General features: G+C 44.0%; 1 protein-coding gene across 1 annotated transcript; it reads right to left on the bottom strand.

Moving 5' to 3' along the window:
- Positions 1–2,778: 2,778 nt before the first annotated feature.
- CNNM2 (cyclin and CBS domain divalent metal cation transport mediator 2) lies at positions 2,779–120,193 on the bottom strand. The gene is given in 12 exon segments (XM_030951332.1): positions 2,779–10,696; positions 12,896–13,080; positions 16,723–16,788; positions 19,191–19,284; positions 22,119–22,288; positions 24,396–24,533; positions 28,808–28,951; positions 117,425–118,782; positions 118,784–118,854; positions 118,857–118,992; positions 119,333–119,734; positions 120,135–120,193. Coding segments are annotated over 12 exon segments (3,033 nt in total). The 3' UTR covers positions 2,779–10,486.
- Positions 120,194–122,119: the final 1,926 nt, after the last annotated feature.

Here is a 122,119-nt window from a genome sequence, read left to right as displayed (position 1 = left end):
TGGACACAGAGTGGGGAGGGGCTTTTTCATGGTGGGAAGGGGAACATCCCTACACTGCCACTACCTTCCAACACTGTGTCTTGCTAGGGCTGTTTCCCACAGACATTACCAAGGACCACTCCTGCCCCTCTGTCCCTGCAAGACACATGGCCAGGGTGGCAGCAAGGCACAGCACAGCCTGTGCTCACCTGGAGCTGCAAACCTGCTAAATAGACAAGAATACACAGGGAAGGCCAGTGCTGCCACACAAGGCTGTGCCCAGCTAAAACAGGCAGCCTTGGGCACTGCTGAACTCAACCCTCCCCTACAAACCAACTCCTCATGCCAACCAAACCAGACCTGAGGAGGTTCCCCCATCAGCACCAGCACAGAAGGATATTCAGTATCAGGGCCCGAAGTGCCAGACAGAAAAGCAAAACTAAATGGCAACAGCTGGTGGCCAGCACTCAACACCTGACACAAGGGATTGCTGAAAACTCCAGAGCACTGTGTTTTTGACACCTCAGTTTTGGGGTCTCCTTTGGAGAGGAGCTAACGTACCCACAGTGAGGCTGGCTGCAGGAAGGGTTCCAGGGAGCTGTTCCCGAGCCCTTTCACCAAAGGCCGTGCTGGGCTCTGCTATGTTTAAACTTCATTTCTCCAAGTATAGCTACTTGAATTTTTTAAGCTTTAGCTCAGCAGCTGGGGGAGGCATGTGGCTGCAGAAAGGGAGGTCTGGGGAGCTCCATGCATTCCTCCTTCACAATCGGTCACCACAAATAGCTCACTCCCAGCCCAGGGCTATTTCTGACTGAGATGGGGAGAAGAGTCTTCGAGGCTGGAGCAATGGAAAGAATTTACCCTCACTTCATGGTGGGAAAGTGTCAGGCAAAGTCTGACAGACGCACAGGCACTGCCTGGCCTTGTACCATCCTATCCATCCCGTGCTGGCTCCACCATGAAGTTGTGGTAACCACGGACCAAGAGCCAGGGTGAAGCTTCTTGCCTGGCTGGCACTGGGGACACGGTCACAGCCCAAGTTTCCAGCCCACACCTCCCTCAGGCAGCTGCCCATGGCTGATCTGCACAGCTGCCACGTCCCAGAAGCCGCTGGCCTGGCAGCACCTGTGTCTCCACTCTGCAGAACCTCAGGGAAAGCTCCTGCTGCTCTCTCTGCAACCTGTGCCCCAGCCCAGGGACAGGCATGCTTTGCTTTTGCCCACCAGCAGATTGTCTCCTGCAGCAAAAGCCTGGTGGAAGCAAGGCAAGCATGGGGGAACAGGCCTCAGCCCCTGTCCCGAGCTCTCACTGACCTGATTTCTGGTTTTTCCCACTTTCCTCAGCACTTCACGTCCACCTCCCCTGCTCTGTGGAGCCAGAGGGGGCTCACAGGGGCTGCACGAACCAAATCCTAGCAGAGACAGAACCCAAGGCTTACTGCCCTTCGCCACAGCCCTCAGACATGACATGTTGGGCACTGCCACTTCTGACCAGGTCCCAGCCATCAGAGCTGCTCCCAGCTCCTCCTCCTTTAGCCACCTCCTCGCTCAGCAGAGCAAGGCCCAGCTGCACTCTGTATCAGGATATGCCCGACCATGGTGGAGGGCGCAAAGCCCTGTGCCAGTCCCTGAGCAGCAGCCATTCCAACCTCCGGCCTGAAGCCCCAGCACGGCAAACGTGGATAAAGAAATCCTGAAACTGCAGAGCCACCAGTCCACCCTGGCCCTGCACAAGGGGGCTTTCCCTCCAGGAAACCAGCCCTGTGGGCCATTGGCTGCAGAGCCTGGCCATGGCAGGAGCTACTGCTGGAGCCTTGAGGACACGGAGCTCTGGGTACAGCTTTGGGCACTGCTCCTGCCCTGCTGCCACAGCGGCCTGGACCTAGCAGCCACAACCCATCCCACCTCTCTGAAGGGACCTGGCCTCTTACACCCTCCCTTCCTGGGCTCTCTCTATCCTGCTCCTCCTTCCTGCTGCTCATTACCACCAGAGCCAGCCTGAAGTTGCCTCCACATTAATTCTACTTCCATCATGCTTGTAGCATCCCACCACCCTCCACCAGCTGCCAGGGACAGGCACACACAGCAGAGCAGGAGTCCTCAAGGACCTGCCACTCCCTCTGTCCTGCTGATACCTCATGGTGAGGGAGGTCCAGAGGGATGGGGCCATCCTGCAGTACAGAAGCAGGGACAGAGGCTGCACTGGGTGCAGCAAAAATCCCCACAGGGTTTGAGCAGCTGTTGCCCATTTTGCTAAGCCAGGGTCTGGCAACTCAAGAGCTGAGCATGACAAAAGCTGGGGGCAGGGAGAGCAGCTGGGTGGAACAGCCGTGAAGAGGAAAGGGGCTGAGGGATGGCAGAAGCACAATACGGGCACAGGGCAGGGCTGTATGTGACACACAGGACAGGGGCTGTTCCTCCACCAGTGTGAGCTGAAGTGATGGTGAGCAAGGGCCTAAGCACAGGCTCGCTCTCCTGCTCAGAAATGTCTCTGCGGCTGCAGGCTCCACACAGCTCCACTGCCAACACCCCAGCATGAGGGGAGCAGGCAGCAGCACCCAGGTGCAGGGGATGGACCGACTCACTGCACCAAAGTTCTCCCGTCCCACGGAGCCACCGCCAAGCCCAGGCACGTCCCTCACTGGAGAGCCCCGCTGATGGCCGCGGGCAGGAACGCGCTACGGACAGACAGACAGACAGACAGCATCTGCGCCCCCAGACAAACACCACCTACGGAGAGCAGGTTGTAAATAAGGGGTTTTTATTACTGAAAGAAAAACTCCCTCACCCTTGAGGGAACTTCAAAAAGTCAGCTGCTTGCCATTGCCACCAGCTTCCCAGCCAGCCCCTGACCAGCAAAGCTACCAGCAAAGCCCTCCCCAGCTCGAGGACTGAGCTAAGTCCTCTGGTCTTGAGGCCCAGACCCACCAAAGTGAAGAGCAATACCTGCCTCTAAAGGAACAAGATCCAGCCTCTCTGTGGCTCTTGGCAGCTGAAGTGGAGATTAAAGACTGTTAAATGTGCCAGTAGGAGAGATCTGGGTACAGGATCACAGACATCAGCCCCACCACCCACATGCCAAAATCTGTCCCTTGGAAATGAGGGGAAAGCACAGAGGAGGGAAAAATGCATAAACTGGAATGTTCAACAGAAAAAAAAAATCATCATTTATCTAAAAAGAATAGAAATAAACAAAATGCTTTAAAACAAAATCACAAAATATACAAATAAATCTGGTACAAAATAAATAGGAAAGATTGGAAATCTACAACAAAATTGGAATAATTATAAAATTAATTTGTATGACAATCAGTATATGAAACGTATACACTTCATTCAGGATTTCAGTTGTGCTTATTCAGGTTTATGTACACACATGGAAATACTGTAGTCAGAACACTACAACTCTGGAAACCCGAAGTCATGTACAATATGATACAATTCGCAAAGACCACACACGATGGCAAATAAGACACAGGGAAGAGCTGGCTGGAGTGGGATCAGACAGCCATGAAAATGCACTGCAAAGGGAGAGCCACCATGCTCTGGAATGGGGGGACCAAAGCCGAGCCAGCAGCAGCCAGGGCAGGGCTCAGGGCAGCCAGGAAGGAGAAAGGTTTGGTGTGAGACCTCTGGCTGCTGAGCACCAGCTTGCTCATGGCTTCCAGGAACATATCTCAAGTATTTGGAGGGTTTCAGATACACTGTGTTTGGCATCCAGGCACCTGCCCAGTGATTCAGGTGTCAAGGCTGGCTCTGCTGGAGAAAAAAAATGCCAAGAGCTCTCAGGTCCCTCAGCAGGGCCTGACCCTGAACTACTGGTAAGCCACCCTTGTGCTCAGGAGAACATGGATCAAATGGGACCAGAGCACTGCTGCTGGGGTCCTGGGGAGATTCAACTCTCCAAATTCCATGTAATCTCCGAGGAAGGCAGAGTCCCTTGAGCAGCATCTCCTACCCTCAGTGTGAGAAATGAAGACAGAATGGCTGCAGCATGGCCCGTTCTGACTGCTGCCCCTCCTTCTCGCCTTCCTGAACACTGAATTAAAGCCCAGTGAGCGAAGCAGAGGAGCAGCTGCGCTGTGAACACAGCTGTCACAGCAGCCACAGCGCTGAATCCAAACCAGCACAATGCAGAAGGACAGAGCATGTACCCTGGGTGGAAACCTGCCAGCCCAGCCAGCCCAGCCCAGCACAACCCAGCCTGCTGGACCTGAGACTTTAAAGCAGGAATGACACTAGAGCTGATCCAGGCCCAGCCAGGCTGTCAATTCTGAGAAGAGGAGCTCATCAGGAACCCTCACTCTCCCACAGCAATCTTTGGGACATGCATTCCATATTGGCACTTCCACCTAAAGGCATCTGACACCAACTAGTTTTTCACTTGTATTTGGGAGCATTTGGTTCAACAGTGATGCCCACAGGATAGAACACCACCTTCTATGATAAAGCTCTGTGCAGCAAACAGTTGAGAAGGGATGCTAGACTGCTACACCAAGCACCAAATGCTGGGACAAGCCCTCCTTCCCCAACAAATCCTGCTACCAACCAACTGCCACGCTGCTTTCTGGAGAAGACAACAAAGAAATCAAATCCACTCCTGGAGCATTGGAGCCACCTGCAGCCTTTGCGTGTTTCAGGCTCACAACAGCTGAAAAACCTCTAGCCCGGTTCCATGACAGGCCACTTGTACCGAGTCCAGCTGAGCCTCTGCTTCTGGGGGAGGATCAAACACCAAGCACTTCCTTGGCCAGAAATCTGCACTGAAGGAGCAAGAGCAGCCAGAGCACCAAGCACTGCAGGATCCTAGTGATCAGCCCTCCTCAAAGGATAACACAGCCCAAAGGCAAAACCTGAGAGGAGAATGATGTTTTTCAGCTGGAGACAGAAGACCAGCAGCTCTGAGTACCGCATTTCCAACGTGAAGAACTGCTAAAAGTCTGACCTCAGGTAACAAGAAGAAAGTATCACTTTGACTGAATTCAGTGCTACCAACCTACAAAACAACTCCATCTGCCACCTGTACCGTGCCACTGACTGGAGATAGCTTTCCAGCAACCCTTTCCCATCCCTGAAGCTCAGGAAAATATGCACACACCAGATGGAAAAGCTCAACTGTACCGCCTTGGACCCACAGCAACAACATCTCCTCATCTGGATGCAGCCCCGAGACTGGCCCAAGGAACACAACCCAGCATGAAGCCAGGCTCCAGGACAAGAGCAAGACACCAAGCAGGATTGTTGAGGGGGCTCTGCACGAAGCCATGGATGTCCATGTCCCCTATGCTGCTCACACGTGGGAGTGAGGCCAGAATCACCATAGACATCACACCAGCAAGAGACCTGCAGCTGATGGACCAAAAGCAGGGATGAGGGCAGCTGCCCAGCCCAGCCTGTGGTGCAGAGCCTGTCCCCCCTGCTGGCTAAGTCAGATGAAGGCTGCTCTCCCATCTGTACCATGGGAAGATGCCTGATTGTGTTGGTTAATCTCATCATTTCACTGCTGGGCCAAACCAACCCTCAGTATCCAGGGAACAGGTACTTCTTTGGATCTATGTAGAGCCCCAGTGTAGAGCCAGGTGGTGGGACAGGCAGCACATCTGGGGCTGTACCACACCACAGCCAGGGTTCTTGCCTTGGGACAGGGCACAGTGTGGGCACAGGGACCCTCAGTGCTGGGTGGGCACCTTTGGGATGAAGCCTCAAGTCAGCATCACAAGAGGTATTCTGCAGCATCCTTCCCCACCCCCTGCCCCAGTTTTCTATTGGTAATCCAGACACTGGATAACTTGACAACTGGTACACAGATACTAGATTTAAAACCACAGATGTGTGTATTAGACATTGTATAAAATATGGTACATCTTTCATGTGGGAATGATTTCTATAGAGAACATAATTCTGCACAAGGAAGATGCATGTTCCAAGGGGTCCTGGACAATGTGGCTGTGCTCTCCATCACGCAGGATACTTACACAGGATGCTCGTGAGGAGGAAAGGGCTGCTCTTTGCCATTGGCATCCCCACACCCCTTGGCTGAGCTCTGCAGAGATCACAGGAAGCACCACTGCTGCCCAAACAGCCCCTCACACAAAGCTACCTCTTTGGTTTTCTTTGAGCTGATTTGAACCAAAGCCTGACACCTCCAGTGCCAAATCTCATCCTCATCCAAGCTGGGCCCTGAAGGCTGAGAAGCAGCAATGGGTGATGTGTGTGGGCCATCGGGCAACTCGCCCTGCTACCCCTGAGCTTTCTCCAGGTCTGAGGGCCATATCTTGGGACTCCTGCTCTTGCCAGCTCCACCCACACAAAAAGGCACTTAAAGAAAAGAAGAAACACAAACAAAAAAGCCCCCAGTGGTGAGGAAAAATGACATGAGTCCAGAAGAGAGGAGGAACAGAAAAGTAAGCACATGAATGAGTGGCTAACCCTTCTTCCAACAGGCCCAAGAACTGCACACTTTCAGCAGCCAGCCCCAGCTGCCCCTGTATAGGTCTCAACCATCATCCCATTCCTGCTTAGTCTGGAGCAGGAGCTTACAGGGGCAAAAAAACCATGAGAGGCAACTATACATGACACAGGTTTGGAGGAGAAGTAGTGAGCAGAAGGATCTGCCCTGTGGAGCTTCCTCTCCTGGTGCATCTGGATTAGGGAAGCACCTTTTCCTGCCACACCAGCCTTGGGGCCCTTGCCCACCAGCCAGTCCAGACACCCTGCCAGCATTCCTCATCCCACTGTGGGATAACCCATCCAGAGCTCCTCCAGGGCACCAGTCTCCAGCGGCACTGGGATTTCAGGGAGTGGACAAGCTGGGAATAAAACAAGCACCTTGTAAACTCCAATGGGTCTGAGCCTGTGGCACAGAGTGGCTGAGGCTGGCTTGCTCCCCACTGAGCCCCTCTCCTCTCAGAACTAATGTGCTTCATATGATCTCCACATCACCAGAGTCAGTCTCATTTGGAGAAAGATTCTCACTGGAAAGCAAGAACATTCCTTCACTCTTTACAAAGATTTGGCAATACACAGAATTTAAAAAAATAAATCATAGTTACAACAGATTCAGGTTCACTTCGTTTAAAGGAAATTCAACCAACAGGAGTGTAAAAGATATAATTCACAGTTGTGCATTTAAGATATTAGTGTTGAAAACCTCACTTCAAAGAACTCTTGTGCAAAATTGTATTGACAGTAGAAACCATGGCTAGATGCCCTCCCAGCCTCCCCCAGCCCACAGGCCATCATCCACCCTGCTGCCTGCACCCAGAGGCAGACGGGCAAGGGGAACAAAGGCAGCAGCAGGAGTTGACATAGGAAGATGCAGTATCCTTTCTACAAGTCAAAGCCTGGCCAAGGTCTGAGGTCAAGTCCAAGGACTCCCAAAGCCACCAGCCAGTGCCCTGTGCTGTGGTGACGGGCTGTGTGTCCTCGTGGCACTGCAGCACAGCATCCAAGTGCCCCATGAGGCAGAGGGGGCACCCCTGCAAGGGCACGGAGAGGATGCTGTGGCATCTCCACTGCAGCCAGGAGAGCCAAGCCCTGGCATCGGCAACGCTGTCCCAATGCTCAGAGGCATCCTGAGCTGGGCATGGGGCTCTGCTGGGATGGTTCCCACCAGGAGGGCTGGGAACCCCTCGCATTTGTTAAACAGTAAAACTCTAAATACCCTGAGAACAGGGAGACAGGATTTTTCCCCTCCAGGGAGAGGACCATGCTTTGTTCTTCAAGCTAATTAGTAGTAGCAGCTCCTAACCCCTCTGGGCCAGGTACGTATTTTCCATATGAAACACATCTATAATCAACTATTTTTATGGAAATTAAGTGAAATTACTTCACTTTTCATTATTTGATCTATACAAATGATGAAAAACAGTCATGCAAAAAATTGCCTGCAAATTTTGGAACAGTGCAGCATGGGCAGAAGCAGGAGGTATTTGCTTTGGGATCACATGGCTTTGGTTGGAAAAATTTGCACTCTTCTTTTTTTTTGCCTTTTTCTTTTTTTTTTTTTTTAAGGGAAACAGACATTGAAACAAATCCTTAACCTGCCATAAGAAGCAGAAGTCAGATCCAGTGAGCAACCTCATCCTGGAGAGAGCTGCCTTGACTTGAGCCTTCCCTCCTTTGGCAGGTTTGACAAAATGGATACTGCATCTCAAGTTCACCACCGTGTCAAACACTTCCAACAAACTTTTACATTCAGCAACACCAGATAAAAACTGGCGAGATGAGTCCCTCGCCGAGGACAAATGCTGTAACATCTGGAGATTTTGCTCTGTGAGAAAGGTGCAATATTGGCAGCTCCCTGGGAAGGCACAAGGCTTAGGCCAGCCCATGCTGCTATCAAGCCATGCGCTCTCAGCAGTGCTGGTGCACATCAGAGCAAGGGTGGGATGGAGACTAAGGAAACATTTTTGGATGGGAAAAGTCAAAAAGCTACATGTGAGAGCAAGGCTTTGGAGGGCCTGTTTCCTCCTCACAGTGTGCACAAGTTGGATACTGTGCAATTTCTATGCCCCTTGCAGGGACTTCATCCTCATGGGTGGCTCCCATCAGGATGGACAGAAAAAATTAGGGCTGCTTTGTGAAGATGGAAGAGAGAGGAGGAGGAGGGAGACAGGCAAACCCAATTGGCTCTGACACCACACACTCCAATTCCCACAGGGAGATCCTGCAATGGAATATTGCACCTTTCCAGCCACCGGTCACACAGATGGACCACGGGAACTTGCAGTGAGTGCCTTCCACAGCCTGCAAGCAGGAGAGATGGGGCAGGCCTGCAGGCACAGAGAGCTCTGGCAGTTGCATTTGGGGCTTCTTTGGATGTCCCCAAAGAGATTATCCATGTGTAAAGAAGGGGAAATGCTACATAGCCAGGGGCCATAGCAGGGTCTTGAAGCAGAGAAACCACAAAGCCTGATTTATCAATCCAGATACTGATGTTCACATTTTGTTTGAGACAGCATTGGAAGGGGAGAGGCCTGGGGGGGACGACTTTCTTTTTTTATTCATTTGAGGACTTAGACTCCATCTGTGGAAATGGGTGATGCACAACTGCCATAGGGTGCCTCTTGCTAGGACCAAATCAGCATCCAGGTTTTTGGGGTGGATGAATTGGTTTCTGCTGCCCAAGGCAGGTGTTGCCCTGCACTGGTGGCAGCTGGGTGGGAGGCTCTCTGCTCTGGTACCTTGGTAATCCCTACAATGGCTGTTAAAAGGGGCAAGAAAGAAGGAAATACACTGAATCCACTCAAAGGAATGACTGTGGCTGGGAACTGCCTGGAAATGAACCTCTCTGAATCCCTGAAGTGCAAAACACTCGCGTCTGGAAAGTTTAGTCAGCTCTTGGAGAGGAGAGGATGGTTCTGGCTCCTCAGCAGTGCCCATCCTTGCACTGGCAGAGGGTTACTGTCACCTGGAGCATGTACTTTGGCTGTAATTGTAGCAGCATCTTCTGTGTTAATATTAGAGATTACAGAGGGGACAGGGACTGATGTTGATGTCTGATACTCAGCAAAGGCTGCACCATCTGTCTGGCCAAGGTAACGGTGCACACACCGCTACAGCCCAGGAGTGTTTAAATACTTGGTGTCTCAGGGCTCACACATTACTTCATCATGCAATTGGCAGAAACATCAATGAAAAACCACCCAGTTACTTCACTATGGAATATCACACCCGGCTTTCATTTCCCGTGACTGCAGTTTTGCTTATTAATTCCTTCCCCCCAGTATCATCTTCAACATACACAAAGGTTTTGGAGGTTACAAAACTGTAAGTGTAACAATGCTTTTGCCTGTTTAACAAAGAAACCTTCTAAAATTTGAATTATTAAATACCAAAGTAACCACTCCTTCCCTGAAAATTAACTGCAAGAATGTAATAATCCTCATCTCTTGGTCCTCCAGGTGGCTGAAGCCAGAGGTTCCTTGAAGCTCGCTCCTTCTTAGGACACAAATAACATACAAGTACCAGTTACTAACTTTTTCAACAGGGTAACAAAAAGGACCACAGAGGGGTGAGAAGAGGCCTAAGGACATTGGAGCCAATTCACAAAACCATAACAGAGCCCATTTGAGGTTCATGAGGGACAGAAACAATTTAAAACTCTGCAAAATACTTTTTAAAAACATGATCTCTCTTGAAAAAATAATGGAGGAGCTTTTAAACTTCCCCATATGTGTTTGAGGAGGAAAACCCAACAAAGATCAAAAGTACAGATAAAAAATAAACATAATTCTACTTTGCAAGAATTCTCATCGTTCTCAGGGGTGGCTCACCATTCCCAAATTACGTTTGGGTCTTTAGTCTCTCTTGCTCTTTGCTCCTTTCTTCCTGTTTCTTCCTCTTCTGCTCCCAGAACGGACGCAAAAGTCTTTGGTCTCAGAACACTGGATGCAGCAGTGTTGCAAGCACACACTAACGGTGTTCACACTCAGGGAGGAGGCAGGAAGGAGCGAGGGCTGGTCCTGCTGAGGAGATGGGATGGGTGGGTTGTGGGGAGTCAGCTCCTAGATGGCTCCTTCACTGTGCATACTGTGGTTGGGCTTGTTGTGAGTCACACAGTTCTGTTCGTTCAGCAGGTTTGCTGTCTCGTCTGGCAAACCATCGTGCAGCTCCGTAAGAGTCAGTTCGATTTTAGTGTTTTCACTGTCCGAGGACTGAGGTGTTTTGTCCATCCGGGATGCCATCAGGGCATTTTGGTACTGCTGTCTTGAGATCTGCTCCAAGAACAGGGAAGAAACAAAAGAAGTCAGTCACACTTCTATGCCTCCTGTGGAGCACACTGAGAAGATAAAGCTTCCTCCCTTTCCAGATCACCACACTTGAACCCCTCTTTACCTGTTTCCATAAAACATCCCTGTGCTTTGCAAGCCTAGAGCATCCCAGCTGAACACCCACAGCATGGTGACATTCCCAGGGAGGGTGGGAGAACAGTGCTGTGCAATCACCATACTGTTCAAAGGCAGGGATTTATTCCTATGCAGAGATTTTTAAATCAGACCTCCATTTCCCTCCAACCATGCACACCTTTAGGACCAGAACCAGAGATCAATGAAGCCTTTCTCCCAACTTCAGTGAGCTCCTGGTGAGGCTCTAAGTGTCCCTATAGAGCCAAGCCAGCTCTATAGTACAAGTATAGAGTACAAGCATTCCTGCTCTTGTCTAGGCCAGCAAACACAGCAGGAGCTACAGCCTTATACATAAGGACATTTGAGTCTAGGAAACACTGGGATGCCCACAGAGATGAGTCCAAATTAGCAACCCATGAAGTTTTCCACTGGTCTCTGCAAGAGCTGTCGGCACTCAGCAGAGCAGTGATGACAAGAGCTGGCCTAGAGCACAGAGTGACACTGCCCATGGTGCCACAGGGACAGGGAAGCCCAGAGCCCCTCTACATCTGCACGTGGTGGTGGAGGGCAGAATTCCTCCTGGAGCCACAAGCAACCAGCCCTGTGAACTCCTCCAGGCCAACCTTCTCAGCCAGGACAGGCAGCAGGATGCATGTGCACTGGCAGCCCCATGAGCCCACAGCAGTGGGTGATCTTGGCAGGCAGGAAGGTGGAAGAGATGAAATGACTTTTAGAGAACTGTAAATTTCAGTAGCAACACAAAAAGGGACTGGAAATGGACAGAATCAGATGGACCAAGTCACAACTCCAAAAGCAAAATCCAAACATGCATGAGCAGGTCACAACCCCGGTTTTACAAGGTATTAATTGAATGAATGACCATGTGGCACAGTGAAAACACTAATGTTGAGTATTCTGACCTATGTGTAAAGCAGAGTGATGCAAGAAGAGGTGTGCAAGTCTGTCTGCAGAGATACCAGGACAGTTTAACATTCATTAGCCTTGGTATGAACACAATGAGATTTGGAAGGACTTCACATAAACCAGCATAGGGTGAGCAGCTGCTCTGTACAGCAGCTTAGCCATTGAAATCTGTAGTGAGAATCAACTGCCCAGTGATAAACATCTACTGATGTAATCCTTGAAGGACTGAACCACTGACCAGTACGCTTGCATCTCAAAGTTTTGACAGCAAGACTTCACTCTCCTTTTAAAATTTGGCTAAAGAATACTCAGTTTAGCATTCTCGTATGTCTACCCTATTCCACATTCTTAACATTGAATTAACTAACAGAAGTTAAGCTCACAAATCACTTGAGTTGCATACAAACAAACTGTGAACTTCACTTAATTTAAGAAAAGCATCAATGTCAACTTCTGGCCATGGGACATCAGCTTCCCTGGACTCCCAGCTGGGCTGGAATTGCTGCCAGCATTAGCTGTTCCTCAGCTCAGCTAGATTTCCTCTCCCACAGGACTCGCACACATTTCAGCGTGGGATGCTCCATGCTGGGGGACAGAGCTGTATTTCATGCAGCAACTCACTGGTAGTATGAGACATGAGCCTAATACATGTGAAGTTAAGATAAAGAGAAATGTCCAAGACTTCTCCAAGCAGAAGAAGGATGGCAAGTCAGAAAGTAAGATCAAGAACCCCAAACTGAAACCAAAATCAGAAGTGAATAAAAACTGCAACCAACAGTAAATGTCTCATCCTTTAGAAAAGGACAGTCTGATAATGAAGGGTCTCCAGATGGGTCCATGAGGCTTCATGAGGATAGGTTTGACTAAAAACAGAGAGGTTATTTTTATAATATTTCCTCAAAGGACCTGAAATCCAGAAAATTATGTGACCAGTCTACTTACAAGTCTAAATGACAAGAACAGTGAAGACAAAGCAGTGGACAGCAGATATTGGAAAAAAAGTAGTTTAAAGTAACTTTAAACAGCTGCTTTCATAATGCTATTTACTCACAGAAGAATTCAGAGGGAATTCCCTTCCCCAGGCTCTCCATCCTACCAGCCAAGCCCGACTTTCCAGTAGAGTCTTTCTAGCTTTTTTCCTACCTTGACAAACTGAATGTCTGTGAGGGCTTTCACTGAGTAGTCTGGAACATACACTTGGAGGAAGGAGGCGTTCAGCTGGTTGTTGCTGCTCCCCAACGTTGGGGTCACGGCGTCGATGCGATCGCTCCGGTTTAAAGAGTCTGAGTGATTCAAGCCACAGGGCCGAGGTGGGGACTTGTTTTCAGCTAAGAAAAAACAGGCAAGAGCAAGAGATTTCTTAAATCAAGTAGAAAACTTTTAAAGTAATCAGTTTCAAAGGGACATAATAAATTGTGATGTAGCATAAACTGCAAATGCTTAATCCATTCATAAGTAGGTATGTGGCTAAACAACCAAATTATTTTGAAAAATGGTATCTTTTCAGTCCAGAGCCAGTAACCAGCATCACTGAGTATGCCCTAAACAAACCTGTTCTTGTTTATGTTGCAACAGACATGCCCTGAGAACACAGTGCCTCAGCTGATGAGCAGAAACTACCACAGAAAGGTGGTAGTTCCCAAGGCTCCCTTACAAGAGTTCTTGATAATCAGACCATGCTTAATATACATTTTTTAATTATTGTTACTTTCATCCACAGTCAGTCCCAGCTGACCCTTATCCCCTTTATTTCACCTGATACCTACATATGCCTTGTTCCCTCAGCTACAGCAGACGTTTTCAGCAGGAGTAACAGAGCCCTCAGTGGACCAGAGTGCAGTACACATGACAATTACTTCAACATTTCCTACCAGTGCTTGAGGTGGCAAAACCTCAATGAAGGAAAGCAAACTCCATGCCAGCCAGTGACACAGACAGAATAGTCCACACTACAGAGAAAAATCTGTGGCCAGGAAAGGAGAACACTACAGACATCATTTTCCACCACTGGCCTTTAAGTCCCACGGGGTTTCACTTGAAGATCTTGCAGCTGTCCCCTGTGAGTGTGACTGGACACAGTCTATCCAAAGCAAACGTGCTTTTGGGACACCACAGACATTCTGCATCCATGGCTTCCACCCACACAATGACCCAGAAGATAGGAGGACAGAAACACATTCTGAGAGAGACTCCCTCCTGCAGAAGAGCTGCTCCCTGGGCACACACACACAGTACATACTGATCAAAGAACTATCTTTGGGACCAGAGAATTTTTGAATCTTAATGCACTTAAAACTTATTCAGCCAGCCTAAACTCAAACTTGATGTAAACTATGCTACTCACTGCATGATCCCCATTCTCAAGTTGAAAGATCATTTTCATATAATCTTAACATACAAAGTCTCTTTGAGCAAATCAACAAAAATATCCTTAACAAGCTTTTCAAATTCCTTTTTAAAGACTTTTCTACATATAATTTTATTTCTTAAAAAAACCTAAAAACTTCCCTTAAATTTAACCCTGCCTCTGCCACCTAATCACTAGAAATATAATATCTCCTTGTCCAAATGACACAGCCTGTCCCATGCCTCTGAATCCAGTCTTTCCTATACCTAACACTTTAGAATGCAGAATTGCCCCGATTCTTATTCCCACTTAAAAACCTTCTGATGTTGTCTTTCTTGCAATTTTAAAAAGAGGAACAAAAGAAAATACAGGTTCTGACAACTTGATAATTTCCCTACCATTTCTGCACCATGGCATTAGTGCAGGTCCCTATGGCAACACCAAGTGCAGGCTTAGGGCGAAGTACTCAGAGCCTTGCAAGGTTTTCCTCTGTGCCAACTTGCCAACTTGAAAGCCACAGCAGGCTGCAGTAACTGCTGCCAGGAGCCAAAACTCTACCTGCACACAGGGCTTGATACTGAAATTCCCACTGGAGAACAAGGAACTGTGAAGTCTGGATGAATTTGTCCTCTTTCTCACCTGTACACACAAAATATGGCTGTGTGTGACAAGGACAGCCTCACTGCTGCTTGGGATAAAGGCTTCCATCTGGAACAACTTTACACTAGTGTGACTTGCATCTGCCTTTTCTTTCCACCAGGGATCTTATAGTACATTACTAATAAAAAACAAAGCATATAGAGCAACATGGCAAAGCATTATAAGGAAAAAAAAGGGAGAGGTGAGCCAACAGGAGACAACAAAAAGGTATGATTTCTAAAAATGTGAGGGAAACAATGTGATTTCTGGATCACATTCAGTTCAGGGAGAGAGAAGATAATGAAGAGGAAAGGGCGCAGAAAGAACAGACGACAAACACAAGGCAGATCCATGTTAGAGCTTCTCTACCCAGGCTTTCCCACACTCCTCACCTTTCTATACAGAGGATAAAGAGCACAAGCCACAAGACAGACATCAGTACAAGTGTATTATGAATTTGTGTTTAAACAACAGGATTATTTTCATAAGCACCCCACAAAAGGTCTGAGTTTCATCAAAACTGGTACCACGTTGCCACAGTGACCAGGCTTACACTATCAGTTCCTAACAAAGGAGATTCTTGCCACTATTATTTTCCCTTGTTTATTTTTTATAAATTTTTTATTTAACTGGGGGAAAAGCTATGAAAGTATGCTTGGTGTTTTTACTGGAAACAACCTGTGCAAATTATATATTTATTTGTAGAATGGAAAAGGAAAAATAAAAGTGAAAAAAGAAGATCTGGCAAACAAAAGAACCAAGCGAAGAAAGATAATCAAAGTTGCCAAGCTTAAAGGAGAGCCATCAGGTACTTCCATCAAAGAAAGATTAAATTTCTCCCCCTTCTTTGGTGTTTTGCAGCAGGAAAGTAACAGGGCATGAAAAAAATCCCCTGCAAGGCAACAACCTGTAGTTTGTTCAGAATGTGCGTGAAGATAATTTAGGGACCAATGATGAAATACATTTTCTAAAGTTAAAGAAAGAGGATGAAATGCAGGAAGCAGATGGTGAAAGTATATAAAATGCATGATATGTATTAATGTTTAAGAGATGCTTCACTTAAATATGCATATCATAATCTTGTTTGCTTTTAGTTCTGGGGAAAGATTGAAAAAAAAAAAGGAAAAAACTTCAAAAAAAACTTCAAAAGGAAGACATATGCTCACTGTGGCCCAAAATACTTTAGGATTCTGCTTTCCTACAGATTTTCTTGATGGGTTTCCATTTTTCCCAACCATTCCATGCATGCAGTGTCTGCTAAGCTCAGTTCTTGATGTTTCCCAATTTACAATCTCTCAACCACATCTCGGAGCTCCTTTTGGCCCAGTTTGTTCCCTTGCTGGTCTCTGCTCTCCAAAGGAATTTCTGTGCCAGTCAGCTTGGTGACACAGCAAGGAAAGCACAAGAGGAACCAGAAAGTCCTCCCACAATCTTCTTGTGCATCCCATTGCAAATCCATCCACTCAGCAGATCACTGTGCTGGTCCCTGGCATTAACCTCCCTGAGAGAAAGCTCAAAGCTTTCCAGGAATTGAAATGGCCAGACTGTATACAAACCATAGAATTTACCCATATGAGAATATAAAATACTTTCATTAAATAAGTTTTCCTTTTATGGCAGTTTAGCAGCATACATTCTCCTCTGTCAAATGCATTTTCTTCAGAATTTTTTGTGCCTCAGCTTGGGGGAAAATACATTCTTCTGAAAAATCTCCCCTCCTAATTTTCCACCAGCGTCCATATGAGAAAAAAGAACAAGCACACATTACCAAGCACATTTTCTTAAATGTGTTTTTAGTTCTTCCCATTTTGATGACTGACCAGTTCCCATAAACAAAAGTTCAGGATACCTACCTGTGAGGCACAGTTCTGTGCTGGACTTCTCCCTACTGAGCAAAGGGGTCAGACAAATACAGACTGCAGCTGACTTTTTATGGCATCAGGGCAGTCACAAGAATGGTGAAAATAGAAGCATGCAGATTTACCTGGAGAACCTGCTGCTAACAACTCTGTTCTGCTGACAACAAAGGTACGAGACAGGGACAAGGGAACTAGAAGAGGGAGAGAAAAAGGATGAGATCACGGCCAGAAAGGCGGCAGCTATCCACACTCGACAGGGGAAGGAGCCAGCTGACAAACTGACCAACTAAAACCACAAGCGCAAATCAACTGTGGAAAAGAAAAGGGTTAAAACAAAAGCAAAACCAAAAAACGTAATCAAATTTAGAAATAAACCAAAAAACAAGACCAAGGAATTGGAGTGAAGTGAATAATTTTCACTTGCTGTTTTAAATGAGTATCCAGCACCAAATAGTCCATCAAGGTATACTCATGTTCTGAAATAGTTCAAAAGGAGCAGTGGTGCCCACTCCAGCCTGGAAGGCAAGAATTAAAACAAGCCAGAAAACATTCAGGGGTGCTCTTCCTTATGGGAGTCAAATAACAAAAATAAAACCAAAAGATACTTCATAGTTCTTCAAGTTTCCAGTAAAATATAATGTAAGGCTGTGATTCTCCAAGTTCATCCCCGTTGGGATGGGTATTGTATTGCTCACCATTACTGCAAATCCCTCCCCAACTGCAGTTAAAGAAAAAAGCTTCACTCTTTTCTTAGCTTTTTTGTTTGTTTATTTTCTGTGGTTTTGTTTGTGGGGTTATTTTGGTTTTTTGTTGTTTGGTTTTAGTGTTTTACTCCACTGTTAGTGGCTTCATCTTCCAGGTGAGGAGAGCAAGCATGTGTAATTTACTTAGGACCTACAGAAGAGGAGTTTTCTTTCATTCCACAATAACTTATACTTTCCCTGAGCTTTCCTGTCTACACAGAGCAACAGGAACTTATTTTTATAAGCTGATCTCAACAGAAATCTCAGGATGCCATGAGACATCATATAACAAATTCCCTGAACCTGGAAGCAAAGCCAACAAAATGAGGGATTTGCTACAGGTAAAAAAAAAAAAAAATAACAAAGCCAACCAGTTGAAGGTAATTTCAAGACTGGCCAAGATTACTTTACAATAGTGCATATTCCTAAGTGCCACATGGTGAAATTAAAGATGGATTTCAGGGCATTTAAAGAGGAGACCATTTCACCTGATAGGACTTGGGGCAACTGGAATGGTTGGGGGGAGGATTAAGAACATAACAAAAAACAACCCAAAACCCAAGAACACATGAAAAGATTCAAACTGAACAACACTGGCAAAACAGAGATGCCACAGGTGATTTCCAAGTGTAAGCCTGGTAGAAGTGACCATGTCTGACACCCAGGCTCCATGCCTGGCTCTATTGCCAAAGCTAAGGGTATGATGCAGTTGTACATGTCTCACAATTCTTCATGAACATGGCTGCTATTACTGAGATAAAATCCAACCAGTGCTCTCCATGCTTTAAAATCTCTCAAATCTCAAAAAGTATAAGCTACTGACTAAATTAAAGTGCACATAATTAAGGAATTAGCCTTGTCTGTAAAAGTGAGCTCATAGAGGTCCAGAGAACTGCTGCTGATTGTAGAGTCTAACAAGGTTACACTCATAACTCACAAAAGCATTTCCATTCCACCACAATTTGACAGTGTACATACACACAGGTACACACATGTAAAGGAGCACTCCTGAGTGTACAATTAAAACAAGCTGCCTCTCAAGTGGAATGTAAACCCTGCTGTGACAGGACACAATTTCAGCACGAGAAACATCTCTCCCTGGAGCTGAACGAGTGGCTCTGTGTCAGCAGAAGGCCAACACCAGCTCCAGTGCCCCAGCTCACCCAGCAGGGCTGTACATTTCCAGCTGAGGGCAAGACCTACGTGGTGACACTGCTGGCAATAAAACACATCACCAAATGCTGAAATATAGCTGAAATAAATGGTGAGAATATGAGAATTCCCCAGCCTGTGCCAGCGAGGTGGTGGCTCATGAGGCTACCACTTGTGTGCTTGTAGGTGGCTCACACTCACCCTCAGACACCACCTCTTCCCCCTCACTGATTTCTCAGGTACATTTCCACACAAGCTGACAGGAGCAATTGCTTTTCTGGCACTGCTCCATCCTTTCTCTCCAGACAGCTTTAGGCAAGAGACTGGTGAAGAGAACCATCCCCAAGCTAACCGGGTGGTTGCTCCTCACACCACTAGATGTCCCTCTGCCACTAATTATTTATTCCTGTTAATTCACTCCCTGTTACCCTGCCGCGAGCAAAACGACAAAGCTTTCCACCGGTACCAGCACATCCCTTGCTAAATTCAACACTCACATCCTCTGGGAGCTGGCAAACCACTGCCAGCTGCGGGGTCCTGGACTCAGTGCCAGTGTCACCACTGGCCAGTCCTCCCAGGGACACTGAGGCAGGCTGTGCTGGCAAGGACATGCCAATCCCATCAGTCCCTCAGACACAGCAGGGCAGGACTGTGCAGGAGCTCAGACTGTTCCAGAAGCAGAAGAGAAGAGCACATACCTGGTGATGCTGTGAGGGCCATCACCCCATAGTAGGAAAAAGCACCAGCTTCAAACTTCATCCCCTCTTTCCCAGCCTCCACTTCCACTTTCCCCTGTTAAGGAAAAGGAGAGAGAGCTGCAATTAAAAGAGACCCCAGATCTCAAGCACAAGATCAGACCTGAGCCCTGAAAGGTAGTTTAGCCTGACACCCCTAAGCAGTGTCATGGTCCCTGCAGTTTGTAACAGTGGACAGACCCTGAAGGGCAACAGGCATTTGTACCCTGAGCTACCCTGGTCTTTGATGCCTTGTGGCCAGTAGAAGTCTCAGAGTAGCAGGATCAGGATCACCTCCCAGCTTTGGCAGGTACTATGGCTCTGCTCCACGTTGCCAGGCTGTTTTCCTTTACTGCAAAGTGAAAAAATACTCCCCCAGTAGCACAACAAGCTTAAATGGAGCACAATCATCTGGGATCTTGAAGCACCTAGACATTCTGGGGCACAGCTCACATCCACACAGAATTCCCTCTAAGGCAAACACAGGAAGGGAGATGGGAGATAATGTGTGAGAAGGCTGGCTGCCTACACTGATGAGATTCCCACAGAAATAAAGCCCTTCTTGCTGAAGGAGCAGCCTTGGGGCTACTTTGGTCTTGATTTCTAGCAGTTTTACAGATTCCAGCACCCTTAAGATCCTGCTCTTTTGTAGAGTGTTGCCTACAAAAGACCCTCAGTGTTTTCCAAGCTGTATAAAACTACACTACCATGCAAGTACACCTGTTTCTGATGTGGGCTCAACCAAATGTATAACATTATGTCCTACACAGGACTGCAGAACAGAACCCACCACATCAAACAGCTGTAAAACATCCCAGTCACTCTGGTATACAAGTAGCCAAAAATAATTGTCTTTTCAGTGGGGCCTGTTTTTCATGTTCACCCATCCTTACTGCACTGAGACTCGCAGCACACCACTGCAGACAGAAGAGATCTCATCCAGCTTTCAGGCTGAGCTACACAAAATTTGGAATTTCAGGAAAACAACATAATTACCTACAATGCCTTTCCTCTGGCTAGGATGGGAGGGGGAGACAGACTGTGCATCCCAGGTGTACTAAGACTGAACATCATCCGAACACAATTGGGTGAAAATTATGCCAAAAAGTAGAATTAATTTCTAAGTGTTTATTTCATTAAGGCCCTCTTAAAATAAATAATCATGCCTTTAAATTTACAATGCTGGACAAGGGCAGAGAAAGGTGATAACGATCTCAACCTGCATGAGCCTCAATACCAAGTCAGTTTATCTAACTGTACCAGATGAGAGAAAACACAAAATCTGCCTAGCAGGAATAGAGTGCCCTCAGAAATCCACTTTCCTGCTACCACAAGCAACAGCTTCATATAAATCCCTTTTAAAACCAATTTCACTCTATGAAACAAAAGTAGCTTATTTCTTCATTATAAGCCTTCCAAAAGGTACAATTTTGTCACCCAGGCAAAGACTGAGTACACACAAGAAGAATATACATTTAATTGTTTACTGGCATGCATTTACTGTGAAGGCCTTCTTGGTCCCTCAGTGTGAGAGAATAAGTCCAACTCCATTTAAATAACAAAAGCAGAGTATTTATCCCCTCTTGATCCTGGCAGAACCAACCTCGTTGCCATTTTTGTAGTATGTATTTACTGCAACACTCACTTTTCCAAATGCATTATAGACCTGGCATGTTGTGTTTGCTAAATATTTATTGATTGCAAAATAGCACAGGAAGAACTGATTGTTCTTTTGTATTCCCATGTCCTCCATTTACATCTTTGCAGCATTACATCAGGGGGATTATCTTCCCTTTGGAATATTTCAGATTGTAGCAATTCAGCATGTAAGAAAGAGCAGTTAAAGAGCTACCAGTGGCTCCTCAAACTCTTGAAGAAGAATTTTTTTAATATCAGAATTATGGTGCATCCACAATATAATATCCTAGTGCTCTCATAGCTGTTTATCACAGAGTGTTTAAACTTCTGCACTCCCCTTTTCTATTTTAAAGGCCATGTTAGGATTTCAAACCCCATGCTAACATTTCAGCTACAATGCCTGTGCTTTTAGAACCAAAACTGATTTTCAGTTGTGCAGGACAGAGAAGAGCCTTTCCAGCAAAATCTCTCTGAAAGGACTATTACTGTTTAAATTGTGCTAGATAGAAACTAAATTTCTGTGTAAAGCTTTACCTAAAACATTCAACCATTCCTGACTAGTAACAAAACCTGGGAGATACCAGCACTGGAAGCAATCCTGCACAGAACACACAGAAAACATTCCTCCCACACCACCCAGGGCTCCAATCTTAAATCTACACAAGTGCAGGGATCTCAGGGCAGGATAAAGGTGTGGATGGCAGGGTTCCCAGGGTCTCCTGGGCTGTAGCAGGAGGTGACATCAGTTCAGATGGCACAAGGCCCCCACTGACACTTGTGCTTCTCACTACACCTCAGGTACAGACCTCAAAACTGCACAGAAAAATGTCATTTCTCTAAACCATCAACCCCCCCATGCCTCCTTTTGCAAAAGGGAAAGGTACAGCAGATAAAGCATGCTGGCAAAATTCCTATGACGTGGCATTTTCTGCACCCCTATTTTCCAAGCAATGGCAGTGGGGATCCCTTTGCACCGTCTATCCTTGGGATAGTGAAAACTTTAGTAACTTTTGGCAGATGACAAAGTGGGAAGTGCTTTCTATCCTTCATAACTGCTTTAACTGAGGGTGAAAGCAGCTGAGTGAGCTCTTCAAGGCTGGCAAGGTCATAAAGGAGGCAGGAGCAGTTCCCAGGAGCCATGGTTCCCCTACCATGTTTGAAAGAAGACAAATTTCAACACCTGGAAGATGTATAGAGGGGGATACATGAGGAGATAAAAGGTTTTGCACATATCTACACAACCACATGTCTGACCTGTAAAATGAGAACAAAGTAGTCGACGGGCTTGTTTCGCTGGTAGAGGTAGTGTTCTGGGGCTTTCTTGTTCTTCTCATCGTATTTCAGCTCCTGGATCACATTGGGATGTTTTAGCAGCCTGAGAAGGATCTTCTCTGACATCTGGGATGGACCAAATGCTTCTACTTCTATAACACAAGATACAGCTTGGCATTACACCTCATATGCCTGGCAAGAAGTTAGTAATAGTCGTTAATAAGCATTTGCCTATAAAAGACACACAGATGCAGAGAGGTCCATTATGGAACTGCAGGTTTCCTGTCTTTTGAGACTGTTAGATTTGTAAAGGGAGGGGAAAAAACACAGTAACACCCCAACTTCCATTACTGAAGCATTTTTCAAAACAACCAAAAATCATGTCTTCATCTGAAAGGGAAAAGAAAAAGATGGTCTTCCCCTCTTGAGAGTTCTGAGTCACGGAGTTGTATAAATGGAAAAGCTTTAAAGTTGGGGCACAGAGAACCTCTGTATTTGTTTTTTTCCTTCCCTAAAAGCTATTGAAGTCACTTACATTTTTATTGAAGTCACTGCACTTTATTAAAATGAAATTAATTAATTAATTAATTACTGCTTGGGGCCTATAATGTTGCTCTAGAGAGATGCTCTACACAAATAAGACACAACTGGAGCTGCCATGGTTCAAATGGGAAAAGTTACTCAAAGTGAGAAAGTGCAGATCAGTTCAAGCCATGTGGGATTAATGTCTGACACACAGAACACAATCCCTATCCACTTGATCTTCAGTGTTTCCAGCGGGAGCTGTTTGAAGCAGAAAAGCTCATCCTTGTGGGAGAGGTAAGCCAGGGACGACAAGAATTACACATGCAAATTGATCAACTTTCCCAACACCTCATTTCAGAACAGGACCATTGACAACCCATCATCTGCAAAAGATACTATTCTCAATTTAGAACAGAGAAACCAGAACGGTAGCTTTCATCTTTTTTAGCAGTAGCTTCACTGACAGACCTGTATTTAAGCTACACACAATCCTTCCATCCACAAAACAAGTAGAGAAGCAGCACTGTAAGACTATGTCTGTTGAGCAGGTGCTTATGGAACTCCACCGAGTCTTGTACACTACATGAACCACGCCTTGCTTGCTGTTAAATCCACATCTTCCTGTTGAACTGCTTCCTTTCACCAAGGACACGCTCATGTGCACATGAGCCGTAGGAGTCCGAGCCGTCTACGGAATTACTGCCCCTTAGCTGAGATGTGATAACCGATCGTGTACATGTTTCTTTCAAGTCACAGGCAAAATAAAGCATGAAGACAGACTAGGAGCATCTAGGCAGGCAGTTACTGCATCTTAGAGGAGGGGAAGTACTAACTTCCAAGTGGAGCTGGCAAACTTCAGACAAAGCAACTTTATAATTTTCCACCCATGAACGTATGTTGAACATGGCAGCAAAGATGACCGTCTGAAAGGCCTGCGTGTGGCACGTCTTTATATGTCAAAGAGAGACAGCACAAGCAATAGGAAGGCATTTTTCCACAAGCTCTCCTGTTTAAAGGCCTCATCTCTGAGGTGAAAGGACCAAGTTTACGACGAAAGGCAATACCAGCCGCAAGAAACCATTCAAAGCCCTGGTCTCTCTGCCAGACTGCCCACCCAAGGGCTAAAACATCAAGGTGTTCTGGGATGGAGGCAACTGTCCTCTGAAACCTCTGAAGTCATCAACGGAGGTCACACAAGCCAGACAGAAATCCATTTTAAAGAGTACAGTTCAACCACCTGTGCAGTCTGCATTAAATGTGTCAGGAGAGTTTTTCACTTGGAGTCATAAAGTCTCATGGAACAGGTTTAGACCTTCCTGCAACAAGTCCAGCATCTCTTTCTGGAGAAGGCACCAGAGTGCAATTACAGCCAGCTGGCCAGTGGTATCGAGTCCTCTTTGCTTTGTTCCCTGAGCTCTTCCTAATGGGGTGTACTTGCTAGTCGTTAATCTGACGGACTCTAGACATGCAGTGCGGCACTTGGCATTCATCCTTACCTTTCAGACCAATTTAAAGTTACTGGTCCACCCCTGGTATATGTCTCAGAGGGTTCATGCCGACACTGAACACAGGAGAGGAGAGAATTTAAAAAGAAAAACACAACAGTGGCATTATTTGTCACCCCACAATCCAGCCTCCCTTCCCGCCTGTCCTGTCCCACCCACCTCACCGGCCTTTGCTGACAAACTGCCTCAGGCTCTGGCACGATCGCAGAAGGAGATAACCTGCACTTGCCTGTGGCCAGGAACCGGTGCATTGCCAGGAGGAGCTGCGGTGATATTTTAACCTTCATCTCGCTGTCTGTCTGCTTGAAGGCAGAGAAGTCCTGCTTCCTGTCCCGATGAGCTACTTTCTTTTTCGTCTTGTTATCAGCTGGGGAAGGGAGGGTGGGAGAAGAAAGGAAGGAAGCGATTTCTGTTAGAACGGGGTCCAACACGAACCGCGCCGGCCGTGGTCAGCCAGAGTTGCCACGTGGAGCACGAGGCGCAGGCAGAGCCCTCTGCAAAGCCCAGCTCACCATCACACAGCCCAAGGCACAGACCATCAGAAGCTGTGCAACCATGGGGCCCTGTCCTGCACAGCCAGGCACCCCAGCCTCTGTCACATCTCTGTCACCCTGGTCAGGGGAATGTCTCTGCTTGCAAATACCTGACTGCAGAGCAGCTCTGCATGTTACACTTCTGGTGGGGAGAAGTCCAGCTCAGTACTACTGAACATCAAAAGGTGTTGTTTGATAAGCATAGCTGGGATAGCTGTTTTTTACATATACATTCCTTAGAAAGTTCCCAGGCATATGGAGAACAATGATGACCCATGTCCTTTTTCTTCTTTGAAAGCAGAAGCCTCTTACCCTAGTAATACTTTACACAAGACTTGGACTACATCAGGGACTGCAGTTTCTCTTCCAAAAGCAGGAATAGAAACCACTGAAGGGAGTGGCTACAGACTAAAAACAATCCCTGCCTTAGGAATATAGTTTGAGACAAACCTTATCTGTACTTGCAGTTAAAGGAAAGATGCATACCAAAGCAATGGAAAATTAATAGAGAAAAAAGTTGCCTAGAAGCTCTCACTAGGTCCTACCTCTTGTAAGAGATAAGAAAAATAGAAACTGTTTTTTTCTGAAAGGCCCAGAGAATGTTATTTTTAAAGCACTGTATCTGAGGTGTTTTCTCACAAGGAGCTCCATCATTGCTCTCTTCAGGGAGGCAAAAATCACAAGTACAAGTGTTTGCCCTGGGACAGGGAAACATCTCTGTGCTTTTCCTTTGAAAGAGCTGTAACACTGCAGGCTTTATACTGCACTACTGGTACCTGAAAACAAGACCAAAATCACACGTTGGGAAGATGCCTTAAATCTTTCTGTCCATAATGGTCATCAAGGTAAGAGACCCAGGCTCTAACTCAAATGATGGGCAATTGCAACTCCCCTTATTTTTTTTCCTTGGCAGCTTATCCAAAAACCTTCCCTCAAGAAAAGCGTTATATGGTAATAGCAGAGCCACATGGCTTAAGCATTATTGGCACTAGCATTATCTTGGCTTATTTTTGCAAGGGATGGTCTTAATTGTTCTTTGCTATCCAAACAACTTTTGAGCTTCTTTTAAGACAGAAGAATCAAGGACTGGATTGTGACCAATGTAATTGAATCTGAACCAGGTATTTCCTGTCTGTCCTTTCTCTGGTAAGTGAGATGGAGATGCGGGCACTGAAGTTATCTTGGTGTGCTGAAGTGATCTCTGCTCACCGAGTGCTGAGCTGCTGTTTGGTTCTGCAACATGAACAATGAGATGCACAAGGGATACTCTCACTACAACTTCTGGTGAGAAATCAACAAATACTGCAAACGTCTTCAGTAGGTTCTGGAAATATTTAGACTTCACCTTCATAGGCAACAAGCCTGACCATGAACTCTGGGCTGAGGTAGAGAACTCCAGAGGATGAGTGGTCAAAATGAAATTTAGCTTGTGGTATCTCTTGTAATAATCCTAAACATTGATGCCTGATGCATAACATGAACAAGCAGTCTGTGCAGCCTAACACAGAACATACAGCTTTCTCCCTTGGGCCTCTGAGAAAGTTGAGAAATGCTCTCCCACCATGGCTAGAGCCATGGCAGCACAGGACAGATTCCTGTAGTGTGCCAACCATGAAAAAATGCTACAACTTTCCAGTACTAAGAGCCAAACACACTGGCAGCTCTTCATCACGACATGGGCTGAAATGTGCCATGACAGAAACATCATCTCTCCACCCTTTCAGCATCCCCAGTACAAAGTTTCATTCTCAGAAGTACTCAGTCTACCCAGATCTTGAGGGGTCAGACATATTTAATAACTTTTCCTGCTCCCAGCATCTCTGCAAGCCACAGCACAACAGAACCACATGAAGACATACCACACATTTACTTGGACCCCTGCAGAAATTCAGCTGTGGAGTTCAGCAGTGAGAGCAGCTTTCAGCAGAAACTGTAACATACTACTGCTTCCACCTTAACACAGTTCAAATGTTTTTTCATGGAAACAACAGAAAGGCACAGCTCCAACACCAAGGTCAGCCATTTTATCAAATTTCAAGTTTCCATCAAAGCAAAACAAAACAATTTTAAAACTTCAGAACAAAGTGTAACAATGCTGCCAGAATTTTTCAAACGCTCTTTTTTAAAGTAAACACCTAGTACAGAGCAAATCAGTCCAAGGGTTTCAAGCTGACTTCTTGTGAGCTGAGCAAGCCAGACTGCCATAATAATGAACAGAATCAGAGGTGGGGTTACTGACAGTGACATTGTGATATCAACACCAAAAATAACCTCCCTTAACATATAATGGACAATAAAGTACTTTCAGTAAACTCATGTTCTCATACATGTTCTCATCACCAAACCAACTGGATGTTGGCTGCCCAAGTCCAAATCCTCACAGCTTCTTGGGATTTCTGCTCTCTCCCTTACTGCTATAGTATCCTTCAGTCTAACAGTGGAATGATCTCCAGTGCTTCATAAAGAAATTAGAAGTTCTTCATGGTACTTAGCAGGAGTCACCCTCTAAAATTTCCTGCATCCTCCAGGAAGCCTAGGAAGTTTTCTTCCTGTTCAGAATGAGGAATTTTTGATAGTAAAAAATTATCCCAGGAATGAGAGTTTCAAGTGAACTCAATGTTCATCAGCTCTGTTTTGTTAATATAGGAAGCCTCCAGGTAGGACAATTAAAATTAAATTCTCATTTCCTTGCCCTCTAACATCCTATTAATGGGCAAAGCTTTTTTTGTCCTGCAGAACAACACAGCATGATCTATGTGTTTTCTTTTAACAAACAAGGCAGAGGGGGAAATTGAAAGCATAAGCAGTGTATTCCCTCAAACGTGCATGTAAATATCTCAAAGGTAGATAAAGATAGGATCTTTTTGGAGTATAAAATGAAGTTTGAATTCAGCCTGCAAAAGCATTACGTTGCAACTGATTAGCCCAACAATTCACTTGTGAAGGTATGGAAAGAAATCAATATAACTGGATTTCTGTGATTTACACAGTAATTAGACTGTTCAGCACACAGTGAAACACAACTGTGATTTACATGATCATTTGGGTACATAAATACTGATAAAATATCCACTAGGTACAGAAAGCATTTCAGGCAAAAACAAGTCTATCCCACCGTATAAAATGCTCATTGGGCATTTGGCTTGGAGGGAGGATAGAAGATGCTTGGGTTGGCCTGAACAAATGCTGTAGAAACATTCCTTCCATGAGGAAAGAGAAAAAAAAGCAAAGGACAGCTGAACAGTGTTAAAGATACTTAAAATTATTATTTCTACTATAATAGAATCTGGAGACATCCTTGTGCTGCACGAAAACACATAGTGAAAAACAGCATCTGCCAACAAGTGATCAAAGCCCAGATAAAACAGATGAAGAATGACTGAAAGAAAGTCCTGTATGCACAGGTCAGATTGTGCAGATGGGGGGAGAAGCAGACACTTTAGCTAACTGGCCAAGTTTTAATCTGGGAAAGAAAAGGGTCCAGATCTCTTAAGTTCCAGGTAATGGCTGACCTGCAGCATCATCTCCCTCAACAGACATTAGCACAAAGAAGGAAGGAGCTGTGCTGAGTGATGAAAAGAGAAGGCTGGTTTAGGACAGGCTGGTTTTCAGCCCTGAGGAAGACTTTCCATTCTCAAGATCTCTCAATGAGTGACAGATATTCTAAAGAGACTCCATTCCTCTTCCTTGAGGCATGGTATTTGCCTGCCTCTTGCTGAACTATGGTGGTACATGGACTACAGGCCCTTGAGGCAGACTGACAATGGGGGAAAATGTGGGAGATCATTGTTGCAGATGTAAACCTTCCTGGTAAAAGGATCAAATAAAGAAACTTTAGTTTCTGTCCTGCTTTAGTTTTTATATCCTGCTTCTGAATTAACACAGCCTAAAAGAGTGAGGCTCCCATGCTGCAAAACCAAAAATTACTTTGACCATCTGAGAGATCTGCAGATCAATCATTTTGTTAAGGAAACTTCCTCAACAATTTGACTACTGAGATTTTAAAATTAACAACACAACATCTCTCAAAACACAGCTATAAATACAATTGCTACTGGATGGAGTCTTTCTTCTCATCTATAAACAAATCACAAATATTTCTACTCACTGTATAGATCTGTTTCATCCAGAATTTCAGACTTGATGATCTCTTCAATCACATCTTCTAAAGTGACAATTCCCAGGACTTCATAAAAAGGGTCCCCTTCTCCTTCATTGTTTACTCTTTGCACTATAGCCAGGTGAGACTTGCCTGCAATGAGACAGATCAGCAATTTAGACATTTTAGAAACTTCTGAATGATCAGAAATTATAACAGAACTAGAGACATACAGGTATAAATAAAAAGACAGAAAGGTTGGTGTCAGGCTTTATTAAAAAAGCGGCAAAGTTTAACAGATGCTTAAAATCATAATCTGATTTCTGCCTGAGATACACATTCCTGCATCACATAAATCAACATTATGCCCTAAAGGAGAGCTAAAGAGATTAGTGTTCTTCTCCTAATGTCTTTCCCAGGAAAACTGTCACCCTGGCATTGAATTAATCATATTATCTTGTTGTTCTGCTTCTTGTCTCATGCATTGGCAGAGGAAGGCCAGGCTGGAGCCTTCCTCTGCAGTGAGATCCCATGGATGTTTTCCTCAAGCCTGGAAAAAATAGCAGCAATGACCAAACCACAGAAGCACAGGAACAGGATAGAGCTAGGGAGAAGTCAGCCCCATCCATCAGCTCCTCTTTTTCCCCTCTCTTCCTCAAAAATAATTTATTTATATATTCCCCATATGGGGTGATGATATGTTATTTAGGATTTAATTAATTAAAATATTCAAAGCAACTGTCTGATCAACAAAGAGAACATCAAAGAAGAGATTTAACAGTAGTCCTAAAGATTCCCGAGCTGGACATCATTCACAGTGAATTCTTAAAGCCCCTTCTGCCATAGCAATGATGATGGTAAGAATGTCATCATCATGACCCTTCAAACTGGCCTTGATAGCTCTGGTTGCCAGTTTCTCCAGCTGCCATTGAAAACCAGTCCTTTGTAAAGCTGCATAAATAATAGCATTCATTCAAAGGGTCCGCCAAATGTAAGTGGCATTCTGGAGTACAAGTACACAGGCATCAATGTGCCTTCTGAACTATCAGGAGGTAAGAAACAGTGTCTCACACTCTTCTTGGCTGGTCTCAAAAATTATCCTTACCCCCAATTGTGGAAGACAACCAAAATAGTTCAACTTTGCTTAGACCCCTTTATAGGCAATATTGTCTGCCTGTTTTAAGATTCAGATTATTAGACTAACAAGCATTCAAACTATTCCAGCCCAGACTTACTCATGCTTAAAGAATGAAAATATCCCGAACAAATTAGACGAGGGAGGAAAACTTATCAACTACTGATATAAACATTGCATCAGGTCAAGTCAATTCACTTTGGTAAGTTTTTCACATCTGCTTTCCCAGGGACCCAACATAAGCAGTTAAAAACAAATTCTTGGTGAATGCTCTGTCTGTCGAAAGTTAAATTCTTTTGCTATTCCCAGCTTGTGATCATTTAAAAGGAATTTTCCAAAGCAGGGTCTAATATTAGACTCAAAATGAAGTTTCCATTCCACTTAGGCGATATTCTCACCAAAGTAACTACTGCATAATCTGATTGTCTTGGAGCTACTCGTTTAGATGCAGATGGACATACTTTAAATACCAACTACACAGCACTACTGAGTCTTATCTTGAGGAGACCTTATTCTACAGCAAATTAATAGAAAGATGATTTGTGATTTTTAAAGTATCAACATTCATATTGTACTGTAAGTCTTTCACCGTGCCAGGTTTTATGGGTTTTATTTCTCTGCATTCCTGGCAAGACTTCCAGCTCTTTCTCCTGGTCAATGAACAGCATTAAAGTGACTTCATAAAAACATGAAAGATTTGAGCACTATTATTACTGCAATTTGCCTGTAATATATTACTTCAATTATATTCTTTCAACATAACGATGTTAAATAAGAACTGCAGCATCAAAAGAAAAAAAATTGCACAGACAAAACAAATGCTCTAATTTATTTCCTAGTGCCTGCTCATGCTATATTAGTATATTTGCTTTCAAGTCAAAAGACAGGCTCCTTCAAGAGCCATTTCTATCACAGACCATAGCAGCTCATCAGCACACGCTCATTCAGATGTTAATTCCTCAGGATATCTGTTCTCACATATTAGTAAGTGGTAAGATCTGTTCAAGTGGGTTAAATTAAAAAAACCAAACCAAGTAAATCAGCCAAACAAGAACACCGAAATACAATGCTATCAACTCATGTTCAGCTTTGATCAAAATCATCAGCCTTTTCCTCCACTCCTGCATTGCCTATGATAATGCTGAACTAGATGATGAAATTTGAAATTTTGAAAAGAACAGTCTTTCTAACAATGGAGTCCTGAACATATCTACAAGTAACGTCAGAGATTTATGTAAATGGGATGAGAGAAGGACCTGAGGGGTTGGAATACAATAGGAAGTTGTGCACAAGTTTCACCCACAAAACAAGTTGCATGCCCTTCCTACCAGAGTGGATCCCACCAAGAATTCAGCATCACTAAAACATGTTATGTTCTCCCCACTTGAGCAGCTGCAGGACTCTGATCATAGCAACAACACCTAATGTGAGATGAGTGACCAAAACCTGTACCAGCTGCTGCTCTCTTAAGCAAAGTGAGCTGGTAAGACAGGAGTTATGGAGAGGTATCAGGCACTTTGCATTTTCTGTGATAAAAAGAAGGCTAGAAACACCTTTTTTCTGGCCCAGCCATAATCTCCAATTTTAATGGTTTTTTACTAATCACCCAAAGTATCAAGACCATTGAAACTTGTTATCATCATTGGATTTTGGTGGGTAGCATTGATATTCAGTTCTACCCTTATTATTAAATAACCTACATGTTACAGAGAATTTATCTGCTGAGAAGAGATAGATTATCCACACACACGGTGACACTAACCTTTCTTCCCTCCTGATTGTCAAGTTTTCCTGTTCCAGGCTTTCATCAACCCAACACTTAGCTGGGGTCAGATGAATTTAAGCCAATCTAATAAGCTGCCCCTAAAAGGCTGCCTTTTTCTCCCAAGTTTTCTCCTTCCTTTGTATTGGCTCCAATGCTCATGAAATTATTTGATGAGACAGACCACATCCGAAAATTACATCTCTTATGTCTTTGCAAGATAATTTTGACCCAGATCCAATAATTTGCAAGAAATCACCAGACAGCGGAACACACATCAGAGGTGGTGACGGAGACGTTATGAAGATGCATTCCCAGACTGGCTGCCCTCTCACCACAGAAGACTGCAAATACCCTGCACGTATGGAAGTAATCAAGACATAAAAGGCTAAAGGAAAAGCTAGGAGCGCAAAGACCTCTTTATACATAGTAAAAGAGCACAACACAGCATGTGCTCAACTGTAAAAGTGGCCTGTGAGTAAAATAATGACTCCTCTGAGTGTTTGAAACAGAAATTGGCTACAGCTTTATTCAAAGACTTTATCAGGCCACTGAAAATTGTCATATTATTTTATTCAGTTGAAAAAGAGCAGTTTCTGCTTCTATTTTCCATTGATAAAGACTTACAGTACATACCCAGTAAGGAGCTGAATAAAGTAAACATCCAGCAGGTACGAAAATCTGGACTGCATATAATATTCCTAGGGCTTTGAGAGCAGAATATAAATTACACAGAGAGAACAGGTGTATGGAAAGTTCTGTACTTCACTGATTTTGTGGCCACAGTCTCTAACCACACTTCATAGATGACATTAATGCTTCTTTAATCCCTTGCTTTAAGTGTTGATACAATGAGATTTAACAAGTGGGCAGCTCTGCAAAACTGCCAGTTCTGACAATAAAGGCAGAAATGATGTGTGACCCACAGCTCCTCTGTGGGCACAGGCAGGCAGTGTTTGCTTTCTGCCTCGGTTTCCCCCTGTATAGTGACAGTCAGTGACACCACCAAAGGCCTGCATGGGGCTGATACCTGTACAAGACCTGAGGCACCAGTTGTGATCTCTCTGTTACCTTCACAGGAAACTAAAGCACCAAGTGGTTTTGGCAAACATAAATCCAGTCTCTTCCCATTGCTTAAAACCCTGCTGCTCAGCTTAGATTTTGCTCTGTAGAACTTCTGATTAATTTATTAAGCTAATTAGGAAACATGAAGATGCTTAGTTAAATCCGCATGAGTAAGTGAACCTAGAATGAGCTCCTGGGAGACCATGTGATTTAGTGACCACACAGAACAGAACTGGAAGAAAGAAATGCCTGAAATACTCATTCTCTTACTGTACCATGACGATTTCTTGAGAAATACATAGTGGTGGAAAATTCTCCCTTTGATCCTGAGGCATTTATATCTAGAGCAAGGACCTTGAGAATACTGTCATGCCGTTCAAACCAGAGATGAAAACATCTCTTCAAGATCTGCTCTGGTCACTCACAGGATCTTGACTCCATGGAAAGTTTTGCCATTTGGATGGAGCTGTACCCACCCCACTCTCACATGTAACTTCCTCATAGACACACATGCAAAAGAAACAGAATGACAGACATATTGTAGAGTTCAATAAATGCAAATGCAAGTCATAAACCTGGTACAAAACAACCCCATGTGCTGGCACTGGGTGCACACACTGCAGGAGTCAGCAGCGTGTCCCTGCAGCAATGGAAAGGAACTCTGCTCACATCAGCACACATGCAGCTGGCAGGTCAAGGGAACAGATTATTCCTCTCTATTTGACACCTGTGAAACCACAGCTGCAGCTCTGGCATTCAGTCTGGGGTTCCCCAGAACAACAAAGACATCAAGAAACTGAAACAGTTTTGGTGGATGGATCCTAAGAAGGGCTGGGCTGGAGCCCATGATGCACAAGGAAAAGCAGAGGGCACTGCATTGGTGGAGTCTCACAGAGAAAAGGCTGAAAGAAAGGACTTCAAAGTCTTTCTGTACCTCACAGTAGAGAACACAAAACTAGAGTCCTTTGAGCTAGATACTGATGGGACAAGAGACAATAAACACAAATTTCAAACGTAGAGACTCTCTTTAAATAATGAAAACTTGTTCCTCACAAGGGTGGTCAAACACTGGAACAGGGGCCCAGAGGGGCAGTGAAATCTCCAACTTTGGAGGGATTTAAAACTCAGTGACCTGAGCCAGCTTCAAAGGTGGCCCACTCCAAAGAGGGGGTTGGACCAGATGACCTCCAGAAGCCCCTTCCTAAATTATCCAGTGATTTACAGAGACTTTGAAGGAAGGTCTGACTGAAATCCCAAGCCAAACTTCATTGCTGAATTCTCATTGCCGAATTTCTAAAAAAACTGCAAAACTTTCAGTACATAAGGATATATAAAGACAGCAAGTTTTACTGATCTGGAATGCCACAATCTGGCCTTGTGTGTGACCAAATGTAATAACAAAATGCTACTACCAGCCACACTATGCTTCAGAAATACTGCTGCCATAGCTTTAGAGCAAACACAGGTTCCCAGGAATGAATGATCCAACAGCAAAGGTGCAATTTAGGGGCTCTGAGCAGTGAGCTACAACCTGCAGTGATGTGTATAAGCTTACACTATGAGAAAGCAACTTGAAACGCCTCTATTTCTGCCAAAGGAGGTTTAGGAACTCAGTAACTGGAAAGATTTGTAGGTGTTCTTTCCCCCCTGCAACCAGCAGATCTTACTAAAGGCCCCTGGTTTCCTTAAAAAAATTAAAAAGAAAAATCAAAGCTGTGGTAGACATTAATAAAACAGAAGATTCTTGTTGAGTCAGTTTGTGGTAAAACAAGAATCAGGCTAGTCCATTTTTGTTAAAACCAGTAATCTGAGTCTGTTTGCTGTGGGTTAGTGCCCTGGAACATTAAGCCATAGCCTGTTTAATATGCCTTCAATGACATAGAGAAAAATCCCATTTGGTGTTTAGCTGCCCTTGAATTTGCTAACTTACAATCTCTGCTTCTGGAAAATCCCCCTGTTTAAACTTATGGGACTGTTTTTGTTTTGACTGATTTGTACAAAGGTAAACACTGGTCTGTCACTGAGATTCACGGGTTCAACAACACATTATTCTAAACAATCAATTTTAAAACACGTTGTATAATTTATCCAGTAAAATTAACTCCCCCTGAAGTAGCCCTGGCTTGCAAGTAATTATATCAAAGTAAAAAGTGTTTTCCTAAATTTCTTTTCTGCACCACAGTTCAAGGACATTAAATCTCCCTTCTATTGGCAGAAATTTGCATTCATGCTGTTTGCTTTTTCACTTTGATTATTTTCAATGGGGCAATCAGACTGGTATTTTCTCCAAACACACACACATAAACTGGTGCACACTGTCTTTGGGTTCATAACACAACACTACTCGCAGAATCAAGAGAAACCAAAAACTTCTGTAAAAACATAATCTAGGTTTAGACAAGACTTTTTAGATCGCGCTCTTTTCAGCAGCAAAACATATAATTTTTAATATATATTTGGGAAGGGAATCTGATAACTAGCATTCATTTAATACAGCCACATAAAAATCATCCAGACCCTCAAAGGAAATGAGTGAAAGTATCAGCACAACCACTGGGAATACAGTGATTCTCCTTTAAACCAGAGAGCTCAGCCTCGTACAAACATTAACCAGAAACCGCAGCAGCCTTCACAGGAAAATAAAAAAGTAGCACTTTAAATAGACTCTTTGTGTTAAAGTCCATTTAGTGGGAGGACACCAAAAAAAGCAAAAATCAGGGAGAGTTTCAGAATGACTTCCTGACAGTGAATTGTATTTGCAAGGAATACTTTCCCAAGGGAAACGACAGAAGCTCAGTTGCTTGCAACTTTGAAAACTTGACTGGACAAAGCTCCTAGAAAGGACTCAATAATTCTCCAGTGCCCTGTGGCAGATGGAAGAGAAGCGATGAGCTAACATTTTCCACCTACACCAGCCTACCAGTTGGTGTAGGCACTCCAACTCTGCTGCTGCCTTCATTCCCTTCAATTCCTTCTGCTAGGACGTTGGTGAGACACACACTGACAAACTTAATTTACTTTGCTGCTGCTTTTAAATGTGAGAGCATAGCTCTAGAAAGCTGCAGCTTTACCTGCAACTGAACTGAACCTGGCAACCAACTCAGATCTGGAGCTGGGAAGTCTCCATAGGTATGCCAGTAAAAGAAATAAGCTGGGAACCAGAAATAGCTTGAGTGTAAGGAAAAAAGGTAATTTCAACTCAGACCTCTGCTATCAAAGCAGAAATCTCAGGGAAGAATTAAATATGAGAATATTTAGGGAAAACTATTAAAAGGCGTAGGCAGGCATCATGAATGAAATTGAAAAGTGGAGAGAAAAAGTTTCAGAAACTCCTTGAACATTGCTAACAATTCCCTTGCCATGAACAGCAGGGCAGCGCTTCCCAGTCAGGCAGTGCTTTTGCAGCAGGGAATTTGTGCTGCATGTGGCTGGGGTTAACAATAACCAGGGTCCACGAGGGTGAAAAATGCACACCACCAGCTCTCAGTGTTGGCCAGAACCCTGAGTTCAGCCTAGTAAATGAACAAATACAAGCTGCTTCCCAGAACTGGAAGCATTTTCTGTCTTAGAGAAATATCCACTGGATCTGAAGTAGGAGAGGAAGAGAAGTAGAAAGAAATCTCTCCCAAGAAATACTTGAGAAAGAAATCTCTCCCAAAACCAGAGTATTTTTGGACACCTGTCTGAGGCTCTAACCTGAGTAACAGGTTGTGACACCAGGACACTGGTGGTTTGAGATGAGAAATAGGGTGGAAGTTTAAAAACAAAATTAAGGAACCACTTCAGAAGTGCAGCAAACTAAAGCTGAGAGAAGATGTGGCAATAAGAAGAGAAAATACTGAATCTGGAGAGAGGCCTAGGACTATTTGGACTGACATAGAACAAAAGAGTTCAGATAAAATTTAAGGCAAGCAAACAGAATATTGAAGTCATTCTTGGTCATGGTTCAAGTCTTCCACATTGGATTGAAAACATACTGAAGTGTGACTTTTGCTGATGTGATTTCCCCCATGCCCCACTTCCCAAGGCAAGTAACGACCTTTTGGAAAGAAGTGTAAGAAATGCATCTCCTTACTGACTCGCACCTCCACAGCATGATCAACAAGGAATGTTTTTAGTGTTCAAGCACCCTAAAAAGGACCCATACTAATTTCATGACTTCCCTGTTTGTTCAAGATTGTCCCACTGATTTCAGCATTCCTTCAGGGATAAAGAGCAGGCACCGGCAGAAGTGCTGCCAGCAGAGGGAGTGCAAAACCTTGGGTTTGCTGAGCTCCAGCTCCAGGTCTTCCCCAGACCTCAGCCAACAGACGGAGAGAAGAGGCCCTGGATTCTGGCATCGGTGGGGCCTGGCTGCTGGTTGGATGCTGAATCCTTTGAGAGATGTGCCCTTCAGCCTGGGATCCACAGCAATCTCCTGTCTGCCATGGCCTGTTCAGCATCTCCTCCTGCAGCTTTGCATTGCTATGACTTGTCCCACTCCAACTTCCTCTGCCTTCCCTGCCCTAGGGGGGACAATTTCTCGAGCCCTTTATAAAGGGTCAGGAGAGAAACTGTCACCTCCTCATAGTCTCCTCCAGTTCAACAGGCTGCTACCACAAGCCAAGAGTTAGTCCACTAAATGAACACAAAAGCATCAAGAGATATATGTTTATGAGCAACAAAAATAGGAGTCAATCCAAAACAACGATGAACTGGGATGACTTTGATGTTCAGGTAACCAAAACAACACCAACAGAAACAACAGCCTTGTTCTGTATCACTGCAGCCAAAAATCCTACTGATCTAATCCATCCTCTAATCCTGCCTCCCTCAATTCCTAGAACAGAATGGGTTTAATTCAGAGAACTTCTAGATTTTGGCATCTACACCATGGGATTTTAAATCCGACAAAGGTAAAGTACTAGAAGGCACAAGAGAAACATGTTTGGACATTAGGAGAAGGTTAGCTGAGGCCAGCATGCTTACATAAGGACCTCAACTGTGCTGAGAGCAAAGAGCATGAGCTGCAAAGAAGAGCAGCATCTTGAGACTGTGGGTCCTGAAAGGAATTGGGGGCTGGATATACTCTTTTTTAAAAATTATTATTATCATCATCAGCTGTTATAGTTTACTTTTAGTTCACTGTTTAGGATATACATTTAAGAGGGCTCTTGTGTTACCAGCATCTTAGTTCATTAATATTCTATTTTAATGACTTGTTTTACTTCAGGCCATTTATATCACATGTAGTTTGCAATTCCAGCAGCTCCAAACCCAGCCTGGTCGATGGCGCCATCAGATTTCTCAAGCTTTTGAATTCATACTGTGGCAGAAGCCAGAGGAAGATGAACAAAAAGCTACCCCATTAACTCTCTGAATTAGTGACACCACCTTCACCCAGCCAGGTCTGTACAAGCCCAAGAGCACTCAGGTGTGTGCACTGTCACAGTGCCCAAAGCTGTGGGATAAACACACCCCTGGAACACAACCAGAGCAATGACCTTGACTCTGCACAAGCGCAGGATCGGGGCCACGTGAGCTCTGACACTGCACATTTGTTTCTCTGGATTCACACAGTGCCATTACAGAGCAGCTCCTGAGCCATGCAGCATGGCACCAAGGACACTGCATCACTCTGCAGGCACAAGAAACACACAGCCACCTTCTCCCACTGCCTTTTGGTTTGGGCCAGGTCCCATGGGGGTAGCACTGCAGGAAGAGCTGCCCCAAAACTGTGCTTCACATTGCCAGCAAATTCAAGGGGAAGGGGAAATATCCTCTGGCTGGGAAGTGACTCATTTAAAAACTAAAGGTATGGCACACCTAAGTGTAGAGAAGTGCCAAGACACACCCAAAGTTACAGAACCAAGAACGTCACAGGAGCTACTGATTCAAACTTTCATAGGTCACATTTTCACTTTGCTTTGGTGCAGTTTTAGCGAATTACACAGATCCAGCTGGATCCAGATCCATGCCTCTTCACCAAGAATAGGTACACAGCAACTGTCATGGATATGAGGGAGGGGGAATGTAATTTAAACCACCCAAAGACATCCTGGAATTTTCTGGCACCAAAGCAGAAGGACAGAAGAGCACCTGTGATTTCAGAACTGGGCATCACAGATATCTAAATGCCTGCAAACTGCAGGTTTTTTGCAAAATAATAATACAATAACATATAGAGAAGGGGAAAATCCGTAATTTTGCATTTTGCTAAGGATTTAAGTAGATCTTCTGTTACTTTTAAAGCCCATCATGCAAAGAAGCCAAAAGAATTGGTTCAAATGCTGACTCAACATCCCCAGGAAAAGGAAAGATTATAGAAAACTGCCTTGTTCGAAAGAATGACAATTCTGATGGTACATTTGAATGCATTCTTATTATTTTCCAAGTACAAGCATAAATTGCCTGGCTTTGTTCCTAGGAGTTATCAATTACTCATAAATGTAAGATTTTCCAGTGAATTAGTAATACAACATCATCTTTTCAGCCCCACAAGACAAGATTAATTTTCTAAAAAATGGTACTACCGGGTCATATTTTAGAAATGAGAACTTCAAAGATCAATCTCCATTGCAATTATGCTATTAATATTTTTAATTACTGACTTGATACCAAAACTTCTTAAAGTTTCCATTTGTGAACAACCATCTAATTAGTGGATTTTTTGGGCCATCCTGCGTAGCCCTCTGATAGGCTGAGTTTGTCCAGAGCTCTTGAAGGAGGAAGGAAAGCTCTCAGATAAGACAGCAAAGCCCTGCTCCATCAGCAACAACCACTGCAGAGAAGTGGAGATAAGATGAAGTGAGAGCCTTGCCCCCGAGCAAGAAGACACTGGAGATAAATGAAGAGGAGAAAAAGGAGTCTTAAGAGATTGAATTTGTGAACTTGCCACTTGCTGGTTTTGCTGTGATGAAGAATTCCTTTGCTCCAGAAGACTAAATCAGGACTGCTGAACAGTTTTCCAACTGCTGGGTATTGATGACACGGGATGACATGTGACTCACACCTACATGACAATATTATTCAAATTCTCCTTGTCAAATATTTACATGAAGTGAAGAGCTGTAATATTTTAGTGACATAACAGGAATTCTGTGAGAATAGTACTTCTTTCATGATGCTTAGCTCGGGGAAGATGTAGTAGAGATAGCCCTGTTTTCTTTATTATTCTGCAGAAGTCTTTTTCATTATTTTAGCCCCATCAAAAACTAATCTGAATGTATCTGCTCACAAATAACCTAAATACCAGCTTTAATATCCCTGACTTCTGAGACTGTTTGACAATTTTACTCCAGAACAAGCTTTGTGGCATAATGTCTCATAGGGAATGGGCTTATTGATCTAAGCAGAACACTTTGTCATTTAACCTCTTTTGGCAAGGGACAGATCTCCTCTGTCTTTTAAAGACTGTTCACCTTTGTTTGTAAATGTGTGTGGTAGAGCATCTCTTTGATTTTGCCTAAGCCTAATACTTAGACAGAGCTGTCTAAGCTCTTCCACTCTTATACTAACACCCTGTAACAGCATTGCATCCAGGTATCTCAGGACAGCAAGGGCTCAGAAGTGCCTGTCTGAATTATCCAGTACACACGGCTTCAACCCATTCACGTGCCATACTCAACAACTCCTGCAACACTCACAAGAGTTACAGTAAAGTGTAACTCCACTAGGTTTGGAGACAACCCCAATTACCATGGTTGAACCCACTGGCACAGGGCAGTTTAGCACCCTGTGAAGGCACAGGGTGAATTAAAAACTCATGCAATCCAGCTCTGCCCATAAAACTGAACGCATACTAAGAATGTAATACCAGCATCCCTAAAACACTCTGGCCATGGAAATGGCCTCAGAGAAACAGTGTCCTACTGCTGTGACTTCTGCCTTGCATTTGTTTATTTTTAGCTAGGATTAGGCTGAATTCTTCTACATCCCAACAAACGCTAAAGTAAAACAGCTCAAACTTCTGCTAGAAGAGTCATGGACAACTAGGTCACGCAACATACAATACACATGCTTCTCTGTTATTTTCCCTGACTGCTTGCTAATCCAAACATTCTGGGTACACCACGGCAGCACAAACCCCAAGCAGAAAACCAGTCTACTAGGCTCTGAGGACTTGCAATTAAATCTATAGTATAAACAACAGTATTTATCTAGCCTATTAACAACAGCAGAACCAATGTCTGTCGCTGTATGTGGTTCACAGGAGAATATCCACAGACTGGGGCACAAGAGTTTGGAAAACTAAAGATTCCCAGCCAGACCCTTTCTTGGGGTCTGCAACTCTTGAGCTTCTTTCTGCATCTTCTGTTTGTTCAAGAGATCCCTTGACAAATGCAGCTAGAGCCAGGTGATGTTGTCTGCACAGAACAGGTCAGGGCTGAGCTCTCCTCTCTACCTCAGAGGGAGCAACAGGAAAAATCTCCTCTCTTACCCACATTTTCATGAAACTTACAGAAACATGGTATTTCTGACTTTTGTAGATCAATTACTTTTAAAGCTATGGAGGACTAAGGCAGGTAAGGGAAAAAAAACCCTGATAAAAAATAAACTACACAAAATCCCAACCAAACCAAACAAAAACAACCAGACAAAAAAACCTCCACTTATCTCCCCAAACAGCCTCCTTCACAGCAGTAGCAGTGCAGACCCCATGCCAGCCTCCAAATGACAGAAGACAACAAATTTCAAAATGTTGCTATAATTTCCACTTGCAGGAAGAGGTTGTCATTCCTTCACAATAGTAAAGAACAAAACCCAAACAAATTTACTAGAAAGCCATGAATAAAAATGATTGCATAAACCCCAATTTTAGACCATGCACAATTTAGCTGAAACACAACATATTTCTGAGTAGAGCTCAAATAAGCACAATTATTCTAAATATTATGGACTATGTATGATCTAGTGCTCTGCATCTCAACCTACAGCAGGTTCATTGGTGAAGGTCCCCGTCCTTCCAGGAGCCAGGAGCCTGGCCACAGTCACTGCATCCCTGTCCTTACAAGGGTTAGACAAACAGACCAGTGAGCCCTGGCAAAAGGAAATGCATTTGGAGTTCACACAGGGGCTATCACTTGGCTATTTCTGTAATGCCTGCATCTAAAAAAAGATCCAGTTCACACAAGTAGCTATTTTACCTTACTGTCCCACAAGATCTAAATGCATTTTTTCCGATTACACTTTCCCACCATAAAACACACAACAAAATGTGACACATATTTTTAAATATTCCTATGAAAGGATTTTGCTTATATATAGAAACATGAGTATATATGGAAACATACAAAACTCTGTGTTTATATATAGATGTCTCCTCACTGTATAACTAATATTAGTTCATGGAACTGAAGTCACACACACCAACAACAACATCAACAAAAAGAATTAAAGTTCCAGGGAGTTTTGCCATAAAGTACACAAAGCAGAAAAAAACTTCTTGGATTTATGATAATCTCTGCATGAAATGCTGAATGGTAAATTCCCTTGAGAACTTCTCTGACACAAGAAATACACGACAAAATAAACAAATGAGGAGACAAGTCCAAGAGGCTCTCACTGAAGAGACATCTAGTTCACTCTTTCTCTTATTTTTTTCTTTCTCCTGCATTCCAACAAAATCTGTCATGAACCACAAGAGAGTCACAAACAGGTCTAGCTGGGGTCCTCTTCCAAAGCTTATCTCCTGGGGAACAGGAGACCATCAGCTTCCCTAAGATAAAGCATTTCAAATGACTATCACAAGTGCTGCCCTGTTGAGAGCGCTCCACACTGCAATGCCCCATCTGTATGAAAAAAATGTACTTTGGTAGTTACATGAAAGTGACTAAAGTCCTTCCAGACTTATTTACACAAGTCTGAAAGGTTTGACTTTTAGTCTCTAATTATTCCTCCATGGTTTGGTGTCCCCAACACCACATTTCTTGCATTTAACCAGAAGATGAATGTAAAATTGACTAACCCATTTCAGTGTTTAAGCTGAGGGAAATAAAACCAGCAGAAAACCTGAGAGACATTTTTTTAAGAGATAAAATCTAAATACTTTTTCCATGCCCCCAGGGGAATTAGTAAAATGGATGAAGAATACCCCAATTCTCAAACCCATCGCATCTGCTCAAGCACTATCCTATCCACTTCAGTACTTGACACTGTCACAGGAGCCTGTTTTAAATAGCCCAAACCCCCTGCTTGAACGCCCTCCTTGATGAGTCCAAAATCCTGGCTTTCACGACAAGGAGAGTTTTCAGCAATAAAGGCCACACACTTTTGTAGCAGCTCCACAACAACAGCCATCAATAAAAAAAACACTTGCATAACCTGAACAATTAGCAGATCAAGGTTTTTTCAAAATTAAACTGATGTAAAGCACTATTTGTGGAGTTTAGTGGAGGGACTCAGGCAATAGCTGTGTGTAACAGGAGTGGCAGATGGCTTTACAGAAATCACAATATTTGTTACCATCTTTAAAGACTGGTGGCATCTCACCTGCTTATTTCCATGACAACTGGATTCCCTTCTTTCAAAAAAGCTGTTGATGCTAAGTTGTCTCCTCTCTTCCTCTGTAACTGCTGTTGCATCAAATATTTGTAAAAGCCAATGGGACTGAGGATGAATAAACTCAACTGTGCAACTGAAACAGTAACATATTAGGGTTTTCTTACCAAAACTTTACAGATCTCTATGCCACTTCACAGCATTATCACCTTCCTGATGGCTGGAAATTATTACTTATATAACAGATTCAGCTGTTCAGGGCACAAGGCAAGGGCACCACTCTCTAACCTAGAGGAAGACTAGATCAGCGTGGTGACCACAGAACAAGAATAGCTCTAGATCCTGGGACCAGGAACTGCACATCTACCCAGCTTCACAGGAATGCCAAGTTCTTTTAAGACCAAAGTGATCAGGAGCTCAGATCTATTATTCATTGAGATGATGACATGTCTGGCAGAACAACAGCTCTTGGCAGGACAGTAAAATATTTATGCAGTGCAACAACTCAAAGAAAAGGACTTGCCAAATTGACTGCAACAATGGTCTTCAACCTTTTTCAATTTATGGACTGCTAAAAATGCTCAGTGGGAATGCAGAACCCTGTAATACTGAGCTCTTTACTGACAAAGGGTTATTGTTTTTAAGATACCTTTTATTGAGACATCTGAAATAGTCCCTGGACGCAAGCTAAAAAAAAGTAAATTCACTACACTGAATAATTTTCTGGAAAATATTAAGCAATCTTCCTTACAGTATACAATAACCAAGACATAAAAGCCTGAAATCAAATTGTTACAGGTCCCTACACAATAAAGATATTTTTCCTAGTGACTTTTGCTTGAGGTTACATGATGAGCATGGAGACCAGTCACCACACAGAGGGGTCAAATGAAGGAACTCAGCAGAAATGCTGCAGGCCAGAGAGAGCACGGAGTGCCAGCCACCAGAGAGCCCTGGGCAGAAAGGGAGAGCTAACACAACCCTGAGAGGGACACTGAATGCTGGATTCCACACGGGTGTATTTCTAAGGAAAGCTGAAGCTGAAATTAAGGACTGGAGACAGTGGTTTTGTTAAAGGCAACATTTAGAGAATTATCAACAGAAACAAAATATCACAGAGGGGGAAGAGAAGGAAAGGGAGGAACTCTGAGAACTGCAAATTGGATTCATGTTATTTCCACTGTGGGAGCATTTGAATCAGTGCTCAAACCACCATCTCTGCCCCAGCTCATTAGAGTACCTAGTAATTTGCCTGCCCCTGCACAGTAATCCACATGGGAGCCATGGCAATGCAAGGAGAGAGGCCAGCATTCCCCAGTCTCACTGGGAGCAAGGGAGCAGTTGGTGGAAGGAGCAGGAAGATGATGGCAGGGAGAGTATGATTGTTTCAAGCACTGATGTGTTTCATCACATGTACCATTCCAGTACATATAAATATCAGCAAGTTGGCCTGGTGGTGTGGCCATTGTGAAATGGCAGCTTCCTGCCAGGATCACAAGAGATGAGATCTGAGGGAAGGCTTTGCAGCTAATGCTAGGAAACATTTTATGAGCAAAAGGACCAGTGTAAAAGAGCTTGTGGCAGAGAGCACAGCTGAGGTTGATGCTGCTGTAGATGTGCAGGGGCGAGACATTTAAAATGGTACAAGAACAAATGGGAAGCTCTTGGCCACCCTGCACTCACCTGCAACAACAAGTCCTTGGTTCCCACCCTCCATCATGTGCCTTAAATTCCTCACTGCATTCAAGGCAACACTCTACCCTTACATCTCCCACTTTAACACCTTGCCATGAAATACCCTTTCAAAAGCACAGAGTGAAAACAGTTCCTTCTCCCCTTGCAATGGGTCTGAGCCCACCTGGGATGGCAGAGCAAAGAGCACGAGGTCCAAACGTTTAATCTGGAAGAACCATTGATCTGCAAGCAAACACTGCAGCAATATCTCCATCAAATATAGGAGATGTGTTTTTCCCAACACCAGGGCTAGTAAAACTTGATTAGCAGAGGAGGTCTGACAGAAGATTGTGGTGCTCCTGGAAATAGTTTCAAAAACGGCAAGGGGAAACACAGCAAGAAAGTAGCTTGAGAGAGATTTCACTGATCTGACAGGAGAAAATGTTGTCTTAGAGAAGCCTGCTGTTCTCAAAGGAGACAGGGAATATCTTCAATGTTTAATGGATTATGAAAAGGTGACTGGAATGAAAATGTGTAGAAAGAAGAGCATGAATACAAGTGAAATCATCAGAAGTGCTAACAGTGGTATGGCAGCTACTGTGGAGGATGAGCATACAAAGCACCAAGATGGAAGTTAAGAACACACTAGGACAAGAAGGTACAACTGCTGTAGCAGTCACTTGCTGAAGCAAATAAGATACATCAAAACAAGAGGGGGGGTTGTACACAGACACCCCCTGGTCACATGAGTGAGCTGCCCATGGCATTACGCCAAGCTATTCACGAGAAAGTCTCTGGACCATGTGAACAATGAAAGCAGCCCTTTTTCCATCCATTTCTCCCAGAGTATTTAAAGATTTGAATTTTCCCATCTCATTTTTGGTTCATCTCTCTCTTCCTATAAATAGAGAAGCAGCAGTGCATCCATCCCCTCTTCATCTTTTTTGGTGGTCTAGCATTGCACAGATGCTGGAATGTTTTTCTAGTAAATGATAAGTGATGGGAAACAAGTCGAAGACAAAGGACAAGAGACCTTGAGCTCAGACATGTAGGAGAGATGGGAGCTTTCTCCTCTTTCCCAAGAGGCAGGTATCTTTTCTCTGGACCAAAAGGTTTTGTTTTGGAAACAAACGTATCTATTTCTGTCACTTCCTTTAGACATTTAGTCTTCATGGGGCTGATAGTAAGACTGACTAGGGATGTCTGAGAATGACAATCTGGCCCCCAAAAGAAAGCATTTCTAATCCAGTATGAAACCCAAAGGAAACACACCCTGCTGCTAGGCACATGTCTCACAGGACTAACGCTGCGATCTGTGCTGTGCTCCCAGAGCCTTTACTTTAATCCCAAGTCCAATAATCGAGTTAGCACTTTGTAAGGAGAGCTAAAGCCCCTGGGGTTTGTGCCGAGCCGTCAGACAGTGGAGAGGCTGAGCTGGACATCAGCAGGTGATCAACTGGCATGGGAAAACAAGCCTGGTGTGGGCAGCCAGACAGCTGAGCAAGGAGCTACAAATGGTAGATCTACCCTGACCCAGAGGGGGTCAAACACCACTGGATGTTCCCAAGAAAAACAAAACATGAAGAGAAGAGGAAGAGCAAGCCATGGTGAAGGAAGAGAATGCCAAGACCTGGCAGTTTGGGCTTGGAAGTTGCTTCCTAAGCTAATGATCCCACTTGGAGAGGCCTCAGCACCACACGAAGGCAGCACAGGTATCTCAAGCTGCAGCCCTGCTGTGCCACAACAGCGATGAACAGGATGAGCCATCCATGCTAACACAGCAATGCCTTTGATGGATGGGGAAGGAGCTGGGCACAGCAGCAGTGGGGAAAGCTAATGAGTTCCAGAAGATCACAGCCTTCCATCCCTGCTTAAAAATAGCAGCTGTGGTCAGGGGTTTGAGACAGAGTCCAACCACAGCATTTGGATGTAGGTTTTGAAACCACAAGAGGTCAGAGTTAATTGATAGGTGGTCATTCAGAGGTCCTGGGACAACTTAAGAATTGACAACGTGCTGTAAAGTCTTGTTGAAGTTGGGCTCTGGTCTCCCATCCAGAAGATATAACAATATCCCTGAAAACAGTAGTCCTGATCAACACCCTTCCTAGGCTTACCTGCTCAAGACTTTGGGGAAACAAGCAAATTTCCCACCAGCAGCAGAGTCCTTCAGAGCATGGCTGCAAGGGAGGCAACAGAGTGCTTTCAAAGTAGGCAGCAGTGGGCAGGTTCTTGGGAGCTGGCAAGGCCACTGACTCTGGGATAGCCTAATCCACTAACAGGTAAATCCCCTCCACAAAACATTCCTTCTTGACTGAAAACACTTATTTGGCAACCAAAGCCCCCTGCTTTAGAGTAAGAGCTGGGGAGGAATGTGACCTGTGGCTCCTGATGGGAGAAGGTCCCAGCACACAGAGTACCAGACTGAAAGCTGCCCAAGCCTCAGTACAGGGGGCTCTCCAGTGAACTGTCCCTGCTCCACTCCAGTAAAGATCATTGCTTGGCAGGAAGGACATTGGGCAGGCAGGACATTTGGTGCTTGCTGTGCTCTTTAGACACCTGGACTAGATGACCTTTAAACGTCCCAAGCCAAACTATTCTAGAAGGGACTATCTCTCAGGAGAGCTGGATATGCAGGAAGAAGGGATTGTGTATGGGGGTTTTGACAAACACCATCCCAAGTATAAGGGTTTAGCTAGTTCTGAGGAGGACAACACAGAAGGGAACTCAGTAGCCTAAAATGAAAGGCAAAAGACTTCTGCTTTGGATCCCATTTCAACATATTCCTGGACATTGCTCATACATAGAGTCATAGCCCATTCTAGGATTTTCAGGCAAAGACAGAGAAGGACTTACAAATGTGTCACTGATAGCTGGCCAGCCCTGGGATCCTCCCAGCTCATTAATCTGTCTGTTCAGTTTTGCTCCATGAAGAGCAAGTCCTGTGCAGCAGCACTAGGTTAGCAAACCAAACAAATCAAACTTCACTGACTGAGGCACAGATACTGCCCCTCCATATTAGAGTAGTCAAAACTGGGCACATACACTAAACACAGACAAACCAGAAAATGTTAGAAAATCCCACCTGGGACAGTAATTTTTATCAGAGAGCTTACCCAAAATTATGCAGAAAGATGCTTTTTGGTTTTTAAATTTTCCAACATTTCTCTTTGCAGCTCTCTAGGCAAAGAAGGTTTGAATGCAGGCTACACTGCACTGTAGGCACACTGAGGTCCCTCAATAGAAATGTCTCACTCCCTGCCCAGATGCAGATTCATGGGGGAAAAGGGACTGCATGGGTGGCATGTGCCCTGCAGGACTGCTCACTCACCATGCCAACTTGTACCAGTATGGGCATGAACACAAAGGCAGAAGTGCACAGATAACTCTTGCAAGAAGAGTTGGTCTGGTGGTTTAGCTTACAGAGGGATGGAACAGCCCCTTACCAATGCAAATGTGTGGTAAGAGAAGTCACTGGACCTGCTGTGGCTTCTCAAGTGTGCAGAGATAAGCTTTCTTATCAGGCCTAAGACAGTATAAGATTCAACCATTGTCCTAAAAGAACTTTCACTCATTCAGTCTCACATCTTATTTGTTAGTAGACACAAAACATTTTTCCCCACCTCAACAAGTGACAGTTCTCAAAGTGTTGGGAAAGAAGCAAAACAGGAGACGTCTTGGGTTCTGCATCATCTGGGAAAAAAAGATCACCATTTTGACTCACCACTAGAATAGATATGGAAAAGTACTGGGTTGGCCTTGGTGGGACTGACACAACAACACACAAAAAAAGGAATTTGATATTTAAATCATAAAAATATGAGGAGCACTCAAGGGTGGAAGTACACATACAAATACAACCAACCATATTTCAATTGAAGATTTTTCTTTACACATATCAGAACAGAATGCTACCTTTTTTATTACTGTACCTTCAAAGAAGGACATGTAGTAAGCTTACAATTAACCATTACTGAGAATTTTCTGTATTACATTAGTATCTGGGAGCACCAGACATGTATCAGGTAGTTATCAATTGCTCTGATGCATGCAGTAAGATGCAAGTCCTTGTTCTCTAACAAGCTGGAAGATCAGCTAGGGCATGTTAAGGACTCTCTGTAGTTGCCAGAAGTAATTTAGAGCAAGACCTTGTGAGAGAAAACCAACACTATAGAGACAGAGCCCCTTGGAAATACAGTTCAAACCACCACCATTGACTCTAGTTCTGTTTTTCTGATACCTTTTCAGGGAGAAACAATGTCCCTCAGTTGGGGCTGTAAGAACACTCAAGAGCTGATGAGAAATCTGTCATGGCTCACTTGTCTCTAACAGGATTGTAGATACAGCCCCTGATTTTTTTCCTCCACGTTTCTAGGAATTTGAGCTGCATATGAATTTCCTCTTCTTATAATCCCTCACTGGAAATGATCAGAACTGCTTGTCACAAGCCTATCACATGGGGGGAAAAAAAACAAGGCACAGACAAGGTGCAAACTCCACCTCCTAGCAACAAATGTGAACTAAAGAGGGGTAGGAGGAGACAAAGGAAGAGAGGGCTCTACTTGAGGGCTTGTAGATCACTTCTTCACTTTTAGTGTCTTGAGTACTCAGGCTGAAAACTGTAGTAGATGGTAAAGAACACATCTACAGTGGTAAAAGCAGCTACACTGCATTAAAAACAGAAACAGAAATTTAACAAAGAAAAGAATTATCAAATGGACAAAACCAGGAGCTCTCTTTGCTAGCTCCACTTCTCTCCCAGGTAAACAGAGACCGCAAAGCAAAGCCTCCAGTCTGTGTGAGAGCAACAGCACAGTAGGTCAAACAATACAAATGCTCACACTTTCCCTCTAGCAGAGTTAGAGAGTAACAGATTTTAAGCAAGAATATGTGTGCATGTAAGCTGGCTTTCCAAATCCAATATCCCTTCCTATCCCCTCATAACTTCTCATCAGCAGTTTTCTATTTCTACTATGAAGGGCTCTAGTGCAATTATGCTCAGTTACTGAAAGCCTCTTTACTCTAATCCTCTTCTTAGTTTCAGAAAGCAACAGCATCAACTGATACCTGTGAGCTTAGTCTCCCCCATGGGAAACAATTTTACAGAGTTCATAGCAGAAAAACACACTCAGGACATACCCACCTACACCAGCTCCCCTGTTCAGCTTACCAGTGCTAAATACCAGATTTCTAACTACACCAAAACAAAATTTCAAAGCAAAAATTCACCATTTTGGCCTTTTAAAGAAGTAAACTTTGAGCAAAAAACGAATGGAACATGTCAACTTACACATACTGCTTTGTCCTCTTTTTAAAAAATATTTTAAGATATTTAAAAAATGAAGTTATTTGCCATGAGGCTGGTGGGAAGAGGGTGCTGAAGAGGGGCCACTGTGCTGTTTGTTACTTTTGGCATGGTTGCTGAAACCAGGCCCTAACATACATAATTATGGGTAGACTGAACTCTTCCCTGACGAATTTTCACCAACCATGAAGCTAAAGACAAACTTGAGGAGAAGCATAAACAATTCTGACTCAAGCAATGAAATTAAGAAAGGCCAGCAAAAGTTATAAGAATCTCAGAAGTTCTTTTGTGAGTTATTAGACCTACTGAACAACTGCAGTTTTCCCTTTAATGCGGAGAGCATTGCAGGTACTCAAGTCCAGCTGTTTAACCCCTGCAATGCACAGTGACCTTTTTATTTTCCATTGCTCTTGCAGTTTTCCAGCAGTTTGAGTTCATTTGGGCTAATTACCTCAACATGGAGCTGCAAATGGAAAATGTTGCCAGTGAGTTGTTCCATTCACAGCCATTTCGTCTTGCACTGCTGGCGTCAAGGCGCACGACTTTTGTTCCCCCGTCTCCATGGGCATCAGAGCTCCCAGCGGTCATGAGCCTTCCAGAAGAAATCAGTGACCTTCCAGCCAGAGGACTCCACATCTGCCTGTGCACCCTTCCTCTGCAGCCCCCTCTGTGCTGATACTCAGGTGAGGGATGCTGAAGCGCAATCTCCCTGACCCACCAGGGAATCTAATAACTCGCAGAAGAACTCCTTGAATCTCACTGTGAAGGAACAGCAGTCCCTCCAGAGCCAAGATATCACTGGGTTTCCATCATAAACCTTAAGCTGACACTTTCCTGACCCTCTCTTGCAAAATGCACTGATTTATAAAACACTTAATCAACAAGAAAATTGCTAGGTCTGACTGGGTAATGGAGAAGAAAAACCTCTTTCCCATGCAGATCCCAAGTTAACTTGAAAGCTGGCTTCTAAAAAATAGAGTCTGTCTACTCAAATATCTACTTGTGGGTTTGGACCTAACTTTGTGAGATTTGTCATTAAAACATAGAATCATCCATGCTTTAAACTGGAATTTCTAAGCTGTTTTTTAACTAAGATGAAAGACAAAATCATTCAGCATGGCTTGCATATCCCCAACTGCTCGATATCAAGATTTCACTAAAATGCAGTTTGCATAACAAGAGTGCATTACAGGCACCCTTGTCAGAGAAGTGTCTTTTGGGTAATCTCAAGCATCAAAAGAATAGCTAGAAAATTCCTTTTACTTTCCTAGAAGCTGACAGTTTTCCTCTTTCTCCTGAAGAAACTGACTCAAAGCATAAGCAGACTTCTATCAACAGAAAGAGCCCTCCATTCCCATCCAAAGAGCTCCTACCTAATGTTTTGTCCCTTCTCCTTGGGAGAGGATTTCACTCAATTGCTTCCTTCAGAACACAACTCTGCCCATACACAAGGTGCAAAACTCCTCCCTTGGAAGAATCCACTATCAGGGACCTGAGGATAGCTGAAAAGGAAAAGCAGAGCTATTGCCTTCAGCTGGCCCTGTAGAGGTCTGGAAAATCAAACATTCAACTACCTCACAGGATGCAGGAGAAAGTCTTTACAAGCTCTAAGAGGAACTTGTCCAAAGCCACCTCCAGTTCTCCAGGAGTGTCAGGCACAAGAACAGGTTATTCAGCGATGACAAAATATGCCAGGTCAGTGCCGGTCCAGGGTACAGAGTGCAGGAGCCAAGCAAGGGGGAAGCACTGCCTTCTTCAACACATCAAACATGGGAGGGCCAGGAAACCTGAGGTCCAAACAGCACCTGCCCAGGTACCTAACTCCATCCTCAGCATGGGAAAGGCCATTTCAGCACTAAGAGCAATTGCATTTAATCACACAGGCACACAGCCTGAAATGCCTTGTTCTGCTGCAGACCACAGAGTCTACTCTGCAGCCTCTTTACAGCTAAACAGAGCACCCAAATTAAGATGACAAATTCCCTCTAAGACAAAGACTGCAAATGAAACCATCGTTTGCCAGCCCTTGTTAAGAGCCCTCTCTGAAAGCGATGAGGGCATTTAGCATTTAACACACTGCTTAGCTCACCAGGACCAACAGAACTCTTCAAATGGCAGGCAGTCTCTATACCAACACTTGATATGCTCCCAGTCAGGAGTCTGGAGGGCTTGCCTGAAAAGCTGTATAATTCTTGCTAGAACAAATCTGTGAGATATAAGGGTAGTATCTGACATGTCTTTTTAGACCCCCACACAAACAGACAATAAACTGGCAAAGACAGAAAGCTGACATCTGGGCAAATGAAAAAAATCAGGCATGTTGTCTGAGAAGTACCATCTTAACCTTCCTATGTATATATATATTTGAGGTGAAAGGTGAAGAGAAGTTCTTGAGATGGCTGATATTCTTGAAAGAGATGCTGATAGTCTTGAAAGAGAAACTCCATTTGTCACTCATGATTGCAAAGCAGTTTTTATTTCCCATGTTACAGATGATCTCAGCCTGCATTCCTCTTTATTTAGCATCATCTATATTTGTCCCAGCAGTATCAAGTGGAAACTTTCTCCCCTGGGTTATTATAACCCCAAATTCTTAGAAACAGCCCTCAGGTGCCCACTCAGCACAGACCTGCAAAGTGAATCAAAGGAATGTGTGGGCTGTGCTCAGGCTCAGCTGCAGAGGTGATGTCACAGTCTGTACCACCAGCACTGCATGGCCATGTGAGGGACATTAAAAGCCATAATCCTGTTTTTTTGCCAGTCTATGCCAAGCACATATATGGATTTCCCTGAGGACTTACGTGCTTTTTGCTAAATTCACACCAGAACCCAGGCAGAGAAGTTACATCTTTGCTACACCAGCATTTCACTGAAATCATCTACACAAAAAGATGTTACTGAAACTCCAGGTACCTTAGAACTTTCAGCCCCATTTATAAACTCTTCAGCTTCTGATAACTTTTTTGGTTTAGGTCAGTTTGGTGGTCAGACTTTCACACATGGGCTATCCTGGGGCCAACAAGCAGCACTGAGCCTAGTGGGTGCACAAGTGCAGTTTATTCCCACTAAAATCCAGGTGTGTATGTAAGACAGTGTACAGTGGCTGAATGGGAAGCAGTTGGACATGCCCTTCACCATCTGTATTCCTTCACAGACACTCCAGTTTATGTCTTTCTGTGCTTCTTTAACTACTTCCCTACAGATGGCACTGTACCACTATCCAAAATACCCCTTCAGGGAAAAACAAGCTGAAAACAACTGAGATTCGTGCTGAGTCACCAAAGAGGAGCTGAGTGTCCTCCAAGGCTCCTGCTTTCTCATCCACAAGGTCTTTTGAGGAGGATCAGCAGCATCAAACATTGAGAGATCACAATGCTTTGTACATCCAACCTTCTCTACTGCAGACCAGGATGGGATCTAGTAGGAAAATGAGTCCTAACACAAAGAAATCCTTGCTCCACGTGTCCCTGAAGCATTTGGTCCCTACCAGTTTTGGAGACAGGATGGTGGGTTGAACAGACCTTGGTTATGACCTTGTCTGGCAATTCCTAGGGGAGGCAACTGAGAAACCTCATCAGAAGCCAAGCTGTGACCAAAGATTTACAGTCAGGGCTGCAATGTCAGTAATTGGATGAATGCAATAAAATCTGCAGAACCCTTTTTCTCAGTCGTGTGGTATTTCTATTACTTTCTCTGCAACTGTTTTACTTCCAATAAAAACACACTGACTAGAAAATACAGCAGTAGACGTTACCCTTTGCTCTTGGTAAGAAGAATAACTCATTGGTTTGGCACTTCCCAAAGCATGCATGAAGGGAAAAAGCACTTGGCTCAAACAGGCTCATGATTATTTGCAGCAAATTCAATCTATAGCATATTTCACCAGCTGCCTCTTAATTTTATTGCCTCCGAGCTGCACAGATTGACATGATAAGTATATCACTACTGAAATCCTTTTCTTTTTGATTCTCATTAATGAAGGGTGAAACTTTGCCCTTAGATGCACATACAGAATTTCTGCAACTTTCCAAAGAGAATAATTATGGCCAAGGCCTTTGAGTGTTGAGCTCAAGATCCTGAAAAGAAAATTAAATTCAGAAGTACAAGAGGGACCCTTAGAGATATCCCTACATTGTTGAATATCAGGGCATCACAGGCACTTAAATACTTCTGCTGATAGTATTTTTATCCATATCTACATCAAAAGCAGAAGTTTCCTGAATGGTATCTGTCTAGGCTGTGTACCACATTATTATGAAATGAAAATGAGATTATCATCTACTGAAACTACAAAAGAAAATTGTGATAAAAATGAGAAGAGTATGTGGTTAGGATAACTGAATGCCTACAAATTGCAATCAGAATATCAGTTTCAATCACTAGAAAATATTTCTATCAGCATTGTGTCTGCAACATTAGCACTGGCTGAACTTGTGATCCTGTACTCAGAGCAAAATGAGGGGGAATGCTCATTCTACCTTCACTGCTCTGAGATTATTCTTGATCAGGAATAACCCTGCTCAGTTTCGAAAAATCTAAAGACATGATATGAAGTTAGACTTACATCCATGGACCTCCTGGTAGTAGCATCACAGCCTACCACTTCTTTCAAGAGGCTTTAGCAACACTGGCCAGGGGCCAAATAACAACTGCACTTAATTAAGCAATACCACGCTTATATTATAAAATGCAAAAATCTATTCCAATCAAATTCCAAAAGGCATTATAACTGAATGTTTCACAGCAGTAGGCTACCCTGCATAGTTCTGTCTCATCACCTTCAGTTTGCCCAGTTCTTAAAGAGTAATTAGACATGACAGGCTGTTCACCTAGGTAGGATCCTGAGCTGCAGCTAAAAATGTGAGTTTGCTTCCAACCAGGAGCTTATGAGCAGGTAGTAAAGGAGAAGGAAGTGAGAACATTTCCCAGCTCCTCCTTGGTAGGAGTGATAGGAGCTTATCTTCTTTCAGTTTGTTATCCACTGCTTGTGATCAGCTCTTTCTTTCCCAATACAGCTAAATTCACTGTTGGTCAACAGCTGCTTTTCCATCAAAATCATAATGCCTGAACCAAATGCTCACCAGGGAATACTAAATGAGTCTTGTCTTCCTAAGCATTTAATCACAAATGCCACAAATGAATAAGCAGCTAAGCATAGCTCTAATGAGGTTGTGTTTGTCTGGGAGGTTTAACTGGGTATGCAGCTCACCCCTCAGAAAAAACAATTTTCTACTCCCCATTTTCCAAGGTGATAACACTGGTCTAAACACTAATTTATTTACAATTTTTATCTTATTTTTTCACACAGTAGCAGGACTAGATGAGTTGTTATGTGGCATTTGCTAAAGACAAATTGTTTTACAGCCCCTTTTATAAGCACCATCTTGCTGTGATCTTGTTCCCATGATGGATTGCCATGCCATTCCATTCCAGAGCCGACTGCTCTAAGGGTGAAAGAACCTTCTCCCCATCTCCAGCAGAAATACATCCATAGCCACTTTAGGCCAACTCATTCTTGCTCTAATATTGTTCTTTACTCAGCTCTTCTTTTTTTCTCAGGTCTAGCCTCCTTATTCATTACAGAGGACAAATACTGATTTTTGTCCTTTGTTTAGCTAGGCTAAACAAGGCAACCTTAAAATTCCTTTATTTCTCCATCCCCTCACTCACACTGGTAATCCAAAGGAGGCAGGCAGATCACCAGCTACAGCTGTCTGAGAGTCACAGATGGGTAACAGACTCTTGGAGCGATGGAGCTAGAAGCACTCTGGATTTCCCCCCCAGTGCTTCTCGGAAGCCATCAAATCCCAAACCTGTTATTTCAGCTTCTATTAAAACATTGGGTGTCTTTAATGGAAAGTGCATTCTCGTGGCCCTGAGTGGGTAGAGGATGACCTCATGTAATTAACAACTGAATGCAAAGCGGCAGAGAGTAGTTTCCTGAATAAACTCTGGGGAAGATACAAGCTTGCAGACCAGTTTATTCAAAGGGTTCACTTTCCCTGTGTGCTTGTCAGTGTCTGTGCACCGACTACAGGCTCAGTATGGGCCCCTCTGCTCCCCATTGGCATTGGGATTTGCTGAATAGCAGCACCACCCCAGGTTTAAGCCTAAACTCTCCTCAGAAACTGGGCCCTTTCCAAGATTTCTCTAAGTACCTACTGTGTTGCAAGACCAACTCCCCCTCACCAGAGGCCATACCTACCTTTCTAGTAACTTCAGAGTTCAACTCTCTCAGCTCCAATACATCACTGACTCAGATCCCACATTGATTTGTTTCTGACTCTATGTTTTCCCTCAAGGTACTTCACCTTACGGTTTAACACTCACCGTCACAAAGTCCTTCTGCACTTCTGTCAGATTCTGGTTTTTACTGCACTTGATAAGATTAAAATTCTCAGCTCAGACAAACAGGAAACTGCACTAACACCTCCTCTTCATTAAGAAAACCAATCATTTCATCTTTACCTCTGATGCTTTAACTAGTTACAGAGCCACACAAGCAATCTCTTTTATCCTGCTGCTGCTTACTACTAATGATTTGTTGCTTGTAAGACCCAACTTCCCTTCACAAAAGCTCTGTGAAGCTGGCTTAGCACTCACTGTCCATCACTGGCTCTAAACAGTGCAGTCCTTAGTTCCTTATCTGCCAGGGGTTTTACAGTGCTCAGAATCACACCGGGGTACAGCATCTTCCCCATCCCATTTAGTTACCACAGAGTAACAAATCTGTCACTCCTGTGTGCCCTGTCCTTGCTGCTTCTTCCACCTCCCTCAGCACATCACAGCCACTTTCACAACTGCCTCTGAGGTAACTCTTACAGTGCAGTTTTCCTCCTGAGGAAGTTATCTAAGGAAAAGAAGCTAAGGATGGAGAAATAATCACTTCCAGGAGCCTGGACCAGGGAACAGCATGAGCCACTACCACCTTCTGCACCAGCCCAGCTCTCTCCAGATGCCTGAGGGTGATGTGACCCAGCACAGAAGACCCAGTGTGACCTACACTGACAGCCTGACTGCCTCCCACAGGGCTGCATCATTGCAGAAGCTCTAAGAGTTTGCTTCTGTCTTTGACTCCTCTTCCTCTAGCTGTGACAGCAAGGATTTGCGCTTTAAAATTCAAAAGTGAAGGATTGTGCAGTAAGTGACAGGCATCAACAGGGGCTATGTCATTTAATGAGACAGAAGTGCTCTGCATATCAGTGTTGCTGGCAAGAGGAGTGTCAATGGTCCTCTTGCTGCTCCTGTACCAGGGGCTGTGGAAGGGCATGGGGAATGCACAACACAAAAATAACCATTAGAGGGGGATAATTTTTTAAAATCCAATTCCATTCCCTGACTCAGTTTACAGCCTCCAGACAGTGACATTGGTATAACCAAACTGACAGAAATACAGACTAGTGGGGCAGGTTTCTTGTCTCACTCTTGCCATCGAGAGGTGTCTTCACAACAGATGGTGCTGGGATCTGTTGAGTCCAAGCCTGAGACTTGCATCATGCAATGGACGGAAAACAGCATTCTGATTTCCCAGAAGAGGGTAGACTGAGGGGGCTCCCTGGGGCCATAACTGTGTTCTCTCCAGTCCATTCCCACTGCTGTTATTTGCATGTTGACTGTGCCCATCAGCCCCAAGCCCTGACCTCCTGTGCCAAAAGGTGACAGCACCACTACAGGATAGACCCTTGTACGGACATCCAAAATAAATCATGATGTAACTTTCAACACACCTTCCCACAGCCCATAAAAAGAAACCCACACCAAGCCATTGCACACCTTGGAATGTAAAGCACCCTGAATTTTAAAGGGAGGCTGAGGAACATAATGAACATATTTCAGCAAGGCAGCACTTTCTAAAGTAACCTTGTATCATGCTTTTCCCTTCCAGAGCACCTTAAAGATTCAAGCAGCTCATAAAGTCCAATAATACATTTGGCATTGATCTTCTTACTCAAAACCACTCTTAAAGAATGCTTTCTGCTCTATTAAAGCTGCATTAAGACCTTCATTTTAACAGTGGGAGCTCTACATCAGCTCTGAAAGAACTTTACGTCACTGAGGTTACTTTTCTTACGCCTTTTTTAAATTAGGAACTTGTCATTACTAACCTTGGCCTTTTTATTTCCTTTGTAAGAACTCTTAATATTGAGAGGAGGAATAAATTAATGGCACTATGTCTGCTAAAAGTACCTATGGGCAACTACATTCTAATTTCAGCTGCAATAGGTTTATGAAAATAGATATTTGCATCTCCTGACTTTTCCTTTGATATCCTTTTTATTCCATCTAGAGAAAGACACTGGACAATAGCCTAGCAGTACTTCCCAACTGACAGGTGGCTTTACTCCATGAGTAGTTTGTCTCCTTGGCAGCAAAAGGGTACCTTGGAATACAAAAGCAGTGACCTTCACTTCCTTCCATCCCCAGAGGGGAATGAGCCTCAAACAGGGATTATATAACAGGTGATCAAAAAACCACTGCCAAGCAGACCACAATCAGACATGCACAGCCCACAATATCTATCTTTATATGCTGCCTTTTATGGATGCAATTTGTTGAGCTGTCAGAAAAACAAGTGTTTTAGTAAAGCTTAACAACTTTAAGTTCTGTCCCAGCAGGGCTGTCAAACCCCACTTGTAGCCTGAGGATGTTACAACGACAAGTTCACACAACTTTGCAAGAATTTCCTAATTGCAGGGTCCTGTTTTAAATCAACTGTAATCCGATTTTATTAGCTAATGTTTTCATTCGACGGATGGGATCTGTCATTTTCATAGATCCGGGGAATGTTCAAGATTTGTTGGGAAGCTTGGAAAATGAGATTTTTCTGTGAAATGGAAAAAGTTTTCATCACTAAACTTCACCAAAGTTATCAGTTCTGCAGCATTTCCAAAACACCTGAAGAGGGATATCAGTGAGAAATTAATCTGGTGCTACAAGGCAGGCTTTCAGCAGTAAGCAGTCTCTATCAGCAGGGTTTTCTGTGTCATCTTCAATCATGAAAGTCCTTTAATTTACCAGTCTTTGTTTCATTAGAGTTAAGAGATAAACATGGGCCCATTTTTGCCCAACAGCTGTACTGACTTACTGTACAGATACAGGTTTGAGACAACATAAGCACTCACCACACTCCCAATGTTTTCAGGAAAAGAATTCCAGTGTGGAATCAGCTACAATGGGGAGGAAGTACACACAGCGCAAAAAAGATTTGGAAAAATATTACAATTCTAAATCCCATTTTTTCCTGCTAACAGGCTATCCTTTCAGCAGTTAAATACACAACTGACCACAGGAATGGGCACTTATTTGTGAATTTTGTTACATCAGTCTTACGTGTCAAAATCCCACCATGTACTTGCTCCCCCCGAGTTTAATGAGCTGATTGCTAAAGGCATGTTAGAGTGCCTTAGGAAGCTGTGTTCCCAGAGCTGGAAGTCCCCTGCTCCTCAGCTGGGATGCAGTGACTGACCTCCACACATTCTTACCCCATGACAAAGCAGAGTGCTATGGGTCTGACAGTGCACAGGAAAAGGACTTGAGCTTGCAGATATGTTGCTTTGGTCGCACCAGGAAAGAAAATTATTAAAGGGTACACAAACTCGTGCCTCTGGGCAATTAATTTCTTTTTGTGGACAAAACAATTTTGAATGGAGAGGCAGCAAGAAAAGAAAAGGGCTTATGGGTTTGCTACAGCCAAGTCAGGAACAACAGGTAAGAGAGCAAAGATGCAGTCCTTACAGGATCCCACACAGCAGCAGCACCTGGTCAATGCCCAGTGAGGAGGAAAAGTTCTACTTATACATCTCCTGTGGAATAACAATAGTCTAGGCTTTGGTTCCAACACATTATTCTAATGGCCAACACCCCCAAATTTGCAAGCCAAGACCCCAAAGGAGATTGAACAGATGAGAAGATTTCAGAGTATTAGTGTGGCTTTTTTGTTTGGGGTCTTCCAGGTATCATATCCCCAGGATGAAACATGGATGTCTACAGCCAGAAAAGCTAGCAGCTCACTCTGCAAGATGTAAACATGTATTAACAGAGCACAAATATTCCTCCAAGACACACACACAGTAAGCCCATGCTCTACAATCCAGCATTCCTCCAATCCACTGAGAACCCAAACACAGCAAGCAGGCAGGAACCAGCTTGGAACCACAGTTTCCATGTGTATCCTCCCTGCAAAAAGAAACAACAGAAGAGATATCTGGAGAAGTCTCCTCAGAGATGGAGGACAGACTTGGAAAAGCAGCAGCGCTCTTCAGGATCATTTAAAGAGCTTCAGGTCATGAAAAAACATATCAATCCTTAAAGTAAGGACATGTTACACAGCATCTTGTTCCTCTTTGGCTTCACAGCTGGAGCAGATCAAGATTTTAGCAGATCTTAGTGAACTGCTACAACTGGAGACTAATGCTTCATTTTAAAGCCAGGATTTCAGAGCTGCATTCAGAGACTATAAAGCAGTGGGTCTGGTTTCAGCAGCTCACAAGGCATCAGCCACTATAATCAATAGAACTTCAGACAGGGAGAAAAAAGTATCTAACTTTGAATGAAAATTCCTATTAAGAAGCCCAGAAACTGAAACTCCATTCTCCTCAAACTAAAGAAACACAGACAGTTCAAACAGAAAACCAGGTTCTCTGCCATAGATGCACAGTGTTTGTTTCCAGCCTGGAAGTTAAAAAAATCCAAACATCCTGGATCTTTAAAATTACTGGGAGACCTCTGGCTGTGGTTTCAGAGTCAGCAACAGGGACAGCCAGGCTGAGCATCCATCCCTCTCTGTCCCAGTGTCAGTGATCACACAAAGCACATCCGTTTAAGGAACAAGTTAAGCACACTTACTCCTCCTGATTTCTTCCTGTATTATGAAATGGTGCTAGGTGTTTGGGTTTTTTAAACTAAAAATTTATATCAAAATAGAAAGAAAGCAGACTCAAATTTACATGCAAAAGATGACAGCATTTATGCTTATTTTAATAATTCATGTTTTAACTACATCAGATAAATAGCCTTTAAATGTTTAAATTCACCTGGACATGATTTACATTTTAAAACTGTTGCATCAAAGAGGAGATTTTGTCTGCAGGGAAGGAAGTGAACCTGTCTGAAATGTATGATAATCAGCTCTTGGAACCAGCAGATGCCATCATCTCAATCCTACTCTTTTATTCATGGATGGACTTCTCTTACTTTTTTACCCTGTTTTTTCAATTCCCAACTTGATTTCATGTGGTCATTAAAATTCAGAAATCAAAACAGCCTCTCTGTACTCCTTTATATACTCCCCTATGATGTCATGGTGACCAAAATTTGCTTTACTACTTCAAACAAGTTCTGTTTCTGAGCATTCAGCCAGTGACCTCTACAAATTTAGTCGATGACTTGACAACTTCAGCAGGATACACAGACTGTTTAATGAGTGTAGGTCTCATTAAGACAGCTACCACTATTTGAATAGGTTGGATCACAATCAAAAATCCTACTAAGTACAACAGGAAAGATTTGAGTTTCAATTTTTTTAATAATAGATATTTATGCAGTCTGCTCTGAATGCAATACAAATATTCTTTAATGAAAAAGTGCTTTATATAGAAAAATCCATCAGAACAATACCACAGGCAGGCAGCCAGCCACAGACTTGGCATATATCTTGGCAGAGGTCAGTGACCCCAACACTGCTTCGTGTTGGTAAAGCTCCTTAGTTTGATCCCTCTTCTCTAGAAAATCTGCCAGGTTTTTGCATAATTCCCCCCTCTCTCCCAAGTATGCTGCCCTCATTCTCAATCCCTTGGTTAATTTTACGTCAACTTCTGGGAGAAACAATGGAGAAACCCCAGTGGGCAACAGCTCCCTGCAATCGCTGCTCCAAAGTGCCCAGCAATTAGCAGTTGGCAAAAAAATGAGTTCTGGCATCAAATCCTTTGATTAATATAATCTTCTAAGGTACAAGGGAAATAGTGAAGTAGTCCAGGATCCTCCTCTAAGGCTTGCAACAGACGTCTCCTTGGAATTGAGAAATCCAAGTTCAAACACAGCTTAGTTGTATGGGAAGGGTCACTTTTACACCTGACTATCACCATTTTAACTGCAGTGCCCTAAAATTTGCTTCACCAGCAGTTTCTCCACAACATTATCACTACACAGAGCAAGGCATGAGTTAGTTATATCGCTGGAAAACTGATTTTTCTTTATCAGCCAGAAGAAAGCTACTTGCTCCTCAAGGCCTGGGGAGTTTAGGCTGCACAGAGGTGGAAGACAGCAGTAATTCTTGCACTGAAATCATTTTTAACTTCACAAAGAAATGTTTAACCATCCATGTGAACATATTTAGTGTATATGTAAGATCACATACAACATATGGACAGACACACACACACATGGACACAACTGCTGGGCACACACGGTGACTGGTAAGATTCAGCATCCATTTGAAATGAGACAAGTTAAAGGTTATAAAAAACCTCAAAAAACTAACATGCCCCATTTCAGTTCTGCTGCAGAAGGGATATGAAGGACAGCTACACACAGGCTGATGGCAGACATTGATTTGTCTGACCTCTCAAAGAGGGCTGGGTTTCTCGGGGTGAAAAGGAAGGACAGAAAAGGTTCTGTTTTAGTCTCATCCGCCTTGAAAGTGTGTTTAATATCTCTTCTGTTACCCTCAGCTCTCCACATTGAAATGAAGAGACTTAGTGGGGCCAAAAGGTGGCAGAGCATTCCAGGAATATGATTGCAACAACAATATCCAATACTAAGGTATGGTACTGACCCTTGAGTGATTTTCAGGGCCTTTTTGTTGAAAAATGTAGTTTTTTTCCTGCATCACGAGTGATGGTCCCTACAAATCAGAGAATTTAATTTTTACACAACCCCAGAGAAGCTCTGACTCAGGGAAGAGTCCTTTCCCACTCCTGAAGGGCTGGGTAGCACACAGACCCCTGTTCCCAGCAGCCAGGCAGCTTGCAGGAAATCAAGCTCTGGCTACAAAGACTGGAATGTGTAATTCCATGAGCTTTTTTGGAATTTAAGTGGGAGGTGGATATCAGCCACAGTTAAAATTCCCAAACAGATGAGCTCTACAGCATTAAAGTGACTGCATGTATGAACCCAGCCTTGAACCATATGAAAATGATGAGTGGATGCTCCAGCAACTGGAATGAAGCACAGGAGTCAGGGGATCCTAACTCTCCACTCTGCAGCTGACCCATCATCACTGGGGTTGCTCAGCATGGAGAATAGAAAGCTCCAGGAACACCTCATTGAGGCTTTCCAGTACTTAGAGTAGGCTTATAAAAAAAGGAGAGGGAGGATTTCCACATAAGCAGACAGTGACAGGATAAGGGAGAATGGTTTAAAACTAAAAGAGGAGAGATTTAGTTCAGGTGTTAGGAAGAAATTCTTTACTCAGAGGGTGGCCAGGCACTGGAGCAGGCTGCCCAGAGAAGCTATGGATAACCCATCCCTGGAAGTGTTTAAGACCAGGCTGAATGGGGCCAGAAGCAACCTGGTGTAGTGGAAGGTGACCCTACCCATGGCAAGGGGGGTGGAAAGGAATGATCTTTAAGGTCCCTTCCAACCCAAATCTTTCTGTGCTTCCCTGATCCTGCATAAGTCTCCTCCAGACCCATGTTCTTCTGTCTTCTCAGTGCACCAATGCCAATTTATCTGAGCACAGACCTTCACTGAGCAGCATTCAAAGGCTTGCAGGAGAAGTAACAAAACCAAGAAAACCCTCAAGGCCACACAGGTGCTTGAAAGCTTCCAGCCTACCCAAGGGACATTTGCACCTCACTAAGGATGGCACAGGTAGCACTAACATGGCTGTCACATCCACTGCACTGTTTAGCACTGGGACCTCCTCCTGATGGACATGGCACCAATCAGATCAGTCATATCTCAGGGTCATCAGTAATAGAAGAGAGTAAACACAGGCAATGTTTCTCTTGCTATTTAAATGTATTAATCTTCTAGATGCATTGATTTTGGACAAGCCAGCAAGTTTCTCCCCCATAAAAAATACACTCATTTCCTCTTTTTTTTTTTTTTTTTTCAAGGATTTTAAACATACAAGAGAAACCATGGGAACATATTCCCGATTAACAAGGATTTTATTACAGGAAAGTAGGAGGGTAAAATCCAAGCACTGTTCCAGTCAATTAAATACTATTATTAGTGATGCTTACACACTAAGTTCTTGAAAGGTTCAACTGTGTAAGGTACAGGGCAACAAAGTGAATCACACAGCACAGGGCAGCTTCCAAAACCGTGTCCACAAAGACCTGTAAATGGGTTAGGTAAAGCTGTATCCCCATTAGAATCACCACTGATTTTAATCATTTGAGCACTGTAATAAGATTAGAGGTGATTGGGCTGAGTAGTGGGATTTAACCCATCCACTAATCCCCAGAATTTACTATTCACAGATCAAACCCATTAGCCTTCAGAGCAGAATGGGCTTCATCCTCCTCCTGAAAGATGCAACACTCAGAAGCAATATGAGATACTCAGAAAATGAAAGTGATCTTTAACAGTGTTAAATGAGCACCTTTAATTCCTGCCTGCAGAGCCTGTGTCCAGCTGGGCTGTTCACTAGCAAACAGCCTCACCCTATCAGGAGACTGCCCAGAAAAACAGCAAGGTTTTGCCTCTGACCTATCAAAACTAACCAGAACAGGTTGCTATTGACAGGGGAGACTGTCCATAAAAGAACATTACAAAAGAGGACAGTGATCAACAGCTAAGAGTCCCAATGGACATCAGCAGCAAGTGGTGTCTCTCAAGGGCCTGTATTGGTACCAGTGCTATTTAATATCTTCATTAATGGCACAGGTAAAGGCATCAAGTGCACCCTTAGCAAATTTGCAGATCACACCAAGCTGAGAGGTGCAGTGACACACCTGAAGGACAGGACGCCATCCACAGGGACATGCTGGAGAACTGGGCCCATGGCAACCTCAGAAGTTTAATAAGATCAACTGCAAGGTGCTGCACCTGAGTCAGGGCAAGCCCTGCATCAATCCAGGCTGGGGCATGAGCAGATGGAGAGCAGCCCTGCCCAGAAGGACTTGGGGATGCTGTGGGTGAGAGGCTGGACGTGAGCCAGCCATGGGCACTCACAGCCCAGAAACCAACCATGTCCTGGGCTGCATGCACAGCACCAGGGAGGGGGTTCTGCCCCTCCACTCGCTCTGCTGAGACCCCACCTGCAGTGCTGCATCCAGCTCTGGGGTCCCAGCACAGGAAGGGCACGGACCATGTTGGAGCACGTCTAGAGGAGGCCACTGAGATGATCAGAGCCATGAAGCACCTCTTCCAGGAGGAAAGGCTGAGAGAACTGGGATTGTTCAGCCTGGAAAAGAGAAGGCTTCAGGGTGACCTGACTGCAGCCTTCTGGGACCTGAAGGGAGTCCAGAAGAAAGATGGAGAGCAACTATTTACAAGGGCCTGAGCTAATGGGACAAGGGAAATGGCTTCAAACTCAAAGACAGTAGGTTTAGATTAGATATTAGGAAAAAAGGCTTTGCTCTGGTGGTGACACTGGAACAGGTTGCTCAGAGAATCTGTGGATGCCCCAATTCCTGAAAGTGTTCAAGGCTGGATGGACCTCTGAGCAACCTGGTCTAGGGAAAAGTATCCCTGTCATAACAGAGGCATAAGAACTAAATGATCTTTAGGTCCCTTCCAACCCGGGGCATTCTATAATTCTATGAAAAGCTGTCAGGAACACATGTTTAAAGGTTCCTTGGAAAAAAAAAGGGTAAAACAAACAAAACAAGCCAAATCAGGATGGGCACTTACAAAAATTTGCTGCAGCCATCAAAGAATGAAATGAAGAAGTATCACTTAGAGCAGCAAGCTGTGCAGAGTAATTCTGTGTTATGGCATTGCAGTAGGCAGATAAGACAAACCCCAAAATATGAAAAACAGTAGGATGGCATCAATGTAGGGATGCAGAAATATTTTACAAACATAGGAGTATGTTTCTGAGATGGGGAAGAAGAGTGAATGGTTACATGATCAGTGAACCAGCAAAAAGTTATGAGCCAAAATAGCTACCAAGAACACCTGCAGGCTGTTCCTCCAGCCCTTATCAAAATCCCTACATTACTTCACTAAGCTCCATATGCCAACATGTATCATTCCTCTGCCACCACCCCTTTCCTAACAGGCACCTTTTTAGATGCCACCCAAGCCCATAATTCCTGTAGGTAACTGCCTGCTCTCCATTACCTCTCAAATGAAGCACCAGTTATCAAACTATGGACCCATTTCCATATTCATTTTGTGTACTGAATTTTCTTCAATTCTGCAATTATAAACATTCAGAGTATTCTCAAAATATCAGAGAGCCTCCGACTACCTGAAGCAGAAGAATCATGCAGGATCCATCAAAATAGCTGTTATTATTTTTGCAATTAGACTGGCAGGGGAAAATTAATTAAGTCTGAAGATTTACAAAGAAATAAAGCTGATTAAAAAAATTCCTACCTCTTTAACATGATCAAAAAGATCTGCAGAGAGACAGTAGCATATACCAGCAATCAGCATTGCCCAATTTCCTTAATTTTCTTGGAACACTGTGCTCCTTTTTTGGCCTGAATTTCAGCACCTTGAGAAGGCTAAAAAGACAGGCTACTAATGGAACAGGTATGAAAGACATTTCCAATAAATTCTTGTTCTGCTGTTGGCCTTTCAAAACAGAATCTTTTCACAATGCATTCAATTTTCATTTGGCTACTGGATTGTGTGGGTGGCCACTGATCTAAGGGGCTTTCTAAGGACATCAAGAGACTGAAGTCTTGGGAATTGGCCTCTCTGTATGAGTCACCCAGGCTGAAGGAGGCAGTTTGGGCTGCTGTGTGCCCTGAACACTGGGAGAGCAGCCTCTAACATATTCATTGCTGAGACATATCAGAAAATGCAATTAAGATGCAAACTTTTTCCCTTAAGTCAAGATTTTATTTTAAGGCTTAAAGGAGCCTCCACTATTGGACTTACTGGAAGCTCTGAGAAAGAACCACAGTGAGTGTAAGCACGTCTGACAGGGTCAGAACCCAGCTGCAGAGATTGTTTCCCATTTTCTGGATGTTTCCCATTTCCCTTTACTTCAATCTATCAGGCACAGACCAGGACAAAAAGGCTGATTACACAGCCTTTCCACACTATGGAATGGTTTTCAGGTTATAATTAGGGACAAGGTTCACAGACATGAGGACGGCAGGACTGAAGTTCAAGTCTCTGCCTCAGCACCTCCTCCTGCAGCTCATGCTCCTATTCCCTGACAGGGGTTGTGCTGCTCCTCCAGAGGCCAGTCAAACCCAGCCCTGGGCACAACCAGAGAGCCCACTCAAACATTCACTCTTGCACACAGCAAGCCTAAGGAGCTAGGAATTATCATGTTGAGTGGTTACAGAGACTGTCACAGGACAGCCACTCAACACCACAGAGAAATGGAAACTGGTAACCTTAAAGTATAAAGTGCTGTTCACATCAAATATTTATTCCAGGGAGGTTCAAGATGGCAGTTTCATTAGAATACTCACCAGATCAAGCCTTCAATGCTCTCCACTTCACATGCATCCCATGCAACTGCCATTGATGGTCCTCTATGCCTTTTCAGGACACTTGTAAGCACCCATTCAAATGCATATTGTGAAGGCAAAATGCCAGTAAAACACACAAACCCTCACCTGTCCTTCCAGAGTATCTTTCTCCACATGCAAAATGACAGCTCCAGAGAGTGCAATGTCTCCCCTACAGGACATGGGGCCCTGATATGGCACCCAACATGCCACAGTAAAGAGGATGATAGAGCAGACAGAATGGATCACACAACTTCAGCAGGTCCTTTGGATATTCACCATTTTCACTCTCTGATCAGCAGTATTTGATCAGATGCAATAAGTCACTGGTGAGTGGGATTTCTATTTATTTATCTTTGATGCAAACTTTTCAAATGGTATCTCTGTAACATTTAAAATTCAGCTAGTCCAAGACCTGACTTATGCCACCATCTGTGCTGTTTATCCCCAGTATTTCATTTTAACAGAACAGTGATTTGGTTTTTGCATGACAAAAACGAGTGGCATTTGATAAAATAGAGGACTCATGACAATGAGGATAAACCTAATTTTGTAGTCTGGAAACTGCAGCACCAAAACCACTTCAGTAATTCCAGACCAAGATGCTTAGAGGAGGGAGTCAGGAGTTTTTCTTCCAACCTTTCCCAGTTAACAACCATAATACTATAGAAAGCAATTAGCTGAAAACTAACACACAATTGGCATTTTAAAACCCCCAAACTAATTTTTTTTTTCAATAAAGTAACTCTAATGCTATTATTCACAGGCCAGAATCCTTTCTCACAGGCAGCAGGAAGGCAAACTGGATAGGCACTGCTCAGGTTTGCATCCTCTGGGGCACAGCAGCACTCCCAAGCCATGAGTAACCATTCACTATGGAAAGAAGCCATCTCTTCTTTACTAAAGGGATTCAGCAGATTGGGAACACTTGCATTTGGTGGCTTGTGGGTCCAGACAGCCACAAACCTTGAGGAAACAGGAAAGCACAGGAATTTCTCTCCCTGTAACTCCCACAGGAATTGCCTTTTCCCTGTAACTCTGTTTTTAGCAGTCCCTCCCTGAAAGCCGTCCACTGATCAGCTGGAGCAGGGACTGTAGTCTGCAGCCACAACTTACAGCTCATTAATACTGGAGCAAGGGGAGAAGCATTTGGCCACCAGTTCTGTGTCAGCACGTGCCTGTGCCACTGCAGTGGCCCCAAGGCAGCAGGGAAGAGGAGTGAGCAGCCTCCCTCCTGAGACAGCTCTGCTGCCCTTGCCATGCTTCCCCCATCTTCCAAGGTATCTCAGCTCATAAGATCACCTACAGACAGCACAAACACTGTTGGAGACTTTTCCCACTGAAATCCTGGGTGATTCAGGTGATTCAGACCAGCAGAGAGCTTGCAGTGGGAGATGCTCTTCCCTGAATGACATCCATGGAAAACAGCTGCTGTCAAATGGCAGTTCTCCACAAAAGCTAGAGGAACCACAAGCCATTATAGTCAAAACTGCATATTTCAAGGATTTCTAGTCATTACTGTTAAATTCTTGTGCTACAGAACATACCTGTAGCCCCTAAACCGGGACTGTGATCCTTCCAAGATGTCCAGGTTTTATTCCTCCACCAAGCTCTGGTTTCTGGGCATTTGGGCACATACCAGCTGCCAGAGGAACTCCTGCTGCAACATCACCCAGCCCTCTCACCCACTGGATCACAGCTGCCCTGGGCAGAGGGGAGGTAAAGGGGATGTCTTGGACCAGGATAATGGAGGGAGGGATCCCCACCTGGCTGTTATGTTAGGAGAACCTGAGGTCTCAGATTTTTAACCACCAGTTACAGCTCCAGAGTTGTTTTTTTCTGCCTGTCCCACTGTTACCAGCACTGCACAGCACAAAGGCACATGCAACATGCAAAAAGGAACCAGTTCACAAGACAGAAAATGAGGCACTGTCTAACTGAAAAACATCAAAAAGGAGTGTATAAAGGGAAGGGTTAGAGAACTGAAAAGGCAAGGAAAAATGGAAGGTGTAGAAGGCAGAATAGAAATGGGAACAACACCCCTGAAATGGAAAAGCTGCAAAAAGCAATCTGATATTAACAGTAAAATGCAAGAAGTACTGCTGCAGCTCTTGCAGGCAGGTTTCTGCTCAAGTTCATTACTTATCCTGAGCTTATTTGGCAGGAGCAAGGCAGAGCCACAACCTCAGCACAGTTCTAGACAGAAAAATCCAATTTCCTTCTAGAGGGTCACTAAATTTGCTATAGTTTTTTTTCCCATGATGAGATAGCAATGAGGTCAGATCCTCCCTCCATGAAACTCCAGCAATCCCATGCCCTCCCCCTCAAACCGAGTTTCTCCCTGCAGAACAGAGAAGGAACTGGAGAAGGCACACATTCATCCCAGCCTACTTCTAACCTACTTCTGGAAATGGAATGACCAGAATGAGAAGGTTGGTCATAGTCCAGTCTGTATTTTTTTTGCAAAAGTGGTCATTAAAGAGAGTCTGCTGCAGACATCTTTCAAGCCTAGTATTATCACCAAAAAATCATGCTTGCAAAATCAGAGGCACAGTGAAGCCAGCCTAGATGCCACATGAGGAAGCTCAGAGCCTACTTGGGTTATATGTACAGGACCCTTTGTGCAAAATGAGATCAGATGTTTGCTGCCACTGAAATGTGTCCCCTGCAGTGCACATTTAGCCCAGACAGACCACAAACCTGGGAGTCCCTGCACTGGAGCACAGAAGAGAAGGAGACTTGCTGTGCATCTCACTCCAGCTATCACTGGACTCTGAATGAGACAAGTGAGACCACCTTACAGCTCCACACAAGGCATCAGGCTGTCCTTGCACCTCCTCTCCTCCCAGCCACAGGAGACTGCAGAGAGAAGCTAAACAGAGTCAGAAAGCAGTTGAGCAATTCAGACACCTTCATGTTTTTTTCTACTTTAACTGAATGCAGTGTCCTCATCTTTGCTTGTCTGCTCTCTTTCCTCACATCTTCAGGGCTCTCCATCATCCCTAATTTTGAAAACCATTGCTCCCAAAAAGTCTCCTTGTAGCTATGGTCTCAAATATTACTGACCTCTCCCCAGACCACTGAGGCTGCATCCTGAGGAGTCAGGGCAGGCAATACCCTGCATCCTGTACCTTTACACACAATACTTTATTCTAGGGTAACCAACCCTTGCTACTATAATAAACACAAAGGTGCCCTCAAGGATGGTTTGACTTTATCAATCCCTCCAGAGTGGCTCTCAGATGCCAGGTAGTGAACCCAGCAGCAGCAGAACAAGCACACACATCAAATCAGGGGACCTCTCAATTGCCTGAAAACAACATGCACCTGCAGAGGTACTGTGGTCTGATGCTGCCTCAGAAACAGCTCAAGAGATAACAGAACTTATCTGGTCCAAGGCAAGTTTTCCTACTGAAACATAACCTGGCTTAGGCAAAGGCCAAGCATCACCTTTCCCTTACATGCACCTGAGACCTCTCCTTTCTGCTTTCAGTGCCCATGTGCCTCTGACACTAAAAGAAGTTTACATACTTAATGTTGCAGTGGCTGCCAGAGGATGAAATAACATCCTGACAGCAGAATTACTACAAAGAACACATTCAAAATCCACAGAGAAGGCAAAGGTTGCTGAGAGGTCAAAGTACCCTGGGATCACCCACATCTCTTAGGGACAACACTAGAGAAGGTGAGCAATAAAAGCACAAAGAGCATAGTATATTTAAAAAAAAAAAGTTGACATCCATAGTGAATAGAATGTGTTTCTTCAGAAAACCTAGATAAAGCAGTCAGGGTCAATTTTCACCAGAACAGTATTTCTAGATAGAAAAATGAGACATCATTTGAGTTGCCCTGACCACAGTGTACCTTGGGTAAAAAAAAAGAAAAAAAAAACCAGCACAAATGGTCAGCAAGAGTTTGCTCTGATTTCAAAGCAACCAAGCAGCATCCTAAAAAATGTAGAATGGTGCCAGGCAAACCAAGAGACAAATGAACTTGATAACAGCCACAGAAAGTTTACTCTTAGCTCTACAAGATGAAGTAGAGGAGGGTCCTTTGGAGACTGAAAACAACCCTAAATTATTAAAATTGTCATCACTTTGAAGTTCATCAGAAAACTACACCAAGACACAAAGTCTTGGGAGAAATTATCATCTGCTTCCAGCCAAGAGACAAGCCCTACAACACCATACTCCCAGCTGCAGATCCCAGACAGGACTGGAAGTATCCATCAGGCACATGCAAAGAGCATGTCTAAAGCAGAAAACAGGACACAGTGACAACTCAACCCAGGACAGATCTGCAAGACCCTGCAGCTTGTTAGCCTAAGTAGAGCAGCAGATTAGCACAAGTAGACAGGATGTGATAGCTTCAGGCCCATGGCAGTCAGGAAAATCTCAGCACGGGGATCTCCTGCATTTTGGGTTTTTAAGATTAGCCCAAGAAAAGTCAGCTCAGCTCTCCCTGTAACTGCTGGTATAAAAATAACCCATCTTCTGTCAAACAATACATAGCTAAACCTTGTTATAGGTTCTGTCATACTCCCTTCAACTACGGTCTTATGCCCCTGGTCTGCATTTTTGAAGACAAGTCACAAAGTCCTCAAGGAAGACAATGAAAAGACATGACTAAGTAGGGAGAAGAATTTTAAAATTAATGCACATCATCAACTAACACTGATATTAAAAGACGAGGGAAAAGGAGAGGAAGGAAATAAATAGAAAGGGAGGTACTGCTTATCTTCTTTTCAGAAAAGAAATGTTCATTTAGTAAGTGGGGAGGTAAACAGGAATTCAGCCAGAGAAATCGAGGATGACCACGTAACTACACATGGACTGAATGAGGACAACAATGGTCACTATTTACCTATGACACTGAAACTACCCACATGTGGATATTTGTTTAAAGCACAGTTTCCAATTATTTCTAAAATAATATTTTCCCCACATTTGATGGTAATAGAGGAGATTAACTAGGTATTCTAGCTGGCCAGTACAGAAGTCTAAAGAAGCAGGCACTGTATTAGCTGCAGGCTGAACCTATCTTGAGCCAAGATAGCACTTTAGATTACCTTCAAATCCTGCCTTCCTAAATGCTTTTCCAAATGTACTCCTATTCCTCTCATGTTTTTAAAATAAAGCCTGATAGCAAGGTCAAAACAATCAAGGAGGTAGGCAGCCACATACACTAAAAGCCATGGATGAGAGTGTCCCAGGACACTGTGGAGATAAAGTTAAATGAGTTGAAAGAATAAACTGAATGGATTTAAGGAAAATAAGTCAGTTGAATGCTGCTAGATACAAGGATGCTGCTTCTAGAAAGCCTGGAGGCACAGAAGGTGCAGTGGGATGCATGACTGTACACACAGTGTGACCTGGGAACAGCTCAGCAAAGATGTGATTTTGACCTCACCCAACTTCATCCAGCCACCCAGGCTCACTAACCTGGTGCTGGCGGTACCAGAGGAGCCCATCACAGCTTACCACACTGCTTTAGTACACTTGGAATAGTTTTCCCTGTTCAGTGGCCCTGAACATTTAACAAAACATCTTGTACACTTAGCAAGCACCTTGAACACTATGTCCAGATTGAAGTATTTCATATTAAATGTTAATACACTTTTTGCCTGTGAATACTGAGCAGGGTAGGCTATGCATACAAAGCAAGCAGAACAGTAAATAAGATTTACTACAGGTTTAAATACTGAGTAAATAGGACCATATATTTTTCATTTGTAATTCCAATTTCCAGCTTGACTCGCTCTGCCTCTGCCTGTGCAGCACAAGCACAAGATTGCAAGCACCAAGTTATCCAAAAGGAGCATGTGCTGCTTATTTTGCTCTTTATTTTAAGCAGATTCTGAATCTGAACAGATTTTCAAAGAACATTAGTCACTTGCCTTGATCCTGCACAAAACAACAGTTTCTTGATGGAGAAACAGGAATGGGGATAAGTTCTGTGGAAAGAAACTCAATCCAAATTTGAAGGTACCACAAGATCAACAAACAGGCATGGCTACAGGAACCTTGAAAAGTTTACCACAACTTCAAGAGAAAAAATGGTACATTTTTAAGAAAATTACCCTATCATCAAAAAATAAATACACAGCTTCTTACAATAGCTGTGACTCATATATAAGCTGCGTTTTTGCATCAGGGTTCTTACCCAAGCCGATATATTAAAATGTCCAGTTATTTTTAATGAATCTGGTTATCCTCAATGTCACTATTTTATTTGGTACTTTCCATTATTTGCACTTGACGTCTGGGCTGCGCTACCCAGAACACATGTAAGTCTGCAAGTTTCAAACATCTCATCTGCCCTGGGATCCTAATTAGTTTGCAAAATAGACTTCCCTGCTGTGTAAGAAAAGTCTGAAGTCTGAGCTAAGTAACAAGGGCCCCACTTCAAACAAAGTTACTCTGTTCATATGAGGGTTGTTGAAATGCACAGACATGAAGATTCAAATCTCTTACACTAGACACTGCTCAAACTTGTGGGTTAATGGACCTGTTCCATGGCATCATCACTATTCGTATCAGGCATGGGGCTTGCTTCAGAACAAGCTCATTTTAAGTACCAGAATCTCAATTTTGTTCTTGTATATTCATAAAGAGAAACTGTCTCTAAATGCAGTGAGTATTCTCTTTCTCAACAGATGGCAACAAAAAATACAACACGACTTATGAGTTAAACAAGAGTCTTCTCTTAAGCAGGAATAATCAAGAGCATTATAGCAAACAGCATCCTGAGCACAGCAGTCCACACCCATGCATCCTATTATATCCTCTTCTGATTTGGAAATTCCTGCCCACTGCAGACTTTCAAACATGTGAAGAGTCAACAGAGCACTGCAAGAATTTTTTTTTTTTGGTACAAAAATGCATTCTACTTGTATTGATGTTACAGCAGTTACAGTGCCTTTAACACAGCAGACAAACACCAGAGCTATGATGCTGCAGCCCCAGCACAAAGCCAGCACTGTGTGCAGTCAAATATATTCTTTTAATAAATATAAATGAAAAAGTTCTAAGATGTGGTAAACTGCTGCTTCACACAGAACTATCCTTTTAAACTGAATGAAAGTGATTGTCTCCCTTCTCATTTTACAGAAGCATTGAGGATCTCCAACGATAAAAAGGTGAATTTAGCAATTCTAGGCCAAAGCTTTGTGTTTCAATTAATACATATATGCCAGCAGCAGAACTTCATTGTAAGGTCTTCATGAGTTTTTAAAAGCATGTAGTAAGTAAGTGGTTGTACCAGGCCTTTCCTCTTGCTAGATTTTTTTTAAAGCTTTGTACAAATAAGGACAAATAATGTTTCCTTGCATTCAAATAGGCGCTATGGGAGTCCTTCAGAGAGCAAACAATGGCCCACATCAAATTTAGGAACCTGTAACTTCAGAGACAGAAAAAAATTTCAAAATTAAATTATTCTAAATTCACTTAGGAATAACTAACTCCCTTTTGTCTGGATTGTACTTCCAGTTCTTAAACCAAGGATTATGCTCTGGTTTACAGTGTAGGATCAGAATGCTCCTGAAGTTTTGCAATTCACCTACATGTACTCTAGGTAACACATTAAAAGACTTCAGTTTTGAACTCAAGAATATTGTGGCTGGGAAAGAAAACTCAACGTTCATTAGTTTAATGACATTCTGGAGCCAAATTCACTGTCAGCTGTTATGTAATCTTCCCCTTTGATTTCCCAAGGCAAGATGACATGTGCAGCCTGCCAAAGACAAGCTTTCATATTATTTAACAGTTGGAATAATGTGTATGACAGGGATTGAAGGCAAAAGAGCAAATTAGCTTTTAAATGAAAAATAATAATGGGATAGAAGTTAACAATGGTCTCTGCCTGGCAGGGAAGTGTTAAGTTCTCCATGCTGAGTCACCAAAGAAAAGGTCAACAAGCAGAGCCCACTCTCAACCAACTGAACACCAAGGAATTCTTGCCTTAATTACATGTGAACTGAACCAACTTGAACAAATCTTTACAAATGAGACTTTCTATAAAAAAGGAAATGGAGAACTTGGTGCAAAACCAGCCCCTGGCAAAAGCTACCTTGACACATTCATATCAGAAAATATTACTGTTGCCTCAAGACATCAAATCAAATATGCCCTAATTTGTTTTACAGTAAATTTGGGAATGACAGGACACAAAGCTCTGTCAGCACACAATAACATGACTCTGAAACTGCTTAGAGACTGTCAGGCTCGCTTGGCCAAGCTAGACAACGCTAAGAAAGACTACAAATGTTGACATGAAGTGAATTTCTAGGTATCTCAGTCGTAGAATTTTACGTATTTTGCTGTTCATAGCAAAGACATCGTTGTAAACCAGCAGACCTTTCAAAGAACAACCAAGGCAGAAGTGTGGATTTACTCTGGTGGTGCTGAACCAAAGGCTTCTGAAAGTTCTGCTTACTCAGTCACTATTGCACTCGGGTACCACATCTAACTGGAAACACTTTGCAGATTGGTTTCTTAGGCTGGGGGTGACTTAAGATTACAGTGAGTAAACCCACTTAATTCTGGCTCTAATTTCTTCAGAACACTAGAGACTCATTAACCAGTAGTGCAGTAATGAACATTTGTGCCGTAACTTGCTGCCTAGGCAACGAAGGACTGTATTTATCAAGCGTGAAATTAGCATTAGAAAGTAGCTCCTATGGAAATTAAGTAGAAACTGTTGTAGCACTGCACCTTCCCTCTGAAATTTGAACAGTTGTGATGCCCTCCTAAAAGAACTCAAATATTTGGGTGGGCTGGGGGGGAAAGAATCCTTCCTCTGTTGGAGAGATAACAGTAGCTCCCATTGAAGTACTTAAGAGTCACAGTGGTGTAAATTCAACTAGAGAATTAATTAGCAATTCTGTTATAACATACCATAATCCAAACAGCAAGTGAGAGCCAAACTGAAGGTCCGGAGAGGAGGATGGGACTAAGTTTTTGGTATATTAGAACAATGTATCATATTTGCTTTATTTTCTTAATTTTTCCAAACACCTACTCCCCGCTGAAATTCAACATGTACTTTGCTTGAAGCCTTATCTGCAGGTAGTCTGGCAGGAGGATTAAAGTGTTTTGGCTAATTAGACACACTCTCAGCTGTTTCCCAACAGGGAAGTTTTATGAACTTCCACAGCAAAAGCCTTCACACAAGAACCATTTCTCCACCAAAACAGAAGAAAAGCTGAGCCTGTCCTGCTAAAGAATTTCATGGTTCATCCTTGGCCCATTCCAACAGACTCAGTGAAAAGCCCACATTGACTGTAAAATGACAGACCTCTCAATTTCAGCATGTCATATACTTAATTCAGGACACAGACAAAAAAATGCTCTATCTCCCTGTGAGCCTTCATAGAGGACCTGCTTCTAAAACCTTCATCTTTTCCTAAGCTCTCTTGGTTTCAGTCATGCCTTTCCTGGATCCTAGATGACTCCGGGTCCTGCTGATTTATTTCCCTGTTCCCACTGGCACTGCAGCCTGGCCAAATGCACAGTCAGACTATGGAAAGTGTAATGGGGTTAAGAGAAGGGAAAAAAACATTAGTGACTTCAAAGCCTTGGCAGAATAGTTAATTTTGCCAAACCAGACCAGCTAGCTATACCTGATGAGATTAAAGTACACCCCATGAACAAGATTTGTTAGAACATACTGGCTCCACTGGGAAAGCTACTCCCTGCCCCCCCTAAGTGTCTTCTCATTACTAACCTACTTACAAAAAACCCCCAAAAACTATGCAAAAGCCTTATGCCCCCAAAGACAGACAGATGCAAAACACCACACAGGAACATGGTCTGTAAAACTGGACAAAAAGGCCTTTGAAATACCAGAGATCTGATGATCATTTGAAAACCTCCACATTTGCAATCACACATCACTGTGAATGAACACCACCACGAGGCCTGAACTGAAATAGCAGATAAACATCTCCATTAGGTATCTTTAGCAAAGTTATTTTAGGTTTTAGCAAGACTTACTATCCTAAGGTGAGTGGGACAAAATTAGACTTACAGAATGCCTGAAACTCAGGTAGAAGTTTGCTTGCCTAAGAGGGACTTCTCATATATAAACTAAAAAAAATATTACAATTGACTTTAAGTCCACCAAAATCTGTGTTCCTTGCAAACAAGTATGATCACATAGATAGTCACATAAGCAGAATACTGGCACGAATGTGATCCCAAAGGTCAGAGAGCTGAGGAAGTTGGGACGCACACAAGAGGACAGAGCAGTGGTGACACAAGCAGTGAACTGCAGTCAGGGTAGGTGTGTGTTCACAGCTCATTAACTCCCTGGGTAAGTGCCTATATGGAAACTCTTCCCTCCCAGTGACACAAGGCAGCCAGCTCCACTTCTGCCCAGGGTCAAGCTCTGTTGCAATTAGCATGTTATTTATTTATCCCTAGTGAGCTGCCTGTGCAGGCCTGTCACACGAAACAAAAGCCAGTGTTGCTCTTAGTGTAACTGCTCGGGGTAGCACGTATCCTGACAGAGGCAAGATCAAACAACCTTCACTCTGTTCAACAGCTGCTTGGCTTTGGTTAGAAATGTGCCACGCATCCCTTTTTTAAAAGAGGCTGTAACAAAATGAACACTTTTCCACGGAGCTCCTTGTTTAAGGAAATGCCAACAGAGGAAGGAGCTGCAGCAAGTTGTCCACAGATGGCAATGCCTGCAGAAGGACTTGAGAAGTGATGTGACATGCTCTGTTCAGAACAGGGCATGGTGGTTACAGCAGGCTAAAGACTCATCCTGAAAGACAGGAAAGCAGCTAATACTGCTCCAGTAGTGTAATCTTCCCATGTTCTCCCTGAGAAAGGCAGCAATGCAGTAATGAGCAAACCATCCCTCTTCTCCACCTGCACTGCCATTGAAGCCTTGTTTCACAAGCACAGAGCATCACTTTTAAACCACAGTAACAGAGCAGAGTTATGCCCACAGCTTCTGCAGAGCTGGATGGGTTTTCTGTAGAAATAGCTGTAAGAAGTGTGATCAAAGACCACCCCAGCCAAGAAACTCTTCTCTCCCCAGGGCCAACAGCAGATGCCAAGGGAACAGAAGCACACAGCAGGCAGTCAGCAGCCTTCCAAAGGATGCTCCTCCAGCCCCCAGCAATTCAGTTCACAGGCTATTGGTGATATTTCACTATTAGCACAAATTAGCCCACAGAATTTTCCTGCTCTTTTTATAGTGTACTGCAAATGGTAAGAGCAAATGAAGGTTCAAAATGTATGTTGCTGGCTAACAACACTGGCCAACTCAGATCAAACATTTCCATACAACAATAGTGAAGCAAGGTTTAAAAACTTCAGTAAAAATTAGAAGTGCGACAGCAATTTCACTCAATAAAAGCAATGAGTACACCCATAAAGACTACCAAGAATCATAATCACAAATGCAAACAAGGACCGCTCCCAAGATATTTCACCAGGATTTACTCATGATCTTCATTTTTTTACCAGAGTACACCATTTTAGGATCTGTTATCATCGACTCCTTTCTCTTCACCACAGTAATGATGCCTGTTTCATAACAGAAATTCTCCTTAGCTACCCTGCATAGAGAAAGCTGGATTTGATTCTGAGAGCCAATCTAGAATCTCATTAATTGAAAAGACAACACCAGTAAAACCTAACAGGCGTTAAACAGATTTCAGTTTTGATAATTTCTTCCTCACCCACAATATGCCTCTTAGAGATCAATACACTCATTACGGAAAACAATACAAATCTATGCTCTGCTGGGCTTGGGCTCCATCACATTGTGAAGAACTATTAATCAACTGCCCATGTTTAAGAATAGCAATAACCTTACCTTTATACTCAGGAAATATTAATGTAAAAAGGAAACAAATCTTTAGGCTTAATTAAAAATTGTGGTTGACCCCCTATACCTAGATTACCTTCCATCATCAATAACTCTCTATCAGTTTCCTTCCTGGGGCATGTGTACCTATCAAACCAGCCCCATTTCCAACAAAAACCTTGCCATTCCATAACAGCCAGGACTTAGATGTACTTAGACTTGTATATCCAAGCATGCAGAGATATTTGAAGCTGCAACACTGCTGAGAAGTGTGTGCTGATGGGCAGGGGAAGAGAAGGTAGGTACAAGCACTGCCTGACAGCAGGAGGAAATGCTAGAAGCAAAGCCACATTCCAAATATCAGGTAATCATTTTCCTTATTTAGGTCAGGGGAATCAGCTCAGTCACATATTGTGAGCCTGCTATTTTTGTGCAGACCAGTTTTCACACTGAGCAGAGACACTATGCTTCCCAGGTTTTGTTTTTTTAAAAATAATCCTTAAGAAGACACTGATGCCAATTCCAACACTTAAAGCATTACACAGGTCAGGCCATCTGTTTCTTGACTTGGAAGGGGAGGAGAGAAAACTGGATAAAAACACCTTACCCTGGTCTTTTACATAAATGTAAAACAGAGAAATACTTCGTAATAAACACCAAATTAGGTAGCATACATTGTCTGTGTTTCCTCCTAATCCCACTATGAAATATATTTAAAGAAAGAAAATAAGCAGTAATGAAAGCACCTCAAGAATCTACCCAAGAAAATTACTTCTCAAAAGCCAGCTTATGATTCAGTTTTTTCACCTCTACAAAATTTGTCAAGGTAAGATGTGCTTTAGTTTGGGGGTTTTTTTTCTTAGACAGGTACTGGGAGAGCTCTTATTAAAAACCAAGAGAAGACCAAGTAGAGGGGAGAAGGGAAACCTGTTGGGAAAAAGTGCAAACCTAGCACCACCAATTCTGGTGTCCCTCAAAACCTATATCTAGTACAGACTCTCATGGACTGCACATGAAGTTGGATCTAACAGAGGAAGATGCAGCTTTTCTCATGATGAAAGAAGAGCTAGCAAAGGACAGTACTGCTGTTGCCCAGACAGCAGCAGTATTTGTCAGACATCAACAACTCAAACATGCATTGAAACAGTTACTGCTTCCTCATAATTCATGACCAGAGAATTATAAGGAGTTACTGTGGCTTGGGTTGTTTGAGATGCAGTGGAAATGGTCTCTGACCATGTTTCACATTTCCACTGCAGAAACGGAGATATGTCTTCATCTCAACTAGAACTCTCACTCCAACCCCTGGTATCCACTCTGTCTTTCTAGACCTGATCACCCACAGGAACCACCCACAAGATTCCTGCTATGTATGGATCCTACCTCTGAGTGGTGAGCAAGTTCATCCCACAATAAAGAGGAGGAACTAAGCTACGCTGAATTAAAAGGAAGATTTGCTATCAAGTTTGATAGATCATTTAATTTGATTTCTTAGTCAAGAACTGCCTGCAGAAAATCAGGAAAACAAGGCAGGAAATAAAGACAGCATCAGTAATGCCCGGCTGGTAAGACTGTCAAGTGTAAACACTCTCTTTTTCCCTCCACCCCCAGAAGATAAAAATCACATAATTTTAAGTGTATTTATAAAAAGATCTTAAACCAAGGTCTTTGGAGAAGTGGGCTCTCAAAGTCCTTACTTCAACCCATTCAAACCATCATATTTAAATCAGATTGCTTAGAAAACAAATGAGCAGGCCATTTTTCCCACAGTTTTAGAGACTGCTATGCAGGAATTCAATAGCATCTAGGAGGTTAAAAACATGTTTTCCATACACTTCTCTGCAAGAACAATGAGGGCAGTGCAGAGCTAACCCAGGGCTGAACAGCAAAACAGTCATATCTGCAAACGTGCACATTCTTGGCTATAGCTGTTTACAGGTTTGTGATTCATAATTAATACCCCCAATGAAAACAACTACTCGTGTCTGAAAGCCCTAAAGCCACAACGAGCTAATTACTAATAAAAGCTCCACAGTCTCAGTTAAGCTGTGGGAATGCAACCAGGCACAGCAAATACTGCAATGGTGGCAAAGCTTGGACACTCTGGCTACTTTTTGATAAACCGGTCTCAGTTCTGCCCCTTCCTCTTTCCTTTCCCATCAAAAATAAAACATCTTGCTCCCAGTACAACAAAAATGAAGATGAAGAGACAAGACAGGAAATCAGGAAAAACGAAACAAAATAAAACACAAAAACCCCACAGCCAGGTGTCTCATGGAAAACTGGGGGGCTTTGGGCAGCCATCGCCTATGGTCAGGCTGGCAGCAGCAACAGGACACCAAACCATGTGAACTATTCAATGCAAAATAACAAGACTACCCAGTGCAAAACAATAACTAAAGAAACCACTTAGTGCAATACAGTAGCCAAGAGGTGCTGTGCAACATATATACTCGACCTAAATGTTGCTTTTTCCAGGAAGAACTAACAAGCTGGTTTGACAGCTACAGATTTTAATTTTTTTTAAGGACTCTTAAATTTTATTTTCCAGGGGCAGAAAGGTCAGATGCAGCTACTGTGCCAGAAGTGTAACAAAGACTTCCAGACATATTTTTCCTCAGTTTCTCTCACACACTTCAAGTTTCTTTACAGCAGATAGTGAAGTAAGTTTTCCTCTGTTTGAAGTCTTTTAGATTTACAGATAGAAATGCCAACATGGCTCTTAAATCAGCAACCAGGTAGAACTTTGTCTAATGATCTGAGACTTCTCCATAAGGGATCTGACAAAGTTAGAAATTGCATCACCCAGGTAGGTGGCACAAATCAAGCTGCTGCCTGTACACTAGGGAAGTCTAGTCCCATCAGGCTGTGATTGGGATCAATAAGCCAAGCAGATGCATGGCATGCCTTGTTGGAAGGCTCAGCACACATAACTAGAACATAATTTAGTTTACAAAAATCAGTATGGATAGAAGTTTCGACACACTTTTTGTGTGTTTGCAGACAGTAATAGCTGTTGTGCTTATGTTACTGAGCAGTCAATCTACAAAGAGGAAATTCAACAGTGCCAGGATCATCTAGCCCTTGGGCTGCGCCTTTAAGCAATTTTGGTACCAAGGGAAGTGAAGTGTTCTTATCAGCCAGGAGTGGCTGTCAGTGCCAGCCACGCTCTGCTGAGCAGCACAGGCCCTGCTCTCCCAGCCCCAATTAGCAGGGAGGGTAGCAGAGATTAGCAGAGATGTTCCAACCCATCATGAGATGATTATTACTGCTAGATCACACCAGCAGCAATTGTGTCAATTAACAATGAGGCTGACTAGAGGTATTTGTTCTGAAATTTGGGATTACAAGGTCAGGACAATGCTCTATTAGCACCAAATCTCAAAGGTCATCTTTATTTTCCTGCTGGCTTGTCTATGACTGCTGCCAAGCCGCAAAGCAGCAATGCTTTCTGAGGGGTCTGATTTGTACTTTGGTGCTGCTGTTGAGTGTTTGGTGGATGAAGAAAAGGAGTCAGGAAAAAAAAATCAGCCATAACTCTTTCAAAATTCAAGCAATTCACGAGAACAAGCTGCTATGTTTGGGCATAAAACAGGGACAACAGACCAGATGTGAGTAGTGAATATTCATGTAGCTATTTCTGTTTAAAAATAGGTCCTTAAGCACAATGTAAGTCGACTGACTTTAATAAATTCCCCCCCCCCCTTTGAAAGAATAACCATTTCTGACATTTAAAAAGTTAATCTTGTTCACTAGTGCATTCAGACTTTGTTTGTTTTCTTTTAATCAATACCAATTGCTTCCTGAAGATGAACTGCTCAAAGTGTTTTGGAGGACTCACATGTGTTTTGAGAGTTTGGTGTTCAAAATAGCATAAGCTTGGACAGCCACAACAGGAATTGCCACTGCAGCACTTTAGTTATGACTAAAAGGCTTCCACACGCTGTGACCAGACCTAATTCTCTGCCACAGGAGGAATTTGTGGGAAAGGAGGGAAAAGAGCAGGTGGCAACTCTTGCTTAAGACACAGCATTGCCATGTTCCCTTCAGAGTAGCACTTAATATTTAATATCCACACAAGCCTGTTGGTCATTATCCAGTAAAAAAAGAAGTGTTGATTTTACTTCTCAGGCACATGAAAATTTCACAAGTGTAAAATTAACAGCTCCTTTTCAGCAAGGCTTCAGAGTATTCTAACACAGCTCCCACACCAGCTGCATTCAGAACCCACATGTCTGATATGAAATCAGTCCAGAAGCATCAGGGTGAAGATGCATCAACTCCTTCCTTTTGGGCACAATCCTCAAACATTATCAGCATTGATCTTTCCTTCAAGTCAGACAAAAATTTAGACCATCTCCAGACTCTTAAGCAAGAGAGGCCAAAAGAGCCAGAAACACAACACAACCTTGCTGTGGGACAGGCTTCTGTCACAGCAGATTTTCAGCCCTACTGAAAAAGAAGACAAGGAGCTTTGCTGTACTTGTGGTCAGAAAGGCATGAAATATGCCTTCCTATTTGATGTGGGATATCAAAGCAGGGTTAATTTACAAGCTGCCCCAACAAAGTCTGACCATGAACATGACCCTAGCCCACTTGTAAACACAAGCACCTGTGCGTGACTGACATAACTCCCTCCAAGTGGTTTGCAAGAGCAGAAAACTGGAAACAGAGAGGTTTTTCCCCTCCCCTACCTTCCTACACAACACAAGGCTGCAGGCAGTGTTTCACTGAGCAACAGGTCCAGAGTGAAGCCACAAAGAAATCTTATAAGATAAAGAGCAGGAATAAATAGTTAAAGAGGGTCAGTTTTCCCTGGTCATTCCTTATCAATAGTCAAGCTGTAAGCTAAGGAGATGCATCCTTAACCTGCAGAGCTGACTGCCAGACCTTTTCCATTCTGAGCTCTAATGTAACTATTACAAGAACTCATTCATTAACATCAAAGATACTATGCAGAAGTCATCACTTAAGACTGCTTTGCTTTTGAGTGACTTCTTGCTCTGCTTGCAGCAGATCATGTGAAGTACATGATCAAGTCTGGCAAACTCGTGACATTGCTATGGGTTTGATATTGTTCTGGTATAACACAACACAGATAAGACAAGTGAAAAAAAAATCCCGTTATTCTTGAGTAGAATTCCAGTAGAATTCTTAATTTCAGTTAGAGTTTATTTTTTCCTCAGCTTAGCTTCATTAACCAACATATTTTATAACAGGAAGAGTCAGTGGCTGACAAGCTGCTCGAAGGCTGTCCATGGAGTTCAGTGGTTTTGACAGGAAAAAAGTTTGTAACTGCTTGGTAAAGGCCCGATTTTAAACAATACTCACCAAAAATTAAGACACATGGTTACCTGCTATACAAGGCACAAGTTACATGCTGCACTTTGTTTCCAAATCAAAGAGAAAAGGTGAGTTACTTACTTGCCTTTTTTTTTATAAATGAAGAGGGACCAGACTGACTACAAAATCTGGAGCAGTGAGATACTTCTGACAGTTTTAGCTGAAGATTATGAAGTCTGCAGAGCAAGAGCACCTTTTTTATTCCTATGGGAGGCCTGACTGGCTGTGCAAGTCTGGGGCCAGGATTAAGGCCCATCATTTCCATGGATGGGTTTATTATTTGCACATGTAATTCCATGAAAACCCTTGAGCATATGATTGTTCCCTACTAACCTGCCCCAAATTCAGTGCATGTAGCTTACAGCACTGAAGTTGTATTTATATATCACAGTAATTTTCCAGCTCTCCAATAAGCAGATGTCTTCTAAGTAACCTCAAAGTTCCTGCAACTTGCTTTTTTTTCCTCTTCCATATTGCATCTGGTACCCAGGATTAAAGTCAATTTATACCTGCAATATTTATTAACATTTCTGTTTAGACTTACCTAGGATATTGGAAAAGCTCCAAGATAAGCAATTGGATTCAAACTCTGAATTCCTGTTTTAAGTAGAATGCATTTGTGTTTATTTATAGCCACTATATCAATTTTATCTGATGATTTATAGAAGTCAGGTCAAGTCATCTCTGTGGAACTCGGAGTCAGCACCCATGTTATCAGCTTTGAACTTGCAGAAAAAGGATGGTGGAGTCAGTAGGGTCAGAATTTGCAAAGCAGGTTGTTAAGCTGCTTTCCATAACAGTAGCAATTTAATAGGTGTGCTTCTTCCTAATTCTAGCCATGACACCTGCAGTGTTACACATTTTACAGTTGCCGAAGAATTTCTACAATGACTAGATATTCTCTAGTCAGAGAATCATTGCCCCAAAGGAACAAGATTCCAAGTATTTGCCATCACAGAAGGGCAAATACCTTTTTCCACATCAGGAGCTTTTTGCTCAAATTCAAATTTCTATACAGTGCCTACACACATCAATTGCTGTGAAAGAGGCAAGCTATACTCTGAACCTCCACTTTGCCACTTGGCTGTTCAAGGCATACAAGAAGCTACTTGCAGTATACAGGATGCAAAAATACAAAATGCACTTTCACCCTCACTCAGACCCTGCAGGGGTCAATTTCTGAGGAAGCAGTGTTAACTGATACTGTTTCGCATAATTATACACAGAACACAATAAACTGAAGGTCTGGGAAAGTTCCAAATACCAAAAGACAATTTTTCAAATAGGGAGAAAAAAAAAAAAGATCCCCCCCTCACAGCAAGGGACACCACAGTACCATGGTCATTTAAATGGACTGTTGCATGTCATCTAAACAAAACAGGCTTGTCTTGGTGACACGTTTTGTCACCTCTGTCAACCCAACCCTGAGGTTTGACCTCCTCTCATTTAGTCCACATGCTAGGGAGGAGGGGAAGGGATCATGGCGGAACTGTGTAGACATTGCTGCTAGAAAAGGGACAGTTGAATGCCAATGGCTCAGAGGAAAAGATAAAATGGTTTTTCCTGACAATTGGCTTTAAACCAATTTCCATCTTCTGTACATGCACAATTCACTTGATCTGTGTGCAAGACAGACTCATTCTAATACAGGACAGGAGAAGCACACAAAGCCTCCCTAGACGGCCAACTAGCCAAGTACCAAGGAATACCCCTCATCTACCACAGAGGAGTTTTCAGAGCTTACAGAGGATGAATTTTAGGGCACACCTGTACAAAACAGAGGAGAGGGAACAGTTCAGTGACAGGTCTAGCTTATACACCTCTTTCAGTTTCAGGTATTGACAGTACCATGGCGTCAGGCAGTCTCAGGGCAGAAGGTTACTCAACACTGGTCTGTGGGGATCACCTAAGAGAAGAGGAAAGGTGTGTCAACACAACCTGACAGCTACAGAGACAGCTGACCAGAGCAAACAATACAAGGACAGACACTGGGTCTCCTGTTCTGCCAGGAGAAGATAGTTACAGTCAGACTAACAGGCTCCAGACTACACCCAGGTCAGTGCTATCCAGCAGGAGCCAAGGAAGGTTCAGACATCAAGATAATCTCACCACTGCCTTAAAAGGAATGGAATTAATGACCACCAGCATGAAGACCACAGCTTTGTGAAAGGTCAAACACATGCTTCCTGCCAAGAAAGAGACCCTGCCCTATCAGTGACATCAACAGCATCCAATAAAGCTTCCCATTAGTCTTCCTGCACTGTAACAAGTTCCAGTTCCCATGGGGCTGTCAACTTAGAGACACAAAATTGTACACTAGGTGACATCTCCCATCCACCCTGGCAGGCCTGCTAACCTTAACACTAGTCACAAATGTGAAATAAGATGAGGACACTGCTCAAAGTGTTGCTGCTTTGGTCATAAACCGTAGAAGGATTTAGTTCCTCCTCACTGGCCTAAGAAGGACTCATTGGTGTACAGTTTCTCTAATCCTCAATCAACTTCTGCACTACTGAGACCACACAGACAAAATAACAGTGGAGAGGAAAGGCATTTTTTCACCTTAAATCACATTGCTCTTTTATGCTAGCCCAAGAAAAGTTTTGTTTGTGTTTTGTGCTTAGTTGTCCTGCCACATTACAGTGACCACTTGAAATCACTGCAGTTGCTGAATCTGCAGGCTCAGAGCAGTGGATGTGTCCACCCAAAAAGCATCCTTGATCCCCAGCACTGTTTGCCACAGCACAGTGTTCTCTGCATGGTGCCTTTGGGTGCTTACTGGACACGTGCCTATTCAGAAAAACATTTTGCTTACCCAGCAAAGCACCTTTACGAAAGAATCCTGAAGGACAACAAATGAGTTGGATTTCCGCCCAAACCAGCAAGTGGTTCTGCAGGCCATGGTCCCCTCTGGCTGTGTCCTTGCTCTTGGAGGAGCAGACATGGATGTCTGAGACCACCAAGTACTTCAATGGATGCCCTTAGAAAGGACAGACTTAATGGCTATGAAAAGTAAAGTTCAATCCATACCTACAAAAATGTACCAGCACAGCTAAACAAAGGTAAAGAGATGTCCCTGCTCATTACACAGTGGTTGGACTAGGTAATCTTTAACAAAACTACTGGTTACCAAATATTGAACCCAAACTATTCTATGACACTGTGCCAGTTTCTGTGTTCCCTTATCTAGTCTTATAGAAGTGAATTAGACGAGAATCATATCCCAAGAGCCTCTTAATGCTGCTTTAAAAAATTAGAGGAAATATAAGCAGAGATGCCTTCAGGCATCTTGAAGAACCCCCATCTGATTCCAAGTCTTCCAGTAGGAATTACCCAATGGGATTGATCACATTTAGCTTTTGACAGGGTTCAGCAATCTGGCAGAAGCAGACATTGCTGCAAGGGTGTATAGGGAACTGCTGAGTGTTGTGCAGGTGGTGTGCCAGCATAACAGAGATCAGTATTTGCTTCTGCTCTGGTCAAAAAGCAGCAGTGAAACCATGACTACTCAGAGTAATGGTTTGGTTGTTTGGGGGACTATCCTCAATTTAAAGAAACCATATCTTTCCTGGTTTTGCTTTTATACTTTTCATAGATATGAAGAATTGCTGTGAAGGGGACCAGAACTGGAAGAAGCACTAGTTTAAGGGTATCTCTGTGCAGAAACTGAAATAGAAGCAATATATAACCCATGCAAGTATCAAGTCTAGTTATTTATCTTTAAAATCCACATTTACAGTAGCTGCACCCATTTTCTAGCCTGTAAAAACAGACAGGCTCTCCAGGATAACAGGTTATGTCTCTTTCAGATAACGTTTCATCAGACCAGATTGTGTCTGCATCCTCATAGGATATCCTCTGATCTCTCTCAATCTAACTTCAACAGTTCTAACTTCAACTCCAGAAGAATTCTGACACTCAGAAGTAAAAAACATCCTTCCAGTCTGGCTGAACTCAGAAGTCCAGGGGCCCCACACTGGTAAATACCTGAAGAAACAGAAGAATGCCTCTGCAGACCAGAGAGACTACAGGAAGAGAATACAGCCCAGAAGTTCAGTGGCATTCATAGGGACACAGAAGATAATTTCACACTTCTGCTTCATTCCACTACAAATACTTTTCATCAAGTAAATACAGGGTGCAATGGTAGCAGGCGATGGTGAGAGAGAAGTCAGGGCAGAAAGCAGATGAACCACAGAGGAACATAATGCCATGTTGAGTTTCCAAGGCTGAGTTTCCTTTATTGTCCAGACAGACTGTCTGCTTTCCCCTCCTATAGGGCTACGAAGGGATGGAAAATATTGAATGCACCACTGTAATTAGAGAGCACATGATGGAGTTATCTTCACTGTGACTGATCTGTGGACACACACAAAGCAGACTTTCAATATAATGACTGCTACTCTTAGACAAGGAGTACCAGTGGGGAGAGACACATACTCCATCCCTTCCTGACACACCAGAGAGCTCAGCAGAAGTCTTATCAGCGCATCTCAATAAGATGCAAACCAAATTGCATGAATGTATTCATCTCCTCCCTCACTCTTATGACTCAAAATTCTTTTGATTTAGGAAAAGTCATTTGTAATAAATGGTAAAAGTCACTTAGAAACCCCCAAGGCTCTAAGCACATGGTTATACCACCAGCCATTTGGAGGATTAAAGCATGCAAATACATAAAGTATGAACTCTCAAAATGCCTGCAAGAGCTTTTGTTTACAAGTAACCAGAAACACAGCATCTAAATAATTTGTATAAACCCTCAGTCACTGTATGAACAAACCCAGCTATCTGAGTTTCAGCTGCGTGCTCCACTTGGCTATAGAGCAGCAGTGTTTCTGTATTCAGGATGCCTGAATTACGAAGAAGAATGAATCAGCCTTGTAACAAAGTCTGTTTCTTTCATCACTTTCTAATTAATGGCTACAGATAAAAGAAATGGAAAGCAGCTTTTATGCTCAAGCTGTGTTGGTCCCCCTCGGGTGAAGGCAACATTAAAAGATTACATTGATAAGCTAACTGACCAGGCAGGGTACTGGGAGCCACACTAGGATGTCTGTCCACCAGAAATCTTCAGCTGGGTTACAAGGACCAAGCAACACAAAGGGAGACCAGAACACCATCAGCCTCACTGGACAATGCACATCCATGCATTGCCTTTACTTTGGACTAATTAGCCCATAGCCCATTCCAGCAGCTTTGCTGGCTTCAGATGTCTCAAAACCGACACTTGGCAATAACCTGGCAACATGGAAGTTTTTTAAGTAAGCTTTGAGATAAGTCACTTGACTGATGTTTCAGTTTTTCGGTTTTGTGGAGGTAGCAGACACTGTCCTTTGCTGCACCACTTGCTGTTGCTCTTTTGACCACAAAGGCATCACTAAAAAGATGTCACATTCTGTAACATCTTTCCATGTTTAGTCATGTTTTCATTTTCATCTAAAAAGAGTGTGTATGAAACCTGATACACTAAGAAAACCAAGTGATGCCTCTCCCTTTACCTCAACCTAGGAAAAACAGTGTGTGACTGAAATGCTGCCATTTAACACATTTAGCAAGTCAACTACCAAAAGACCAACAAGACAGTGTTCAAGAGACATTTTTACCAAGATATTTCAAACTCCAACTCCTGCATGGCTCACTCTGCCCCTTTTCAGCAGATCTAATAATAACACAATATGCAGCATCATGGTAACACACCAGATTCTAGTCCTAAAGTCCAGGTTTTAATTTCTTTCTGTAGCATGCATCATTCAGGCTGAAGCCTTCACAGAACCTCAGATTACTCTGAAATTCAGCTTCATCAGAGAGCCAATGGCATCCTGTAGCCTACCAGGCCCAGAGAGCCAGCACAGATTAAACATATCTTAACCAGCAGTCTCTCCTGTGCTTGCAGCTCACTAGTGGCTCTGCCTTCAGCTGCAGAACTGTTACAAACACACATCAAAACCCAGAGTCATCTACACATCAAAAAAGATCCCTTTGTCCATCATCTCCTGTGCATCATTTTCACTTTCAGTTGTGCAAAATGTCTTACAGAGGAATCCAAGACAAAACCTTTAATATGTTACTTTAAGGTACCAACATCTGTGACACACCTGGTTCTAATTTCATTATTACAAATCTGACATCTGCAGGCATAAACAGTGGCATTTTGGCCATCTAAAAAAGTTACTGCTAAACTGGAGCTTTTATGTGTAGCTATGTGATAGTTACTCAAACTGTCAGATTTCAGATTTTACCTTCTCATAACTCAAAGTTTTATTCAATAATATTCTTGATTGTCCTTTCTTTTTTCTTCCTGAGAATTTCAATACATTTCCCTAACTTTGTGCTGCAGTCAAACTGTTGTCTACCACAAGAAAAGCAAGAAATTGTTTGTGAGGAAGATTTATTATTTCATCCTTTTTCCATAGCAGAAGCAGGGCTGTTTTAGGAAGGGAAGAAAAAAAAAACCACCAAAAAACCCCAACAAACAAACAAACAAACAAACAAAAAACCCCAAAAAACAACAAAAAAAACCCAACACACACACAACACCCAAAACCCAGCCAACCAGAGTTACACAGGCAGGTAGCTGTACCACTGCCTAAGTGAACTTCTCAGATCTCATCCCATGGCTCATTCTTTTCAGGCACCATCTTGGTTGTTCAAACCAATCCCTCACAGAGAGCCAGTCTTCCAAGCACCAAGCACTCAACCCTTCCTGAAAACCTGATACCTTCCCTGGCACACTGGACTGCAGAGAAAACCAAACAGCATCACTTGTAGAAATGCTGTTCTGCATAGCCCTGCACACCCACAAAGCCCAGGACATTTCCTTCAATGTGCACTGATGGCTTCCATATTCACATTACCTCTGTTTACAACTCAGTGACTCATGTTAGATTGCATTGCTCTTTCTACAGTGCAAAAATTGACAGATTAAAAAGATTTGCATCTCATTTCTCTCTCCTTGAGGAACATTGTTTGCCAGTTCACCACAACACTTTTAATAATCCATATCACAGTATAATCCTGTAATGTTAGAAAATGAGGAAGACCTGTGTTTTCCAGAAGATATTCTTTATAGACAGAACATACATAGCTGTGCCAAGCCTTCTCCACAACAACCTTAAACCTTTTACAGCAGCCACGCTTCCTACTTGATTCCCAAATTCAAGAAAACATTTGAGATGACAGGAGAAAAAAGCCAATAAAAAATCTTTTAGGGAAGGAATAAACTCCTAACACATTTTTATGATATCTGAAATTCCATGCTAAGACTTCCAAAGGCAAAATTATTTAAGCCATTATTGGAGGAGAGAAAAAAAAATATAAAGGAAAAACCCACTAACTTCAGTGAACAATTTGTCTATCCCTGAACAGTCATAGTACAGGGTACTGACTATTTTGGCATGTTATCTCCCAAGAGGAAAAGCAATGGGAGGAAAATTGATTTGCTCTGTCATGCACAATGAAGCAACTGCTCATCTCAGGCAGTCACATTTTATTATGCTCTATCAAAGAGTAACACAGCGTTTTCAGCATGAAGAAAACCTTCATGCTCTACTTTAAAGAGCCCGGAGACTCAATCTTTGGCAGTCATATGTTTAAATGTTCAATTTAAGCCAAAAAAGGACAATATGGAAGGCAATTAAAGCATTTTTGGACTTGAAAAGCATCTCCTCTCGGACGTAAGGCTGATTAAAGTAATCTTCCAGGGTCAGACTAGGATGTCTAATAGTCTAATGCATCTGAAGAAGGAAAAGGAAAGATAATCCAGCCCTCAGAGGGAATTCTCTTCTGTGGCTGTGTACAAGACCAGGACCTGGGCTAACGCTGCTCCATAAAAACATGTTGGTATCAAACCCATTTTAGGATGCACAGCTCCCTTCAAAGTCCACAGCAAATGGGTGCCTAAAGATTAGTAGCACTTGGAGCCAAGTCACATTTCAAAAAGCTTCTTTCCTCTCTCCCCATATTTACTCATTCTCTGGCACTGTCTGTGGTTTGATCTTTTTATACGGACCTAAATGCTTCACCACAGGCAGCAGACAGGTACCACAGGCCCTCCCCCAGGCAATACAGAGATCAGTAACGTATAATCCAGTGTATAACGTTAGCATTACACATCATAGCAGGACCAACATCAGGAATCACTTCTGGCATGAGAAAGAGATCAGAGAATTGTCTCAAGCCTTCCTAATATGCCATATACACAAAGAAAGGCAAGTGCCACTATCAGACACACAAGATTAAGTCCACTGAGACCTTAAATGTGACTGAACCGTAAGTTTATGGTGGATGCAGACAATCAAGGTCACATTATTAAGCATCATAGAATAATGCTGATTTTTAATATTTGGTTGACTTAGTTTTCTAAGCAATTTGCCTTTTGGAAGAATAGAAGCATTATACCATGAGCAGTTACTTCAGAGACAGAAATTTTTTGCTTTCCTTTTAGAATTCACCTACCTGAGGTGATATCTGCCCAAAAGAGAGAGAAGATTAAAAAAAAAGGGGGGGGGGGAAGGAGTAAAATATTTAGACTTTCTCCATTGACTTAACCAAGGCTAAACACAAATTTTTGCACTCTCTTTGGCTATCTACTTGTTGAAAGGCTATGTTGACCTCTGTCCCCCTACATTAAATTATATGCATCTTCTTGACATCTAAAAAAATCAAAGTTCTAAAGGACTATTTAAATGCAACTTCTCTATTTATTTAAAAAGGACTTTTCACTACACACAACTCTCCTATGCCTTTACTGAGTTTCAGGATATAGTTTACTCTGGAGAAAATACAATGTTAGCATGGCAGATGTTATATGGCTGAAGGGAAGAGGAAGAGCATTTCACACTGAGACAGGAAAACCAAGTAAATATTTTGAGAATATTGTTAGCTACTGAATAGAGATACAGTTTTTCAGATACCACGGAGGGTCAACTCTAAAATCAGTGGAACAGAAATAATATGATACTAGAGAAAGAACTGAACATTTTTTTTTCTCCAAATAGGACCTTAAAAATTCTTCCTAAGAAGTAATCTTCCTGAAGGCTTCCTAGTATAGCCACCCAGAAAACAGAAGTGGTTTCCACTTTACAAGGTCTCTATTTCTCATACTCTAGCCTGGCTTAAAAACAGGAAGAGTAGACTGCTCCAGCCTAACATCTACATCTTTGCAAGCCACCAATGTCTCAACACTAATTTGGGAGGTGCAAATGTATGGCCAAATGCATTCATTGCTGATTCTGTCTGTGGCCTCCCTGCCCTTTCTGGGATGCATCCACCACCCAGTCCAATGGGAGCTGATGTATTTCCCCAAAACCACAAGGGTAGGACCAGCACCTAAAGCCTTTGCTGCTGCTGAAATACTGTATAAAGATAATTCCCACAAGCTGCAGAGTAACCCTACAGCTGGAGCTAAGTGCCAGAGCAGGTATGTTCATCCCTATCACAGCCACACACAGGCAGCAGCCCTGCTTCCAACAAACCTCAGACCAGCAGAGTAATATTTCCCTTTGTTTTAGGCAAAGTGAATTAAAAAAAAAAAAGGTATGCCATTAAAAAAAAATCTCCTTCCTTCAGCATAGCCTGGAGAAAACATTTATGTTCCTACTTGCTCAAATACATAGTGCATGCAGCACTAGCAGTGGCATACATGGCCCCAGGAGAGCAGAGAAAAGCAAGGGAATGTGCAAAACCTTCTCAAACCCAACCATTAGGAAAGGGTTGCTGACACATGCACATAAAGCTCCACACCCTCAGCTCAGTGACAGACATCCTGCAGCACCCTGAACGTGCCACAGGCACATGAGTGCCAACAGGCCCAGAGCCAAAGCCGGGGATGACAGAGAGGAGAAGATGGTAAGCTGGCAGTGGTCCCTGACACCCTCTGGGGGCTGCAATAAAAGCATCAACCCCTCTGCAATATGAAGCACCCTTGAACATGTAAGCCTTGAAACAACTGCCAGTGGTACCCCACGGCAGTACCTTGGGTTATCTACAAAGGAAAACCTGAGCTGAGAACTGCCCTGGGAGCAGTGGAGTCCTGCTGGGGTGAGCTACTGCTGCAGCAGCCTGGCATGGAGACCCAGGGCCCAACCACCTCCAGAATGAGCTCCAACCCACTGGATTCATCCATCCTGGAAGTCCAGACTAATAGAGAGACATAATGGTAAGGAGAGGATACCGCCCTGCTGCTGATGCAAAGAGCACTCTGGCATGCTCACCTGACTTTCACATTTTGGGACCTTCAACAAGTCTCTGTTCTGCCTAAATCCTCTGTCTGCTAGTTCTCACTACCCTAAAGTGAAGCAGCCTGCCTGGAGTTAACAAATCCTTTGACCAGCTTAGAGAAAGTCTTGGCTGTTACATCTCCTCATTCCAGAATATTTCCATGACATGATTCAGTTATTTCTGTTCCTACCCATGAAAATAAATATGGGGCTGATCTCATTAAAATCTCCCAGAGCCTTTGATGTAATTTTAATATATTGCCACAATTCTGTTCTTACAGTTCTCTTGGGCTGAAGTGACACAGTTTTCCAACTGCTCTCCCCAGAGTTGTAACAGGTTGGTGTGAGTCAGCTCTCCCTGCATACAGCAAAGCAAAGTGATCTTTTTTCATGTAATTCTCAACACGGTCTTCTCTGCTTAATATTCACTATTTCCTCTGCTGGGGAATAAGACCTGCAGGTGCTTTACCTGATAGGTGGCTGTGCAAGAGATAAATCCTTGCTGCTGAACTGCTCTTTGCCAGCTTCTTGCAGAGCCTTTTTTCTGCACACCTTCTCACACCCCTGAAACTCTCAGAAGCAGCACAGTCACTCCGCTCCTGTAGCAGAGCAACACAGGACAACAGCAAAGTAAGATTAGCCAAGTTATCAACCATTTAAAGACAACTTTTTGGGGACTAACCCTCTCCACTCACTTTGGCTGGAGTCAAATACAACACAGAATGAACACCACTGCTCCCACACATCTGTATTCAGTCACCTTTTGCATTCATTCTGCTTTGAATGTTCTGAAACACAACATGCTAATACTCCACAGCTGTTTCTTAAAAAAAAAGGCAAAAAACCCCAACCAAAACAAACTTCTACCAAAAGAAAACAATTAAAAACACCATTGGGATTTAACTGCTCTGAAAAGGCAGCTCTCACTTGCCTCTTGCAAGAGACAAGTCCTTAAAACAGGATCTTTCTTAAAAGTAAAGACACCCTACAAAGCACACCTAGATTGTCCCATTTCCCAATAGGCTTTTCAGGTGAAAACAGACCCAAGGTTAACACACAAAATATAGGGTTTGGATATCAAAGAATAATTAAGAAAAAATCATCAAATCACTGGAAAACAGTATTAGGGAAACAGCACTGGGGAGGGAAGCAAAACACACAACAAAACTGACTTGCAGGCTAGCCAGCAAGGTCATCCATTGCAGTGCCCCCCAGAAAGTGTGAGGCTGGGGACAGGGGTAGAGGCACATTTGTAAAAGTAGCTTGTTTGATGGACTGAAAAGATCAGAACACATGTTTTCATCTCCAAATGCGACAACAAAAGTGAGAAATGATACGCATGTTCACTTTACTTGATGTCACATCTTGCCAGTCAGTCCAGTGGCTGTCACTGCAGGACATCACATCCCTTAATTCCATTCTGTGGTGTGGCAGTGGTCTGTTCTTTAGCTAAGCTGCAGCAAGGAGACTCTGCAGTAACAACACATTACCTCAATTTCCTTTTCTGCAAGGGAAGCAATCAATATTTTATGATGAAAATTCCTGGCTCACAGTACCATAGCTTTGTACAGCTGATCTTTGCAGCAGTTCACATACTGATGCTGCTTCTGATCCCCAGTCCATGTGAAGGGCAGTTAAGCTTTAACTACTCCACATTTTCAAAGAATTGAAGATTATTTACTTGTGTTTCCATTCTTTGATGGGAAGCCATAAAGCCCCCAAATTGTCCAGACAGAAAACAACTCTAGCCCTGAGGAACAGTCAACCACATCTTCCTTTTGAGGGTTCTGTGAACAAATAATCAGCAAAAAGCTAAGTTTAGGTGGAACAATTTTAAAGATGACAGTATTATAATAAGCATTACAGGACATAAAGGAAACAGTGGGAAGCTGGTGTCCTGGAACAGACTGGAGGCTCCCAGCGTGAAAGGGGGTCACAAGTACAATCCCCAAAAGTCTCAAGAACCACTCTTCTTCTTCATGTGAGGGTTTCACATGCTGATCTGAAGACCCTCTTGCTCTATGGAAGTGATTGACTGTCACAGCTATAGAAAAGAGCTGATGACAAACGTGGAAAAGGAATAATTTAGCCAACAGATCTTTATATATCTGCTAAATATCCCTGAGCCTTATCTTTTGACACAGTCACATCCATACTACCCAGGACACAGCAGTGTAGCTCTGTACATGCCATACTCTAAGCACAATCAAGGATGTTTTGATCCACCACTATTCTGAGACTAATACTTTCCTGGTGCTGTTTTAGGGCATTGCTTCAGTTCAAACCACCTGAGGCTTCTGTTCACATCCCACATACCTGGGGCTCCCAAGGGAACATGCAACACTCTTGCTGGCCAAACTTAATCCAGGTCTCTAAATGGAGAAAACTGAAGCATTATGAAAGCATTGCCTGCCCATATAACTGCATTTATACCAACACAGACAAATATCATCCCTCATTTCCCATCCTGCCATGAAACATTAACAAGTAGTTAATGTCAATCAAGCTTAAAAGGTCAGCAGTTACTTGCTCAGCATTTTAAAGGATCCCAAATTTTTCACACAATATTGCTATGTCGTCTCCATACAGGCCAGTAATGCAGTGCATTCAGCTCTGACACAAGATTTCAGAAGCTTTTTTTGTTGCTCTTGCTGTTGTTTTTAAACAAAGGGTATTCCAGAGATCATGCAACCTGGAGAAAATTATCAGCCAACACAGGGTCTTCTCAAACTCAAAACACTTTTTACTCTCACTTCTGAATCAAGTCCCTTAATTAAATCTCCAGGCACCTAAAAAGGGCCTTAAAAGGGTGACAGAGTGTTTTCCTCACATTTTTTAAATAAAGAAAATTTTGGAAAAGTAATTTGTGCAAGCAGCATTGATCAAACACAGTACTACTTGCAGTTTTCAGCCAGCTCAAAAAGATTCAGCAGGCTTCTCCTGGCGCCACACGCCCAAAGCTTCCTCAGCGTTTAGCTTCTTTTTCTGCCTTACCTCTCTGTACTTTTCTGTTCAGAAAAATACTCACAAAAACAACCAATGAAATCTCTGCATGTTGCAAGCTGGGGCATGTAGTCATGGAGAGGTATCTGGTCACCATCAGGCAACTGTTTCCAGAAAATAAACTGTATTCTTATGTTTTTATTCAAGAACAAACTGTATTACTTGTATCAATGTCCACCATCCCAAATGTTATCAGGCAGGTCTAGCAGGTCTGCGTACAAAACCTTGGGAGCAAAAAGTATTCTTCAGCAACATCACAAGGAAAGAACTGCAAACAAGTCACATTTTGTGAAGCTGGGCTCTCTGCTCTTGGTAAGGGCAAGAAGCATCTGCAGATCAGTGAAACTGGAACACAAAAGCTGAAGCGAGGAGAAGCTGAGCAGAGTCAGGCTGAACTCTTGGACTGGAGGGCAAGCGCGCATTAATGAGGGGAACAACTTGGGAGCAACTCCTACCTGCCTTATTCCACATCTCCCACACCCAAAGAACTGATTAACTCTCACTTGGAAAGGCAAAAATCCCCGCAAGGCAGGGAATGTGCTGGGGGAGGCACAGGGGAGGGAAAAGGCCCCGGATGGCTGGGGCCTAGTGGCCTACATGCGGCTGAGATGAAGGTAGACGTTTTAATTTTACTTCCCTGGATTTTAACAGCAGTAAGAGCCAGGGCTTACTCAATTGGGATTCCTAAAAATAGCACTTGCCTAAGTAACCACACAGGACCACATGGGGCTCTATTTTCCTTAACTAGCTTTTGATCTAATGGAATTCTTCAGTTAAGTAAAAGAAGAAACGGGGTCTTTGTGGTGAAAGCACATGACCAGGAGTTAGAAAAACTGGCTTCTCCTCCACACTGCTACAGATTTGTTATTTAGTCTCTCATGCAAAACAATGTAGCTCTTAAAGTACCTTTCCACCTCAGACCAAAACCTGTGACTGCGTTTAAAAGCTGAAACATCCGTGCCAGCTTTGCTCCTTCCAGCCGGCCATGCGGCCAGAGCTCAGTGCGGGACACGGCTCTATCCATGAGCCAGACAAGGATTCAAAAATCAGCCTGCTTGCACTCCACACCTCAAAGCTACACTGCAGCTGTAACGGGGCTGAGGTAAGAAAAGTTTTGGTACGTCCCTGTGCACTGTATTTATCTTTCTGCACTGTGCTGTTGCACTGTCCTCCGCACTTCACTTGCCTCACATAGGAAGTGAAAATTAAGCTTCCTACAGATGTGAGCACAGTGCATTAAGGACTAGTAGAGAGTCTGTCTAGCACCCAGAGATGCTCAAATCCCACAGCAAAGCAAGGCAGCTAATGCACCCAACGCAAGGAGGCAGAGCTGCAGTTCAGCGAGGCCAGAAAGCACGAGAGCAGAGCGGAAGCGACGCATGCTGGTATTTCAAACCGTCAACAAGCAGCAAGTAACCTGGTAAGACCTCTGAGACCCTGACCAGGATAGACAAGCTCTGCCCTGCCAGAACCAGCTGCCTTCCTAGGTTTACAGAACCCTACCTGCTTCCCACACCCAGGAGAGGGCTGCAAACGGCTCCCAGCTGAGATGAGCCCTCCCACCCTGTAACCTGCCAGCCAAGCTGAATGCTTTCCCCACACACCCCCTTCCACCCTCCCCAGCCACCACGTGAGCTGCTACAGCTGAGGGCTCCCGAGATGGCATTCCCCACAGGAGCAGTTTTAGGGAGAACACACTGGACAGCAAGAGACAAGCTGGAGTGAACTATAACAGCAAATTAACCCCTTCCCTGGCTGCTGGGAAAGTGAGCTGAGCCTAGCACAAAAGGAGGAGACATTTCAGCAGCCACACTGCAGAGAAAGGACATAATACACCTGACAATACATTTAAACAATGCAAAATATCGTTCCCAATGCCTGCAGCAAGTCAGCTCCTATCCTAAAGATCTAACACACTTAGGCCCACAAGCGCTTGCCAAGTTGTCAACATGGCCTTTGATATCACAAAGCTTTGAAACCCCTGCCTTAAAGGCCAACACTCGCTTCTCCACCCATATTTGAAATGCAAGATGCCTGAAAGCTATAGAAGTATTTTAACACTGAACGTGCAGGAGTCTACACCGCAGAGCGGACACGTTGGCTGGGAGCTGCACTTGGAAAACTAACAAGTCCCCTACTGCTACAAAAACCGAAGCTGCGTAACGGAAGACATGCCAGGGATCGCAGGAAGCTCAAGCCTTCCAGCACTTTCTGAAATCTCCACGGGGAGATCAGGCCAAGGAGCACCTTGTTTAAACCATGCTAAATGCCAGGATAGCAAGGAATGTGGGGCAGGGAGGATAAATTGCCACCGTTTTCCTTAAAAAAGAAACAACAAAAAACAAGAAAACCGAACAAAAACAGCCCTGTTTAAATCACATTTTGCACCAAACTGAGGAGTTATGAGTGTTTGTTTTCACTCGGGGGGGGGAAAGGATAGTCAGTAAAATGTTATTTCCCTACACATCACCAGAAAACCCATGCATCCCACCCTGCAACTCAAACATTACAGCTTCATGCTTTTTTCATCTAGGTGTAATCCATTCTCTATTTTACTTCTGCTCCTTTTCCAGGGAGTATATCATCTAATTGTGATCTTCCAAGTCCAGGACATGTTCTTTGACCCTCTGCTTTCTGAGCTTCCTCCCAGCTTCACAGCTGAAGCCACTACAAACCCCAGCCATTCTTCAGGCCCAAGAGGACTCCACAGCACACAAGATGCTCAGACCATATCACGTGCCACAACCCACCAGCTCTGAGCGTGATGGAGCACCGAGGCCCCAGCCCTCAAACCTACAGCCACCCCAAACTCATGATTTCACTCATACATCAAGTACCCTTCTCCCCAGACACAAACAAAACAGGGTAGCACATGTTTCAGTAGGAGCTGAGTCTTCCTACTTTGGCACAGCAATTTAGGAGCTGTAAGACAAGCACTAAGGCTGGTCTGATCCAGCCTTTTACAAGCTTTACATTTCACACTGATGTTATCAGCAAGTAAATCAAACACATTGCAAGCAAAAGAATGTTTCATATGTTTTTGCTATATGCATTCCTCTCAACTGAGTGTTCCGGATACATTAATTGTTTTCTGACAGTCATCTTTCCAATTAAGATCTGCTCCTTCCTTCCTTCCTAATTTTGCCAGTATGTTACACAAAATTTAGTTGCTAACATGTTCCAACAGGGACAAGAGGAATGATCAGTAGAGATTAAAGCATGCCATACATCAGCCAACTTTTCAAGCAACTGACAAACTAAACACAAAACATCTTGGAAGGAGAGGTTTACAGAGATGACAGCTCTCTTATGATGGTTGGCCCCAAGATCATCAACATTTCTGTCAGTTGTCAAAAGTGTTGTGTTGTATTTTTAAAAATGGCAATTAAATCCCCAAACACACACAAGGGGAGAGCCCACAAATGTTATACCTATATTTTATTAATTCAAATCCAAGCAAGATCATCTAAGGTCATCTCTAGTATGTACTAAATAGCACCACAGGAATTCTGTTCGACGTTTCACACAGGATCATTGACAAAACTGAGATGGAGATGATGTGCCCTTATGGATTACTTTCATTAACACGAACACCCAAGTTCTGCAGTCCTTAGGCATAGCACTTGTCAAGGGCTCCAAATCAAGAGCTTGTCTGGTCATAAACATCTTGGTATAGAGTGTGCTATTTTAAGAGACCAGCACCTATGGCTCAACTCCAGATGAGCAGTAAATGAACCATCCACTCAATCCACAAACAGAAGAGCTAGTGGTAGGTTTTGTTTTCAAATAAAGATGCTACTGATTGTACATCAGCAAGAAGTCAAGTTGCAAGGCATTAACTAGTATGCTCTCATCTCATTTTCCCACCAGCAACATGATTCTCAGATCCAAGTTTTATTGCTCAATAGCCACAGCTTCTGCCAAAAATCACAAGGGAGCCAGGGGGAGGGGATGGCAAATATGAAATGGGACAACAGCTGTCAAGGTAATTTGATAGCAGCAATGGCTTCTTGAACCAGTGGACACTCTTGAGAATGTGTGCCAAGGCCTCCAGGCATCCACAGAAAAGCCAAGTAAGATAAAGAGCTCGGTGAGAGAGCAGATACAGATGTCTGAGACAGAGGAAAGAACAAAGAAAGCCAAGGCCATCTAACTTCTAAGAACTTCAGTTTTCCAAACAACAAAAAAAAAATTCAGAGCAAGTGTCCAAATGAACCCTCCCAGCCATGAAGACAAACCATCTTTTGTTTGAAAAATGTTTGCAAGTTTTCCCAGTACTCTTTCCAAAAACATCTCAAAACTACAACATCCAAACAGAGAAGAGGAGTGAAGAATGAGCTGACAGATTAAAAGATCAAGCCAATAACCCTGTACAGGTTGAAATCTAGCTCAACTTCCACTAACAAGTAGTCACCTGCATTATGAGATTCACATACATTAAACCTAGCACAAGCCAATTCCTAGAATAATGCCCACAGTCAAAAGTTGTGTCCATAACAGAGAAAATATCCAAAAGGATGAGTTATCAGTGGAAACCCTGAAAGTTTCCATACTTTTAGTTTAGTTACTCTGCTAAATGAACCATCCCTTCAGCAATGAGTCATATCCTTTGGTGGAACACTAAGAAGAAAGCTCTTTTGCTTGGGTCTATGTGGCACCTGTTTTGGTAACATTAAATGGATCACAGAGATGTGCCAAAACACCCGCAAGCACAAACAGCAAGACAGGAACATGTTAGCTGTGACAAGTGCAGCAGAGGGAGGTCACACACTTTATGACTACTCTCATCAGTAGGTTTTACTCTTCTTTTTAGGATAGTTTTCATTTTCTGTATTTTATGCTTTAAACTTCTCCCATGCTCTGAACAATTGCAGTTTTCTTACTTTCACTCTGTTCCCAGGACCTCTGGATTCTCCTCAACCACCCCTATATACAGGCTTGTCTCAGCAATCTCACAGGAGTTTGCAATAGCTGGGAGAAAAAAAAAAAGCAAACAGAAATGCTCACAGCTTTGTTCAGTATTATTGCCACCTGCTACAGACATGTGACATATCAAGAAACATGCACCCACAGATGCATTTTGGCAGTGATGATGAAGCAGATCAATTGTTTCTTCATGCTGAAGTTAACATTTTGACTGACACTAATGCAGTTAGTCATTTATGTTAAAAACAGCTTATTCTGATAGAGAAATAAAAAAAACCCCAGATGACAACTGGCTACCAGAATTTAGCATCAAATTTAAAATCAAACTGCAAACCTAATTTAACATTCAATCTTTCGAGTTAGATCTTCAAACATCGTACTTGGGCAAAGCAGCCCCTGGTTTGTCTGAGGCTGCAGATCTCCCCCGAGCAGTGCAGCTCCCTCACCTGACCCTGGAGGGACCATCTACTGCTATTTTTGAAAGCACTTACTAAAAAAACCCAACACAGGAGCTTTTGCCTTAAGTGCTGGTGCTGCAGAGCAGACATCAGACCTGGAAGAGCAGGGTGGCCTCTGCAGGCCTCCTGACCCTCACAGGGGCAGATAAAGAGAATCCACAGAATGACTGCCTCGAAGCCAAACAGGTTTAACAGCCCTGCACCATCTCTGAGGCAAAAGGCAATTTGCTTGGTATGTCACAGATAAAACGTGCCTGTGTTGAGGCAGGGTAATGAGACATCTACTCCATGCCACTTCAAAAGGTTAACAACTCAAAGGTTGCAACACTCCCATCTCCTTGCCTGCAAAGGCTGCCCTACCTAGTCCCACCATCACTCCCTTTGGCTCCCTGTTCCAACACAAAGGAATTAAAAATTAAGGAAAAATAATTGTATCTAAAACTAGAAATCTACTTTTGTTACTTTTAGTAGCAACTTCTTCAATGACACTTCTGAATTCGCACTTTACTGAAGGTTACCATTCACTCACCTCTCCATTTAGTGAGTCAAAGGAAGAAGAATTAATTAATCCCTGTCCCCTCCTTCCCTGCACAAGCCAAACTCCTGGGATAGGGATGAGAAAATGGATCACGCCTTCATTGTCCCAGTCACATCCATTTTCTGAATGGGACTAGCAGGAAAATTCTCAGCTCCCCTCTCCTGTTCCTATCTCCTATGTCAATGAAAACAGTAAAGAGCCAGGTCATTATGATCACAAGCATAGCACATTTCTTCATGCTGGAAAAATGGTGCCTGGATTATGAGTCAACACCAAGCTTCTGCACCAACAGACACTTCAATCAGACATCAGTCACTAGAGGAAGCACAAAGAGACAGTGACAATGGTATCATCATGACACAGGTTCTTCCAATTCTGTGTCACAGAGTCAAGTCCACCCTAGGAAGCAACCACCAGAGCAGTGACAGAGCACACTGTCAACACCCTCAGAAAAAGCAGGACACACTGAGTGCCATGTGGAGGCTGCCTGCACCACCCCAGAGCAGGGTTGGACCATCACAAGGAGAAGTCTTGCACACCCCCTTAATTGTTGAAAAAAAAACCTGGCGGGCTGCATCTTCCCCACATCACATCACATCACCCCACATGGAAAAAGGGAAGAATCCAACTAAGCCATCCTTTTTATCTCAAATGAACAGGATTCATCAGCAGTGAGAACAGACCTGGGTCTGTGTCACTGCATCCCTCAGCCAGCTTGCTGAAGATTCCTTGGAATGGGTGGCAGGGAGGAACAGTGCAGTGTTACCCTCTGGTATAACTGACCTGCCCATGGTGCAAGAACAGCTTTCCAGTGGCACCAGGATTTAGGCCTCAAGACTTTCTGGTTCATGAGGAAGCCAACATTTATTCATACTTGGGTTACCATCTTGTCACCAACAAGAAAAAAGGACACTGACCTGCATGTCCCTTAACTCTGGGAGTTTAAGCACTAACAGGCTGACCCTTAAAGACTTGCCTACTAGGTTTTCAGCTCAGAAAAACAGGCAAGTATTTAGTACATAATTAATCCTAAATTGGACATTACTTTAAAACTGTCTGAAAGCAGAAGTTAAGCAGCACAGGATAAAAGGATAAATGGCATCTCTGACACAGTAAAATAAAAACAACATAGCAAAACTACTCTGCGTCAGTAAGAGGTAAGAAAACACCCAACAATTAACTCTACAGCAGCAATTTTAGTAGCCATAAAGCTGCACAGAGCAGAGCACTAACCATGGACATTCACCTTAATTGTCTCTATACACTTGCCTAGTGGATGGCCTCATCTCATCTATCACCTAGTCTCTTTCTGTTTTTCCTCACCTACTGCCAACAAATAGTGCCAGGAGAACTACACATTGATCTGAAAAGGGAGAGTGAAAACACTGGAGACATTGACAGCCAAGGAGCTCAGGGCAAGAGAAACAAGACCTGAGTCACTGGAGGGGCTGTCAGTCTAAAGAAAGTTTCAATCATCATGCAAGGAAGCTATTACATGAACATTAAACCAAACTCCTATTTATAGAACCTAAATTACAGTAGACAAGCTGAAACATACTGGCTCCCACTAAACCAATTCAGTTGATATAATGGAAAGGGATAAAAATGTGTTCTCATTCTACAGCAAAGTAATTGAAGCACAAGGAGAAGACATCACAACTACAACTTTGGACAGTGCTAGAAGTCCAAAAGAGAAAACCACCACTTTATCCTTGCCCAGCTCTCAACTCACTTGAAGCAGGTATGCCCTTGATGTCCTTGAGTAATTTTTCCATTTTGAAGGAAAAAATGCAGGAATAGGAAAATTAAGTCTCAGTTTTGCAAGGATTAAAAAAAAAAAAAAAATCCAAAACAACTTTGTTCCTATTTGTAAGAACTTTTGCATCTGGTCTTATCTTGAGGGTGTTTTCTAATGTCCCAGTCATCCTCAAAGTCACAGAATACACTGAGATGAGAATAATTCCTTTTGTTAGGAGAATTGTTCACAGCAAGAGTTTTTCCTCCCAGGAACTACATGCTGCCTCTAACTGTGAGAGCACATGTTTAACCACAGCACACACTCATTCCTTGTCACAACTACTAACTGCAGCACTGGACAGGATGGTTAAGATAATCTCATTTCTTAAAATTCTTTGGAGTTTAAAGCATTTCATTCCCTCCCAAATGATCACTCTAAAAACAGGACACTGCAGTTCCAGTGATTTTCAAAGGAAATAAACCCAGATACTCCTTTAATCCCCAAGCCTACCAGTTTCCTCATGGTGGCTCTTTGCTCAGCATCCTCCCTTAAACTTTTCAAGTACTGCTCAAGGCACTCAACTCTTTATATTGATCAAGAGGTGGATTCAAGTAGAAAACAAGGAACCTAAAAACAGCTTGCAACACTTTTAAGTGTGTTTCCAGGTAGAGATCAATGAGGTAGTGGGAACAATGGCAAACAACAGACCATCATCAATACAAACTTGGTAAGAGACATTTTCTTAATTACTCTAACCCATGTTTGGATTAAGACAGTCCACATTAGTTCCAGGATGGCTGCATGTCTGTCTGAAAAAAAAATCATGTACTGATCTCTCTGGAAAGCTAAATAATTTAAATACAAAACCATCAGGAATTACAGCTAGACAACTTCCCCCTTTCTGAATATTTTCCTTGGAACTTTTTGGTTGCAGCCTGTGCATTGCATAGGGCTTAGAAGGCTATTACTCTTGGAAGCTATACTCCCAAATTCTTTCCTTTACTGGAAGATGTGAGGTTGATGATTTGTAAAGAAGAAATGTATTAAAGCCCCTTACCACTGGACCACATTCAAACAGCAGGCAAGCAACAAGTTTAAACCCACTTTCCAGGCCAGGAATCAGAAATGAAAATGTCCTCAACACTAAAATGTATGCGTGTCTTCACTCTACCCCACACGCTTCTGCAGTGTCTCTCTCATAATAAAACAAGGCTTGTTCAAAGATTACAGCAAAGACTGGAAAATTCAAAACAGCTGCTCTGGAAAGAAAAAAAAAAACATTAACAGAATAGAGCCATTGACATCAGAGCTCTCCTGGTAGACCTCTCATCCCATGCACAGCAAGTGCTCCCATGCAGAGAGGAGGAGCAGAGGCTGGGATTCCCATCCACGGTGCATCACACAGCACAGGGAAACCTTCATCCCCACCCTGAACCCCAGGGGCATTGAAGAAAGCAGGAAAAAAGAAAGCTACCCTATTTGCTTGCTCATTGACTGCACACACTACCACTGCACTCACAGGTTCAACTCTATGACTGGCATCAAGGAACAGATTGCTGTAGTTCTTGGAGCCTGCACCCAGTAGGTAATTAAGTTTTTTCACTGCCACAGCTGCCTTCCTCAAGCTCTAACCTCAGGGGATTCCCACGCTGGGAAGTTTCACCCCCCACCACGACTGCCTAGAGGGTGAACTGTGCAACTTCTCCATTTCAAGGTTCTCCTTGGGAGCCTTCAGACAATACAACACCAGCTGAATTAAACTAGCACACTACTGGTAAAGCAGCTTTGTACTAGTGATCACAAATCCCCTCTAGGCTTTTGTCAAGCAAACAGAAAGACCTAGAAAACTGTCAGTCCTGATTATGATGGAGGGGCTGAGTCCATCATATGGGATCAGAGCTTTAAGCATGCTGTGATCCCTGTAAGGGTCACAGGAAAACACAAACACACTAGAAACTGGCTTTCCTCTACACGACACACAAGACAGTCTCCCATTCCTCTTGCAAGTAAGCATTCAAAACTTTAGCAGCTGACTAAAAGGGCTGAGTCTGAAGTACACTGTACATTTTTATTAAGAGAGATAATGATTTGGACAGGGATCTTGATTTCTCTAGGAGAAACCCCATCCACACAGTCTAAGCAATTCTTCAACGCTAAGAGAAGGAAAAAAAAATACTCCCCATGAGCAGTGTGAAGTTCTTGAAATTCACTGTTTTGAAATTAGTGTTTTCAAACCTAACCACTCCAAAAGGCTCCAGGCAAATTAGAACATCAACAAGAAGATAAAAGTTATTCCCCATGAGGGTAGGGAACTAGCACACAACAAGACCAGATCACATCTGAAAAACAGCATAAATCCCAAACCTCCACAACCATGTAGTCCATGTGGTGAGCTACTCACAGGTCCACTGGCCCAACTTCCAATGAGGCATCTATTATTCCTCTATTCTGCTGAAGGAAAAGGAAGACCTAAAGCAGTGAACCTTCAAAGTACTTTGAGAGATTCTTCCTCACCTAATCCCCACACACTGCATCAAGATATTTAAATAAAAACTGAAAGTCAGAAAGCCAAAAAGCTTTATCTGTACACATACCTCAGCTACACAGCAGGGGAAATAAAACCCCACACAAATTCACAGAGCAAAATATATTACACTAATTTATCCACCTTGAATCAAAATCTTAGTGATGTCCCTCGGAGCTCAAGTTAGAGCTACTGAGTAACTCTAATTCACAATTCTGGCCTACTTTAATGAGTAAAAAATGGAACTAAAGCCTCTTTACTAAATGCCCTTTAATATCAGCTGAAGGTCCCTGTCTGCTCTTGCTGTGTATGGGAATTGTAACTGTAAGAGCTGTTCTTGCTTCCAATGGAAAGATGTCCCAAGCAAGATAGGAAGAACTAAGCCTGCAGCTTGCCTAAAACCCACAGCCACACCTACTTTCAATGCCAGATTGTAAATTTTTATCAAGAACAAGTTCACAATGGCAGATTTTCTTCCTATTTGTAGGAATCTAGAAATTGCTGCCAAGCAATTCACAAGCCATAAAAGCAGGCAACTGATCGTCCTTGTCCTCACGTAATTGCTGCATGGGAAGGGGTCCTGCAGGCTGCACTTTGAAACCCCCAGTGCAAAGGGTAGGCAGGACAATCTCCTGAAAGCCAGAGGTGGAGTCCTGGAAGAAAACCAGTAATGGCAAGATCCTTCCGAAAATCATTTGCTGGCAGCAGAGTATCCAGCCAAGGCAGAACCAGCATTTTTGTTGCCCTTGTTATCCATGGGTAAATGGGGAAAATAAAGCCTTGTCCACCTCCACGAAGACCAGCTGTCACAAAAGGCTCTGTCACATCACTATAAGAGATTATACTACAATAAAAAAAAAGCTTGCTGTAAAGAAAACCCCAACTTTCATTTACAGCTGCTGTGGGAAAGAACCTCAGTGAAGTAGGAGCCCAGTCTGAGGGCACAGTTCATCCTGCAGAGAGCAATGATACCACAGCACTCTCATCTGAAGAGCAGCTCCTTTTGGGACTGCCAGCAAAAGAATGGTGTCATCCCAAAGAAAGCATTACAGAAAACATAACTATACAGATCTTTTGTGCTCCATGTATGCATTCATTGCCCAGCCCCAGTGCCTTCGGCTGGAGCAAAGCTCTTGTGTGGTTAATTAGTAACTGCAGCTGAGTCCTGTTAACTTGTAAACTCCTGAGGCCTCCACAATCATCAGGTTTCAGCTCCCAGAATGACAGGCACCACACTTACTCTGTCCTTCAAAATAGGATTCCTTGATGAGCAAGGCTGTTGTTTCATAAACACTGAAATTATTATACCAAACAATTCATAAGTGAAATGCTTCAATATAAAGAAACACAAGTAAGTCCTAACCACACAAGCTTTCTTTGCTTTGAAGTTTCTGTTTAATCTAGGGCTTAGATATTTTAAGACAAGTTGGTTACAAGACAAGTTGTTTTTCTAGTATTCTTTCACTAGTCCTTTCAAGCAGATATCATCACCAGTAGGTGAAGAGCAAGTCTGAGTAATGTTTTTAAATCACAAAAATAACCACAAACACCCATGTAAGAATCCCAATTTCAACATGCCAGCCAACCCAGACAAAGAAACACCTCTGGCATTACTGGTTGTGTACTACAACAACCCAATCCTCAAAGCCAAATGACCTATATGATGCCCCATTGACAACATGGAAGTGTGGAAAATCCTGGAAGCCATTCTTCAGTGAAAACTGGCTGTCTACCAAAATTCTGGAAAGCTCCAAGACAATTTTAACAGAAAACATGACAACAGTGGCTCAAAGATCCCCAAGGACACCTACCTATGACCCTTCAGAGTGGCAAGTTACTACAGACGAAGCCATAAACAGGGAAAAAAAGACTTCTGAGTAAAGGAGGACAAAAAAAAGGAAAGAGTTAATGGAGACATGCTCTTCTCAGGATGCATGTTTTGTACAACATTACACTTAGCCCTAGTTTATTCCCAGCATAGCTTATTCTACCAACTATTGGGCCATACAGATTTCCTGGCCAAGGAAAAAGGTGCATTCCTCCAGAAGAAGGTTAATGACAGACTGCTGCATCTTGTTTTCTATGATTATATATTGGTGAAAAGTGAAACAAAACCCCATCACTTGATAGTCCTGAAATGACTCAGTGACCTTGGCAGGAGCCAGACTGGATTAACCACCTGGTATGGACTGTTAGCCATGGGCTGTGGGCAGTAGCTCATTAGCATCAAGTATTTACACTCCTATTTGTAGCTGGTAGGCTGTAATTCAGGACCTTGTCAAATTAACTAGAGTGCCAGGTTGCACTCACTAGGGTATGGTTCAGAGTACTCTGTGTTGAGGGCTAGTTTTACAAGCTCCATTAGTGAAATTGGAAGGGACTCAACAGTAGAAGTGCCATTGGCCTACCTAGACTGGCAATTGCACCACAGCTCTGTAGAGGCACATAAGCAAATGCAAAAGTGAGCTCTTGCTAAGTATTAATGAAAAAAGCACAGCTTGGTGGTCTATAGATTCGCTTAACACCACGTGGCCACTGCTTCACTCCCATCCTACTTGATCCTGACTAAGCTGCTATATGACTAACTCAGGACTCTTAATATTGAGCAGGCATTAAATGTTTAAAGGAGGTGAAGTAGTGAGACTTTGAATCCTCCAGGTCTTAATTCCTGTGCACTAGGATGTGTGCCCTCCAAGTGAGCAAGACAAAATGTGACACCAGACAACACCAGGAATATGAGTAGATCTTGTCACAGTCTAGTGGCACTGATGCTCCAAGTTAAGCAACCTAATAACCCCCACAATACTTCCCCCCACTCAAATGATTTCTTCAATAAAACAGGGAGGAGACTCAGGCTCATAACACATATGAAGTGTGAGGTGGCTCACATCCTCGTTTCCTAAATTACCAGCTAGAGTGGTACTATAGCCTGACGAAACAAAACCTACCTTTGGATGGCTTCATACAGAACTGACAATCAGAAATGTACTTCTAGACCCATCTCTCTCTGCCACTAGCACTACACAGCTACAGACAGGAGACACCCACTACTGGTGTTTGTTTCTGTGTAACAACTGACAAAGGTTCAGTGTTGATTAGACAGGTTCACAGAGAGAAATAAGCATCCAGGACTATTTAATAAAGACAGTATCGAAAGAATACTGTCCCAGAACTTCCTGAATCACAGCCTGATGAGATCAGTAGGCTTCCATGGGGAACAAAATAAATTGGCCCTTTTCTAATACTTTCTCTAAGCAGCCCCAGCCATTGTCAGAAATTACCTACTGCAGAGGATTCACTGTGATTGTTCTTATGCCCTCAGAGTCAACAGAAGTTCACTGAGAAAACGCTCTGCTCCTCAAACCTCATGTCAGCAGAGAAAAAAACAAAACTCAAAAGAAAAAATCTCAGACCTGGAAGGACACTGTGATGGTTAAAGTACCCGATCAGTTTCCTACACTAATGAATTCGCTCAGAAGTTGATATTCTGCCTCTTGGGTCTATCCTGCTCCAACACTGGCTGTGAAATGCTGTTGGCTGCACAGACTGACCTGAAGTTTACATCTGTGCCTATTACAGATAACCTCTACAGACACAGAGAAAGCAGATAGGAGCATGGTTCACCTGTGGTGGAATTCACTCCCATCAGCTTTAGCACAGGAAAGCATTTGCTAACTGAGCAAACAGCTGAGGGGAGGAAAAGGCAACTTCTTGTGTTTGTCAAATGACAAGAATTGTGAACAACTGGTTAAAAAGCAATCAAAGAACCATACCCAACACAGGCATCAAACTCAAACCTCTACTGCTCAAGCCATTTAATTCACTTACTCCTCTTCCTGCCAGCCACCTGAAACACACATTTCTTCCTACTCTCAGCAGCAGAAGGACTCCTCAGCTAGGCTCATCACCAAAGCTGCTCTTCTAGTAGCCTCTCTTCTCCTGGTCCCTATAAAATGTTCCCAGCAGGGAGCCCAGGAAGAGCTGGAGCTGCTCCCTGATGCATTCCCCTTGGAGCCTCTCCCTGGGCATACCAGCAGGAGGGCTGCCTGCAGTCACCCACATCCACTGCTCTCCGCTGGCACGAGCACGCATCCCCCAGGAGCTCTGCAAGGCCAGCAGAGCTCTTGGCAGTGCAGTACCTGCGGGTGCTGCGCTGTCACACAGCCAAGGAACAGTTTGTCACGAGGCAACCCCCACCCCCACATGCAATTTTTGTTCAGGGAATAAATCTGCAGGCATAGCATGCTAAGACTTCTGTTTCTTGGTGGCAAATTCCTTCCCACCTACCACTCCCCTACTCTATTCACACAGAAAAGTCTCCACGCTGGACCTCCTCAGCACTCTCTCTGTTACAGGAATTTCCCAAAAAGGATCAGAGGAGGTGCCTTTTATTAGCTAAGCAGCCTTGAAAACGATATTGTTTTCCAAGAAGTTTTACGTGCCTTTCATAATCCCAGAAAGGATTTATGTAGTTTCTTCCAGTTTCTCGTAATGCTGCAGTCACAGGGTTACACGGAAAAAGTGCCCAGGAGACAGACAACCTGCTAGATAAACTAGAAAGTGAACATTCATACCTACTAAATCAAAGTTACTCAAGGAAAGACTGGACTCAGATTCAGCAGGTCATAAAACTTGAAAGGAACCAGGAAAGAAGCCACCTACAAACCTGGATTAGAGCTGCACCAGAAAGATAAGTGACCTAATAACAAAAAAGCCCCTCAGACCAAGTGACCTAATAACAGAAAAAACCCTCTCAGACCAACAATAGTAATGCAGAACTTTGGATCCCTGGGCCATGAATTACTTGCTATCCTACCTGTTTCCAAAAAGAGGATCTATGTGCTCAAAAGAGAAGTAGGTCTAGGTATTCTTCTCTGCACTCAAAAGTCAGAGGTTTATGTTTCAGGCTGCTGGGACTTGGTTATCTTTCAAGGGGGAGGAGGAACTAGAAAAGAAATGGACAAATTTTTTCCCCAATGTCCACTCGAAATCAACCACCAAACACACATGATACTAAAACCAGACAGTGCAAGACCAACAAAGCCTGAAGAAGGTATCATTAAGCTGAATCTGACAACGTTTTTAGGGGAGAAAAACCCTTTTAAAGTCCAGCTGGCAATTATTTTAATAAGGAATCTAGGAGTTTTCTCAAGGCTTCCATGTGATTAAGAAAATGAGAGCTCAGAACTGCTGCACAGTTATTGTGGCTTCTTTGCAACAGGTTATTAAGCTCTGATCTGTAGTATAAAAAAATAGTGGAAACAGATACAAATAAGATCAAAACATATGACTCAAAGTCCCCAGATAAGGAGGACTCCCACTGAGAAACTGCTGCCCTCCAAAGCCATCCAGGCCACCAGGAACACAGCTGTAGAATGGCTTGCAGAAAGTGGGCCAATCTTGAAATATTAGTATTACACCATGAGCCTTTTCAAACTGAATTTCTGTGGGTCCAGCAAACATGGAGCTAGAAATAGAAAGCTTTGGATTTAGGATCACACATGTAGAGATCTGCCTGTGAAAAACACCAAGAGCAAGTGCCAGAGAGCATTGAAGCAGAGACGTAGAGAGACTGTCAAAAAGGAACAGAAAACAAGGAAAAAAAAACAACAACAAAAAAAAGCAGGTCCACACATACATTGACAAGAAAAAGAAGATCAGTGGAGACAGTTCACCAGGTTCTTTCCAAAAATGACTCTGTGGCTCATTCAATCCCTGCTGCAGATTAGGAACCATCACACAAATCAATCCTGGAACAGGTAACACCTTGCTCCCCTTTACTGTAATAGCCAACATTAGATTAGCTGGGAATGAACTCATTTCAAATGAAATACCTCTTTGCTCTGAGCAAAGTCAGGCAGGTCCTTTCCTAGGCCAGTACAGAAGGTACCTTAGACTCCCTTGCATTAAATTTGAATGATTGAATTCAAGTTAAGCACTCAGTCTGCTTAACCTGTAGACAAGTAGATTTGACAGCTCTAGTAAAAGTTTAAGGTCTGTTTTTAGAACAGAAAAATCACACATATTTCAAAATCTACTTAAGTATTTATTTATTTGCAAGTAAACCATGCTTTTTAGAGGAGAAGCTTGTTTGTGGACTGCTTCAGGAATCATGTTTATTCACACTTTAAGAGATTAGACCAGCAAGGGGGTGGGAATGTGCTGAAGCTCTCTTAAAATTAAGTTTCTTGCCTGGCAGCATGGAAGTGAAACAGATACTTATTTTGCAAGTGTAGTCAAAGAATGTTAACAATAGGCCCACCACCAAATCCTCCAGCTGTTCAGCCTAAGCACTAGAACAACTACAGAACTACCCATTTCATCTTCTGCAACAGTACAAAGATGTATATCCTGCTGTGTTTGGATTTTAATCACCTCCTTGTAACCCTCCATTCCATGTTTAGGTTAAGAAGGTTTTGCTTCTGCCTAAAATGCGAGTTTCAAAACCTCATCTACCCAGCTAACTATCAAACTTATTAGAAAAAAAAAATCCTCTCTCCTCAAATCAAAGTTTTAACTAGCAGCACTATCACATGAACTGCCTTTTGCACCCAAGAGTGGTAGCAGGGGCCTGGGTATCAAAAAAGACACACTTAAGAGTTTTGAAGCAAGCTGGCTGTGGCAGAAGATCAATGTGATGGGAAGGGGATGATTAAAAACTGTAAGCTTATTTATTTCCAGCACTCTACTGGAGAGTAACACGCAATTTGATTCTCACCCTTAATTTGGTACATTCTCATGGGAATTTGGCAAGGCTGCTCTGAAGAAGAAAGTTGGAAGAGCTCTTGCAAAAGACACTGTGCTATGCCAGATCAAGCCAGCTATCAGTTATTTACATTCATTTCAAAGGACACAAAGGAAGCCACTTATTTCCACTATATCTGCACTTTTTAAAGAGAAACCAGTTAGGACAAAACTGATCCTAACACAGGGCTTGCCCATACAGACCAACCAGCATAATGACTCTGGAGTAAACATTTAAGTATGCTCAAACGAGCCTGAATTAATTCCCAACTACAGAGACTATTGCAGGCCTCAGCACTGGCAGGAGGGAACACACACGTCAACAGCCATCCTGAACTTGTGCTACTGGGATGTTTCCTAGCACAGGCAAGAGACTGGCTACCAGGGAAAGGGATCTCTAGTCTGCACCTTCCAAGCCACCCAGGAGAATTTTTAAGAATCCTATTTTAAGCACCAGTTTCAGGAACTCTAAGGAGGAATTTGGCTTAGCCACTCTTGCAGGATTAACGCGCACACCTAATTCTCCCAGCTGTTAAATAAAAGGACTGTGCTAACACACAGGAGTGCATTCCATCCTTTCAGACCTGGGAAATAAACTACCAACATAACATGCATTTCTTCAGACACACTGCTGCATACAGAACTAGAACACACCCACAAGTCTCACTACAGGCTAAGAACCCTATGGTGCTATCTGGAGTCTGAACCACAGGGACAGAGAGGAAGAAGAACCACCCTTCACTCACACATGCAGCAAAATCCACCTTAACCAGACAACAGTAAAGTGACACCATTGAGTTTCCCACATCCAAGCTGCAGATCCTGCAGTGTAGAAACCACAGCCAAGGGAGGCCCTCCCTCATCTCTCCTTCAACACCTTCAAAACCAAGTAAGACTTCCCCATCTCTACACACAATCTGAAAGAGATAAAGATAACCACCACTGCACTGGTCAGTAAAAGGCAGGAGTACATTCATCTTCTATACATAAAGATGAAATAAACATGAGGTAACCTTCCAAACTCCCAAAACTGAGTTAACAGGATGAAGAAGATCCAATGCCATGACACAAGAGATTTGCATGCGGACAAAACAGCAACTGAAACTTAAGTCGTAATTTAAACTTATCTGGAAAGAACATTCACCAATTCACAACGTTTTTTTTCAAGGTAATTTATGCAGTTAATAAAAGGTGAGCTCAAATATTCCCCACTAGATTCCCCCTCTCAAGCAAATCACCCCCCAGGAACCGAGCTGTTCCATGGTACTTTGATCAGATCTCCCTGGGTATGAACCCAAAAACCTGGTGGCACTCCAAATAGCCATTTTTTTTCCAGCACAGGAGTCCACACATCCAAACTGTCTGAAATTTCACTTAACAACTACCTTGAAAGCTCCCTCCTGCACAGGTCACAGAGCATTATTATTTGCCTTAAAGAGAGGAACAGATTTTAAAAAGAAAATGAAAATAGGTTTCTTCCTTACTCATAAGAAGGGTGTTTTTTCCTTACTCATAAGCAATTCTTCTAACAAGAATTGAGTTGCATTTGCCAAGTCAGCACCACCTATAATTAAGAGAAAGGTGTAAAGCCTCAGTCCCATTCTGATGCAACTAATACACAAGCTACACCAAAGAGTTACAGTGTCACATCTTTGCTGAGCCTGTGGTCCTGAAGCACAGGGTAATCTGGGGAAAAAGAGCTGTAACTCTGAAGTGCAGCACCAACAGGTGCTTTGGAATGTATTTTAAGACATTGAAATGATTTATGAGTTACAAGATCAAAGTGTCAATCAAAGCAACTAGAACACGAGCAGAGAGCTGAGGTCGGCTGGCTGAGCCTATGAATGGAGCTAAAACGCCTTGTTTATCTCAGCACGTGTGTGCACTGAGCCTGAAAGGCACCGAGCAGCCCACCCACTCCTCCCAGTCAGGCCAGCTGAAAAAGCACAGAGAAGACACAGCCAAGGAATGGGCGCGGATTCCCGTCAGTGGTTCTCACTATAACGGACAGATGAGTGGAAAAAGCAAGAAGGAAAACAACCTTGCTTGGCACCGTGCCCACACACACATCCCAGTGCAGTGGGGGAAAAAGGCTGGGGGCACATCCCAGCCGTGGATCAGCTTTCTGGCCCAGGGAACGAGCAGATCTGGCAGATGTCTAAATACTGGTCACTCACAGTCCGGAAAGCACCTTCCTGTGAGCAGGAACCTGAAGCCCCACTGCAGAGCTCCCTTGCTGCAAGCAGGTGGATGCTGACCACCACCGAGCAGCACCTCCCCATCACGCTCCCGCCCCAGGCATGAGCCCACCTTTCTTGAACTCCTCCAGCATGGCATCGAGCTTGGTGTCATTGAAGACAAAGTGCAGCGGGTGGTTGTAGAAGCGGGTGATGGTCTTGAGCGGCGTGCAGTCATCGGGGTCCACAAAAGCCAGGTCCTTAACGAAGAGCAAGTCCACGATGTTGGAGCGGTCGCCCTCGAAAACAGGGATGCGGGTGTAACCGCTCTCCATGATCTCGGACATAGTGTTGAAGTCGAGCACGGCCTCAGCGGCGATCATAAAGCAGTCTCGGAGTGGAGTCATCACGTCCTCCACAGTCTTGGTGCGCAGTTCCAGGGCTCCTTGGATAATGTTGAGCTCCTCCTTGACTAGATCGTTATAAGGGTCGGTGACCCGCAGCATCTCCAACAACTTCTCACGGTTATAGACCGTGCCGATCTCCTGGCCCAGGACACAGTCCAGCAACTTGCTGACGGGGTAGGAGGCCGGGAAGGTCATCATCATGAAAAACTTGGTGAGGAAGATGGTGTTGGCGCCCACGGCCAGGCCGTGCCGAGAGCAAATAGCCTGCGGCACGATCTCGCCGAAGATGACGATACCGATGGTGGAGACCACCACGGCCACCAGCCCAGAGCCGGCAATGTCATCCAGCAGGATGGTAAGGGTGGTGTTGACCAGGACATTGCCCAGCAGGAGGGAGCACAGCAGGTAGTTGCCCTGACGCCGCACAGGCTCGATGCGCTTGGCGTAGTTCTTCTCTTTGTCCGTGCCACAGTTCTGCACGATGCGCAGTTCCATGGGGTCCAGGGCCATCAGGCCCAGGTTGAGACCACTGAACATGCCCGAGAGGCACAGGAGGAGCGAGATGAAGATGACCTGCAGCCAGAAGGGCAGCAGGAACTTCTTCTCCTCGCCCACGATCATCTTGGTGTCCTCACCGTCATGGTAGATCCACGTGGTCTCGCCCCAGGGCGGGGGTCCCGCCGGCCCCTCGGCGCCCGCCAGCCCTCCGGGAGCCCCGGGCCCCAGGGCGGCGGCGGCGGGGGCCGAGACGGAGGTGCACAGGTAGTAGGACTTGCTCTTCTCCGTTTTGCGCAGGGGCTTGATCTCGATCTCGATGATGCCCGAGGTGCGGCGGTTGAGCACGATGTGCGGCAGGATGATGATGTCCGAGGTGCGGATGCCGCAGCGCTGCGGGGCCCCGCCGCTGCCCGCCGACCCGCCGCCGGCCCCGCCACCGCCGCGCCCCGCCGACCCCGCCGCCGCCCGCCCGCCCCGCCGCCGCTCGTGCTCCGTGAAGGCGATGCGCGACCACGTCTCGTTGTTGATGTTCTGCCCGTAGACCCGCAGCTTCACCCGCGTCCGTTCGCTCACCCGCAGCGCGCCCCTCCATGAAGGAGACGTCGTCCGTGTCCTCCAGCCGCAGGCCGATGATCACCGTCTCCTCCGCCGCCGGCGGGGCACGACGGCGGCGGGCGGCGCGGCAGCGGCGGCGGCCGGGGGCCGCCGGCCCAGGCAGCCGCCGAGCAGCAGCAAGAGCAGCACCCGCGCCCCCCGGCCGCCCCCCGCCATGTTCCCCACCGGGCAGCGCGGCCATCTTTAGTCAGGGCTCCGCGCCGCCGCGTCCCCGCATCACCGCGCAGCGCCTGCGGCGTGCCCCGGCTGCCCCGGCGGCGGCGGCGGCGGGCGCGGCGGCGGCGGGCGAGGCGCGGGCTCGGCTGCCCGCGGGACCCGACGGGCGGCGACTGTCGGGCCAGGCCGACCAGCGCCGCCTCTACCCGCGCCCGCCCCGCCCCGCCCCGCCCGCCGCTCGGGGGAGGGGCCTTCGCCCTGCGCCGCCAATCAGCGCCCAGCCGCTCCCCAATCAGCGCCAAGCCACGCCTCCTCTGCGCCCCGCCCCCTCCCCAGCCCCGGGGGCGCGTGACTCCGGTGTGTACGCCGGGCGGGCGGGGGCGGAGCCGACCGTGCGGCCGTGGCCAATGGCGACGGCGCTCGGGGCCGAAGGGGGCGGAGCCTTAGGAGGGCGCGACCAATGGGGACGCGGTGCGGCCGGCGCGCGCTGCGCTCTGCAGGAGCGGACCCGGGAGCGCCCGCGCTGGGCGCAGGGCGGCCGAACGGGCCCGGCGATCCCGCTTCCCCTCCGCGACCGCCCCGGCCCACGGCGACCGCCGCTCCCCTCGGACCCGCCGCCCCTCTCGCCCCCTTCAGTGGCCCGGGAGCGCCGCCCCGCGTCCGCGCGCCGCACCGGTCGGCGGTCGCGCAGCGCCCCCTGGGGGTCGCGCCGTGCCTCGTAGGCCCGGCCCGACGGGGCGCACCCCGGTGCCTCTCGCCCGGATCTGCTGCGGCGGAGGCCACTCTCTCAGCCGTGCCCGTTCCCCAGTCGGCCCCGAGCCGCCGCCGGTGCAGTACCGTGCGACGTTCAAGAAATGGACCTGTCGCACTGCGGCCCCCGGTCACCCTCTGCCTCGACACCTCCCCATTAAATACCGAATACGGACAGGCCGCGCTCCTCCCTCACCTCTGCTCTGCTCCACGGCCCCGTGCCGCGGCGTGGGGTGATCGGGGCCGGGTTTTGGGGCTCCCGTCGGGGACATCCAAAGCCGCCCCAGCTGTCTCGCCCTGCTCATTCTCAGCTCATGGATGCACGGAAAGCCGAGAGCCCCGATTCATGAAAGCATCTGCGAATTCCCTGTGCCACGTCCCACCTGAGAGCCCTGAGAGCCCGGCTGTTTCCCAAGCCTCGGCTGCTGTGCCGCAATCCCAGCCGGGGCAACACACACCCCACGCCCGGCCGACATCGCTCCGTGCCCATCACTTATGAAGGAGCTGGGAAACAGTTCAGCGTCCTGGAGAGCCAGAGACAAACAGCCGTGGGAGCAACCAGTGTGGCTTGTGGTGGCTGACACCCTTTAGAGGCGGTAAAACACTCTCCCTGCATCACCTGCTGTTCAAGTGCTTGGAAAATGGAAGAATAAATTGTGCAGGGCAAGCCAATAAGATGTGAAGAAGAGCACAGTCCTCTGGGGGCTGTAGCCACACATCTTTCCTGGTCCCAAACCTCATTCAGCTTATTCTGAGGGAGTTCTGCTCCCCTGAGGAGGTGACAGGTGTCCCTGAACCACAGCGACACCCTGCTAACCACAGGGTTAGCAGGGACTCAAGAATCCCTTCCCTTTCCCCTCCGAGTGAATCCGACCATCACAACCTCTGGTTACTGCCATCACAACACCCTCTCTGCCTGCCGAGGGAGGACACCAGTGCTGCAGAGCTTCACACTAGAACAGGATTTGGGCCATCTCTACAATCACCAAAATACAGACTGGGGTGTTGGACAGATTATGCCAGGGTTCCTCACATGGGATAGGGCTGCAGGACCTCCTCTTTTCATACACTGAGGGCTAAAAACCCCAAGGCTGTGCATGCACAAGTAAAGCCAAGCAAAGAGGACACCACTGCACCCCACAGCCTGGTGAGGACCTCTAATGCTCCACATCAAAGTCAAGTTCTCTTAGCTGCTTCCTTCCTGACATGCTGAGAATTTGGGAAAAACACAGTGCAATGCAATTATAGAGGCATTTGAGCCGTGGCCTTTTTCTGTATGCACAGAGCGGGGATCTCGCTGCGGGTGCAGCTATTCCCAGGCAAGTTGAAAGGCCATGCCAGGGACTCATGCTTTTTTAATGAAGGGATTTGCAGGTAGGACACCCCCTCACCCCACCTGCTCTTCCCTTCCCACTGGGAAGGCTGTCTTTGATAGCAGGAACTAATTGCTGCAAATCTCCCAGGATGAGCTGTTTGGGGACTTGGAAGAAGTCTTTGTAAGTAATCTAGGAAGAGGGCTGGGGGTGGTGTGTGTGCATTAAACAGCTCCTTCCTCCCAAGGTCCCATCAGTGAGGTCATTCCACATAACTTCAGAACAATTTCAGGTGTCCCAAACACCTGGACCCTCCTCAGCCACTGCTACTGCTATGGCAGAGCATCCTTGGCATTGGCCTGTTTCTTTTTGAACCCAAATTTTATTGGGTTTTGCTTCTTAACTTCCCCCATGCCACAGCAAGACGATGTTTAAATGGCAGAGATGGGAAATTTGGCCCCTTCTGTAAAATTACTGTGTGAGGAGGGGTGGAAATGGTCCCTTATTTCTAAGTTTGGCTGTTCAGCAGCCCCCAGCCTTTCCCAAGCACCTTCTGTGGGCCAGGTCCTGTGGGATTCATGCTGCACAGCAGGAATGTAGTCCATCCCCTTCTACCACACCCTAAAAGCCCTCCCACCTTGCTCTTTGCCTGCTGTGGGATGCAGCTGGATGTGTTTCTGCTTTTCCAGAACTGCTGAATTTCCCTGCAAAACTCTGTAGGTGAGATGCCTGCAGGAGACTCGGGGCTTTCCAACTGGATAGAGTCTGGGGAAAACAGAAACCTCAGTGGTCCTGCACAGGGAATCACAGAGCAACCCCCATGTCCCGGAACAGGCTGCAGGGCTGCAAATGAGACAGAGACTGTCCCTGCCTGTGTGCCCAAGTCACACAGCCACTGTCAGCCCCACAGTGAGGGGACTCACAGGACAGGTCCTCACTGCAACCAGGCAACCTGCCCCACCAGCCCTGCCAGGGAAACACAGCACCCACGGCCCTGTGGCAGCTACAAACACACAGCCTTTGAGCTCAGACATGTGTTTATTTCCTTTCTGGTGGAAGGCGTCACTGAGGCCATGTCCTCTCACCCCA

This window comes from Camarhynchus parvulus, chromosome 6 (genome assembly GCF_901933205.1).
Source record: "Camarhynchus parvulus chromosome 6, STF_HiC, whole genome shotgun sequence".
Lineage (NCBI taxonomy): Eukaryota > Metazoa > Chordata > Aves > Passeriformes > Thraupidae > Camarhynchus > Camarhynchus parvulus.
This window is presented reverse-complemented; position numbering and strand designations above follow the sequence as displayed.